Source organism: Xenia sp. Carnegie-2017, unplaced genomic scaffold (genome assembly GCF_021976095.1).
Source record: "Xenia sp. Carnegie-2017 unplaced genomic scaffold, XeniaSp_v1 HiC_scaffold_23, whole genome shotgun sequence".
NCBI lineage: Eukaryota > Metazoa > Cnidaria > Anthozoa > Malacalcyonacea > Xeniidae > Xenia > Xenia sp. Carnegie-2017.
Genome location: NW_025813486.1, coordinates 4,997,983 through 5,142,161, shown reverse-complemented (window position 1 = coordinate 5,142,161; position 144,179 = coordinate 4,997,983). Strand labels below are relative to the sequence as shown.

Genomic DNA, 144,179 nt, shown 5'->3' with positions numbered 1-144,179 from the left:
TCACCATTTTTTTAACAGTTTTTATATTCCTTTAATCTGTATTGGTCCTAATCCAAAATGTCCTGAAGATCAGGAAAAAAGTTGAGCAAGAATGAGGTAGGTGGAAATATTCCAAAGTTTTAACAGTTTAATCTACTAGGTGGCTGAAATTCACCATTTTTCCTGTTGCTTGTAAATATATATTTCAAATGGAATTTAATAGTTACAGTCGATTTTAACATATTGAGGATTAGTTTTGTGCACAAAGATGTAATTCATTACTATGAAATGTACTCTTTTCAATGTAGTTTTTCTTGCATGTTTTTTTTAAGAAAAATAAGAAAGATTTGTACCAAACTTACATTGATGATTTATTGTTTCATTGAACGTCTTATGCAAACTTAAATTGTGGTGAAGTAACTTTATCTGTTGTTGCAGTCTTGTGACCTAAAAGATAAATTTCTTCAAACTTAAATAGGTTTTCCCGGATGCTTTCACCAAGCGTGAAATGAAAAAGATTCAATTACATTGTCTCTCTGAACAGTGTAAATGGTTTGGTGCCTACGAAGAATTGGAAGTGAGTTGCGTGAAGAAATTTATCAAAAGATTGTTGTCTTACTTATTAAGTTTCTTTTTTGTCAGGGTCATTATCAAGTTTGTGAGCATGCGCTCATCAGCTGTATACACAAGCAATGTAACATTCAGTTACCTCGCTCTCTTCTTGGTGAACATTTGAAGAATGATTTTGAATATCGAAATGTAAAATGTGAATATTGTGGTAAAGATGTCCCGTATGCTTCACTTAAGGTATGCAGAATATTTGTCCATTGATCACATGAACACAGCAAGATGAGATAAATAGTCTAATGTGTATCTTATTATACATCTGTATACTGATTATTGTTGTTACTTGACAAAAAGAATCAACTCCTTTTTAACGCCTTTTAAGAAATTAGATTGAACTTTATATCCACCAAACAGTCGTTACCTTGTATTTTCTTGCCATGTAGGATCATAAAGAAAATGTATGTGAAAATGCACTCATCACTTGTAAATATTGCAATCAAATGATACCCAGGAAGGATATTGAGCACCATGAAAGTACAATTTGTGATGAAGTGCCCACTGATTGTGAATTTCAAGCTATTGGATGCAGTCGTGACAAAGTAAGAATATATGAACTATTTTACAATTTCATATCTGCAACGAAGAAACGTATCTGCAAAATTCTTTGACCAAAAACGAAATTTTATTGAAAGTTCCAAAGAATATAACATTAACATTTCATGGAATTGACATTGTTTTTAACAAATCATTTATGCTTGCTCAATATATTAAAAAAACGTTTTCTATTGAACCCTGACCCTCTTCCGTTTTTCGAGGTTGAAATTTCTGTTTGTTTTTTTTTTCTGTGATACTTTGTGCTGCAAAGCTATATTAGCACGAACCCCCGAGATGTTTAACTAAATTTATAGTCTACTACAAACAGTTCAAAATTGTCCACTTTTCCTCATACAACATTTATATAACCATCTGATCATAATGGCGTCCAAAAGCTTTACGTGTCAGAAAGTAGGTTAGTATCGGTTCATTAGGTTGTCCATTTGGAAGCAGTGTTTTTTCGTGTATTCTCCACCTATTTTGATGATTAAACGTTTTGAAGGAAATGGTACTTGACATCGTTATCGTGTTTAGATTGAAGTAACTGGCAGCTAAATATTTTGTTAAAAGAATATGTTTTCATTGCTATTTTTATTTTTCCTTCGCAGACATTAAAACGAAAGGAGATCCAACAACATATGAAGGACAATCTAATTGATCACGTGTTCGCCTTGTTACGATATGTTAAAGCATTTCTTACCTTGTTAAGTAACTATGTACTACGCCCAGAGTTTACCAATGCTGTTCAAGACTTGGGTGACCGAATCACAGCTGTTCGTTCTAATCTCTCAGAAAAATTTTTTATGCTAGTAGGAAAACTTACCGGCCTGGAAAGGAAGATCGAGAGTCTAGAAAGGAGAATTGAGAGTCTTGAGAATCGTGGTGAGCAAAATCGAATAGCTTCCCTTGAGAGTCAAGTTACTACAATTTCCGCAATTATACAATGGATGTGGGAGCGTTTGGATGAGAGGGGTGACTTACCGGAAGAACTCCATGATGCGCGCGCACTTTGATCTATTGGCCCAAGCTCTTCTACAATTAGTCCAGTAAACGAAGGATGTTTTGTATGGTGAAGTTAGACAAAAATAATAGACAAAATAGTTTCTCGCCTAAAATAAGGCTTACAAAGAATTTTTTTCGCGTGAAATCTCTTTATTTTTGTCAGTTTAGTGTACACATTCACTTAAACTTCTTAAATTTTATCAAAACTTTTCTTATAATTTGACCTTAGGAAAATCCAAGATCGCTGCCATCGGACAAATCAAAGATGGTCCTCGTTCAATATTTGTAAGCTAAGAAACTGTAAGGAAGTACAATTTTTGTTTTGAAACTGCCTTCACAGTTCTATCTGATTATTTGAAAAGGCTCGAAGGAGTGGTAACCTTACTCATTCTTACGGGACAAAGACCAGAATTGGACTTCTGCTATTCTGTTTCATTGCGAGAAAGATCCACACAGCACCATGCTTGCACTTGATGTTAGGTGCGTTGACAATGGAACCTAGCAGAATTTGAAGTTGGCGGAAGTTTCTTCGGAAGTAAAAACCCTGTGTAAAATGCGACTTATTCTGGAACTTCTGTACACATGCGGATGCTAAACTTGATAATGGTGTACAACCATACGTATCAAGTAGGGATTTCTCGTCAGATCGATTGCCGCCTTTAAAAAAGAAGCACTCATGAACACTGTACAAGAATTTTTAAGGGTTGCAAACTTCTTCAGCACAGCCACCTCAACAATGCCATGTGGTGGGGACGTAGTGTCAAAGCAACTGATGGCAAGTTGGGTAGTTATGCATGCAGTTTTTCTCGTCATTTTCACTTTATGTCGCTAAATGTGAGACAACTTTAAGACATCTGTATCTTTGGATAATTGGAGGTATGGCAGGCCATTCAGTTAGTGAGTACAAATTTTTTCAAAAACCTAAGACGAAAGTCAAAACTAAGTCAACAAAGCTATTAAGTCAAAACCCTAGCGTCTGCAGTTGATATAAAAACTGCTACTGGAAGCTTCAATATGTACTTGCGGCTAATTAGTGTCAGAGAGAACTCCCTCTTCCTGAACTATTGGAGCATGAGTTGTGTCCTTTTCCTATATCCTTATATATAAACAGCTTGCGTATGCTGTTGGAGATGCAGATTATAAAATTTGCCTTGAAGCGTCTCACTTTGCATTGAATAATTAACCAACAGCTGTCGTAGCCAAAGATACTTATGTCTTTCTGTTGTTGGTTTAACATTGGGATCTCTCTAGTAGTGACCTCTAAATGAAAAGGGAAAGGACGAGACTGACTGTATGTACATCTCCCCTAAAGAAGAAACTTGATCTAATCCATTCAAAAAGTTTTCTTTTCTTACATGCCATCATTTGCTGTGATACTACTTCTCCACCACTTCACATTGTCAATGCGACTGTGCTGAAGAAGTTTTCAACCCTTAAAGATTCTTGCACAGTATTCATGAGTGCTTCTTCTTCATAAGCAGAAATCGCTAAAGCCTAAGACAAATCCTACTTCATATGTATGGTTGTAGCTACAACATTATCAAATCTAGTATCTGCTCGTGTACAGAAGCTCCAGATTAAAGTCACAACTTCTATAAGGTTTATGCCCCTGGAGAAGCTTCTGTCAACCTCCGATGCCGCTAGGTTCTATTGCTACTGCACCTACCATCAAGTGCAAGCTTGGCAGAGGTTGGATCTTCCTCTCAATGCATGGGGATGGCAGAAGTCTAATTCTGGTCTTTTTTTTATAAGAATGAGCAAGGAGACCGCTACATCAAGCATTTTCAATATAATCAGATAGAAGTGTGATGGCAGTTTCATAGCAAAAGGTGTTGTACTTGCTGCAAGAATGAGTTGAACTATACAACTGCCTGTGGGCAGCTCAAAAGAATCATGTGTCTAAATAACTTGCAAGAGGAACAAAGGAAAGAAAATGGCGATGATGACACAGTTTTCTTAGTTTACAACATTTACACATAGTGAACGCGGACCATCAATGACTTGTCCAACGGCGGCCATCTCAGTCGTCAATATTCCTACGGTCATCATTTTATAGGGTTCCCATGGATAGAATCAGGTTGGGTTTTATAAATACTTTGACTATCGCAAATAGACATATTCTGGGTGAGAAAACTTCGATATCATTTTTGGGTAACCTCTGTCATTTGCTTTCTGGACTAAATAGCGCGGTAACTAAGACCTGTATATAATCACTTTGGCAAATTTCAATTCAATCACATCAGTACGACTTTTCACTATATTCATTCGGTAGTTTTGAAGAGTGTTCATATTTCTTAAGGATTTGCTTAGCGAAAAGCCTTTATGTCATCAGGTCTTTGAGATAGATAGTAACAGATGACGTATTGCGTATGGTTCCGAAATGAATATTCGTGAAATATTATTTTCGTAAAGTACTCTGACAAATGAACATATTATCACTGAATTTGAGGTGGACAAATTTGTAAATATCATAATTGATTTTGTTGTGTCAAAAATTGTAAATACGTAAGAATATTAAATATACTTGCATAACTAAACCATACTTCAGTGTATTTCGTAATTTTCATTGACAAAATAGCAAATCCTCATTCAGTGGCTATTTGTTGTTAATGTGCGATGATCGATGATGGTTGAATATCTTTGTAAATTAGTAATAAAATGCTTTGTAATGATATTTTATATTGTATTTTGTATGTTTCATTTTGTAAGATAAAATAATAAAAAAGCCTTTTAAAAACACGAGCACCGGTTGTTTTTATTACTCTTCAGAAAGCGGTGGATCCAGGAAGGATTTTTTCGATGGGTGCTTGTCTTAGTGATCACTTAAACTTCAGTTGTTCAATTATTTATCAATTTATTCATTTTTGTATATGCATACTATAGTTATAAATTCAAAATAACTATCATTTACTGTAAATAAACTATAATGATATACAGTCCATGTAAAGGCTTTTTCCATGAAAAGTAGAATAGAATTTAACTTATTTTTGCAATTTGTACCCCTGTTGACCATTACCTAAAGGGGTGAGTACCTCTGTGAATGCCTTTCCTATAGATCCATCACTGTTATAAAGAAGGAAATTGTTTTCAATTTCCTAATTATTGTAGATTGTACTGTTGTTAGTTAATAATTCATAATAGTTTATAACTCAGGGCTTATAACCCAAAAACAATCCTTGCAAGCTCTTTATGGAGTTGCCAACAATTGGAATTGGAACTGTGTTTCCTTAAAAATCGATAACGTGGGAAGCCATGCTATCTTGGTCATATACACCGTGATTAATGTTTTGTAGCTATATTCGTTGTTATTCAGGGTCAGGATTTATGAGTAAGGCTACTCCTGTATTATCAACCGTGAACGTTCCATAAGCACGACTTGTGCTTGGGAAATCTACAAAATTTGACATGAATTCATGAAACTTCCAGAAGAATCAATGTCATTTAAAGTGTGTAAATATAGTAAGAGCGAATAATTTCTATTTATCGCTATCGCCATTCTTATTTGAAAGATAGTTATGTTATCTAAATTAAAAGCAAACACGACACCATAAAGCACAATAAATGTTGATTCCATTGTTAGCTACAGAAAATTATTCACTTTTCTTACCTTCACCCATTTTATTTGTTTCCCCATGGTATTCATCAGTTACTCTCAAAACCGCCTCCCACCGTAGATTACCTCTAAGTTAATGTGCGATCAGTGGCTTTCTCGTATCGGAAGATGTGTGGTGTATACGGTTTTGATTATGTCTTATTAAAACGATTGTACTTCATGATGTTACCCCAACATGGACGCTTGACTTTAAATTTTACCACGACATTTATTGCACTCGCAGGAATATTTACCCTCTTTCCATCACCACTTACTTCTTCTGTGACTTTTCGTCCGTTTTAATAATAGGTTACGATCATCTTTCAGATCCAGATTCCTTTGGAGTAATATTTAATGGTTTTTCTGAGCAATTGTTCTTTGCTTTCATCACCGATAACTGCTTGTTTTTCACTTTGATGTAGTTTACTCAATAATATGTTCGCATCTCTATTCTTTACATGCTTTGCCAGTTTTTCGAAAATGTGCATGGAAGGTTTATTAATGGCGGCTTGCGACCCACTAATGGCAAGATGTTTACCGATGAAGCGCAATAATTTATCTAGTTTTTATAGAGCCAAAAAGAATAACAATAGTTCGGATGCGTCGCCTTCAATCGTTGGTGATGTTGCCGATGAATCACCATTGACTAAAGCTTTAGTGGCCGCACTTCGCCACCTCCTACTATTCTTAATACTGCTCTTATCAAACCAAGGAATAGGGCATGGAAGGCGAAATCCTTTAGAGTAATCCTAAGCAACAAACAGTTTATTGGTGGTTTGTGCTGCTTTATTACCGACATTCGTCAGAGCTGATTGAATGGCACTCAATTGTAGATCACGCCTTCTAGCTGCACTGTTTAATTTCCCCCAAATTTCGGTGATTACTAATTGCTCATCCCAGCTTGTTCAGACAACGTTGATTGATAATTGAGGCCAGCTTCTTGTTGACGATTGGTGAAGTTTTTTCCGTTTCGTCAAGTGTTTGCGAAATCTCCTCCTGTAGCTGTTTTACTGCAAGCTGTTCTGTTTCAGAACTGCGCTTGGTTGCAGGTTCTTTGTTTTTTTGCCAACAAGACTTCGCAATCTGAGTCATGCCTTGATTCTGAGACCATTGGCGGATCTGGGGTTAGTCAAAATAACTTATTGCGGCACATTTTGGCATATATTTACATTTCTAAGGCCCTTTGAAGCATATCCATTGGTGAAATTCAAAACCAATAGTGTTTTTCTGAAAGTAATTGGACTTTAAAATGAAGGAGCTATAATTTATTTTGACGTACGCTGGATCCGCTACTGCAAGACTTAAGCACCTTCTTTACTCTTACGAGTAGATTCTACCGTACCGGATTGTGATGTTTGCTGCATTAACCTGAATGATTCACTAATTGCTGTCATTGCTTCACTCATCCTACAAGGGTGGTTGCTATAGCTACATTCAAATGTCATCAATTGATGTGACTTGCAACTCTTCGCTTTCTTCAATGATATTATTTGTTCATGGTGTTCAGTGCTGCTTCATCTCCGACATCATCTTTTGTCGTATACTCTATACTTGTAGAAACCATAATTCAAAAATTTTTAAGATGGAAAGGCAGGGCTGTGAAAGCAGCGGGTGTACAAAACTATACCGTTTCCGTTACGTGTGAACACCTAACCTAAGAGTTTCATTACAGTTAGACGAAAACTTTTCCCAGCTAAAAATGACAATCATGACAGCGATAAATATGGTCATCAAAAATTTGTAAACTTCGGATAAATATAACTCAAATAAATTGAAAGCCGCCATACAGTTCGAAACGGTATGAAACTCTAATGGTAGAGTTTTGTACTGATATCATGTGAACATAGTCTAAATATTGATGAGGGATGCTTAGTCTAAACGCCCCTAATGAATATATTGATGAAGTATATTTAGAACTAAATATCTCTCATCCTTATGATTCAACAGTAAACGTCCCAGAGATAACAAATGATCCCGAGGCAACCATGTTATTATTATAGATAGCATTTGTCGGAAATATAATCGCAAATATTTGTGATGGCTGTTTTGAATTGTTTCCTTGTGTGCGGAGTGAACTCTCACTGAAAAAACTAAACTTGAGATGTATGAGTAAGCTCAAAATGATATTATTTATATTGAAAAAAAACATCTGATCCAAGTTCGACTTCAGGAATAATAGCAGTTTACTCGGTAACCGGGTGTAACTCAAAATATTTTATAGGAGCAGAATTATTGGAAATTACCATGAAATTAGTGTATTGAAAAATTCTATACATTTTGTATAAAATCCTAACCAGTGGATTTGATTTAAAATAGTTTGAAATAAAAAATTCTCCAATACTTCGTGAGTAAAGACATGTAACTTTGATAGTTATATCCATAAAATTAACAATATAAACTCTATTCTTCGAGTATTCGTATCATTAACTGGCCGTTGTTTAAGAAAAAATTCACCTCGATCGTCGCATTTACTGTTGAAACGTCAATAATTTTAGGAATTTCCAACCTCCAAATAAACAAGCATGAGTTTTAAAAGAATTAGAGTCTTCTTTGGTATGAAAATCTTTAAAAATTGAAAATTTATAGCTGCATAGCCTGCATTACTATTAGATAGCCATATTTGTTTAAGAAAAAGAAGAGGGGCCGGATAGAAGCATGGATAGCGTTGCCCATTCGATAGCAAAGGGTTAAAAAACTTCTTGGAAAGGAAAAATATAAGGATTGAACTGAGCAATTACTGTAATGTCAAAATATTGTTTCTAAGATTACAAGTTTAAAAAGTTTACCATCCAATGAATAACGTTAATCAAGCATTGTTCAACCAGCCCCAGAATTCCATGCGCGGGGGTTCTCTGATTGCTAACTATTTACTAACGCATAGTGACGTATACATTCCAAGATGGCAGCTCAAACGGGCAAAAGAACTATAATTAGTATTAAAAAGTGAGGTTTTTCTTAGTCTTCGTCGTCATACCCCTCCATGCAAGTTCTAGCCACTTTTTTGGAAATGGTATGACATTGCCAAGTTTCTGAAGTTTATATGTACTGCCTGTCATCTCCCTCTTCTTAATCAAATACAGACCTCGTGTAGACATTTGTTTTGTCTATCTTCTATCAACATCATTTGTGGACATTTGTTTTGTCTATCTTGTATCAACATCATTTGTGGACATTTGTTTTGTCTATCTTGTATCAACATCAAAGTTATTTTGAGTTACGTTTTTTTCAACGTAACTCAAAATAACTTTTTGTCCAAATATTTAAGTTAAAAAGTTGATCACGTGTCTACATCAAAGACTAAATTTCACTTGGTAATTTATAGAGTCATAAAGCTTTTTATCCTTTCTTAATATTGCAGTACATATCTTTGTGCGGTACATTAACCCAAGTTGTGCCTGAGGCTTCACACTAATATTAGTTCATGCAAATGAAACTATGTCCCTGAGAGATCTTTGTTTTTGTGCCTTAAACCATTGCGAACAATAACAACTACACTTTGTGAATTTAAATTTATTACTGAGATTAAGTCAATGCCGTACCCCACAAATGAAAATGTTGGTTCTTTTAATAAAGACATGTCACTGTTTGTGTTGACATACATGCTAAAAAATTTGGCACAACTTTTTCATGCTTAATCTGTAGAAGTTTTAATTCAAAATGTCCTGAAGATCAAGAAAATTGAGCAGGAATGAGGTAGGTGGAAATATTCTAAGGTTTTGTCAGAAGCCTCAACTATATATACAGTGCGCTATGTGCCAAAATTGTTGTATGTCAAAAGTAAATTCTAAAATTATTTGTCTCATTTGGTGATAGACAGAAAATCTTCTCGTAAGGTGAACGCCAGTGGTGAATCGATTAAAAAAAAAGAGGCAACCAGTTTCCTGAGACGACCACGAACAACCATGTTCTTTATTGCTTGTAAATTTGAGATTATCCTTTTTTACTGAATCAACGTATGGGGAATTAATACGTCCACGCAGTATAGGTTAGATATTTGGATTAAATCCCTGCTGTTTCATTTATCCCTTGTACTAACATGTACACTGAAGTGGAAGTTACGCTTTGTCAGCTGCATTTGCATTAGTTACTTCGATCCGTAAATTCCGTAAAACTATTTAGGTGTCCCCAGATGTTTTCACAAAACGTGAGTTGAAAAATATTCGTTTACATTGTCCCTCTGAAAAGTTCAAATGGGTTGGTGCTTATAAAAATTGGAAGTGAGTTGAGATGAGAAATTTATCAAAAAAGCTTAACCTTATAAAAGCTTAACCTTACTAAAGTTTTTTTTCGTCAGGATCATTCTTAAGTTTGTGAGCATGCGCTCATCAGCTGCGTACATAAACAGTGTAACATTCAGTTACCTCGCTCTTTTCTTGATGAACATTTGAGGAATGATTGTGAATATCGAAAAATGAAATGTGAATGTTGTGGTAAAGATGTCCCGTATGCTTCTCTTAAGGTACGCATAACTGCATTTTTTGTGGACGGAAATAAAATAGTTCGCTGAAATATTGACTGAAATATCCTCGATGCTTCAGGATTAAAGTTTCTATAACAAAAATTCTTGAAGAATTCGAATGTTTTATCATTTTCCCGAATTCCCATAAGGATATGTTTTTTCAACTCGCAAAGCAAGTGACGAAAAAAATCAAAATATTTTTCTTTATTTACTAATGTCAACCAGTGGCGGTAAAAATAAATATGCATTTTTCCACTTATGAAAAATTATATAAAATAAAATAAAACCAACTCTCTTAGTTCATCTTTTATTAGATATGACTAATTTTCAATCACTAAATTTTGATTGCTTTGGATTTCCTTTAATATACAGGATCACATGAAAGAAGTATGTGAATATTATCCTGTGGCTTGTAAATATTGTAATCAAATGATACCAATGAAAAATATTGAACAACATGAAAGTACAATTTGTGATGAAGTGCCAACTAAATGTGAATTTCAAGCTTTTGGATACAACTATGATAAAGTAAGACTATTTTAAATGTTTTACAATTTTATGTCAGCAATGAAATTCGAAACAACGCAATGAAAAAATGTTACTTAAAGTCAATAAAAAATTCCGTCTTAAATCCTTGAAATAGTACAGTTGTACACTACTTTTTTTGTTACATGAAGTACACCTAAGTTAGGTATTTGATTTAAGTGCGGACCATTTACGGCAGTGGAAATTTAAAATGAAACTTTTTGCGTTCCCCGTGTTAGTACTGCACTAACAATAATATTTGAACTGATTGTAACTGGGCGTCTACCAACCAAAGAAATAAGACACCAGCAGTTCACCTTATTCCAAACTTTCTCAACACGGCAAAAGTAGAAAGTGCACCACGACAATAAATCAAAATGCGAGCACGTATAGGCATGTTTATGTATAGGTGTATTCATGTATTCATGATCGATTTATGTTTGTTGAATATTTTTGGATATCACTATCGATGGGATAGCGACATCTAGGCAGATTCATGCTTTTAGCATTTTAAAGCACGGAAATGTGGAACTGAGTATTACAGGGGGGATGTGGGAAACCAATGGTATTGAAATACCGGCAACCCAATGCAAGTACATATGACACCACGTGCTAGTGATTGATCAAAGAACGCGAATCTCGATTTCTCGAAATAATGCTTTATATACACGACATTTGATCGCATTTGATAAAGGTAAGCCCATGCTTTTGAAATTTAATCATAGAAACAACAGACACGACAACTTCCTACATTTTGTGTAAATTCTGCATGCCTATGACACACATTCTGAATTCGCCCTTAACTATGCTCATTTCAAACGTTTCTGAGCGAGTACGTGCTTAACTATTTTAAAATCTCAGCTATGGTAGAATTATATGGGGTGTGATTTCACGAAAGTCTGGAATGAATGATAAATAAAGAATGCAGAATGCGGCAGAATGCAATTACATGAGAAATTTCATCCCGCTTAAACAAGTAACTCGGCAAGCAACAACTGGGATCCCGGCAAGGCGGGACAACTTGCTTGCCATGTAATCACACACTAAAATAATGCATAATACGTTTACAAATACAATCATATTGATAAAACGATGAAAATGCGACGCATTTTTAGGGGATTCAAAAATTATCAACTTTTGACAGGCAACAGTAACGCTCGTGTGACAGTAACGCTCCCTCACGCAGACCGCAGTCCAAAAGAACATCAACAAATTTTTTGTGTTTTTTAACTCCTCCAGCGATGATTATAATGTAATAGCACTGAGGCGTAAAATAAAATATCCCCCCGCGACTACAGTTCGTTTGTAAACATTACTGTCGAAACTACGGTAAATTGATGGAGTTGTGAGTTGATCGAATACTGACATAATAAGGAAATTCGTTTAAACACAAGGTGTTTAAAAAACACTAGTTCTTTTAATAACTAATTTGCGTAATTTAAATGAAAATTAATCGATCTTTTCCCAGTTATGCAAATTCTTAACTATAATTATTCATTTATCTCTAAAGTGTGAAAAGATTTACCCTCATCCAAGATGCCAGGAATCAAAATACGTGATGAAGATCGAGAAAAAACTCACTCAAGGTATTTCTGTGGTTACTGTAATCTTCTCATGGTCTATCCAATCCAAACCTTCTCTTGTGGACACTTGTTTTGTCAAGCTTGTTTTGACATCCTGCTCGGGTAAGACATTTTATTGCTTAAGTTTACAACCTTTTTAATATATTAATCCTAACACGGTTTATTTTATATGCACATGAAAAACATGTGACTTGGACGAGATTTGAACTCGCACTTTCGGGATAGTAGTCCGCCGCTCTACCCGTTGAGCTACCAAGCCCATAGGGATTGGAGACGAGTCAAATCTTTTTTCCGACTGCTTATTTGCACTTACCACAGAAACATTATTGTTGCTTATCCTAATGCTGAGTGACATATCTCCATCAATGCTTTATCACGTATCCCAATGTGGTCTCCTATATTCCGATATCGTAGGATAAATTTCAAAGTCGTCTCATATATTCAATGTTTTGCCAACATCAGTCAACTCATATCATACGCCTCATGTTAATTATGTACGCCTCGATTGACTTTTCAACAAAACGCAAACAGGAAGTACTCCTTGTTTAAAGTGTCATATAGGTGTCAAACTGGAATGTAACTTCGTCTCTAGCCGTTCAACATGTTCATCAATTATATACCCAGTGCATTTAATAGTTCGTGCGCCCCTGTGAGAGTTGGAAAAACAAAATTGTACTGTTTACTACATGAAAACGACCTGCTCTTACTTTCTCAATCGAAAATATAAAAGCAAAAAATTTCAGCGCTTACGTAATTTACCAGTTGATACTTGATAATGATGGTCGCGTTACAACAATACAACTTTAATGTTAGGTACGGTTTGCAACCGTAAATGAAATCGGAAATGAGCAATTACACAATTACAAAATTGATGGACACTTAGAAAAAAATGGTGGAGAGCCTATAAAACAATACATAGATCTTTCTAAGTTTTTACTAAAGGGGCTCTGTTCACATACTCAGTGTTAATGCTGGAGAGTCAAATATCAAACTAACAGGGAAATTCTGCTTTTGTATATGTTTACCATTTAATGATGTATATAATTGTTTGTGAAAGGAATCAATCGCCAACCAAACACATGAAACTCTAGTATTACAGATAAAAATATAAATTAACTCTATACATGTTTGTAAATGTCTCTGGGTGAGGAATATTTTTTATCCTGCTCATTAGATGAAACTAAAACGCGACTACTATCTTACGACTAAAACATTCCATAACACCTAGACGAATCCCGACCGAGACGATAGTATCAAGTGTCAAGGCTGTCCTAGCGTATCAAAGAGACTTGTCAGAGACATTCAAAGACGAGATCAGAAGCAGGATAGCCTCCACTTTACAATCATCCTCTATACGTGACAACAACTTGACAAAGCACGAACAACAAGCACTCAAACGACTAAAACATGACAACAACATCGTATCTGCAAAATTCTTTAACCAAAAACTAAATTTTATTGAAAGTTCCAAAGAATATAACATTAACATTTCATGAAATTGATATGGTTTTTAACAAATCATTTATACTTGCTCAGGTATTAAAAAAGCGGTTTCTCTTGAACCCTTGCCCTCTTCCGTTTTTCGAGGTTGAATTTTCTGTTTGTTTTTTTTTTTGGTTGTCCAGTTGAAAGATGTAATTTTTCGTTAATTCTCCAACTATTTTGATGATTAAACGTTTTGAGGGAAAAGGAGTAATAAGGGTACATGACATCGTTATCATGTTTAGATTGAAATATCTGGCAGCGAATTATTTTTTTTATAAGAATATCTTTTCACTGTTGTTTTTGCTTTTCTTGTACAGACTTTAGAACGAAGGGAGATCCGACAACATATGAACGACAATGTAATTGATCATATGAGCCTCTTATTACGATATGTACAACGTCCAGAGTTTACCACTGCTGTTCAAAACTTGGGTGACCGAATCACAGCTGTTCGTTCTAATCCCTCAGAAAAATTTGTGATGCTAGCAGGAAAACTTACCGGCATGGAAAGGAGGATTGAGACTCAGGAAAGGAGGATTGAGAGTCAGGAAAAGAGTATTGAGAGTCAGGAAAGGAGTATTGAGAGTCAGGAAAGGAGGATAGAGAGTCAGGAAAGGAGGATCGAGAATCTTGAGAATCGTGGTGAGGAAAATCGAATAGCTTCCCTTGAGCGTCAGGTTACTACAATTTCCACAATTTTACAGAGGATGTGGGAGAGTTTGGATGAGAGGGGCGACTTGCCGGAAGAACCGCATGACGCTCGCGAAGTTTGAACTAATCATCCAAAGTCATCTACATAACTTTTTACTGTTTTGTTGTTGTGTCCTGCTTGAAGTGCCCTTCTAGACTAAGATTATTCCAGATCAGTGGACGATCTGGAATAATCTCGACGGATAAGCGGAGTGGTCGGACCGATAAGGGTGTCTAATTGCTCTCGTGTAATTGCTTCGTTTAAGGTTTTATCTTACTGTGTGATTGGTTTGACCGATTTCCACTGATAGCCAACTGAGGTAACATTGTCATGCTTACTGTCTGAATTAGTGCTGCCAGATCGTGAACACTGTTCACAGAATTTGTGAACTTTTTGCTCTTTTCATGAACATTTCATGAATGTTAAAAGTTTGTAAACTTTTTGTGAACTTTTCTAAATATTACGTATTTTTGTATTTTCATCACTTTCATAAAGAATGTATAAAGTAAATGGTTTGAACCAGGGAGTATCGTTACATATTTGTAAATGTAGATCGTCCAGGCTGGTATAGTCATGAGAAGGACTGTTTTTGTTGATGTTGACTGACGTTTTTACAACCTTAGCGGTAGTCATCTTCAAAGTCAAAAAAAAACCCTGTAAAGAATGTATAGATAAATCATAGTTCAATGAAAAATCTTCATAGCTCGACAGTTCTTTCAAAACAACGACGATTTTAAGATAATCCAATGTTTTCCGAAAACTTCCGAGGGTTTTCAAATATTTCCGAGGTTTTCCGAAAAGGTCCAAGTTAATCCGTTCACTTCCGATCTTATAAATTAGATGTAATATGAACTTTTTGCCATTTTGTGAACTTTTGACGCAAGCGAGCATGAATTTTTAAAATTTCATCTGGCAACATTGATTTTAATTGTATGTTTGATCGTTTCATAGTAATTTGCTAAAGCATGATAGAAACTATAATCAGCGCCACCGCAGAAATTTGGGAAAATCTTTTACAAATTCACATATTCACATGAATGCTGCTGTCCAGATTGCGATTTTTTCAAGAGGGTGAAAAATTTATGAATGAATTGTAAATGTTCGGGCAAAGACGCGAGAGACATTTCAGTCATTGATGTTCAAAAGCAAGCCATCATTTTGTTAGAGATTTCTCAGCAGAAACTTACATCCAAAATAGTAAGTAAAGGACAACTGAAGTGTATGCATGAATGTAAAATGTCAAAGTCAATTTATGCGAGTGTGTGATGCGATTTATGTCAATATGGCGTATGGTAAGCAGATTGATGCTTCTAAAATTGTTGTTGCCGAAGGACTTTTATGTATGATTTCTATAGTGCTTGGTGAATCTCGGCCGTTATATCGCCAAGTATTTCAATGGAAAAAATCTGTAGCTATAAGGTGCCATGTTATTATATACCTTATTATAAACAAATGTTTTGGGCTTTTCAGTTTATGATCATAGATCATTCAATCATTGGACAATTATACTACACATTGTTTAAGATTTGAGAAAACTAACATTGATTACATGAGAAGCTGTTTACTATAACCTGTGATTTTGAGTCTTCTGATCCATGAAGCTTTTTATTTTGACAATTTGACTGGAATAGTATTAAACCTGAGTATTTCACATACATGAAATGTTGTCCCATGTCATATATTGTCCCCTTTTCTAACTGAACACCACATGTAGAGATGTAAAGGTGTGTTGATCTACGGCTCATACCAGATTGTTTGCCATAAATTCCTAAGGGCTATTGATGTATGAAAAGCATTTTCTATAAAGTAAAGATGTGTTCCTACGTATGCAGATAAGCCTTGAAATTTGGCAAAACAGCCAAGTATTTTTCATGATCACTAGGTAATTTTTCTGATGATCATTATAATTTTTAAACTAAATTATTTTAGATGTACATTTTAACTAGTTTTGATTCTATGAAAAGATATTTATCATAGCCAGTAAGCTTGACACATGAACCAAATTTAACATTCATGTAATTACATGATTAAAGACATGCTGGTTACATTATGGTTTTTTTAGCAAGTACAATGCTACTGGTAATTGCTATAAAGCACAACTTGCATGGACTTACAGAAAATAATAGTCTACTGAAAGGCTTCATAAACTTTAATGCATTAAGCTGTCCTTAATTGCAAAATTTCCTCTCTGATACTTATTGTTTAATCTTTGGCAGAAAAAAATTTTGAATTTTTTCTCAAAAGGTGAATTTTCTGCCACTGTAAGTGGAAATGGGTTAAGGGTTCAATAAACTTGCATGGTTTGAAGTCTGAGCTTTTTTACATCTATGAACTGTCCCTTGTAGTACCTCAATTCTAACTTAAATCATTACGTAGAGGTGTGAATGGGGGTTACTAGGGGGGTCTATGCCTGTCAATTTGGTAGAAATTTTTAAAGACTATCTCTGTTTTGAATTAGCATTATTGGAAAGTAAATTTTATGCTCCTAAGCATGCTAATGAGCCTTAACATTTCGCAAAACATTCAAGTATGGTTCACTTTACAGTTATTTTTTTAGAAAAAAACAATGTCCACAAAAAGCATTTTGTATTGCTCTAAAATGCTGAAAATGGCATTCCCAAGGCTTTGAAATTCAAAATTTCTCACTCTTCCTAGCTTTGGCTACTCGTTGTACTAATTTTCCTGTAAAGTATTAATACACAAAGGAATTGAGAAAAAAGCAATTATGATTTGTGTTCTGTGGAGCACACTTCAAAAATAGTTCCCACTAGGCTACCTATGCTATAAGTAACAGAATTTAACATAAAAGCCCATCATGACACAATGACATCCAAAACGTCTTATCAAATCAAAGCACCCCATGTCCCCCATAAAATCATTCTTGATCCATCCCTGTCTTGAAGTGAATGCACTAAATTTATCCCCAGTTTCACATTTCACATTTTGTGTATTTTTTAAGGTGCAAAGAAAGATTGATTCCTTCTGTGTTCTAACTCAATCACTAAACTTGTAAGATACAGGGCCAGGACTCAAGTGGTAAGTTACCTTTTCTATTCTATGCATACTATTAAGTCAAGTTAATCTTGTAATAGAATAGATAAAACATCACCCAGATTGTAAGAAATTGAATGCATGATTAGGTACCATACCACTATCATACTTAAGTCTACATACGTAAAATATGCTGGCATTGCTAGATTTGTGAGCAACAAAATTTTATTCATGACCTTGGTATCAGGGTGTCTGTACAGAGAACATGTTCATTTGAAATGTGGGTTTTCATCTATTATAGGAAAAACACCTGCACTTTTAGCTTCTTACTTTAAAGTTAATGATGTTTGAATGCCATGTATTTACAGGCATCATGGTGAAAACCATTACATAATTTATTTGTTTAGTGTGTTCATCCTTAAAATGGACATTAATGCCACAGAATATTTACATACAGGTCATTTCTAGTGATTTTTGTGATTTGCATTTGTCAAGGGCAATTTTCTTTGCTGAGTGTCAGTGAATCATGTACAGTGTTAACATAAAAGTCACTCAAAGTTAAATTGAGATAATTGAATGTAACTATAGCAGAAGATTGTCAGTATTAACCAGTCAACCAACAATCAAACAAACCATGACTTTCCATTTAAACTGTGACCAAAGGAAGGGGATGGGTGGCTATGGAGGTTGCAGCCCCCGAAATGATTAAGATGGAGGTGCCAAGACCCCCCCCTCCCATTATTCAATTATTCATTGTTACAAAGAGCTTTTCAATGTTGTTTTCTGAAATAAGTTCCTGTTCGATAATGGAAAAGAATTGACATATAAATGGCCTCTCATACTGTCTGTCTCTCTCATACATAATGACGTAATGAAGCTGAAACTTTGCTTAATGGTCTGAATGCCAAGCGCCTGCTACGACGTTTTTTGTTGTTTGCTACACCGCTCTATACAAAACATCTTCCGCTGTCACTGTCTGTGATTGCAAAAGCTCTTATTGTTGGTACAACAGCGTTAAGAAAGTGGAAAAAGCAAAAAAAAATCAAGGCATCTAAACATATTTTAAAATCCTGATCACGTAAGGTGCATTTGCCCAAAAGTCTTTCTTATTTTTCAATAAACTGCAGGTGGTTTTCCCTTTTCTTCGGTATTTAAAGAAACGTGGTGTTTGTGTTTATTTTTCGGTATGCTAGTTACGTGTTTTAAACTTTTTTTCTTTGAAAACAGATTTTGAATTTGTTAACGATGCCTGGAATCAAGATCCGTGATGAAGATCGAGAAAAAATCCCTGCGAAGTATATATGTACTTACTGTCATCACGTTTTTATCAATCCAATGCAGACCTCGTGTGGACATTTGTTTTGTAAATCTTGTATGGACATTCTTGGGTAACGTCATTTTTTATGTAGCAAATCATTTATAGAAAGTTATAGTAGTTGTCATACATGATCTTTCAATAGACGCCCTGATTATGCATCCCAATATCGTATCACATATCCCAAAGTATTCCTGCGTATCATCTTGTTCAATTAAGTCGGTGCTTAGCTGGTAGGGCGTCAAAATTGTTTATTAGATCATATGGTACGACTTCGGTTAAAAACTGTTGCGTAGGAGACTAGGGAGAGCTCATCATACTCATATTTTTATAATCCTAAATAACAGCTGCTTTCCTAGGAACGTAATTTATCAGAACATGCATGTACAAATATTGACCCCCCCCCCTCTATTTAACTGTCGAACTGGCTACGCCATCCACTCTACGAAATTGATCATTCTTGTTAGTAGTTTTTCTCTTTTTTCAATCTGTAGAAATCCTGATTTTAAATGTCCTGAAGATAAAGAAAATTTGACCAAGGAAAATGTAGGTGAATATATTGCAAAGATTTGACAGAAAATTCAATTACAGTTTTGTTGCTATCGATCATTAGCGTAGCCATCCTGCTAGTTTAGTCCTGCTTTGTAAATTGTAGTACATAATATTTTCCATATTACAGGGTTGTCAGTTAATGAGCAAAGAAAAATTAGCATAGGACGACTAAATAAGCATGTTGGCTTAACAACTGTAATTATAATTACTCTTTGAGTTCTAAAAAATAATACATCGATGTACGTATTTTGTACTTGAAATGGTATCGCCTAGGATCATGAGATAAAATACTCCACCATGCCTAGCAACAGCGTATATACAGGTACATTAACGGTTCAGTGACCATGTAAATTACAACAGTATCAGCTGCACAGGTAGTGTGCATGCTTTCGCTCAAAATGTTGAGTGTGCTGTTTTAAAAACCAGAAGTTTCATTGCACTATAAACAAAATTGAGGTGCGGTTTGGTGACCATGGAACAAAGCAAATGTTGAGTGATGTTGAGTGGAAATTTTGAGCAAGTTTAAACTTCACTCAACAACGCTCAACCCCGCTTAATAGCTACTACTCAACTCTCCTAAACACGGTGTTGAACATGTTGAGCTCGTTGTTGAGTCTACATGCTGAGAGCCTTTGCATCTAGCGTTAGTGCGTCGGTGAATTCTACTTCAAAAAAGTTTGCCAACAGTTCTTGTAAGAAATTTACGTTACTGTTTCATTTAACGTCTAGTGCAAACTTGCATTTGAGTGAAGTGACTCTGTCTTTGCTACATTTAATCTTGTTTCATAAAGATCAATTTCCATGGATCCATCTAGGTTTTCCCGGATGCTTTTACGAAGCGTGAGTTAAAAAGGATTTAATTACACTGTCCATCTGAAGAGTGTAAATGGTTTGGTACACACGAAGAATTGGAGGTGAGTTGGGCACTGAAATTTATCAAAAAAGTGTGGCATTTTCACTTATAAAGGGATACACCGAATCTAAGGGATTAGGTACAACATCTTTCAAAATTTCGTGCTCGTCTACACCTTTCTTATTGCTTAACAGAGCACGCAATATTGACTACGTTTCTTCTAGCTTATCAATTAATGTTTCCAGTTTGGTGAGAACTGATCTTTGGAAGCCTACAAGATAAATAAGAAAATAATAGAATAACTTATGTATAACCTACGTAATATCTTAAAAATATAAAACCTTACAACATGCTAACAAGAAAATTCAAAAAAAAATCGCATCAAATTGCTAATTGAATACACATACATAATAACAACGCTTTTCAAAAACTATATACTGTAGAAAAGGTACCATTGTTTGGTTGAGAACGTCTTCCTGCAGGTGTTATGCTCATAAAACTTGTCGAAGGCGTTTCGTGCGATGAAAGGTCATACGCATCTGCAAAGCAATCACGTGATGTAATTAGTTTTGAAGAAAAAACATTTCAAACGACACGAAATGAACGTAAATGAAAACGTAACAACAAGACATGCAATAATGAATTGTAAGAAAAGCTTGCCTAAGACACCACTGTTTCGTTGAGAATGTCTTTCTCTTATTGTGCCAGTTGTAGGAATTTCTTGTGAAGAGACGTTGCTTATATCTACAGAGAAGACACGTACTGGGTTTAACATATCTTTATGAACGCACGAACGTCATTTAAATTAAGGTACTACAAGTTTCAAAAATCAGAAAAAAAAGGTGACGAAAATAAAAATCTCGAGAAAGTTTCATTTGGTAGTTTGATAGCAAATGCTGAGAATTAGATTTGAACGAATGTATTTTGATTAAATCTTGGTGAATACAACTGCAATTTTAACTATAACTAACATTTTTTCAACTAATTACAACATTTTTCGGGACCAACGCCTACAGCACCTGTAGAACATATATAAGCCCTATAATGCAACGATGGACGTAGAGAAACAGTAAATGTACAATACGAATGTTAAAGGTATTTAAAAAGAATCAATCAAAATTATTTCAACATTTTAGTCGACATATTATAAGAAAGTTGCTGATTAGTCAGTTCTGATGACAGAAAACTTACCACTACGCTGAGATGGTGTCCTTCTAGTAGATGTGGAAGTTATTGCATGATCCTTTGTGTTTAGGATTTCTGGTGCTAGTTCACCGTCATATAAATCTAGATCAACATTATATTAGTATGATAAGAAAATTTTATACATGCATGTTTCTGTCAAAAATTGTCCACTTGTACAAGGATTATAATAGCGCTTATACCTTTTTCTGCAAGGGAGATCAGCTCGCTGTACACCGGCAAATCTAAAAGCAAAATCACTCATTAGATTTAAATGCAATGTAACAATGTGTGAAAACTGCACTCCTTTGAATAAAGCAATGGCCTATTGCATTGCAACTACAGTACTTACTTCTAGAATTTGTTGATAAGATTTCATTGACGGTTGAAAAGCCTGTATACAAAAGAAACTGTCTGAATTCTGTAACTTTCCATCTATCAACCTCCATTAAACTCCTAGGTTTTCGCACAAATGTAGAGGGATAAATGGTTTAAGCTCCACTAATTTATTACTAACATCCTCTACATGGGCAACAGACATTTTAGCAGTGCGATTTCCCCTCATCCAAACCATAATCAATTTACCCATAACATGCAGACACAGTTGATGCATGTAGTAAATTGGAAATTGTTTTACCATATCAACAGGCAAGTGACAGAAAGGGCTAAAAAAGCGATGATGTTCTTCTTGTATCTGCTTTCTTAAAGAAATATTAGTGTGCAATTCTATATTATTATTTTGAGAGTAAGTCACTTGACCAAGCCACTTCCCTTTTTGTGTACACTTGTCACAACCAAAATAACCAGTACAAAGTTTTGTACCTTTAACAAGTGCTCTTGCAGGAGCATCACAAACAATGCCCCTTATTGTAACAGTCAGAACCTTTTCACCATCTTGGACTCCCCTCTCTAGAATACCCTTCAAATCTTCATTAAACTCATCCAAAAACTCCAAGTCTTTTGGCTTGGAGTCACCACATGTTAGGACAATAGGAAACACTAAAACAGGTTTGATATTCAAAAAGGCACAAAACACTGGCCATAGATTTTTGCAGAATTTTTAAACAAAAGAAGCCCATCAACATTTAAAGAGATTTTAAGATGATTAATGTTCTAATGCATCTTAAAACTCTATTAGCAGCAATCCAGTAATTTTTGTATTGCACCTGGTCACGTTTTATTACTATATGAACTAAAGTAAATAATAAAATGTAACTGTCACTTTATTTATTTTTGATTGATTTAAACATATCCTAATGTTACAACCCATTCCCCCTAAGTGCTGGTGATCACAACATTTAGCAAAATGTTTTAATAAAAAAAATGATGAATCTCATTCACAGGTCATGGTAACTTATATGTCTCCTCAACCATTTGTAACTTATTCTCTTCTTTACATGCATGTATCATACCTAATTTATACATAACCCTAAAATTTTAAGTATAACATTATAGTTTACTTGCTAACAGCAGCAAATGGAAAATGCTCTTAGCAACTAAATAAAAATAATTTAACTGACATTGCAAGCTTACTAAAGAAATAGGCGAAGTTAATAAACCAATCTAAGAGATAAAAAAGTGGGTTGTAAACTACATATTGTCTTGAATGCAATAATTGGACAAACGATACTTACTAGTATTATAAAGCAACCATGCATTGTTATGAATAAACATTCAATTACCTCTTTGTAAAATTATATCACTGTTTAAAAACTGCTGTGATTTGCAATAGAAAGTACAACTATTTTAAGGTTTAAGGCTACGTGATTCTTAATCAAAAACATTTTGTAAATCACATAACCCCATGTTAAAAAATATTAATCATCACCGCTAATCAGTCAGTCAGTCAGTTAATATAATTCCAGATATGCTAAAACGTGATATTTACGTAACATTTCAAATATAAAACAGAATTTTGACAATGAAATTCATACGATAATACATCGGGAATTTAATGATCACAAAAAATTGTAATCATTAAATTTGATAAGTAATTTTTGAACTATAAACATCAGTTGCGTGACTGATTTGACATACCCTAGATCCGCCCCTGCATGTTATGACAATAACAACCATACGTACTGATGAATACCAATATCCAAATGCTGTAGCAAGGTGTAGTGATAATATTATTTTTATAAAATAAAAGTAGAAATTAAAACAAAGTATAAACTAAGCTTAGTAAATTTGTTTGTTCCAACACCAATATACCCGGACTCATAAAGTCACGGCAAAAGTAACATACGACAATCTCTAGATTATAAAGAATGATAAAATAAAGGTACTCACCACAATTTTTACGCATTGAAACATATTCTAGATCATAACTGCCTCTAAACTTGGAATGCGAGCTGTACATTATCTTGTCTTGACAACTATGAGGCAAATTCGATTCTAGCACGAACGATTTTCAAATGAGCACGAACGCCGATATTTTACAGGTATCGAAATAATTTTGATGTCACATTGATTTAAATAACTTGTGTTATCCATGACAGATATTTGAGATAAGTAAAACGTCGCCAAATGTTTTAAATATTCGAAAATCCTTGTTTGTAAACGTTATCCGACATACTTTTTTATAGTAGTTTGTATCTCTAGTGGGTAACCGGAAGTGCATTTTGCATATATAATTAGGCTTCACATTTAAAAAGAAAAGCTCAAAATAATTCGCGATTTCGCTGCCAAGCAAGAAATCCGATGTAGTGTTCGACCAAATTTGATGCTTTTTGGGTTAATATTATGCCAATCAACTAGTTATAAACTAATTAGTTAATTCAATTACAGCAATGGACATTTTTATATTCTTGGTGTAAAGTCGTTTTGAATTGTACTTTTGCCATCTTACGGATCAATTCTGATTACCAGAAACAGCTTGAAATATACCTAAATGATACAACAAACATCGGACATGATCTTAACAAATCTTTGTAGTTTCTACAATAAGAATTCTATATCAGCTTTCCTTTATTTAATTTATCATAATATAGTATAATGTAATCTTATCAAGGCGTGAGATTTACTTTTCCCAACATTTAAGCCAACAAACGCCTAGTTTGTTTTATTCAACTTAAACAAGCAAATGAAACAAAAGTTCCACAATCTGATATTGTAAATTTTCATGTATAAGACGAACTCTTAATTATGGAGCTAAGGTTTTTTTTAACAAATTCCCAAAATACCAAGGAAACGGTAATAAATTCAGACATGTTGATAACAACAACAAAAATCATAAAGCCGTATCTTTGCTTTACATAACAATAAACTTTTAATGTTTTATGTTAAGTTGCACAAAATAATTTGCCACGTATCAATTCAACGTACGAAGCCATTTGACGCTTAACTTATCAGAACGTTAACAAATCGGAAAGATCGAATGTTCAAAGCCTCAATCGTCGACAAGTAAAAGGTTTGTAAGACAAAAGACAAAGACTTATTATGTGTGTTAACGATGTATAAATGAGATCTTACATAAAAGTTGTTTATCAAATATAATTACTATACTTTTAATAATTATTAGTCTCAACCTAGTACTTGATACCCATATTACATCATAGATCCCCGTAGCAATGTGATCCTGTAGTTGTACACCAAATAAGCAAAGTTACAAATAAAAACATATTGCTTACTAAAAAATCACTGTCATCTGAAGGAAGGCGTGTTTATAATAGTGTGCTTGCTTGCTAAGGAATTTAAATTGCTTGCTAGCATGCAATTATATTTATATTTGTGTCCGGACGGTATATTTATAAAATATGTTTTATTTCATTATACTTGTGATAGTATGAAATGACATTTATGAATCAGGAAGAAAATTTGGTTTGAAATTGCAAATGAACTCATGCATGCCATTATTGAATATTTTAAATATTTAGTCGTTTTTTTAAATATTTAGTCGTTTCTTTAAATATTTAGTTGTTTTTTTAAATATTTAGTCGTTTTTTTTAATTATTTAGTCGTTTTTTAAATATTTTGTCGTTTTTTCAAACATTTAGTCGCTTTGTAACGTTGCAATTATCTTTCGTCGAGCTGTTAACGCTAAGGTGATACATGCAAATTCATAGCATTAAATAGATAAAGCTGAAAATCTTTGGTTTTTGATTTGAAAAAACCGAGCTTTTGGACCACATGGTGGTGTACAGCAGAAATTCTAATATAATTCTGCTATGTTTGAGGCTCTTCTCGTTAAAATTAGACCGATTAACTAATTATAACCTAATTATTCAATTCAATTACAGCAATGAACATTTTTGTATTCTGAGTCTGGAATCGTTTTGACTTGTGATTTTGATAAACCTAACTTTTGAAACCTTACGAATCAATTCAGATTACCAGGAACAGCTTGTTGTTAAATATACTTAAAAGATACAACCAAACATTGAACTTGATGGTAACAAATCTTTAGAATTTCTACAAGACTACAACAAGAATTTTCTATCACCTTCCCTTCATTTGATTTATCAGAATATAATGAAATGTCACCTTATCCAACTGTGAGATTTACTTTTCCCAACATTAGAGCAAACGAACGTATATTTTAGATAAGACTTAGTCTATTTCACGAAATGAGGATCTTGTAAATTATAAATTGAGAGACAAAATACAGAGGTCATTTGTTTACGAATGACAAACAACAATAACAGTTGGGTCCAGGCCCTTATTAATCAACGATTATCCCATTATGCTCTATCCCCTAAGTCTTTTCTAGTATAGGAAAGCGTAATATAAAGTTGTTCTTTGATATTTGTTCATCCTCTCAATTTTCTAACAGCCTTTTCTTGTTGAAATCGAGTAATCTGCGTAGAGCTAGATGTGCTTTCTTGCTAGTCTTTGTGGTCGGTGGTGTAGATTCTCTGGCATCCTCAGGTATCTTGGTTGCGTTTGGTAAAGTTCCATCGACGGTATCTATGTTCGGTAGTGGTGCTGGTTCCGGGGTATCAGTCTGTGTCGTCGGTCCTAGACGTGGTAATGACGATGTTGGTTTTCTGTTGGCTGGTGTCAATTTTTTGGGAATAAGGTTCTCCGTTGAGACTTTTGGTATCAGCAGCAGGTCCGTATGAATAGTACATTTGGGTGACTGCTCTTGTAGAAGTGTGAATTGCCGAAGAAATTTTCTGTTTCTTAGTGTAATTTTGTTGGACCCGTCGACTTTTACGCGGTATTAATCGTGTTGAAGGACTTCGATGACTGTTCCAGTCTTGTCCCATTTCGTAGGTTACGGTCCTGTTTGGTTCTATATTCTTACGTAATGTCCAATGGACAGAGGTGTTAATCTTCTTGTGTGTTCTGACCAAGTTCCGCTGCTCGCGTGTGCCGGTTTCGTAAAGCCTCCTCTCGAGCATCGAGTGTTTCGCTCCAGGTTGCGTGTTGCCTATAACGACCGGGGGGAATTGGTATGAAACCCTTAATAGGTCTACCGAAGACGCTTTGGGCCGGTGATAATTTCGTATCGATATCCGGCGTGTTACGATCTTGTAGAACAGCAATTTGTAAGGCGTTTGTGTTGAGACTACCAGTTGGGCCGGTATTGTTCGTGATGAGGCGTTTCACAGTTTTAACGGCAACCTCAGCGCGGCAATTTGAGTGCGGAAATGCAACGGAGACGAGGCAGTGGAGTACCCCCTATTGTTTGAGGAACTGCCTTGTTTTGACAGCGGTGAATTCTGGTCCGCCATCAGTAGCGCATTCGTCTGGGATCCCAAAGGTGGTGAAGACCCGACGTAGGCAATTGATTAGTCCGTCGCAACCGTCTTTGGCTCGTTCGATAATAGGCCAGTTAGAGTAACGATCTACGATTACAAGATTTTTGGATCCTTTGTAGTGGAAATAATCCGCACAGATGCACTGAAAGAGGTAGGCTGGTGAGATGATTGGTGTGGGTGGTGCGCTGGGTTGGGATGGTGCTATCCGGTTGTAATGGTTGCAATGCGTACGAATTGCTGCGATATCTGATGTGATTCCCCGCCAGAAGACTGAGTCCTCTGCGCGGGCTGTCATAGATGATATGCCCATGTATGCCGAGTGTAGCACTTCCAGGATGTTTTTGCGTAACAGTTGTGGGATAACCACACGATCTCTGTACATGATGACGCCGTCCACTGTGTAGAGGCTGTGGCGAAACTGCTAGTATTCTTGTAATGGTAATGGGAGATCATTACGTGAAGCTGGAAAGCCAGATTTGATGACATTCATGAGATCGTGCATATTGGTATCGCTGGCAGTTTCCATGCGTACCCTGTCCCAGGCTGTGGCGACGTTTGTAAGTGCTAGAGAAGCGAGTGAAGCGATGGTTTCGTCAAAGCCGGTGTGTGTAGAGGTGTCCTTTAACTCTGCTATGTCGTCCTGGAGGTAAAGCATTTTTGGGTTCTCTGGATCTGTGGGTCGGAGGGAGATCGCATCGGCGGCTTTGTGACGAATACCAGGGATATAGATAATTTGGAACCTGTATCTTAGTGTCTTCTACTTGAGATTGCGTTGGCGGGGTTTGGGATATTCTCCAATGTCCCATCACCGAATAGTTTAAGCAGAGGTTTGTGGTCTACAGCGATTTTGAGGTTGGTGCAACCGAGTACGAAGAATCTGGATTTGTCGAGGGCGTCTGCGACTGCCAGTGCCTCCCCTTCTATTGGTGCATATCGAGATTCAGCGGCATGTGTAAAGCGGCTGCCGACCAGGCTTATCTTCCACTCGGTGTCGCAGCATAGTGGTCCAGTTAATTATCATTCACAGTGTTTTTAGAGTAGCCAAAATCCGATGCCATGTTTTGACCAATCAGTGGCAAGACAGGTGGGGCGTGTTTTGTCAAAGATGCAAACGCCCTCATGGATTTCATTTATGATTACGGATTTGGATTCCTCAAAGAGTGTGTAGAGCTCCTCGTCCCAAAAAAAACATCGTGCTTGGTTTTAGCAGTTTTCTAAACGGTAGCATACGTTCAGTGGTTTCAAAGGCATATGAGACTTGATTGATCAGGCCAAATCAAGAGCGGATGTCAGTGATACTGCTCGGCTTTATAAAATGGCGAATAGCATCGATGAGTTTCCTGCTTGGGCGAACAGAGTTTGATGTGATTTCAAACCCTGCGAACTCGACTCTATCTGATCGGAAGACAAATTTGTCTGGGTTGAGGATGATGCCGTTTCGACTACAGATATCTAGCCATTCGACAGCCTGATGAAAACTTTGGGTGAGGTTATCCGCCCAAAGTAGGGTATCATCTATGCATTTTTTTTTTGTTTGGAATGTGTGATACAATCTCATCGAACCAGCGCGAATAACCTTCCCCCGAAGCAATGTACCCTTGTGGCGCTGACTTATAACGATAGCAACCCCAGGTAGTGATAAAGGTGGTGAGGTGTCTGTCGTCTGGGTAATGGGGAGCGCTGTGATAACCGTTCCAGCAGTCGAACACTGATTTCTTTTTGCCACTAGGAACAGAGCAAGCCTGATGGAAAGGGCTCTCGGTGTGGTGGGTCTCCCTAGTGGCATTTGCATTTAGTGCTTGTAGGTCAACGGTTAGTTGTAGTTTACAGTTCTTTTTCGCACAGATGACCATCCTGTGTTTTCTTCTCGTACAGTGAGTTCGCAGATTGCAGCCATGACGTCGCTGATGGGTTTGTTTGTGAGGGTGCCGCCAGCGTTTCTGGTGACGTCCTTACGAAGTGTTTCGTCATAGCATTCGAGTAATTGGATGATTTTGTCTTTGCCGGTTATTTTTGTGGCTTTAACATAATCCTGCCAGCGTGTTTGGAAATACGTCCATTCCTCACTGGAACCGGCCGCGGATATGGTTGTATATCAATTACTTTTTCAACAAGAGCATTTCCATCAACATATTCATCAACTGCAATTGTTATTGTCTATGACTTCACTCTTACCAATAGACCATCTCCATTTTTGCCTTTTTCAATGCCAACGTGCACCTTCACCTCTTTTGACAACTTTGCTTTTTTTCCTCCAGGTTTTAGCTTAAATTTTGATGATCTGTCTTCCTCTATCTTCTTATGAACTCTTTAAATGAAAGGGATTTTACTCCAGTGGTCTTGCTTAGCGGTTTTGAACCTATTTCTGTGTTTAGATACAGTTTGAATTATATTGTTACAGAAAATATATAACAGCCAAAACAAATGGGAAAACATATAAGAAAAATAGGGATAGATAAGAAGATTTTAAATAAATAAAAAGTAGAATGAACAATTTCCGTTTTACAATTGAACGAACGTTCGTGCACTTGTATTTTATAAACTATAGGATTATGTACTTACCGAAATCTGATAATGCACAAAACCCACAGTTGTGGCAAAATTTGGCTTTATCCAAAAGTTTTGTTCCACAACTTTGGCAGAACATTTTGCCTTAAAAATTCCACTTTCAGACTCGTGTTTTATAATATTTATTGGTAAGATTTGCCAAATAGATTTCCTCGAAACTTCAAGTAACTGCATTATATTCAACTCATGAGCGCGCAAAAGTTTGAACGTTGCACGAAAAACAAGCAATATTGTACGGCGAAACAACAAATGTTCAATGAAAAACGCAATATTTTGCGTGGAAATATTAAATGCTCAATGGAAAACATAGTATTTTGCGTGGAAATATTAAATGTTCAATGAAAACATTATTTTGCATGGAAGTATTGTGTCTATTGTGGGCCACCGTACTAAAATCATAATAATTTCAAATTACGTGTTTATTATATCATTGAAGAAACAAAACAAATCGACATAGAAAAATAGTCAGAAAGACATTTGATGACCAATAGTAAGTTGAGAACGGTATCATCAAACTCTACGAGATGTACATCATCAAATTATGCGAAGCAAAGTTTTCAACCAGTTCCTATGTGAACAACTTCAATATCGATGAACATGTTGAAGATATGAATACCTTTGTTCTTACTTTGTTGCAAATTTGTAATTTAAGTATTCATCTTCTAAAAATTCCTCGCACGGCTGAAATTGTCCTCGTCACCTTCAACTTTCAAATTTCAATACAACTTGCGATCTTATTTTTCAGTCGTTACAAAGCCAAAAAACAGAGCTTCTGGGTTAAAACTCTCTACCGGTTTTCCTCTACTTGTTATAAAAATTTTGCCTTAATCAGAAGTTTGCAAAAGGATTAAAAACGCGAAAACTGTGATTTTGTAGTACAAAAGTATAGTAAAGTGGGACCAATACCCCCCATGAAATCAGTAGCAAATGATCGATCTTCCGGCTCCAATTTTTGCATGAGATGCGTTGACCAGTCTAATATACATATCAGTGAGGTAATCGCATTTTGTAATCGCCAGTAATCTGCCATCACTTAAGATATATTAATAAAGTAAATGGTTTGAACCCGGGAGTATCGTTACATGTTTGTAAATGTAGATCGTCCAGGTTGGTATAGTCCTGAGAAGGACTGTTTTTGTTGCTGTTGAATGACGTTTAGACAACCTTAGCGGTAGTCATCTTCAAAGTCAATTGAAAAGTAAACGTCAGGTCACTTTTATTTTAATAGTGAGTTATTAGTAAAATAGCATTCTCGTGGAACACTATTCCATATCAAATTTGTGAAAATATCTTGCTGGGAAGTCACGCATGCGTAGTGAAAAAATACGCCAAAATTTTAGCCGAGTGGGCCTTCTGTTATAAGTCTATTTTGTGGTCAGGTTAGCCGTATTTGTTATCTGGTTCTTACGTCATTGTATTGTGTGTACGGGAAATGTTTGGGTGTCAATTGTGTATTGTCATTGTGAATTAGTGTGAAGTGTAATGTTTTTAGTTAATCGTTTGTTTGTATTGGGAATACGTCGTTTGTAAGGTGCCGGTAATAGACCTTTTCAAGGTTATCGTAGCCATATTGCAGGGGGTGCAAAAACATTGGGCCGAGCGCGCGGTCACGCATGGAGTCCATCTAAATTACTAATAAATGCGCAAAAATTACCCTTATACATATTGGCCATTTCTTCCAAAAATATTTCTCGAACTCGTCCATTTTAATAGTAGCATTATTATTTTCGATTTTTTATACATGTGAGTCAAATTTTGTGGTAATCAAAAAGCGGAAAGTTAAAGAAAACATTTGTTTTCTTTGAACAACTTGACCGTCGTTTGAGCCATGTTCTTGAGTTCGCAACACACGCACATGTCTACAGCAAAGTCAGCAAGAATCATGAGGAACTATTCTAAGGCGAACTCTTATTCTTAGTTTGATTTCTACTAGGCCATATAATGAGAACTGAGAGTTCCTTGGACATCCGTTTAATCCAAGTTATAAACGTGCTACTAACAGTAGCAGATTATATTTGAAACCTGAAAGCCAGATCATCAACAAGTAATGCCAAACTCAACTTCATCAAACACATAAGGAGCTCCTGCTGTGGTGATAGTTTGCGAGCTGGACCAGATAACCTCTACCAGCAAACAGTTGAAATGGTGTTTTTGGAGTCGCGGTTGTTTCATTTTGTGTCTGTGTGGGTCCACGCCAGTATTGCATATTACTAGCTTTTGGCAGCAAGTATTCAAATACACACTTAAAACTGTTAGTCGATGGCAGGCCGGTGTTAAACCTTACATCATACTCTCTCGTCAACTGTTCAAATTCCAAAGGGACAGGGAGTAAAGATGCCTCAGATTTTGCTGGATTTCCATCAAAACTTGAATGAGAATCCTCGGTTTTATAGGCTTGATGAGGACGCTTTGATGTCGTCCATGTTTCTCTTCTTTTACGTTTAAGCGGAGTCCTCGATTGCTCGTACTCTGATAGCGTAATAAAAACTGAAGGATAATCCATTTCGCGGTTATTTGGGGCTCTTCTTCCCAAGGGAAAATGATTTGAGCAAACGAAAGTGCCTTGTGCACCAGGCTTTGGGTTAAAGTCATCGGCTCTGCTGTTTGCAATTTGTTTTCGCCAAATTTCAGCAAGTGCTTGATCTTTGGGCCACTTATGAAAAACTAACTTTTCTAGGTGAGACCTCTTAACTTGATAATCAGGATAGCGTTTATCATTATCGCAATATCCAACTGCACAACGCGCATTTTTTACCATTTCGGCTATGACTGCTCATGGCTACTCGGCTAGTTTAGGGTTTAGTTCGTTTGACTTGGCTTATGAGTTCCGCACATTTGCGAACTCAAGAACATCGCTCAAACGACGGTCAAGTTGTTCAAAAAAAAAACAAATGTTTTCTTTAACTTTCCGCTTTTTGATTACCACAAAATTGAACTCACGTGTATAAAAAATCGCAAATAATAATGCTACTATTAAAATGGACGAGTTTGAGAAATATTTTTGGAAGAAATGGCCAATATGTAAAAGGTAATTTTTGCGCATTTATTAGTAATTTATATGGCTCATTGCGTGACCGCGCGCTCTGCCCAATGTTTTTGCACCCCCTGCAATATGGCTACGATAACCTTGAAAAGGTCTAATGCTGTGATCTGTTCAAGGGGGTTTGCTCGAAGTTGGTATACCAACTTTCTAATGTAAGCCGTTGTCTATAGTCAGTGCTGTAAGTAATGCATTTTGCCGAGTCCCAGTCAATGTTGTGCTTTGTGATTCGGTGATGTTCGACAATGTGATTAGTTTTGTCTTGTTTCTTAGTAGCTGGTTTGTGTTCAGTAAGTCTTATGTTTAAGTTCCAGCCAGTTTCCCCGATATAGTAGGATTGGCAGTCGGAGCAGCTTATTTTGTTTATGTCCCTGATTTGTTCGTTTCGTTGGGTTCGTTGGGTTTGTAAGTGTTGCGTTTCATGAAGTCAGAGTTATAATTGCTTTTGTCAAAAACACGTTTTTCATAGTGTTTTATACAACTATCTCAAATTTTTTCGCTTTTTTATTCCTTTTACAAACTTCTTATTAAAACAAAATTTTTATGACATGTAGAGGAAAACCGGTAGAGAGTTTTAACCCTGAAGCCTCGTTTTTTTGGCTTTGTAACGACTGAAAAATAAGATGGCAAATTGTATTAAAGCTTGGAAGTTGAAGGTGACGAGGACAATTTCAGCCGTGCGAAGCATTTTTAGAAGATGAATACTTAAATTACAAATTTACATCAAAGTAAGAACAAAGGCATTCATATCTTCAACATATTCATCGATATTGAAGTTGTTCACATAGGAACTGGTTGAAAACTTTGCTTCGCATAATTTGATGATGTACATCTCGTAGAGTTTGATGATACCGTTTTCAACTTACTATTGTTCATCAAAATGTCTTTCCGATCATTTTTCTATGTCGATTTGTTTTGTTTCTTCAATGATATACTAAAGACGCAATTTGAAATTATTATGATATTAGCGATGTGAATAACAAAGTGTTATTACATAAGTAAATTTGTAGCAATCTTCCATAAACGTCATTGCAGATGAAATTTTGGTAGCAGTAGTAGGATTCTGTATTATTTCTACATTTTTTTATGACGCAGCAGCATCATATAATCTCCAGTTTGTTTCAAAACAATGCAGGTCGACCTTGTACAAACTCAATTTTCTGCCATTATAAAGTCAAGAAGACAAACTTTTTAGGATTAAATATCTTTGCCGGTTGTTCTATCCCTTTCACAAAAATTTTGCTCGAATCAAAAGTTTGTAGAACGAATAAGAACGCAAAAACTGATGATTTTGTAATACAAAAGTATTGTTAAGTGGGATGAACCAACTTCCGGCTTCAATTATCCAGTAAAATATACATATCAGTTGCTCTAACACCTCTGTAGGTTTATTATGCAATCAATTTATGTAAATACTAAATACATTTCTTGAATCGTGTGCAATGTTTGTCACGCGCGCGATCTCGCGTGGCTTTCACGTATGTTTTGTCTCAATCTTATATTTTAACAAGGTAGGCAACTCTCAATACAAAACTACCGACCGTTACCACAAGCACTTTTACAAAACCGTAAATGTCTCATAAGTAAATAAAAAACACGAAAAACAAATACATGTCATTAACATCGAATAATGTAATTACATTTTTGCAGTTTTTCAACATTCAAATGTATTTCTTTGTATCAGAACAACACGAATGTTTTTAGGGTTTGAGCATGGCAATATTTTTCAAAACATATACTTTTTGCTCACTTATCTAAGCATTCCGCAAATTTTTGAATATCCAAAGGCGTCGCAGATTTATTAAAATTTAAAAAATATGCCTTTTGCTCACTGTTTAGTCGAATGTCCTAACCCTATTTGCATTTGCCGAGCGCCTTTGCTTAGAGTACATGTCACGTGACTCTTCTTCCTTTCTCAAATCATGGAAGCAGTTGTCCTTATGATTTCTGAAGAGTTTCAACGAAAAATTGTTTGTCATTGTGTTTGAAAACCGTTTTTGATAAGACTGCTTTTTTGCAACTTTTTATTGAGGTGTATGCCTGTATGAGATAGTGTTCATGGAACCGATAATTCAAGTCACATATGACTTGTATCACTGTAATGTAGCCAGTCAGCCTGTTCTGATCGTTCTATGTAAACTTCAGAAGATCATTATCCATTTCTTTAGAAGTCTATTGTTTTTACAGTAAGTGAAGACAGAAAAATTGGATTGCAGGACTAAATTTGGTTTCACCACTTAAATTGAATGTAATTATATTCATATGTACAATATCATAATATATTTTTGCTATATCTACAACGATTTTTTGTGGATTGCAAAACTTAATGTTTGTTCAAAGTGTGCTAAATACAACTATACAAGTACAAAATTTGCTAAACTAATGAGATTTAACCATGATTTTTGCGATCGATTGCAAAGCTAGCGCTTGTATATATTGATATCTTCAGTTGTTTTGTAGGAAGGTCCGATCATGCGCACAAAGTAAAAATATTTTGTTTTTGTAGAATTTGTTCATGCTAGCTGCATGCAATCCGAACATACGTATGGAGATCAATGGGATGGATGGAAGACGGTCTGTCGGTCGTCTGCTTTTTGCAGTAAAACATGTAGTTTTATAGTCTGCTCACAGGTAGGTAATGAGCAAAAACTGCGAGAAATGCACCCCAAAGTACAGGAAATGGCATTTTAGAGCTTCTTAATAAAAAATTTTCCTTGGAAGCATTTGCCCACGGACTCCCCAAACACTACTCGCACCTTAGGTTCTCGGCTCAGGCTTTGGGCCCTGTTTTTAAAGTCTATATATTTAGGGCTCATTTTCAGTAGTAGCTGACTGCCCCCCCTACAGTGTTCCTAGCACGCAACTGATCCCCCCCCCTATATTAAAAAAAACTATTCAAAATACCTGTTAACCCAACAGAACTTTGTCGAAGCAATTAAAATTTGCTCGCAAAGTGTCTTCATTTGACGGCCACCATACATTTTCCGTTTCAAAAATATGTGTTAAATTGTACTTTTCTTACATGACATACATCACGGAGAAGACACTGACTGACTTCTTAAGCTTAAGCTTCGTTTAACGGCTCACATATTTCATCTTCTATGGGAAATGTTGCACTTTGCGCCCCAGATTACGTTACGTTGATGTGACTTATATAAATTAATGGCCACGCGGTGAGTTCCTTTCCCATAAACCAATATTAAACGCTCATCCCCATGAATTACTTCCGTTGGCTTTCTCAACTCTTCATAGTCCGATAAATTGTCATGTTCAAACATCATATGCTAAGTGGCACCAGATTCAATTATCCAATCAAATCTAATCTTTTTTATTTGGGATAAACGCCACCTAATCATTATTTTCTTGATTATATTTTTGGCACAATGTGCTGACTTTTTTTCTTCGTAGTGAAAATAAACGAATAAATTGTTATTTCTTCGTAGACAATAGAGTGATTTAGCAAACACAACGTTTCGTCTAAGACGTCGTCAAATATTTGCGAGGGATCTGGGTCTAGGACGCCACCACGTCGTAAAGTATTTATCATTTAGCAAATCATTTCAAGGAATTCGTAAAATGATAGTATGAAACAAGTTTCATCCATTTCGGCAAAAAATCATCGTGACAGTTTTGATTTATTCCAAGTTCTTCCTTCAAAACCTAATCATTTTTTCGTTGAACGTACTGAATTACGAGATAAAATTATAAAAGATCTTGAAAAATTAAGGAATGATAACAATGATAAACTGACATATTTTTACATCACTGGTAATCCTGGCAGTGGTAAATCACAACTTGCAAGACAGGTTTGTGAAAAAATATCGTGTAATTGGACAAATAGAACTTCGTTTGTAATGACTATCGATGGAAAAAATGAGGAATCTCTTTTAAAAACTTACTGTGAACTTGGATACCGTTTAAACTGTGACAAATATATGATTAAAAAATTTGAAAATGAAAACTGTTCCATCACAGACAAAGTGAAGAATTTGCGATCGTTAGTATCCACACGATTAAAAGTATGGCAAAATTGGTTGATCATTGTAGACAACGTGGTACAGCTTGGAAAAATTTCTTCATTACTTCCCCAAGTTGGCGATCCCATGTGGAGAAATGGACAAATCATAGTAACCATCCAGAACACAGATGCCGTACCTCAAGACGATGAGTTTAACAAACATATTTCTATCAGAAGTGGAATGAATAATAGGGAATGTTTTCAACTGTTAAAGCAATACACTATTGAACATGCTGATGATCAATTGTTGAATGAAGTATCGCACGCATTAGATCGCCAACCGCTGGCTTTGGTTGCTGCTGGTTGTTATTTCAGTCGTGTAAAAAAAGTCAACTGTTCATTTACTTGGAGTCAATATTTAAAGAAAATATGTTCAGAAGAAGAAGAAAGCATGGACGCCATTTTTGTTAAATATAACTCGGTATATCCAAGAAGTATGTTACAAGCTTCACTTTTAGCTGTCAGACAAAATGCTGAAGAATCCTCAATATTGGCAAATGTTATTAACTTTTTTTCTATGATATCGTTTGATCTTATACCACGAGACATTATTGTTTTTTATGTTCAAGAATTTGATCCCAAACACTCAAAGGAAGATATATGTCTTTGTTTAAATGACTGCTCATTGTTCTTGCATTCAGAAAATAATGACATTAGTCTACATCGTATTGTTCACAAAGCAGTTATTGTGTATCAATCTGAACATTTAAATGAAGAACATGAAATGGAAACTAACGTTGATCAAATATCCAAAGCACTTTACATGTTTAAAGAGAGAGACGACGAAATCAAATTAATGCCACATCTTGAAAAAATTGTTCAATTATTAAAGACCAACAAGACGAAAATCTACATGAACACTTTACAAGTTTTTCAATATTTTGTTGACAGATTAAGACATTTTGGGAAATACGGTCTTGCTCTTGGATTATTGGATAAATTTAAATCAGAACTATCTAGTTATGACAAAGCTTGGTATTTTAGTACCCTCGGTCTTTTATACCATGACACTGGGAAGTATAGCAAAGCAAAAAATCATCATGAAAAAGCTCTGGAAATTCAAAAACAATCGTTAGGTCCAAATCATGTTGATGTCGCTACGTCTTTAAATAATCTGGGTAATGTGCTTGAAAATACTGGAAACTACGACAAAGCTATAGAGTTTTACGAAAGAGCTCTGGAAATTAGAAAACAATCGTTAGGTCCAAATCATGTTGATGTCGCTACGTCTTTAAACAATCTTGCTATTGTGCTTGAAAATACTGGAAACTACGACAAAGCTATAGAGTTTTCGAAAAGCTCTGGAAATTCGAAAACAATCGTTAGGTCCAAATCATGTTGATGTCGCTACGTCTTTAAACAATCTTGGTAATGTGCTTGAAAAAACTGGAAACTACGACAAAGCTATAGAGGTTCATGAAAAAGCTCTAGAAATTCGAAAACAATCGTTAGGTCCAAATCATGTTGATGTCGCTCAGTCTTTAAACAATCTTGGTGTGGTGTTTGATGAAACTGGAAACTACGACAAAGCCGTAGAGTTTTACGAAAAAGCTCTGGAAATTCGAAAACAATCGTTAGGTCCAATACATGTTGATGTCGCTGCGTCTTTAAACAATCTTGGTGTGGTGTTTGATAATACTGGAAACTACGACAAAGCCGTAGAGTTTTACGAAAAAGCTCTGGAAATTCAAAAACAATCGTTAGGTCCAAATCATGTTGATGTTGCTGATTCTTTCATCAATCTTGGTAATGTGTATTATAAGACTGGAAACTACGACAAAGCTATAAAGTTTTACGAAAAACCTCTAGAAATTCGAAAACAATCGTTAGGTCCAAATCATGTTCATGTCGCTTCGTCTTTATACAATCTTGGTAATGTGCTTGGAAAAACTGGAAACTACGACAAGGCTAAAGAAGTTCACGGAAAAGCTCTGGAAATTCAAAAACAATCTTTAGGTAAGAATTTATACAAATTTCATAGTATAATACAAAAAAATTTGGCCATAATGAATTTAAAGTCCTAGATTTAAATTGTTCATTGACATACAAATAGTTTCATGTGAGGACTGGGTTGTTCATTTTTTTTGTTGACAAACAAAAGAGCCAAAGCAATAATTAAAACGCAGTTGGGATTCATATTTACATTAATCAACAAAAAGAATAATTCAAAAATCTACCTATAAACTAAAAACAGATACATAAAACCCACTCTAAAGAACAGTGAGATGGAAACAAAACATTTTAATCAAACAAACATTGCTCAAGATGTATAACAGCTATAAACTCATTGTTAGTTGTAAGACTCACCAAACCCAGCTCAGTGAAAATTATGTATTCAAGAAAATCAGACTGAAAGATTGACAAACATTGGAAATAATTCGGGATGATTTCAGGACAGACATATTTCAGCAAGCCTATGCCATTTTCAGTGTATTACTTTTTACAGCAAGAAAATATTATGGTATTATTTGACCTGAAACGAAGCTTTCTTTTCTTTTCCCATCCTTTCGGTTTTGCAAGGACTGGTTTTCACTCGTCTAGTTTTTGCTAGCAGAAAATATGTAGTTTGAAATTATGTCGCCTAGATAATTAAACCCGCTTTTCGAGTGTTCTTTTTTAACTTACATTGATACCATGTTTTTTTGTTTTGTTTTATTTTCGTTTTACAAAACATTTGCTGTTTGTTTCATGAAATTTTGTAAAGACAATAGACACTCCATATAGTAAACATTGCTTAATCTAGATAAATAATGTTTTCTATATACAGTGTCTATTGTCTTGTATTTTATCAAAATTCTCTTTGGCAGTCGTAATTCATGAAGTTTGTTTATCTATATTTATTGGTAATCTTACCCTAATGAAAGCTGGTTCATTACGTGAAAATATATTCTGCCCCCGCAATATTTCCTTTTGTAAGGTCATTTTATTACTTGAAAATGTCAGTCATGTAAAACAGTGCGTAATATATGTATATGAAATTTTGGAACTAATGGGCAAAACGAAATGAAATTTATAGTTTTAAAAAGCTTCTATCCAAAACTTTCCAATTTATTTGTGTTATTTCTTTTCGAGTGCTAGCTTTAAACTCATTTTTTTACTTGTTGTCAAAATAGAAATACACAGCTTGTGTGGATAATGTTTTTTAAAATATTGTTCATAGAAATCACAAGTGGTGATGATGCTAATGCAAAGATGTTGAAATTCTCCTGGTGTTGAAAATACAAAACAAGGTATGCCTTTTAATTATATTTTATTTTATATATATTGCATAACCTAAGCATATTTCTTTTGTATTGTATCACAATTCAAGTCATTTGATTGGTATTTGTTTTTTTAAATATTTATATTATTTAATAATATGCATGATGTACGTATACAGTGTTCCACTTTCGGACTTCAAACGTTCGTTTATTACGTATGTTCAATACTGTATCAATGACTTAAATTTTCCTTTGCGAACGACAAATAATTTTAATGTACTTTTTACCGGAGGACAGTGCTCAGCACAATTTGACAAGTCTTTGTTTATCTCAATAAATCCTGCGTAGCAAGAAAGTGGCGCAACTCTTTTCATAAAGTGCTCAAATTGACTACATTTCATAAGTTGTATTGAAGAAAAAGAATTATAATAAATGGGCCAAACCTTTTAAAATAAATCTTGCATAATGTACACCATACAGGTGGGACCCTGCATTTTAGAAGTGTTCAGGTTAGACCAGTTGTTTTAAAAGTGCTCGTGTTTGATTACAATAATTCCTATTTTCTTTATTAGAGTACATGAGATTAGTCGGAGTATAACTTTTTTCCAGATAGAAATTATGTTTTTTGCTCCTGGCTTACAGCATGTTAAAACAATTAAAAAAACATCGCCGAACCCAAGTTCTAATAAAAAATTTCTTTAAATACAGTATTCAGTCAACCTTTTACTTTAACAAATGTTATGAGATATATGAATTTTTTTCATCACATGTCTAAGCAACACTGAATGGTAACATTAGCGTCTGGTTTAATCTATTTTAACCATGGCAGTAAAATCTTGTCACTTCAAAATTTGTACTTGAAGCACATTATCAGTCAGTTAAAATTAAGATGAGACATGAGGTGATAATGATATCATGCAATCTATTTTTTTAAAGAACGTTTATTGTATTCTGCTTGTCTAATCATAAAAACTTCTCAACAAACTATCCTTTGGATATACTGTCATACTTCACGTTTGCACCACCATGCATACATTACCTAGCTAATGACATTAAAAATTATACAAAGAACGGCCACCATCAAACCGACTTTCTCAATAAACTTTAATAAATAAGAATTCCTGTTCATTGTAAGTAAAATACCTCAAAATTATATGGAAAATGGGCCGATTTGACGATGTGAATTCCACAATAAAAGAAGGCTATTTACAATTTTATTATGACAAATATAGCATTAAATTGCATATTTATTAAACGATCTTCTAAATTCTAAATTTACAGACAATTACAAATTTTTTTTAAATTTCTCCTTGTTATGTATACCAGAGAATACCTCATCAGTGTGAACATCATTCAAAAGTCCACAGAGATCATTTTGTAGCTTAGAATTAAATTTTGAATCCTTTTTACTTAGAATTGCATTTTAAAAGTTGCATAGAGCATAAAAGTTGCTGCATCAGTTTTTTTTCTACTAGAAAATTTCCCAAAATAGATAAGCAAATAACGTTACTAATCACAAAACATGAAAACAACGACTTTATTCATTGATTTCAATAAATTACTCCCACTGATCTCAAAATAAATAAATATAATTTTTTGCACTATATTAGAAGAGCACGTGAGTCCATAAATCTCATTTATGATTCAAACTGTGTCTTAATTGATGATTGTCCACTGGCTTAATGACCTCCATTAAAAAGCGCACGTGAATCAGACCAAGCCACTTACGACTTAAGACACCCGATTGAGCAAGAATAACGCTGCTGCTGAAATATCGCTTACAGAACTCAATGGCTGTATCATTTTTTCTCAGATATTGTAGCACGGACCACTGTATAGAGGACCGAAACTATTTCTTAGAGCGATGGGAGAGGGGTGTTTAATAACGCTGCTGCTAAAAATATCGCTTACAGAACTCAACGGCTGTATCATGTTTCCTCAGATATTGTAGCACGGACCACTACATAGAGGACCGAAACTATAACTTATAGTTGGGTGGGAGAGGGGGGTATTCATATCTTCAATTGTGGGGTTTACTAAGCGTCTGCTACGTAAGCTACTGGGTTTATTAAGCTTTTGCTGAAATAAAGCTTACAAAACTCAATGGCTGTATTATGTTTTCTCAGATAATGTAGCACAGACCGCTGTATAGAGGACCGAGAGTAGAAAGTTTTATTGGGTGGGAGAGGGGTGTCTTCATATCTTCAATTGTGGTCGACTGATTTCTTGTGAAATCCAACGTAGTCTACATTAAACATAATACAAAAATAGTTAAACAAAAAGACCAATAAATTGACAGGCACCATATGGAAAAATATAAAATTGATCTGAAAACTTGTTGTGAAAGCTTGGAAATATTTTGCTCAATTGCTCTTTTTAACTTTATTTATAAGAGATCTCCAAAGGACAGTTCTGTTATACGAGAAAATTTTTCATATTAGTAAAACATGATTATGGTAGCCAAAAACAATTGAAATGTTCTGCATCATACATAAAATAGAAAAGTGATGTTACAACATTTGAAGCCGGAAGTTCGATCATTTGCTTGCATCGTTCGTGTGCTTATCTTTTCAATTAATTTATACTTTAGCACTACAACATCATGATTTCTTTCACATGTTTCTAAAACAGATAGGAATTTAAGAAAAGGACTGAAATATATAAGAATTTAAATCGCTTACTTTTTTTGTGGTGTTAAAAATTTATTGAATTGCATGATTCCTTTTCTACCTGAGTAAAAATTTCATCAAGCCCGAAATTTTCTCGAAAGCAAAAACCCGGACACAATAGAAACATGACAGACAAATTTTTTTTTGTAAATAAATCATCATAAGCTTAATAAATAATTGAAAACTGCAAAAACCATCTTCAATTTGGCAAAGGTAAAACAATACCAGCATTGTTGCACGAGAATAAGAAAAACAGGAGGTAGGGCTTGAGTTTGCAGACATAAAGATAACGAGGTTCACTTTACCAAGGTGAATTAGAGAAACAGTACGTGTCAGATAATTTAGAGTTAAAGCATAAGATGTCTGTAAAATGAAAATTTTGCAGCCTGTTTTATACTTTTATTGAACAGAAATTTTAATATGACAACGGAATTTCTCTACTAACTTATGCGTATCTCTATTCGTTCTCAAGATATTGAAGCTTTTATTTTGTTCAATTCATCTAACTTGTGACGTCACGTTGCATAATGAGAACTAGAATTAATTTACTTCAACTTTGCAGAGTTTTTTTTTCTTTGTGATGTGTTAATGATATAACATACTGCCAAATTTTATCAACGTAAAGTTGTCAGGAAAATGAAGTGTATTTAAAACATGGCAACAACGTTTGAGAGAATAATTGTTCAGTTTTCGCTGCTGATCGAACTTCAATGTTCATATTTGGCATCAAGCCTTAGATAGTCTATCTAAAGGATGAGTATCGAGAATGGAAAGAAAAATTAAATGAAGCTTTTTTGTTATCTTCTGCTATAAACAAATTTTTAGACTCTAAAAATATGCTCTCAAAATTTAAATTTAATATTTTCGAAAAACTTAAGGTTATTTACTACAAAAATATATGAAATTACTGCAGAAAGAAGTTTTTCTGATTAATTGTATGGTATAAGCTAACCTCAAATGTTGCCTGATTTGATTGTACAATGAAGAACTTATGATTTTTCTAATGGTTGTTGATAAGTTTTTCAAAAATGTGCGGTAGCAAATAATATCCTTTACTGATTGGGAAAGTTTAAGCTATTTTGACGTATTTATTTCGTTTCTTTCACCCTTAAATATAATATTTTAACTAAATTTTTTAGAATTGGTGTTGCAAGAGTGGAAATACATTGATGAATCAGCGAAACATAGAGAATTGTTTTTAAAATTGATTGAATATGGACGCAATTCCAGTGTTGAGGTTAAAGAGGTGGGCAATGTACGAGTAATTTTCTCAAAAGAGTTTTGCATTGGTGAAGGAAGTGGTGCAACCCGTGTTTATCTTGGACTGGGTAAGGATGGTTACGGTAAAGCAGTGAAACGAATACATCAAGATAGATACAAAGAGCTTGCGCTGCAGGAAAAGGAAATTTTAAATCAATTCAACGCAAAAAAATCGAAATATGTTGTGAATTATTCCTTCTTAGAAGAAGATACTGGAACGGAGTATGTCTACTTAATATTAGACTTATGTGAAGAGTCGTTGGAGAGTTATGTGAAATCTACTTTGGAAGATCTTCAAAAAGTTCTTCCCAAAATTCTCAGACAAATTTTGCGAGGATTAGCTGATCTCCATAGTGGCGAAAATCCTATTGTTCATCGGGACTTAAAGCCCAGCAATGTTCTCCGAGACACAAAAGGCAACTTTCTGATAGCTGACTTTGGCATTAGTCGAATATTGAAGAAAGGTTCTACAACACATAATAGCAGTCCTAACAAAGGAACGGAGTATTGGATTGCTCCTGAATCATATATAGAAGATGAAGATTCATTTGATAAAGCGCGTTACAAAAGAAGTTCTGATGTATATGTAAGTGTAGAAATGTAAACATTTGTAAGTTGTAAAGAAACTCGATGTTGTCAAATTGCATTTTGATGTAACGCTTTTTGTTATTTTAGAATGCAGGGATGGTAGCTTATTATGTTGCAACAAAAGGGAAACATCCTTTTGGAATTCAACGGTATAGACTGGACAACATGCTAAATGGAAACCCTGTTGGTTTGAAAGAAATCAAAGATGAAACACTAAAGGACCTTCTGTCGTGGATGTTAAATCTAAAACCTGAGAACAGACCATCGGCTAGCGAAGCATTAAAACATCCATTTCTTATATCGGATCACGAGAAATTTGATTTATTATGTAATGTTGGAAATCCTCAGAATTAAGACAAATGATCCCCTGTGTAGTGCCGTTCAACAATTGAATAGCGAATCCTCAGATTGGAGAAGCCAAATGGATATTGATGTTTATATTTATTTGGTTATTTGGTGAATGAAGGACCTATAATTCTTCATGGACAGATTGCTTAAGACTTATTCGAAATATTGACCTGCATTGGAAGGAACTAACAAAACGAAAACGAAAACCATTTTATAAGATTGGCGATTACAAGGCGTTTTTCTCCGAACATTTCCTAATCTCCCTGTTTGGGTACATGCTGCTGTCAGGTCAAATGAAGAATTGAAAAACAAACCAGAACTCAAGAACTTTTTAATTTTAATAAAAGTGAACCACATCAATAAGCAATTTAGATACAACAGAACCTGTTGTGGGTAAAAAGTAGCTATTAAGAAATCATTGATACTGTAGAGATCTTATTTGATAATTATTAAGAAAAACAGATTCCACGACGTATTTATATGATATTTCACCCCGTTGCTGATGAATCTATAGCCTGTGAAATTCATTGATGCAATGTATATATTTAATTTTTACTGTAAATTGTTTTGGAAAAGACTGAAGGCGAATACGACATTAAAAGTTAACTTTTATGCTTGGCTGCACTGATAAATTTTGCTCTACATTCATCCAACATAATAAACTCTTATACGATAAAAAATTGTATTTCTGAAATTATTATAATTACTAAAAGTCTGGCCTTGGTGTTTTGGGCTCTTGGGAGTTCCTTATTATATAAAACTGACCATCAGAAGTTGTGCATAAATCCATAAATAGAATCTTTTGTGTTTTACTATCTCACATTAATTACGTAGCTGATCAATTTAAAATAGTTGAAGTAAATAACATTTTCATAAAATTGAGTGATTGACAGCATTTCGTCTAATAATTTGTATATGGACTCAATATTATTTTAATTAGTTGTATAGAAAAATAATCATAGTTGTCATCACTTTCTGATATTTTGCTTATTTCATGCGCTGTAACTCTGACACTTATTTCGTGCCTAAATCCATACAACTAAAATGCAACTGCCATGTATTTAAGATTTTTTAAATGAATGTTGAATATACACCTAAATACACGTAAGGTTAACTACGGCGCTATCTATTGCCTATATTCTAAAAGCCTCTGACTTTCACATTTACTGAGTAAAGTTTCAAAATAATCTTATAACTGCTGTAAGACCTTGTATTTATTCCACAGATAGAAAATAGTGCAAAGTTATGTTGATTTTATCATCTCAGATCCCATATCATCTGGTAGGTATTCGCACATTAATGTCACATGAAAGCACTCAGTAATAGTTGTGTGACAGATTTAGTTGAAAGTTTTGTAAATCATTTATATAAATTTTGAGCTTTTGGGCTTTATTTTATTGAATTAACTTCGCAAAGAGCAAACTATAACAACAAAAGAACGTGAATAACTTCTAAATGACAAAGAACAATGCTACAGCTTTTTCCAGTTACTGCAGCCTTTTAAACACAACGTTGCAAACATTAAAAACAACACGATTTATATAATGTATAATAAGTGCGAAGGTTTTTCTTGAATTGACTAAGGCTGACATTTTTGCCTCTTAAGTTGTTTGGATTTATTCCAGAGTTTACTGCATCGATGTATTTAAGATTTTAGAAACGTTCTTATTTTACAATGAGTTGTAACATATGACAGCTAGATTTTCTGAATTGTACAACCATGTTTGACTTTGGCAACGAGGATTGCCTTGTAATAGTAACTAATCTTCATCAATCTTCACAAGACTATAAATTATTTTGTATTCGTTTACTGAGCAATTAGTATGCTTTTTTAAAGGGCCTATGACACGAAAATTTTATGTTTGCAATGACAGTGTACTTTTAAAAAGTTTATGCAATCACTTTTAATTCTTGAGATATTGAGGTTTATGCTATGTCCGATTTATCTAACTTGTGACGTCACATTGCATAATGAGAGCTAGAGTATTAGGTATATTTAACGATACTTTACTTCCCAAGGACATAGTTTTATTTCTTGTGACGTGTTTGATGATATAAAATGCTGCCTATTAGTATCAACCTAAAGTTGTCAGGAAAATGAAGATTATTTGAAACATTTTTAGAACTCATTATGCAATATGACGTCACAAGTTGGATGAAATAGAAATAACAAAAATTTCAATATCTCGCGAAAGAAAGGAGATATGCATAAACTGTTTTAGAAAGTACAATGCCATTTCAAACGTTCTCGTGATTGCATACATAAAAATTTTCATGTCAAGAGTAGTTGTACATTTCCAAGTATAACATCGAGCTGAATTGTAAGGGATATTCTATACCACTTAGTAAAAATGTATGCTTTATAACTTATGAAGCAGTAGATAAGTCTGATAAACCACCTGCTGAAATCCACCAGCTAGAGGATCACAGTTCACTTGAGGGAAACGAGTGTAAATTATTATCCCATTTACCCCCAAAATTTGATGGAAGTGTCAATAACCGTTATGAACATTTTAGAAAGCCAAAATTTAATTTAATCAAATTGAAGCATTTGTATTTACACTTTCTACACATAAACTACGGAAAAAGAAGAAAATCATCTTCTTTACTTTTAAGACTTCTTCAGAGTGAATGAATTTCAAAAAAATTCGTTTTAAGACTAGACAACATACATTTGCCAATAAAATTATAACCAAGAATAGTATTTTATAGCCATAAATGCCTTTCCTATTACAATGTACAATTTGAGATGTTTACGTAAGGACTTACTTAAAAATATCAACTATAATATGGGCATATCTGACACAAGAACAGTGTATTGGGAATCGAACCCAAAAACTAAGCTGTACCGCTCAAAAAAGATGTGTGACATTTTGGGTAAATTAAAGCAGCTTAGAATAAATTAAACAGATCATAGATTTATTCAATAATTAAGAAATTTTATCTTCCGAAGATTGTCAGACGGTCAAAAATGGTTTGTGTTCACGTTAACTTTATCGGGAGCACGTACTCTAAACAACTTCTTTACAAAATGAATTCTATCTTTAGTTTTGATGGTTGTATATAACATGAAGTACCACTATAGTCCCTTACCAAAGTTACTGTTTTTTTAGACTTTACCGAAATAAAAAATCCCTAATGGAAAAACCTGAACGGTATAAACCAAGACCAAACACAAAGTCACATTAACTTGGAGAATACTGAACAGGAAAAAACCACTAGGGACTTTAGCCGAAATTCCGCGCCCCGGGGGAACCTTTACAAACAATAAACTTTACATACCTTTGAAGCGATTCAAAGAGCCAAAAAAGTAAAAGAGAAAGAATGAAATGCACTTTCAAGGCTGAAAATATTGACTTCCAGGTATGTAGTCATTTTTGTAAAATTCTCTATTTTTAACGAACACGGAATTCGCCACAGTTTACCGACACACAAATCTATCATTGAACTAGACAATTTTCTACTTTGAACGAGAAAATTGTTTTTGATGGGAATTTTGTAAAACGTGTGCTTTTTAACATCTAATCCATATCCAAGTCGTACCTAGCGCCACTTAAGCTTCCTTATTTTGCACCGTTTTCATTCAGTGCTTTGCGCGCCCGGTGCTACCAACGTTTAAAATATTAGAACCAGCATTTGCTGCATGATATGGATAAGATGAAAGTACTTCAAGTATTTTATAGAGCCGAAAGGGGTTCACTTGTGCAAACAATCATTTTGGAAAAATGTAGTCAATATCAAAAAACAATATCAACATTAATTACTTGAAGAAGCACCCGTTTAGTTTGGTTACCGAGGAACTGGTGATGATTTAACCAAACAGCCGTTTGACGATTATCCTTCGTACTTGACTTTGATAGCAACTTGATTGGCGAACATGGAAACCTTAGTTACTACGAAGTAAAATATGTGACAACGTCTGCGACTTGTCTTCACACTAATAATTAAAGAATACAAACAAGACACTTTTATTAAAACTATGTTTCCTTTTAGGTTCTTTATGAAGGCATTTCGCATACCATTACCTGGTGTACTAATCATTTACTTTTTGCTCGTTTCCGCTGTGAAAAAAGTATTGAAATTCCCAAGAAAGAAGTCTGCTTTAAAAGAAGACAACATACCACTTTTTACATTTACAATAATTACTGCCACGCCGCCACTAAACTGTAAATGTCTTAAACAAACAGAATACTTTTTAAGTTTCAATTTGTCGTATGAAAATGACCGACAGAAGAATTGGAAGTTTCTTCCAAACATTTTTATTCAGTAATTTCTCTCTAAACTGGTGTTTGTCATTTAAATTAATAAAGGTACTAACTCTACTTTGGTTATCAGAGCATGGCAACTACTCGCGTCAACTACAGCGCATGCCTGAGCTATCTAAACTTTCTACCTGCTCATGACACCAGAATTCCGCCCTGAAAAGAAGTGCCTCTTGAAGGAGGTAACCCATCATGCCCTTAACGTAACTTAACTTAGTGCATGTAGCACATACGGGTGACCTCCAACCGGGGTGGGTTGAACTACTCATGCATTATAGGGGATCCAAGAGTGCCTTAATAGTCCCTGTAGAAAGCCGTTCATGAAATTGGCTAACTACCAGGACTGCATGCTTTTACCGTACTAGGAGAAAGATATATTTTTACTTTACACCAGAACCACCATCTTTTCTTTGTCTTCAATAGGTCTTGTTCGCTAGATCCAGTCTTCTAGGGTCTTCTTACAGATGCTATTTGCATCCTCTACGCTAAAGTACCATTTGTACCCACTAATCCAAGTAGAAGTTGTTATGTTTATTAATTTATGTTAATTTAATAGGATTTACGTTATTAGTTATGTTAATGGTTATAAAGCTTAAATTTATAAAAGGAGTTAACTTGTACTATCTAGGCAGTGGTAAAATACACCTAAATGAAATATCAAACACTACAGTTGGCGACAAAGATTCGATTCTAATGGGCGAAGAAGCCCAAAGTACACAGACAAATGTTGGTTTTAATGTGCCCTTTATGGGACATATGGAAGAATATTCAACGAGTACAGATTGGAAGCAGTACGTTGAGCGGCTTGAAATATTCTTCGAAGTAAATAATGTAGCAAGAGAAAAGCAAGCCTCGAGCATACTTACCTTAATGGGTAGTAAGATGTATGCGTTGTTAAGATCAATTACAGCACCAAGAAGATCAAAAGAACTTACATATAACCAAATTGTAGAAACTTTAACGCAACATCTTGAGCCAAAACCAATAGTTATTGCTGAACGATATAAGTTCCACAAGGCTGAGCAAGGACAAGCGGAATCGATTAGGGAATATCTTGCCAAATTGCAGAGATTAGCAGAAACATGTGAATTTGGAAGTTATCGAGACGAAGCAATTCGAGATCGATTTGTTTGTGGATTGCGAGATCGATCGATTCGACGTAAGCTACTAGGCGAAGTTGATTTGACTTTAAAGTCTGCGGTAGAAAAAGCTTGTGCGGCTGAATTAACGGAGAGAGAAACATCAGCGTTACACGGAGAATTAATGAACCGAGTGCAAACAGCATCCCTCGAGTGTTTTCGCTGTGGTAAGAAAAATCATTCTCCCGATAAATGTTATTTTCGGAAGTCCAAATGTCACGGTTGTCAAAATTATGGACATATATTAAAGAAGTGTCCCAGGAGAGATGGCAACAACATGAAGAATACAAAAAGTGAAAAGTCGAGAAGGGAAGATGCTAAGAAAAGAAAAAAAAAAATCCAGCGAAATTCACAACGTTAAAACACATAGCAACGTTGACAGTGACAGCGAAAGCCAAGAAGAAGATATGAAAACATGGCCGGTGTTCACATTAACTGATTCGAGAAAGAAATGTAAAGAGATGGAAGTATTAGTCCTAATGGATGGAAAGTCAGTAAAGATGGAAGTGGACACGGAGCTGCAGTATCAATTATGCCAGAAAATGTGTGGAGAAAGGTGTTGTCTGAAAAATGCATACGCAAGTCCAACTTTAGACTGCAAAGTTATTCTGGGCATGAAGTTCCAGTGAGGGGAGAAGTAGACGTTTGCGTTGAACATGGAAAACAAAAAGCTAAGTTACCAATTGTAATAACACAAAATAAAGGTCCTGTGTTGTTGGGATGAAATTGGCCCGCAGTTTTAAAGCTTAACTGGAGTCAAATAAAACAAGTAGTGGCAAAACCTGTCAAAAATGTGGAGCAATTAATAATTCAATATGCGTCCTTAGTTGACAATTCGTTGGGGACAGTAAAAGGAGTTAAGGCACATTTATACATGAAACCAAACTCAAATCCAAAGTTTTTTAAACCTAGATCAATCCCGTTTGCGCTGAAAGACAAGGTAAAGGAAGAAATCTACCGTTTAGAGAAACTTGGGGTACTGGAAAAGGTAGAGTTTTCATATTGGGCGACCCCCTAACGTGCCAGTGTTGAAACCTGATGGTAGTGTACGGATCTGTGGCGATTATAAAGTGAGAATTAACCAAAGTCTAGACGTTCAAGAATATCCAATGCCGACAGCTGAAGAACTATTTACAAAGCTACGAGGAGGCGAGAAATTTTCAAAGATAGATCTGTCGGCAGCATATCAGCAAGTTGTTTTGGACGAAGAATCACAACATTATGTTACAATAACACACATTTGGATTTGTATAGGTATACAAGACTGCCATTTGGAGTTTCAGCTAGCCCAGCTATTTTTCAAAGAACGATGGATATGGTTTTGAATGGTTTACAGGGAGTAGGAGGTATACTTGATGATTTGATAATTACGGGTAAAAATGATGAAGAACATTTTCGGAATCTGGAGAGAGCACTGAAACGTCTTCAAAATATGGGAATCAAATTGAAGAAATCAAAGTGCATTTTTATGCAACCTTCAGTGGAATATTTCGCATTTGTCGTGGATCGACAAGGAATCCATCCATCGCCTCGTAAATTCAAGCTATAAGGGAGGTACCAACTCCGGAAAATCCAACAGAATTGAAGTCATTTCTGGGGCTAGTGAACTATTATCGTAAGTTTATTCCAAATATGGCAAAGTTGGTTAATCCTCTGAATTGTTTACTGTCACAAGAAGTTACTTGGAAATGGTCGGAAGAATGTCAGAAATCCTTTGAGACTTTAAAAGTCCTATTGGAAACGGCACCAGTATTAACACATTACGACCCCAAGAAACCCGTGAGATTAGCGACAGATGCCTCATCGTGTGGAATAGGTGCTGTTCTATCAAATGTATCGGACGAAGGAGAAGAACAACCAATAGCTTATGCCTCGAGAACACTTTCTTCTAGTGAGCAAAACTATTCTATGATCGAGAAAGAGGCCCTTGCAATTATTTTTGGATTGAAGAAGTTTCATCAGTATGTGTATGGAAGACGTTTTTCTTTAATCACAGATCATAAACCGCTTACTATGATACTGGGACCTAAACGAGGTGTTCCTGTCTTGGCAGTCTCCCGCTTGCAGAGATGGGCGATTCAACTGGGTGCATATCAGTATGATATTGAATACCGAACTTCAAAGAACAATGCGAATGTTGATGCGTTGTCCCGGTTACCTAGGAAAAGTGTTGAAGAACCGGACGAATGGGAGGAAGAGGCAGCGGCAGTAAACAGCGTTCAACTGAAGCGGTCACCTGTTTCAGTAAGTATGATTAGAGAGGCTATGTAAAAAGATTCAGTATTGTCTCGTGTAGTATACTATCTGTTACATGGTTGGCCAGAAGGAAAGTTACCAGAGGAACTACAATATTTCTTTACAAAGCAAGACGAGTTTACTGTAGAAGGATGCCTATTGAGAGGAACCCGAGTGGTAATTCCAACCAAATATCAAGGAGTGGTGTTGTCGGAGTTGCATATAAATCATCCAAGAATGGTGCGGATGAAATCTTTAGCACGTTTTCATGTGTGGTGGTCAACATTAGACCAAGACATTGAACAGACTGTGAGAGATTGCACCAGTTGTCAATTTAATCGCTGTAAGTCTCCACTTAAAGTAAATAATCAATCCTTATCAATCCAGAAAAAAAGAAATTTCTTTTGCTTGGCACGCGACAACTTATAAACAGATTACCGGCGCAGCCATCCCTGTCCTTCCTGGGTAGAATCCTGACTCCTGTGAGCTCAACTAAAGACTTAGGTTTGACGCTGGATTCTCATCTATCGTATGATGATCACATCTCTAAGGTAGCGTCTTCATGTCTGTCCAAGTTAATGCAAATAAACCGTGTAAGACAAAGTTTTGACCAAACAACACTTCTGAAAATCATGTCTGCCTTAGTTTTCAGCAAAATGTTTTATTGCTCGTCCGTGTGGTCGAATACTACCAACAAAAATATAACAAAACTTCAACTGCTGCAGAACTTTGCCTGTAAAATCGTAACGGGCACCAGGAAATATGACCATGTTTCGCCACTCTTGCGCCAATTAAACTGGAAGCCTGTTCAACAGTGTCTAGACTATCGGGACTTAGTCTTGACATACAAGTGCGTAAATAACCTTGCCCCCGAATATCTCTGCAAAAAGTTCCATAAGAGTCCTCACGATTGGGCCACCCGTAATAGAGACCTATTTCAAATTCCGAGGTTCAAAACATCAACGGGCCAACGCACATTTTCATAAAGGGCAGTCAAATTGTGGAACAATTTAGACAAAGATGTGAAAAATTCCAAGTCTCTTGATTCTTTTAAGAAAGCTTTAAAAGATCTTTTGTAGTTCCATCTTGTAATGTTACTTTTATCTTCAAAATCCTTTTAATAATAGTCTTTTTTACATACATTTATAAGTCAAATATGTATATGTAATCAATTTTGTAAATAGTTACTGAAAAGCCCTATAGGGAGTACCTATTGTTAGTCATTAAAGTTCATTAAAGTTCATTAATAATCCATGGATTTGGCCTGTACGTCCATGGCAAAGAATTCATGTCGACTTTGCAGGTCCAGTCGAGGGTGGCATGTATTTAATAGTGGTAGATGCTAAGTCTAAATGGATGGAGGTTATATCTATGTCATCAACAATGGTCCACAATTTGTTGCGCAGAAAATGAAAGATTTCCTAAAAGGCAATGGAATTCAAATGCACTTGTCTTCACCGTACCACCCTACTTCAAATGGGGAAGCGGAAAGAGCAGTGAGAACATTTAAAAACTCCATGAAGATTCGTAAGAATGAAGAAGGATCTACTGGAGAGAAATTAGCAAGATTTTTGTTAGGATATCGTACCACACCACATACAGCAACTGGATGTACACCTGCAGAAATTCTTATGGGTCGACGACTTAGAACAAGATTAGATATATTGCATCCCAGTCTGGCAAATAAAATGGATAAGAAATCACATCAATTACCGAAATTGACAAAGCGTAAGTTAGAAATTGGAGATCCAGTGATGGTAAAAGATTATAGAGCAAGAAGAGATCGTTGGATACAGGGAGTAATTCAAATGAAGTTAAGCCCAGTTACATATCGAGTGTTGGTGGACGATGTATTGTGGAAACGACATATTGATCAATTGCGAAGTCTGGCAGGATCAACAGTTCCAGATGGTAAGACAAAACAAGATGCTGAGAAATATCCTCCAACTTGGAGACACAAAAAAGTCTGGTGCTCGATGAAAATACAGTGTCTAAACATATCAACCAAGAGATATTCAAAGAACCAACTGTAAGTACCACAACGACCTTGAAAACCACGCCTCTACCGCAGGTACAGACCTTACCTGACAAGATAACCAAAGAGCCCGGTAATTGTAATGACAGTGAACAGGTATCAAACAATCGCCGGTATCCTCTGCGTAATCGCACGAAACCAAAACGTTTAATTGATGAAATATAGTTTATTTTGATAGATTGTAATCAATCCCGAACTTTTAGGAAAATAACACTACAAGTTAGCTAAAGAACTATTAGAATTGTGCCGGAGGGAATGTTATGTTTATTAATTTATGTTAATTTAATAGGATTTACGTTATTAGTTATGTTAATTGTTATAAAGCTTAAATATATAAAAAGGTTAACTTGTACTATCTAGGCAGTGGTAAAATACACCTAAATGAAATATCAAACACGACAGAAGTTGCCATTCTTTGGCTAAGCTTCACTTGCATTTCCGATCTAAGCTACATAATCCTAAATATTCTTCTGCAAGGAAACGTCCGCGGCAAACATACGTAGCTACTTAATGCAGTATATTCAGAAAGAGGTTTCCGAAGATAAATCGAGTAAAACCGACACAAATGCATGTCAATAACAGGCTAATAACCGCTGATACAACTTCACGTTTACTAATTAAGACACAGATTTTAATAATGAGCTCCAGACACAAATAATTTTAGGAGTTAAACTGAAAAAAACTTTTAAAACCTCGTCATGAAGACTATTTTTGAAATGATGGGAGAAAACTACTATTAAAATTTGTATTTAATTTTATACGCATCACTTTCCTTACAGTTATGCGAGTCCATCATCGTGGTGAATAAAAACCACAAACATCGATGTTTTTCAACCTTATTTGAATACGATTTTGTCTTTAACAGAGAAATATTCATGTCTAAAATCGAGAATGGAACGAAAATTAGTTTCTAAATCTAAGGTCTCATACTTTACATGAATAAAGATCACAGTGTCGTTTACATTTACCACTTCAATAGAAGAAAGATACTGTGTTAAAACCAACAATTATCCCACACATTTACCTCAATGAAGGTGGTTTCAATAAACTCAAGGTGTATTTCACAGACAAAGGGTTTTGACTTTTTTTATCGTTTCTTTCTGCACGTACTGTTGTACAGAGTCATATGGCACGTTCTCAGACTGATTGGTCAGTTCCTAGATATGTTGTCGTCTGATTGGGTAGTTCCTAGGTGTGTTGTTAATTGTATTTCGCAATTCTTATTGCACTTCTAGCAACGGTATACAGGGCTTATTAAAAAAAGGAGCACCTTCATGATCACGATTCTAATCCTGCTGGTGCCTAAATACTGTTCCTGCTCAAGAAGTTACATTCAATTTCAAGGACAGAAAAGCTTTCATGTTAATACCTGAGTTATGCAATATATGAACGTATAGCTTGCAATTCTTTATGAGCCCATGGGCTTAGCAATAGCATAATGAGAGCATTGAAATAATCACAATAGGTCAATTTACGAAGGTCTTACTTTTTCTACGTCCTGTAAAATTAGCTTTATAATTAGCATTCATTGGTACTTTTCATTCTCGTATATTTCATATAGGAGGAAAACTCATAGAGTTAGTATAATTTAAACAATTGCTGGCAAGACTACAGTTTAACGGACACCCGAAGCGCTTGTATGGGGAGCGTGGGCTCGTTTTTGCTTAGGATTATGAGGGTAGGGTTTGGGTCAGCGTCCAAGGTGTCCGCTAAACTGCAGTAACCCCAATTGTTAAATAATTGTTTAATACGTTGTCTACAGGCTGTAACACAAAACTGCAATGTTATAATTTGTATAAAGGAAATTAAACAATAGAATTTAAATGGCTATGCCTTTAAGTCATACGCTAAGCGATTTGTAATTGAACAAATTATAATTCACTTTGTAAAGGTTAGAGAAGGATCACGTGTGTTCTATGGAATTAAGAGTCTCGAGCATTAGATAGAAATTCCCGAAAATTATATAGGAATTTTTATTTAATGCGAGGGTATCTCAATCCCATAGGACACAACTGATTATGCACTAAGCGTCTTAGAACATGGCCAAAGTCACGAAGGATTCTATTATAGTACTAAATTTGTCCCATGCATGTTTTCAAACAAGTGATTATTAGTTTGCAAAAATTGTTTTTTGGTGTAAAACCTTTTTTTACTAGCAAGATAAGCATAATTATAAGGACCATCAAAACAAAAGAGAATACAAAAGAAGGCAATGAAGCGACTGACACATATGACACATGCATCAGCATAAGCACAGCAACTTGACGTTAGCATAAATGAAAAAAACAAAGTGAAAAGAAAATCCTTTTTCTTTTATTTCCTTCAATCTCTAGAGAATATGCTTTGCTTTGTTTAATCGCTTGTGCTTATGTCGCTAGTGAAAACTAGGCTTAAGAAAGCTAATTAAATGCAAAAATTAGGTAGCATTTAATGTCTTTAAGTAGTTCTAAGTTTTCTAAAATTGCTAAGATTTTGTTTTCGTGCAATGAATGAGCATACAATTTACATTGTATGCTCATACACAGAGCTAAAAGGCCAAGTTTTTGATTATGTCAGTTTCAAAATCACTTTCTTCGGTTGATGTTTACATTAGAAAAATAAGAAGAAAGAAGCATGTGTTAGTACGGCGAATACACGACATACTTTAGAAGTTATTGAACACGTGGAAACACGTATGTTGTTTCAGTTTAAGCAATACACATGTGTTTTCTTTTAAATTTGTGAGCAATTATTTTCTAATTCGTTCGTAAGATTTATTTTAGCTTTAAATTTGTGCACAAGAATACATTTACATCATCGAAATGCATTTGAAGCGAGTTAAAATACATCTCATTGTTAATTGTTCTGGTATGTAATGTAGAGTTACGACAATCATTAATATTCTTTAACCTCTTTAGTATTTGCTGTTTAGAGAATACAAGTTAGAAAATGAACAATAAAAAACAATATCTCGTTAGTATTCTCTACATAGAGAATACTTATGAGAAATGGAGAATACCAATGAAGTATTGTATTCCATTGTTTTTACTCCAACGCCAACATGTAAGCCATTGCAATTCTAATGTATGAACTTGTGCGTGTACAAACTATGGTTTTGCAGTCTTTTAGAGGAATTTTATCTCATTTTCTTTTGTCTTTAATGCATTCGGCGCATATAAAGTTCAACGTTTGAAAATGGCAATGAAATAATCACTAATAAGTTGATTATGCCTTAACGTTCATTCTGTGAAAATAAGCATGACCGGAAAAACTTTTTTCCGTTTACAAAGACTAATTAATGATTGAAAATTAAATCTTTTTTTCTCTTTCTGCATATTTATTTGCTCAATTCACATGATTTGTTCACTTCGGTGACTGTATTTTTTAATCTTTTGTCAACGCTTGGTTTTGTTTGACACCTGCTGAGCTGAGCATTTCCATTTAAACGAAAGCTGTTTTTGTAGGATTTCATGTTTCTCACGCATGAGTTTGGGGACGTAAGATTAAAGATAGGGTGGGTGCATGCACGTGGGGATAAAACATTCGTATTCAGCAAGATCGAATCCCTAAACTATGTTTATAATACTGCACTAAATTTTCACTTGTAACATAGCATAAATATATTGTCTAATTTATCATATAGCTAGTTCCTGTAATTAGTATAGTGTAGAACACAAGTTTTTAGCCTGTGTTTTTACGACTTTTAAGTTTTAGCCTGCTACAGCTACCACAACCTTTGAAAAATACTCTCCCATTTACAAACACCTACAAAATACTACATGAAAATTCCAACACTCACTTTGTGTTTGACAATCTTAGATGATGAAAATACCCTTAGCACAAGTTAGCTATCTACACAATAAACGCAAACACAACTAGACGTGAACAAATTTTAAATAATTTACTCCCTTTACGGTTATAATGCATGTAGGGAGGTATAAAGATTACAACTGTAACCAATATGCAACAAAGGGTTACATCAAAGCAAATTTATGGGTAAAACTCTCATCATTTTATTATGATACATGCTAAAGACATGGGCTTAGAGAGATTGATAATCAAAAGGTGGGTATGATTTTCACATATTCATGTCATATAATTCGTTAAAAACAATGAATGTCAAAAGAATTCAAGACAACAAATTATGCATATATGAATATGAACCGCCCAATTTACATTTGACCTAACTGTTGCTTTTCTGGAAAATATCCTTAACATATGATTTCTAAGAACAATCAAAAATTACAATTTCTAAGAATAATCAAAAATTAGAATTTCGAAGAACAATGAAAAATTACTATTTAATGATTACATTATGCACAAAAGCATACTGGTATAAGATAAATGTCCATAGAAAACTATTTTCTTAAAAATCATTTTGTGAGAGCCATTGCTGTCTCCACCATTTGAATAATGATGATTTATACGTTGTATTTACAGTTACACTTAATCTAAGTTAAGGTCAATTATCATTTAGTTCAGCAATGACTTAATTGTTCTATGTTAACAGAACGTTTCCCAATCATTGCTTCCGCTGGCAATACCTGCAAAATTCAAATGTTAATGAGACTTGTTGAAGAATCAAGATGTAGGGTCGTTCAGTAGAGGACGGTTACAACAGTTACAGCAATTATATCTCCAGTTTAAAATACTTTGCAGCTAACCCTGTTTGAGCTATTTTGGTTCTTATTTTAAATTTTGTGTTATCTTTACGATTATCTAGGTGTAGGCACGTATCTTTTTCATTACGGCTTATGATTTATTCCAAGTACAATGGAGTACAATACGCAATAGAAATAATAAAGATCGAGTAGTTTGTTGTTATCGCCAGTACACAATCGGAGAATACACTCATATTATATTATATAGTTACCACATTATTTAGGGGCTGCAAGTACAATACATCAAAACGCAACAAATGTTATTTTCAGTGATATCTGCAGGGAATTTGTTAGCTGGAATTCAAATGATAAACGCCAATAGCACACATGTGTCAAGCTTACGTACGTTACGTATTGTAAATTATTAATCGATTATAGAATGTTCTTCACCTTTCTAAATTTCGCCCATTTCATTTGTTTCCTCGTGGTATTCATCAGTTACTCTCATAACTGCCTCCCACCAAAGATTACCATTAAGAGTAAATGTGCGACCAGTGGCTTTCTCGTATCGGAAGATATGAGGTGTATACGGTTTCGACCAGGTATTTGTAAAACGGTCGTACTTCATGACGTCGCCCCAAAATGGACGCATAACTTTAAATCTCACTTCGACATTTGTTGCGCTTGCAGAAATATTCACTCTCTCTCCATCACCACTTACTTCTTCCATGACTTTTCTTTCGTTTAAATAATAGGTTACAATCATCTTTGAGATCCACGAACCTTCGGAGTAGTATTGAATGGTTTTTCTGGTTCACTGCTCTTGGCTTATATCGTTGAGAATTGAGTGTTGTTGGGTCTTTGACGCAAAATTTTCATTATTTGAGCAGGTTGAATTTCTTTGAGGGCAATAAATTTCGTCAGTTGATATAAAACCCATTTCTTTTGTTTCTCCATACTCATTACTGACTCCCATGACTGCCTCCCAACAAAGATTACCACTAAGACTAAATGTGCGATTTTTTGCTTTTTGGTATCGGAAGATGTGAGGTGTATATGGTTTTAACCAGGTCTTGTTAAAACGGTCGTACGTCATGACATCTCCCCAAAATGGACGCATAACTTTAAATCTCACTTCGACATTTGTTGCGCTTGCAGAAATATTCACTCTCTCTCCATTACCACTTACTTCTTCTGTGACTTTTCTTTCGTTTAAATAATAAGTTACGATCATCTTTGAGATCTATGATCCTTTGGAGTAATATTGAATGGTTTTTTTGGTCAATTTTTCTTGGCTTGTTTCATCAGCAATTGAGCGTCGCTATGTTTTTGACGCAAAATTTTCATTATTTGTGCAGGTTGAATTACTTCATTGAAATCGATTTCTACTGTTGATGAAAAATTTCTCTCTATTTGAGAGCTATGTGTCAGGGGATTCGCAGATGCTCCATATTTTACCTTTGAATTGTTGTCACTTAGTAAAAAAATCATTTGCTCCAGCCTGTAACTCATCAATTGAAGCTTCTTCTAACACTTTATTGTATGATTGTTTTGTTCTTTCTCTTCGCTGATTGTTTTCCTTTTCCTTTAATTCCTTACGCGCAAATTCATTCTCATTTGTTACATCATCATTCTCACCGTTTTCATTGAGTTAGATAAAACTCGTGCATTAGTTCCTGTAACCCATCAACAGCCTCCCCACCAAATGCATTTTCTTCGTTTTCCAGTAGATCCAATAAATCCTTGTCTTGATTCTTATTCTCACTTACAAGTGTTGTCAGATCTAGCTTTTTAGCCGAACAATCTACGAGCTCGTAAGCAAAGTCGTATGATTTTTCAATTGCAACTCTCGACGCCAAAATAGCAGCTCTTTTACCAATAAGGCGCAATAGTTTAACTGTATTTTGTCCTGTCGTACGTAAAATCACCTTCAATCGTTTGTGCGGCCGCAAATGAGCCACCATCAACTAAGGGCTTAGTAACAGCACCTGCTGCTATTCCAGCCGTCGCTCCTATCCATCCTCCATATAGGACGTGAATTATGACCTTCTTTAGAGCAATGTTTTCTTTGTCAACTAAATTTCTTGAGAAAATAGATCTCAAAGACATTATTATTCCACCAATACTACCATTAGCTGCTCCCATTCCAATAAATTTACCAATCGAAACCGCACCTGACGATAATGCTGCGTTTCCAATGCCTACTATTCCTGCTGTGATGCCAATGATCGCACCTCCAAGACACTTGCAGCTCCACCTATCAACGCTTTTTTTATCCATTTCTCGGAATCCATTCCATCAATAACAGATCGTTCTTTTACGCATTCACCTGAAGATTGAAAGCCAGCGCCCAATAACCCTCCACCAGCTATTGATTCTAATGTTACAAAAACTTGTGCACCGAGACCAGCCGTTAAAACAGAACAGGTGATCCCGCCGACAACTAATAAAGAAGAGAATACAAGAAAATCAAGTCGCTTCCAAAAGATTTAAGTTGCTTTTCACTCCCGCATTCAGATAAAAAATTGCTTTCCACCGTTTTAAAGAAAACCATCCTTGTTGATAGTCAAATTGGTTGTGATATTGAGCTCGTTATTTATTATTTAACAAAATTTCCTTTGCGTGAATTATCTTTTCTGCTATTTCCTTATTGCCATTAGGCTTGTGGGGATGCCATATAAGCATCATTTTAAGAAATCCTGTTTTGACAGCTTTTTTTAAGTCATTTACATTCATTTTACGAACTTCTTTCATGTTTAATCCTAGTTGTTTATACAAGTTTCCAGAGGGTAATTCGTTTTCTCGATTTATGTGACGACCGATTATTTTTCTGCCATTTTCGTTTACAGTATTTCGTTGACAAGTTAATGATTCATTTATAGTTATCACTTCAATATCGTTGAAATTCTTGGGTCCAAGAAGCTTCTTTTCATTTCTATTTTCTATATGCGCAAAAATTTCAAACTTTAATGATTCCTTATGATGATAGCGATGATTCTCTGTTGGTTGGAGGGTTTTTGAAGAAGTCGGAAACTTGCAAAAAGGAGACCTACCTTTGTAATAGTTTACTGTGATTTTAACATTGGAATGGTTTTCAACGACTAAGCATCTATATTGATCATCCGCCATTGAGTTTTGTTTTTTAAACTCTTGATTATCCAATTTTCTTTATGAGACACTGTCGCCTTAATGTTTCAAAGTTCTGCTTAATATGTCATCACATTAGTTCCTAAGAAAAAAAATCTTTGTAAAACTGAAGTATTAACATTTTTCAATTGCAGACTTAGAGATTGCAGATTACGCATATAAATTAATGAAAAAGAATGGAAATCTGTATTGATAATGATAAACCATCAAAATCATCGAAATCTGTATTGATAATCTTTTTCACACGGACATGTCTGTACCACACATGTCCGAGGAGGCTTTTAATAAATTAATGATAGCGGCTACTAAAGGAGTTAAATTTAGTTTTAGTGATATCATGTACAAACAAATTGATGGGGTGGCTTTGGGTTCTCCTCTTGGACCAGTACTTGCTAATATTTTCGTAGGCTATGATGAGTGTAAGATTTTTGCCTCTTCGGAACCTCCAAATGTGCTTTGGTATAACGTTACGTTTACGTCACCTTTTCACTTTTTCGTAACAACAAAAATCGCCAATTTTTTTTAAATAAACTCTGTTCTTTTCACCTTTCTTTAAATTAAGCGTCTGAACATGAATCAAACTGTCAGTTATCGTTTTTGGATGTTCTTGTCCATAAACGCAATCAGAGGCGGATCTAGGGTATGTCAAATCAGTCACGCGACTGATGTTTATAGTTCAAAAATTATCAAATTTAATGATTACAATTTTTGTGATCATTAAATTCCCGTTTTGTAATCGTTTAAATTTCATCGTCAAAATTCTGCTTTATGTATGAAACTTATACAAATACTACCTCAGTAAACAAATTAGTAGATAAAAACATATCTAGAATTTTATTAACTGTCTGACTGATAAGCGGGGTGGTTCGACAGGTTCGACTGATAACGGTGTTCAAGAATGCTTATTTAAGCCATTCCAATGGTCAATAGCCGGATCAGTGGACGATCTGGAATAACCTCGACCAATAAGCGGGGTGGCCGGACCTATAAGGGAGTCTATTTGCTATCGTTTAATTGGTTCGTTTAAATTTTTGTCTTACTGTGATTGGTTTGACTGATTTCGACTGATAGCCAATTGAACTAACATAGTCAAGCGTGGTGTCTGGAATGCGAGATAGATCATCACATTGTGATTCACTTTAGCGTGGTTTGTAAAATCTGTTTCATAGTATTTATTTGGAAAATCGTTTACGAACTACAATGTTAAATATTGATATGTATGCTGCTGTTCAGACTGCAATTTCGCAAGAGAATGATAAATCTCTGAATGAATTGAAATTGCGTTTGAATGAGGAATATTGTGGGGCGACTAAAATGCCTAGAGCGGAATTCTTATCATTGCTTTTTGAAAGGCGAAACATCATTGAGCAGAGAGTTCTCAGCAGAAATTTACATCCCCAAAATCGTACGTAAGCAACACGAGGACAAAGGAAATGCATGCATGGCCTTAAGGTATCCAACCATTAATATCAATTTATGCGACTCAATTTATGCGATGTGGTTTTTGTCTATTGACTGTTGTATGGATTTTAATGAAGCAGATTTCATTTTGTGCAGTGTATACTGAAGATCTTCGGCTTGGGCTTTTAATTTTATTATAAATATTGGCATAAATTCAGCGAATAGTGAAAAAGCGGGGTGGCCGGACCTATAAGGGAGTCTATTTGCTATCGTTTAATTGGTTCGTTTAAATTTTTGTCTTACTGTGATTGGTTTGACTGATTTCGACTGATAGCCAATTGAACTAACATAGTAAAGCTTACTGTCTGAATTGAATGTTTGATCGTTTCATAGTAATTTTCTAAAGCATGATAGAAACTAAACTACAATCAGATGGAATTTATGGAAATCTTATACAAATTCATATAATGACATGAATGCGGCTGTCCAAACCGTGAATTTTTTCAAGAGGGTGAAAAATTTATGGATAAATTGTAAATGCTTGGCAAAGACGATCTCCTGGGCGACATTTCAGTCATTGATGTTCAAAAGAAAGCCAACATTGTTTTGAGTTTTATCAGCAGAAATTTACATCCAAAATCGTAAGTAAAGGACAACTGAAGTGTATGCATGAATATAATATATCAAAGTCAATTTAGGCGAGTGTGTGATAAGATTTATGTTAATATGGCGTATGGTACATACATCATAGGTACCCTTATGTGTTGAGGCTACCAGTGGGGCCGGTATTGTTCGTGATGAGGCGTTTCACAGTTTTAACAGCAACCTCAGTGCGGGAATTTGAGTGCGGGAATGCAACGGAGACTTTGCGGTGGTGTACTCCCCATTGTTTGAGGAACTGCTGTGTTTTGATGGCGGTGAATTCTGGTCCAACGTCAGTAGCGCATTCGTCTGGGATCCCAAAGGTGGTGAAGACGCGACGTAGGCAATTGATTAGTCCGTCGAAACCGTCTTTGGCTCGTTCGATAATAGGCCAGTTAGAGTAACGGTGTATGATTACGAGATAGTTGGATCTTTTGTAGTGGAAATAATCCGCATAGATGCACTGGAAGGGGTAGACTGGTGAGATGGTTGGTGTGGGTGGTGCGCTGGGTTGGGATGGTGCCATCCGGTTGCAGTGGTTGCATTGCGTACGCATTGCTGCAATATCTGAGGTGATCCCGGCCAGAAGACTGAGTCCTCTGCGCGGGATGTCATAGATGATATGCCCTGGTGTGTCGAGTGTAGCACTTCCAGGATATTTTTGCGTAACAGTGTTGGGATAAACACCGGATCTCTGTACATGATGACGCCGTCCACCGTGTAGAGGCTGTGGCGAAACTGGTAGTATTCTTGTAATGGTAATTGGAGGTCATTACGTGAAGCTGGAAAGCCAGATTCGATGACATTCATGAGATCGTGCATAGTGGTGTCGCTGGCAGTTGCCATGCGTACCCTGTCCCAGGTTGTGGCGACGTTTGTAAGTGCTAGAGAAGCGAGTGAAGCGATGGTTTTGTCAAAGCCAGTGTGTGTAGTGGTGTCCTTTAACTCTGCTATGTCGTCCTGGAGGTGAAGCATTTTTGGGTACTGGACCTGTGGGGAAGCGGGAGATCGCATCGGCGGCTTTGTGACGGATACCAGGTATATGGATCATTCGGAACCTGTATACTTGTATGTCAGTGTCTTCTCTTTGAGATTGCAAAGGCTGGGGGTTGGGATATTCTCCAATGTCCGATCACCGAATAGTTTGAGCAGAGTTTTGTGGTCTACAGCGATTGTGAGGTTGGTACAACCGAGTCCGAAGAACCTGGATTTGTTGAGGGCGACTGCCAGTGCCTCCCTTTCTATTGGTACGTATCGAGATTTAGCGGCATGTGTTAAGTTGCTGCCAACCAGGCTTAACATCCACCCGGTGTGGCAGCATAGTGGTCCAGTTAATTAGCATTCGCAGTGTTTTTAGAGTAGCCAAAAGCCGATGCCGTGTTTTGACCAATCAGTGGCAAGACAGGTGGGGCGTGTCTTGTCAAAGATGCAAACACCCTCATGGATTTCATTTATGATTACGGATTTGGATTGCTCAAAGAGTGTGTAGAGCTCCTCGTCCCAATAAAACTTCGTGCTGGGTTTTAGCAGTTTTTTAAACGGTAGTATACGTTCAGTGGCTCCAAATGCATATGAGACTTGATTGATCAGGCCAAACCAAGAGCGGATGTCAGTGACACTGCTCGCCTTGATGTGATTTCAAACCCTGCGAACTCGACTGTATCTGATCCGAAGACAAATTTGTCTGGGTTGAGGATAATGCTGTTTTGACCGCAGATCTCTAGCCATTCGACAGCCTGATGGAAACTTTGGTTGAGGTTATTTGCCCAAAGTAGGAAATCGTCTTTGCATTTGGTTTTGTTTGGAATGTGTGATACAATCTCATCGAACCGGCCTGAGTAGCCGTCCACCGAAGCAATGTACCCTTGTAGCGCTGACTTATATCGATAGCGACCCCAGGGAGTGATAAAGGTGGTGAGGTGTCTATCGTCTGGGTGAAGGGGAACGCTGTGATAACCGTTCCAGCAGTCGAACACTGATTTCTTTTTGCCACTAAGAACAGAGCAAGCCTGATAAAAAGGGCTCTCGGTGTGGTGGGTCTCCCTTGTTTGCATTTGCATTTAGTGCTTCTAGGTCAACGGTTCGTCGTGGTTTACCGTTCTTTTTCGCACAGATGACCATCCTGTGGCCCCAGGTAACAGGCTCGCCAATTGGGACAGGTTCAATCACGCCGAGGGCCGCGTCTTGACGTCTTGGTCAAGGCCAGCTTTCACCTCGTCCAGCCAATGTAGAGGAACTGAGATTGGTGTATGGTGTGCTTTAGGTCTTGCATTTGGGTCAATCATGAGTCGCATTGGTGAGCCTTCCATAAGTGGCAGTTGTTGTTGCTCACAAGTGTTAAACGTGCTGGACTTGTAGTGATGGAGCAGCCAGTCTTCTGTTTTTTTTACGGTTTTCTTCGGTTGCAGGGAAGGGCAGTACTTTGGGTTTAGGAGGCGGCAGTTCGCGACGTTGGCAGTCACATGTGCGCTTTGATGGGTGTTCTGCCACGACGTGAATAGACTGGTTTGTATGTATGTCTACTGTCATTTTGTCTCCCACGGTGGGGAAGCTGTTTGGGTTGATTCCCAGGGCGGCGCATATCTCACGACATAGGAAGAGTTTATTAGAGTCACGAGTGACATATGCAATTTGACGGCTCTCCAATACCTGTCCGTCTTTGGATTGACCAGAGAATCTCACGATGGCTATACCGATGATATCGATGCCATTGTTGTTCGCAGCATGCATGCGCATATTGACCGGAAGCAGGTCTTTCTGGCGTATTCCTAGTTTTTTCATTATATGCATGCTGGAAAAGCTGCTCTGGCGTCCAGTGTCCGCCATAACATTCAAAGTGGCTGTCCGAGGTGTTCTACAATGCAGGGTTTACCCGAGGGCTGTGTTGTGCTCTGGGTGACACTTCGCATTTATATGGAGGAATGGTTGGGGATGTGACAGTTTTTTCACCCAGCGGTCATTGAGGTCATTGTAAGTATGGTGGTCTAGCAGGATTTCGTTTTTGCAATGTTGATGGCTGTTTGTCATGAACAGGCTGCCAAGCACTGCGTCGTCTTGGTCTCAGTTTGCGTTGTGTTTCGCGTCCCGACGCTTAGCTTTGTCTTTGCTTCCGCACATGGAAGCGTTGTGGTTAGGACGTCCCCAGCTATCGCATGTTTTGCCGTAAGCCGGGCATTCTTGTCGTCGGACATTGGGTGGGGCGTTCCTACCATGGCCATGTTTTCCACAGTAGTAACATAGTTCGGTTTTATTGGTTTGCATGCCCTGGATGATGTTGTATTGTTTTTCGCGGCGATATTGGCTTCTGGTAGCATCGACGCCTTGGCTATTATGTAGGTGGGTGGCCGAACCTCTGCCAGCTTCTTTGGCTTCTATGAACAGAAATGCCTCCTCCAGTGTCATATTTTGATTTTTATCGCTGAGCAAGTCTAGTTGGATGTCGCTATCGGCAATCCCAAAGGTTAATGTATCGCGGAGGATATTGTCCGCGTAGTTGATTTCTGTTGCGCAGTTGGGACAGTTAGTCGTAAATTTGCATAAACTGGCTTGTCCACGAAGACGTGCGCCAAAGCTGCGAAAGGTTTCGTCAAGATCCTGGCGCATGTTGTGTAGTTTGATACGGGCCACCATCGTGTTTTCTTCTCGTACAGCGAGTTCGCAGATTGCAGCCATGACGTCCTTGATGGGTTTGTTTTGAGGGTGCCGCCAGCATTTCTGGTGAGGTCCTTGCGAAGCGTTTCGTCACAGCATTCGAGTAATTGGGTGATTTTGTCTTTGCCGGTTATTTTTGCAGCTTTCACCTAATCCTGCCAGCGTGTTTGGAAATACGTCCATTCCTCACTGGACCCGGCCGCGGACATGGTTGGTTGTCTGACCTTTTCGATCTTGGCCGTGGCGTTGATGCCCGTGGGTGTGTTTGTCGCTTGGTTGTTGTTGTGAACGCCGGTCGAGTGGATTTGTAATACCAGGGGCGGATCTAGAGTATGTCAAATCCGTCGCTCGACTGATGTTTGAAATTCAAAAATTACCTATTCATATTAGTTAAAATTCATTAATTATTCTTACTTTCTTATCGCATTTACTTCGTGATAAAAATCCAGCTTTATTTATTATTGAAAACTAATGACTAATCCAATGAATATCTCCTTGGTAACCAGATCAGTTGAATTTTAATTGACCTGGAATAACCGACTGATAAGCGGGGTGGCTTGACTGGTTTGACGGATAAAGGAGTCTATCAACGACAAAAACGCTTATTTTATTGGTCAATGGCCAGATCAGTGGACAGTCTGGAATGGTCTCGACTGATAATAAGGGTGGCCGGACGTATAAGGGAGTCCAATTGCTATCTTACAATTGGTTCATTTGAATTTTTGTTTTATTGTGATTGGTTTGACGGATTTTGACTGATAGCCAACTGAACTAACATAGTCAAGCGTGGTGTCTGGAATGCGAGATAGATCATCACATTGTGATTCACTTTAGCGTGGTTTGTAAAATCTGTTTCATAGTATTTATTTGGAAAATCGTTTACGAACTACAATGTTAAATATTGATATGTATGCTGCTGTTCAGACTGCAATTTCGCAAGAGAATGATAAATCTCTGAATGAATTGAAATTGCGTTTGAATGAGGAATATTGTGGGGCGACTAAAATGCCTAGAGCGGAATTCTTATCATTGCTTTTTGAAAGGCGAAACATCATTGAGCAGAGAGTTCTCAGCAGAAATTTACATCCCCAAAATCGTACGTAAGCAACACGAGGACAAAGGAAATGCATGCATGGCCTTAAGGTATCCAACCATTAATATCAATTTATGCGACTCAATTTATGCGATGTGGTTTTTGTCTATTGACTGTTGTATGGATTTTAATGAAGCAGATTTCATTTTGTGCAGTGTATACTGAAGATCTTCGGCTTGGGCTTTTAATTTTATTATAAATATTGGCATAAATTCAGCGAATAGTGAATTTATATTTGAACTTTGAATTATCTTCTACTTGTAACTACGTAGCTATGTTAGATATTTCCTGGCCAGTTAGTTAAATTTTTGTTGGATGACTTATAGGAACACGAATTTTTTATTCAATTTAGATCAGAAGTATCTGGCAACTGTCTCTACAGTTCAGTGTCATTGCTTTTGGCAGGTGATAACAGTTTATTGCATATTTTGAGGCAGTTAACATCACTTGAGCTGTTTTTGAATGCTACTTTTTACTGCCAACACCCTTTATTTTCCTCAGTTGTTGAACAGCATAAAGAATTCAACAACACCTCAAAGGATATTTTACCTTTGACAGTATCTCAAGACTGTCTAGATTCTGGTTTTGTAGGTGTTGATCTTGTCAAAAAGGAGGCCTTTTTGAATTGTCATGACCAAAAGTGGTCATCATTTCTATGCATTTTAGCTCTTTCTTCTGTGTTGGAGACAAAAATTTTTACCTATTACCCAGATTGTGGAGAGAGCCGGCCTAAATCAATATTCAACTCTCTCGTTTGTCCAAGAAGAATAGTTAAAGAATCAGCCGATGCAATTCATCTTTTGTTTTGTTATAAAGGGGTAGTTAAATCAGATCAATGTTTCCAACCTAATCATTTTGTTCCTCTAGTTTTTTTTCCTAGCAAAACTAAAAGGACAATTTCTGGTCCAACATGCCCAGTGCCTTCAAAAAAAGCAAAAGCAGAAAAAAAGTCAGGGAATATCAGTAAGTTTTTTTCAAAAATGGAAAAACCAGAAATCATTACAAGTGAGGTTTCTTGTACTAGGGTTTCTGAACAAACCATTGAAGATTTACAGGTAAAGCCTAACTTTAGTCACAATTTCGATGTAGCTACATACTACGAAAGAGCTAAAGGTTTGAAAATGTCTGATATTTGTTTGCTTATTAAAAATGTTTTTAAACCAGATGAAAATTACACTTTTCCTCCTTTACGTGAGAACAATAAAAGGTCTTTTAAATATGAATGGCTCAAAGATTTTGCTTGGCTGTGTTATTCACCAAAGGAAGATGGTGCTTATTGCTTATCATGTGCTCTTTTTGGACATCAATTCCCCAGTAAATGCTCGAGAATAAGCAAGCTATTTCGTTCACCTTTTCGTTATTGGAATGATGCTGTAGGTACACTTAGGCGACATGCTGGAAATTGTAAGCGGGAAAAAATGGGACTGCATGCATTTACTTCTCCAATTTTGAATAATATACGATCTCAAATGTCAGGTGTAGCTCAACCCATTGAAAATATCTTAGACACTAACATAAAACTTGAAATTGAGCAAAATAGGAAAATTTTTAAACAAATTGTTGATACAGTTCTTTTTTGTGGAAGGCTTGGCATTGGATTACGAGGTCATCGTGATGATGCTCAATTTCACCCAGAGGTCGGTTGCTATTCAGTCAATGGCAATGTTGGTAATTTTGTTGAATCTTTAAATTTTAGAGTTACAGCTGGTGATCAAACCTTGGAAAATCATTTGCTCAAATGTGGTAAGAATAAAAGTTATATTTCCAAGACCAGTCAAAACAAAATCATCAATTGATCAGGTCAGGTAATATCAGAAGATATTATAAACGAGATAAAAAAAATAGATATTATTCTATCATTGCAGATGAAGCTGCTGATTCTTCTCACAAAGAGCAATTGTCCCTTGTTCTACGGTTTGTTGACTCTTCAATGAATGTTAAAGAAGAGTTCATGTGTTTCCTGCATTGCAAATGGGGGTTGAGTGGTCAAAAACTTGCAAAGCTTATTTTAGAAACTCTAGAGAAATTTGCTTTACCCATTATGGATTGCAGGGGAAAGGTTATGATGGTGCAGGGGCAGTTTCTGGGTATATAAATGGCTTAGCAGCCCACATTTTAAGAATTAATCCTAAAGCTCTTTACACTCACTGTTACAGTCATCGACTAAATTTGTCTGTCTGTGACACTCTTTCTAACGTTGAAAATAATAACATGTTATCTGTTGTTTCTCAAGCTGCCAATTTTATCAACATATCACAGACACGCAACATACCCTTTGCTGAGCACGTTAAAAAGTCAGATGTTCAGACCAAGAAGGCAAAACTGGTAAGTCTTTGTAAAACCAGATGGGTTGAGCGAGTTGACAGTCTTGACACGTTTCAACAATTGTTTATTCCTTTAATCGACACTCTTCAGGACATGATAAACAATGTAAGTGGCGAGGTGAAGCCTTCTCCTGCTGCTGATTCTTCCCAGTTACTTTCATTAGTTACTCAATTTCATTTTATTGTTGCGCTAGTTATTACTAGAAATATTCTTGATGCTACTCTTCCAGTCACGCAATTGTTGCATGGAAAAACTATTGATGTCATAGATGGCTTTCATTTGATAACCACTTTGAAGAATGATGTAGCCAACATGAGGAAAAGCATTAATTTTTAACAAAGCACTTGGTATGAAGAGGCTTTAAAACTTGCTGAAGAGGTGAACGTTCAAGAAACAAAAAAGCGAATTGCTGGAAGACAAACTATGCGATCTAATCCTCCCAGTCAATCATTCAAAGAACATTATAAACTAACCATCACTATTCCGTTATTAGACCATCTTCAAACATCTTTGAGCACTAGGTTTAACTTGGATAGTGTTAATGTGTACCGCGGATTATCTATCGTTCCCTTCAAAATGATGACTCTGTCGGACAAAGGAATTGATTGGAAAGAACAGTTTAAAAGTGTTGCAAAATTCTATTATGATGACTTGCCCAACCCCCTTGGTTTAGATGCTGAATTAAGGCAATGGCGTTTATACTGGGAAACGCACAATGGGCCTTTGCCAGAAAACATCGTCAAAACACTGAAGCATGTAACATTTCCAGGATTTGAAAATATTAAAGTTATTCTTCGCATTTTAGGTACACTACCAATCACCTCATGTGAATGTGAGAGATCAATTTCAGCACTGAGGAATCTAAAAACCTACCAAAGGAGCACTATGGTAGAGGAACGTTTAAATGGCCTGGCTTTAATGCGAATTCACCCAGAAATTATTCCTGACATAGAAAGAGTGATCAATAAGTTTGCTGAAGGTAATACACGTTTGAAATTTGCTTAATGTGTTATGGCTACGTTACTGTAGAAATATTACTGACTTTGCAACTGGCTGCTTAATGCGCCGTTGCTGCAGAAATGCAAGACAGCACAACTGGCTGCTTAATGCGCCGTTGCTGCAGAAATGTAAGACAGCACAACTGGCTGCTTAATGCGCCGTTGCTGCAGAAATGTATGACAGCACAACTGGCTGCTTAATGCGCCGTTGCTGCAGAAATCTATGAAAGCACAACTGGCTGCTTAATGCGCCGTTGCTGCTAAAACAAAGACTGTCCATGTCCGGAATCACATTATTGCTTTGCACTATGTGTTTCCTAGACATGCTGAAGAGCCCTGACATTGGGCGAAACGGTCTTAGCGTGTTTGTCCTCAATATTTTGTACGAAAAAATGAAAAACTGCGATTTAATTCACTTTGAACATTTGTCGTAAAGCTATTCCAAAACGCTGGAAATCGCATTTCTGGGACCCTAGGCTTCAACATTTTCCAGGGGAGGATGCCCTCGGACCCCATACGGCGTTTGCCGGTTTAGGACTGACGTTTGAAAAATCCTAGATCCGCCCCTGCTGTAATACTACCGCTGCGAGATGGTCCTCAGCTTCCTCTGTCTCGTATTCACATACTGGATAGGCTCATTTGTACCTCGGCATTTTCTTGCCCACGTAAAGTTACGACCTGCCTCTGGTGGATGAGAAGTACTCGGAGTAATTCAACGCCGCCCAAAAAATGGCGCCAAATATCGGCGATCGATAAGATGGTGGTTTACAGTGTAATTTTTTCTTTATCTCGGGGTCAGGAGGGAGTGTTATTGATGCCTTTATCGGTTCTGCTCGTTACTTTGGTTGTAGGGCTGCCTTCGGATTGATAAATTTTGATTAGATTTTGGTAGATTTGCTCTTGCTCCTTGGCCAACTAGGTTCCGTAAAATTTAGTAAAATCTATACTTCTCAATTCTATTGATCAAGTTGATCCAAATTATATTCAATTTTATGAACATAAACAATAAAATCATAAAACTATATCTTTGCTCACATAATGTACTCTTAAATTGTTTAAATTCCGTGGCACAAAATAATTTTCCACGTATCAACTCAAAGAAGGATGTATAAAACTTGACTTGTTAGAACGTTAAATCTGTTTAAAAGTTCAACTGTTCAAGGCTACACGCCATTAACCAGTGAAAAGTTTGTAAAACAAAAAATAAAGAATTTTCATGCTTGATTACGACGTATAAATGTGCCCATGGAAGCTTATAATTCTGTAATTGTAGATTAATCAAAATCAAACCAAGTTACAATTCCAAACAACAACAATTTGCTTACCCAAAACAAATCATTGCAATATTAAACAAGGTATGTTTACGTTGATGTGTGGTTTTATAAGGACACTTTATAATAAAGTGTTATAAGTGTAATAAGTTACTCTTTGCATAGTTGTACAGTAAGAATTTAAAAAATCTTCACTAATTTTCTCAACTGTGAAAACCTCCCTCATTGGGCCACCACCATCAGTAGAAGGTTCACCAGCAAAACTAATTTTAAGTTTTCTTCCTTTAGCAAACCATTTTCGTTTCTCTGCATCAACACAATCTGCAAAATCTAATCGTCTACAAATGGTAACTCTGTTGGTCGACATTCTTTTAATATTGATCTTAATTAGATGAACTACTTCTTGCATAGTGGCAACAGCTGGCTGTCCAGTTTCCTCTTCAGCAATGAGTGTGTTTTCCAGATTATATTGATCGTCATCTGATAACTTGCCAATTGGGTCTATCCACCTTTCTGCACACATGTCTGCATGAGCCTCTATGTCTGCACGTGAATAGTATCCAAGACATGTAGGGCATTGGTGTTGCAATAGATATTTTTCTATTCCATGCTGAGGCAATTGTCCCTGTGATACACTAAAAACTTGAGACGTTGAGTTAAATGAACTTTGAGAAGACAAAAAAGAGGATTGGAGGATTTTATTATTTGTATCTTCCTTGAAATCTCCACAACTTGTTGTGGCCAATGACTTTGATGTTGAAGGTTGAGACTCATGATACTTCATCGAAATCTCTTCACGTTTCTTTTCAGAACTTTCATCAGAAATTGATTTTCAAAATCATTTTCTGTACACAACCAGAAATAGATTTTGGACTATGGCAGCCACAAATCTTTATATTTTAAAAGCACAAATGGCATGTAGGTCTGGGGTAAATACCTCACTATTGACCTGTCATTATACAAAAGAACATATTTGTTATACTTGTTAAATTGTTTATGATGTCTTGAATGTTTATCAATTGCTGTTTCAAGAAGGGCATTTCTATCTTCATCTACTGCAATTGCTATTGTCCTTGGCTTCACACTTACCATCTCCATTTTTGTCTTTTACAAAGCCCACCTGCACCTTCACTTCCTTTGACAACTTTGCTTTTTTTCCACCATGTTTTGGCGCCAGTGTTTCTGGTGAGGTCCTTACAAAACGTTTCGTCATAGCATTCGAGTAATTGGATGATTTTGTCTTTGCCGGTTATTTTTGTGGCTTTAACATAATCCTGTCAGCGTGTTTGGAAATACATTTATTCCTCACTGGAACCGGCCGTGGATATGGTTGTATATCAATTACTTTTTTAAGAAGAGCATTTCCATCAACATATTCATCAACTGCAATTGTTATTGTCCTTGACTTCACTCTTACCAATAGACGATCTCCATTTTGTCTTTTTCAATGCCAACGTGCACCTTCACCTCTTTTTACAACTTTGCTTTTTTTCCTCCAGGTTTTGGCGTAAATTTTGATGATCTGTCTTCCAGGGGCGGATCTAGGATTTTGGATACCATAGGCAAAACATTATGACGTCATTCAGTGCTAAACCTATGACGTCATACTTTGCAAAACATACTACACTATTTATGCTTTCGATAAATTGTTTAAATCAAACAGTCTAATCATTCAGCTATGCAGAATCTTGTAGATCTCAATCGTATAAATACATAAAAACATTGTATATTTATACTTACATATCACAAGGTCGTTGATTTTCACTATTCAGAATATTGAATGCACACAAGACTGTTTCGCCCCATATCAGGGCTCATCAGCATGCCTAGGAACACTTTAACGCAAATCAAAAAATCGTGATCCGGCATGGACAGCCCTGTGAGAGCCGAATTAAGCAGACTGGTTATGGCGCCAGAAGTTCGCCTACACACCTTTGAAAAAGGAATTTGGTTAGAAATGGGTGACTATATGGGATATTTCATGGATGTGATATTGCTCAATTTTTCACACCATCCCAGTCAATTCCAACCCTTTACCTCCCACCTAAAAATGAGCACTCTGGTTTTTGAAGGCGCCAGAAACTCGCCTTTCACACCTTTAGCAAATAGCAAAAGGAGTTTGGTTAGAAATGGGTGACTATGTGGGACATTTCATGGATGTAAGATTGCTCAGTTTCTTACACCATCCCAGTCAATTCCAACCCTGTACCCCCCACCTAAAATGTGCACTCTCATTTGCCAACAAATTAGCAGAATGTAAATGTAATGTAATAGTCAAAATAGAGTTTTGTATAAAGAGTCTTTGTGAAGACTAAAATTTGGTGTGAGGAAAAATTATTCTATTTATGCTTAACAGTTTTTGTGAAAGTAAATTTATGTCGACAACGGCCGAGTACCATACACCTACTCAGCAGTTTTAAGGTTGGAATGTATATAGGGAAAAAAACCTTTATCGGGCGAGCTATTAGTTTGATGCAAATTCTATTGACGTTACTATTGTGTACAACGCACAATAAATGGTTAACATATGGACATTTCAACAAAATAAAAAACTAGGATATGAATAAATTCATGCAAATTTTAGCCTTGTATTTCCAACAGCAAAAGTATTAATAACCTCACCAATATCTGGTACAATTTCCTGATGAATTTGCATCAAGGCCAAACCATTTAAGCGTTCCCCAACCATGGTACTTCGCTGATAGTTTTTTAAGTGTCCTAAGGGAAGAAATAGATCGTTCACATTCACAAGAGGTAATGGGGAGCGTTCCTAAAATACGTAGTAAAATTTTAATGTTTTCAAATCCGGCGAAATGAACAGATTTTAAAGTCTGGGCAATGTTATCAGGAAGGAGGCCGCAGTGGGTCTCCCAATAAGTGTACCACAACCTAAGTTCAGCATCTAAGGCCAAAGGATTTGGCAAATCATCATAATAAAAGTTAGCCACAGTTTTGAATGGCTCTTTCCAATCCACCCCATCTCTTGTCATGGACATCATTTTCGTCGGTACAATGCTAAGGCCTTTATAGACATTCACACTCTCAAGGTCGAATCGTGATTCTAAAGAAGATTGCAAATGATCTAGTAGAGGAAGAGTAATTGCACGTTTATAATACTCAGAAATGGTTGTGTGGGGAATATTTTCCCTGGTCGTTTGTTTGCGCACTGTTCTTGGTTTCCATTCTTCAATGCCAACTTTTGCTGCCAGTTCAAGCGCTTCGTCATACCAGGTGTCATGATAAAAATCAGAGGAATTCCTCATGTTCACCACCTCAGTTTTCAAAGTTGAAATTAAATGAATACCATCCATTATATCGATACTCTTACCCTGTAATAACTGTGTTACTGGAAGAGTTGAATCAAGAATATTTCTCGTGATAACTAAAGCAACGACGAAATCAAACCTGTCAATAAGTTGAAACAAAGATGAGGCATCAGACTGAAGCGACGGTTTGAACTCACCATCTAGATTTTCAGACATATCGTTAAGGGTGGTGTATACAGGTACAAAAAGCTCTTGGAATGTATCTAAACCTTCGATACGTTCTACGCATCTAGTTTTGCAAACGTCTGTTAATCTAGTCTTTTTCGAGTTTGTTTCTGAATTACGTATATGTTTTTCAAAGAGAATATTGCAAGTTTGGGAAATTTTAATAAAATTAGTAGCATTGTTAACATGTTTCAACATATCATTGACAATACGTATACTCAAAGAATCGCAAATGGATAAGTTTAACCTATGACTATAGCAGTGTGTATAAAGAGCCTTTGGGTCAAGCTTTAAAATTTGAGCTGCTAGACCATTAGTGCAACCAGCAACTGAACCAGCCCCATCATAACCTTGCCCCCTACAATCATCTATTGATAAAGTCAGTTCCTTTAGAGCCTCTAAAAGTAGCTTGGCAAGTTGAGCATCACTTAGTCCCCACTTACAAAAAAGAAATGAAATGAATTCTTCCCTGATATTCATATCGGTATCAACAAAGCGCAAAACAAGAGACATTTGTTCTTCATCTGAAGAATCAGATGCTTCATCAGCAATAACAGAAAAAACTTACTTTTTGATATCAGAAATAATCTGATTACTGATTACCTGGCCACAACATTTAATGATTTTATTTTGACTTGTTTTAGAAATATAACTTCTATTCTTACCACAATTCTTTAAATGATTTTCTAAAACTTTATCCCCTCTCCTAACTCCATAATTGAGTGTTTCAATGAAATTACCAACCCCTCCAGATGAATAACAACCAACAGTAGGGTGATACTTGGAATCATCACGATGCCCACGAAGAGGTAAACCTAGACGTCCACAAAAAATGACAGAATCAATAATTGGAGATAGTATTTCCTATTCTGTTCTATTTCTTTCTTGATACCAGCATCCATGATCATCTCGATAGGCTGCAGAGTACCTGATATTTGGGAACGCAAAGCATCAAAATTGGTGATGTGGATGCATGCAAACCGACTTCCCTCCCTTTACTTTTTCCAGCATGTTGAGTGAAAGAGCATTTAGCATTCTTCCAATCTTGAAGAGGTTCAGTAAACAACTTTTTTTACTTTACTGGCCTTGCCTGGGAATCTATTGCCAAACAACACACACGATAGACAATACGCACCATTTTGTGAAGGTGAATAGCAAAGCCATTCATGCTGGTCTAGCCAATCATGCCTAAATGATCTGCCATTAGATTTAGGAAAATGATACTTTTTATCTGGTTTATATACATTTTTTTATCAAATGACATATTTCAGAATTATCCATACCCTTAACTTTCTCCCTATACAAGGAAACATCAAAATTATGGGTTAAAACAGCAGGTTGCATATCACCAGAAGTTGGAATACCAGGCAATAGTTCCTGGGATGATGTGTGAAGCAAAAGACTATTGGCTTTATTTAATGTCTGAGCAAGAGCTGCAGTCTGACCAAACTCTCAATTGGGCATCCTTTTAAAAGTTGGTTGGGCAGCAGGCCTATTAGTTGAAGTAAAAAAATTTGAAATGTCAACTGTTTTTGGTGCAATATTTGGAAAAATTTGACAAATTTTCGTTTCTCTGTTGTTGAGCTGCTAGAATTAGACTGTGTACAGGAATTAGACAATTTTCGCTTCAACCTGTGGGCATGGAAAATGAGAGGCACAAAATGATTAGACTGAAAAGTCTCACCTGGTTGTACAGATCCTTCATGACAAAACAAAATATTAATAGCATCCAAACCTCTTTGGCTTAATAACCGGGGCTGAACAATACGATTAAATAACAATTTATATCTACTTTCACCAGAATCAGGATAAAAAGTATGAATTTTTCTACCTAAAACAGAAGATAGGCCCAAAATACAAAGAAAAGATGACCATTTCTGGTCATTACAATTTAAAATAGCCTCCTGTTTTACCAGTTCATCTGTTGTATATCCAGTGTCTAAACATTCTTTAGACACTGACAAAGGCAAAAGATTGTTTAAGCTTTGGGCAAAGTAATCACTGTGCTCACTTATAACAGACAAAAAGCATGGGTGTTGAGCATAAAAAGCAGCATGAATAAATAGCTCAAGCGATGTTAAAATTCGCAAAGTAGGGACCAATGCATTGTTACCTACCAGAACTAGGGAAGCTGAACTGTAGAGGCAATTGCCAGAAGCTTCAGATCTTAAAAAAATATTCAAGAAAAGAAATTAATATTTTGTTTGGTAGATTGATTGCATTGTATGAATGAATTGCTGACTGTAGACAAAGATATAGCCTAGCGAAATTGAGATTTAACCATTTTACACGTATATATAAATACTACAATACGATATATATAATTATAATATATTTACCTTATTGCAGTACAAGTCTTTCCGTCATGAGCGTGCTTTGGCACATATATTTCAGCTCCAAAATTTCGACACAGAGTATGGTCGGGGTCATAAATTCTATCTAACAGCTGCTCGTTAGTAAACATAGGTCGAACGTCGACCAATAAACGAGAATAAAGCTCATTAAGGCATTTTAAATCGTTTTTGGCCAACGCAGACTGAGCAGTCTCGTATAAATTACCACAACACAATGAAGACATTATAAAATATCACAAAACCGTAAACTGAGCACAGAGGCTGTTCAGAAACAATACGAGTGTATGTTAATTTTCAATTGCCTAATTTGCCTAGCTCAACTATGCTTATCAACAGCAATGATTGGTTGGAATTGCTCAAGTTAGGCAAAAAAATTGACCAATGAAAGCATACGGTTGCAAAAAATTGCCCAATCTAAATACCTATCCACGATGTCAAGTTAGGCAAATTCATCTTGTTTAGGCAAATTGCTAACAACCAATCAAATGGCTAGATCGCCTTCTTGACTTAGGCAAAATGGCTGCTTTGCCTAACAACACGGAGCTTTATAGATAATCATACGCATCTGGACTACGATTCATATCAAAATTACGTCATTTAATTGCACAACATTTCTAAACAAAAGTCAGATGATTTGACTGCGATAAAGTGCTATTCATAGTTTCATAATTCGATAAATTCGTATCGAATCTAAGTCGAAGTATATTTTGGTAATTTCACCATAGGCACTTGCCTATGGTGCCTACCCCTAGATCCGCCCCTGCTGTCTTCCTCTTTCTTCTTACGGAACTCTTCAAATGAAAGGGAATTTACTCCAATGGTCTTGCTTGGATGTTTTGAGCCTATTTCTGTGTTTAGATATAGTTTTGAGCCTATAGCTGTCTTTCAGACTCGTGTTTTATAATTATTCATTGATAAGATTTACCAGATAGATTTCCTCGAAACTTCAAGTAACTGCATTATATTCAACTCATGCGCGCGCACAAGTTTGAACTTTGCACGGAAAACAAGCAATATTGTACGGCGAAGCAACAAATGTTCCATGGAAAACGTAGTATTTTGCGTGGAAATATTAAATGTTCAATGGAAAACACAGTATGTTGCTTGGAAATATTAAATGTTACATGGAAAACATAGTATTTTGCTTGGAAATATTAAATGTTCCATGGAAAACATAGTATTTTGCATGGAAGTATTGTCTGCCTTGTGGGCCACCATACTAATATCATAATAATTTCAAATTACGTCTTTATTATATCAGTGAAGAAACAAAACAAATCAACATAGAAAAATAATTAGAAAGACATTTTGATGAACAATAGTAAGTTGAAAACGGTATCATCAAACTCTACGAGATGTACATCATCAAAATATTCGAATTAAAGTACCTCTGTTGTCATTAAGCGAAGCAAAGTTTTCAACCAGTTCCTATGTGAATAACTTCAATATCAATGAATATGTTGAAGATATGAATACCTTTGTTCTTACTTTGTTGTAAATTTGTAATTTAAGTATTCATCTTCTAAAAATGCCTCGCACGGCTGAAATTGTCCTCGTCACCTTCAACTTTCAAATTTCAATACAACTTGCCATCTTATTTTCAGTCGTTACAAAGCAAAAAAACAGAGCTTCAGAGTTAGAACTCTCTACCGGGTTTCCTCTACATGTCTTAAAAATTTTCCTTAATCAGATGTTTGTAAAGGAATAAAAACGCGAAAACTCTGATTTTTTAATACAAAAGTATAGTAAAGTGGGACCGATACCCCCCATGAAGCCAGTAGCAAATGATCGATCTTCCGGCTTCAATTTTCGAAAGAGATGCGTTACCCAGTTAATATATATATCAGTGAGGTAATCGCATTTGGTAATCGCCAGTAATCAGCCGTCACTATGGATATCTTGTTGTATTGTGACACTTCTCAGTGAATCTTTGTGAAATATTTTTTTTGTTTTCTTGTATTGAAATCAGGTATGTAACATCGATGTTAACCTAAAATCTTCCTTTGAATTTTTGTACTTTTTTGTGTCAAATCATCAGCGAAAATTGCGTATGTTTATAATATGCGTGGCGACAACAAATTAAATTGGAGGGAATGCTTTGCAAGCCTTTGCTATTTATGTTGGAAATGTTCTTGTTCTTTAACATCAATGATTTTTACAATGTAAACTGTCTTATGTAGAGTTTACTAGCCTGTATTGCCTTAGAGACAAACTTGGAACATCCGAACAATATTTAGTATATAGCGGATATAGTTGATACGTCAACAAAGTCAAAGACTCAAAGTAAGCCAAAATTTTATGCTTGGATAGATTTGAATTGCTAAAAAAAATTGAATTGCTAAAAAAATCATTGATTTCGCTCTAAAGACATTAGGAAAAAATCATATACCAAGGCAATAATACTAAGTTCTACAAAATGCGATGTAAATTTAATAGCATGTCAACAAAGGCTGCGTTGGCTTGTTTCCTCATTGATTGGACATGTATGAATTTGATTCTTTTTGGAGAAAAATATAAAAATTTGCTCTCTACTTATTTTTCAATAAATAGCGAGCAGTGAAGCAATAGATAAGGAGTAGTGAAAAAACATGGCTGCTGACATTGCCGTCTTGCGTTTTAGCAGCCGTGACACCTGTTTAGGTTTATTATGCAATCAATTTATGTAATAGTACAGCTGTTAATGACAAAGTTCTTCACTTGAATGATACAAGGGTAAAACTTTCTTATACTCTTACCATGTCTCAAAAAATAAAATTTTGATATAAGGCCAGCCGATATTTTACATTTACAACGCGTTCTGAGTCATCGCAATTTCTCTGTATATTCTTATATACAACAGCTAAAGACGATAAAGAACTATATCACAACTTTTGCTTTTGAGCAATACATTCTGAAATATTCTACATTAAAGGTGTTTTAAAAGTGCTGTCTCAATACTTTTGTTTAGTGTTATTGCTCTTTCTCAAATACATTGGAAAAGCCTCTAACCAAGAACAGTAATATTAAAATGATTTTAATGCCATCATGTTTTTGACAATCACCACCACAATTACACAAACGAGTACAAACTAAGTGTGCTTTGACGCATTTACAACGACTAGAACATAAACTTTTGCATCCGCAACGAATAAGTTCATAACGTTGGCTCAAGCGTTGAAGCTGCACGAAGGTTTGAAGATTTGTCTGGTTTATCACAGAAAATGCACTCGTTCTTGGAAACTGCAGGGAAGCTTTCTCTTCTGGTTTTAACTGGACTTCCTTTTTCGATTTCAGATATTTGGTCTTTCTCTGTCTTCTCCTCACTTAAACTTCTTTTCATGGCACGTTGCAACTTTGTATTGTTGAAAAGATCCCTACATGACTTATGCCATGATGCTTGGCGTTTTTTCAGCATTTCTTTTATTCCATTATCTCCATCGAGACCCTTCACGTCTAGATTCACCGGTAACATATCAATTTTAATAAATTCTTGCAGATTTTTCGCAAATAAGGAGTACCCAACTCCGGCATTCTTTCTTTTTGAGTTTTATCGACATTGTAGACATTCTGCAGTGTCTTTTTGACAAATTATGCATAGTTTCCAGTCCACGAGTTAAATAATATTCTAAGAGGGAAGCAGTTATTGACAGTAAATGTGCATGCTTTTTTGTGTTACGCAAATTGATGCGCGTCATTACAATCTTAAAGCAAAGTTTTACAACAAGAACAAGTAAGGACATAATAATAGATTACTTCATGGTTGGTCAGTGCGTATGATATTTATGCACGATATGAGAATCAATTAGGTGATTGTTTTGAAGCGTTTCAAAACAATGAAGTGACAAAAAGTGCTAAAAACCTGAAATGTTAAAGGTTAGAATGAATAAGTATTCAGAATGCTTACACAAGTAAGGTAATAAATCTTAAAGAAGCTTAATTGAATGTTCTTAATTGTTTCAATACGATTTATCATTGCACTATGGTGAAAGCCGGGAGGGCACATTGTTACATTTCATAAATATTATATATATATATTACGGATAATAATCCTGGATAAAAGAGCGCTCAATATTCTATATATTAGAAGAGCGTAAGATAAAATGAACTAAAATAAAATGAGCAATTATTTGCTGTCGCTACTCGGAGTTTCACGCCGTAGGGCGATCTTCAGGAAACTGACAGATTATATTTTATTTGCTGACTATATACATCGACTAAAAGGTGTTAAGTTACATGACGGCATGCACTATATATATATAAAAATTAAAAAAAAAAAATTTAAAGGACATGGGACATATATTTTTTCATGTCGCGATATCATTCATTGCAGTTTAGTATTCCGCAAAACATTATTTTTCCGGTTTGAAAACATATATTTAAAGCGCAATTTAGAATGAAAGTTTGCTTATTTCAAGGGCTGTTCCGCCATCTTGAAATGAGCAGCCAAATTAGATTTCATATGTGACGTCACAACAGGAGACTTTCGCTAATGAATATTGTTTATATTGCAAATTGACAAGCATTCTCATTTATTACGCAAAGTTTGGGACTTTTCACTGCTGTTACAGCACTCAAAATGGAAAATATTAACAAAGATGCTATGGTTCAGCCTTATATGTTTGAGCCAATGCCAGATGAATTTGTAGAGAGTGAGAATTCTGACTCAGAAAGTTCTTCGTCGAGCGAAGTAGATGATCAGATAGACGAGGAGTTTGAAGCTATGTATAGTTGGCGTAAAACTTCACTCAGTTGGTGTAAATGCGACCATTGTGAGTTGATGGCAAAAACGATTGAATGCTTCTGCTGTCATGAAAAAGCGGTTGAATATGACGAATATGATGGCAAACTTAAATCGGCACAGGATACAGGCTTGTCTTGCGTGACTGAACTTGCTTTCTTCAATCAAAACATATCGGCAAACGTCCTTGAAATAGATACTTGGCAGTATATTGAAGAAAACAGTCCGTTAGGTGATGACGAACTTGCCGTCATACACAAAATATACCGTCTTGTTGCGTATCGAAGATGTTCGAGATGGATTTTTTATATTCTTGGCAAGAAATGTCGAAGGCCATTTCCATCTTGCATGAACAAATGCATACGAGGGAAGTATTGGTCATCTGATGCAATTTACACTCATTTCAAATATGCCAAGTAAATTGAAATTGGATTTGAGATATTTGAGATTTCAAGGCTTTTAAATTTTCATCATCTATTGTTGCATTTCATGGTTTGGCAACCACAACTTTCCGTACATGGACGATTCTTATTCCTACAATAACATCGGCTTGTAGCACATTTTCCCTTGCAAAGACATACTATGTCATTTATTTTATCGTCGGGCAAAGCAGGCGTCGTGAATCTACTGTATTAACGCAGGAGCAACAGAAAAAAAGGGTTGCTATAATGTTTATGTTCTCCATCTTCAAATTTAAAAATTCCCGCGAAATGTCAATCCTTGTGTTGATTTCCCATGTAAACACGGATTGACATCACGTTTCGATCGGGATTGAAAGTCATTCCGGATTCATGTAAACACTCCCTATGACTTTTGCGAATATGTTTCATGAAGCTTTAGCTGTCATATTTGTTGATGTTTTTCATCGTCTACGATTTCCTACGAGTACGAACAAGAGCACGAACACGAGCACGAACATGGACATGAACAAGCTCCGATACAACCATACAATATGTATACTGAATATACAAATATATAATTTATTTTTCTTTTTTTTTATTTCATTATGTATATTGCATGTACATAATGTAAAAAAAGTGTGAAAAAATGTTTTTTTAAGAATAATTTACACTGACTACATCAAAACACATATAAAAGTATATTGTGTTACCAGATATGCCTCCCAGTTGTGACGTCATTGCATAAATCTGCATATCTCATTATATTCAAAACAAATCAAAATGGCCGCGGAACTTTGAAATTGTAGTCAGAAAAACCTTTGTTACATGAAGACAAAAACTTTAGTTGAACTAACAAAGGTATATTATAAGTCTATGCGATATTTCCCGTTAATTAAGCCTAACTTAAAATATACGTCCAATGTCCTTTAAAACAAATCCAGAGAATCCTTATAATTATCATAATATGCCTGGGTTACCAATTTTCAAATATATTAAATCGACATATGGGATGGATGCTCTCAGAATAACGAGAAAGTGGGAATTATTCGCACGCAAAGAAATATCGACGTTGGAGCAGCTACACTTCTTACACAACTGCAAACAACAGCGAATCCTACCGAACAGTATCAACTACCAACCACCAATAAAAACGAATTATGCCCAACAAATAGCACAATCAAACGGCCAACGTATGCTGAACATCCTCATATCTGACGCTCACAACCGCTTACGAATCTACAGACGAAAATTAAACCAACATCGAGAAACTGTCACGAACCACATCACACGAACAGATGCCAAATCCATTGACGAAACTATCAAAGAAACAACAAACGCGTATCGAACAAAACGACACAACGAACTCCAAAAAAAACTACAAAAATCGAGATCATTTAAGGAAATTAACACCGACACGCATTCATGGGTCAAGAACATATCAAGCAAACCACTCACCGTACAGCAGACTAAAATTCTAAGCAAAGGCTTAAATTACAACATCAGAGACGCCGACAAACTTGACTTCGTTGCCGATCTAGAATCCCCACTGAAATTCACCAACTTAAGTAATGAAATCAAAGAAGAAATTCGCCACAAAGTAACGACAAACCTCTGCCTCAAAAGACCAGTCACACTTAACAACGAAGAACAAAAAGCTATCAGAAACTTACGAAACGACGAAGACATAGTCATACTACCAGCCGACAAAGGACGCAAAACTGTAATCATGGACAAATCAGACTACATCAACAAAGCAACGATCCTCTTACAAGACACCAACACGTATGAACCTCTACAAACAGACCCCAACAAAACCACTACCAACCGCATCAACAAGAAATTAAAACAACTAAAAGACAAAAAGAAACTTAACGAAACCGTCTACAAAAGAATCCGACCCAACGACTCCTCCACCGCCAAATTCTATGGACTACCAAAGATTCACAAAGAAAACAACCCGCTACGACCAATTGTATCTCTTCCTGGATCTCCCACGTATGAACTATCAAAATATCCTTCTAATATTCTGCACCCACTAGTCAAATCATCACATCATACTATCAAAAATGCCACAACTTTCCTCGCCAATATTAAAAATGTAAAACTAAAACCAGACGAACTCATGATATCTTACGATGTAGTGTCACTTTTCACATCCATACAACTACGCATAGCCAAACAAGTCACGAACGAACTACTTACTAACAACAACTCATGGAAAATCACAACCGAACTAGACCAAGACGATATCATCGACCTGCTCGAGCTCTGCCTCTCCACTGAATTCTCCTTCCAAAATTCATATTACCGACAAATCTCAGGAACACCAATGGGTTCTCCTTTATCCACCTTCCTTGCAGAAGCTGTTATGTCACCAACAACGCACACATCAGACTATGGAGAAGATTTGTTGACGACATCTTTGCTATCGTCGAAAAAGACAAAACAGAACACATCCTACACACAATAAACAACACCACACAGAACATAACCTTCACCATGGACAAAGAACAGAACAAACAACTTACCTTCCTAGATATTCTACTTACCAGATCACATGACGGCACATTAACCACACAAGTATTCCGCAAAAATACACACACAGACCAAATACTCAACTTTAATAGCAATCACCCAACACAACACAAAATTAGTTGCATACGAACTCTCTTTAACAGGATTAAAACACACTGCAATACAGAAGAAGCCAAGAAGAATGAACGCAACTACTTATACTCTACATTCATAAACAACAATTACCCACGAAACTTTATCAACAAAGTATTAAACAAAATACACAACAAACCACAAACTGAAAAACCTAACGAAGATACAGACGAACCAGTAAAAATAGTGACATTACCATATATAAACGGAACATCAGAAATGACATCAAGACTACTCCGACCATTCAAAATAAACATCGCACATAAACCAACACACAAACTCAAATCATACTTCACTAAACATAAAGACCGAACAACGACATTCGACACAACCAACGCGGTCTACATGATACCATGTAAAGATTGCCCCAAACAGTACATAGGACAAACATCCAAGAAAATTGAAACAAGACTCACTGAACACAAGAATGCCATCAAACGACGCGACCCAAAATCACTACCAGCAGAACATACCTACGATACCAACCACACATTTGACTGGACAAAACACAACTTCTTGGACGCGCACAGACAAAACACGCACGAGAATTCAAAGAGGCATGGTACAGCAAAGACAACAACACAATTAACAGACATATTGACATCCCCATCATCTATTCACAACTAAAGACAAAACCAAAACAACAAACTAATAACACAACGACTAAAATAAAACACTCGAATTTCATTAACGTAATCGATGCACCCGAAACCATGACAACGCATCTTATACCATCCAATAATATCAACTCAACTACTAATCAACCAATCAGACGCTCCAAACGCCTACAAAATTTTTGTAAATAATATATTGTCACATTCTGACGAAGGCTCGAAGCACCGAGTTGAAAGCTTAATAAAAATTTAAAACAAATCCAGAGAATCCTTATCATTATCATAATATGCCTGGGTTACCAATTTTCAAATATATATATATATATATATATAGGTAGTTTATAATTTATGATTTTCCGTATAAAACAGTGCTCGATGCCCGAGAGCAGAGCGTAAATATTGGTAAGAAGAAGAAAATGCACAAAAACTACAATTTCATCCCGACAAGCCTGTTTCGTGATTGCTCACTCTTCAGGGGATTTAATGAATAAAATACTTAAATGCTTAAATATATATACAAGATGATGACGGAAGTTAGTGTATTAATCAAGGTGTATAGTTTCAAGTTAGATGACGGAAGTTAAAGTATTGATTACGGTGTATGGTTACAAATTACATAGGAGTGTTTTGGATCTATGGCGACAAGAGGAAATAAGTTCGTTGCGTTTATTGAGGGATGATTTGGATGGTTGGTACAGGATGAAGAATTTTTCTTTGAGGCAAAGATTGCATCTTTTACTGGTGCTGTTGTATGGTTTGCTGTGTGTAATGATGTTCCATGAGATGTCGTGGTCGATATTGCTGTCTTTAAGGGTCCAAATGTGTTTACTGAGCTCGGTCGAGTTTCGTAGTTTTGTGGCGGAAAGAGGCAGTGTGATTTCTATGTCTAGTCTTAAATTCGTTTTCTGTAAGTCCAATGTACGTCTCAGTTGTGTTATTGTCTTTGCGTTTTACAGTAGCTTGGTAAACAACGGATGACTGCAGGCAATTTCCGTTAAGTGGGCAGTTTTGTTTTGTCGGCAGTTGCATGTTTTGTAAGTGTCTTTTGTTCGCGGTGTTGTCGTTAGTTTTGTCTGATGTTCTCAGTATATGTTTGTTATGGTTGTTGATCATTTGTTCGATATTGTTCATGCAGCTGTAGCTGAGTTTGATGGTGTTACGGTTGAATATTTTCCTGAGTTTATGGTCTATGGGAAGTGTTTGTCGATTAATGAAAGGAATTTGTGGCCGATGTTCGTGTAGACGTTTTGCTGAATGGAGGGTTGTACCAAAGTATATTTTGTCGAAGTCTGTTTTTCCGTTTGGTAGTAGCGTTTGAGTCGAATTTTAGTGTATCGGTATCCGTTTTCGTCGAGTGCTTTTGGTATGGTGCAGTTATTTGGTCAAATGATGCTTTGTCGGATGATAGTGAAGATAGACGTTTGTTGATGGCGTCGGGTATGTTCTTCGTTATGGTTGGTGGATGGTTGCTTTCGCTGTGGACGTATTGCAGAGAAGAGTTAGGTTTTGTGTAAGGGCGATATGAAAAATTGTTAAGATTGAAGGTGATGTCGAGGAAGTTGATGATTTTTTTGTTTGCTTCAATAGTTATGCGTAGTCCATTGTTGTTGAATATCCGGCATATTTCCTTTTTAATGTTCTCTGTTTCTCGTGGTGTGGTGTTTGAAATGGCAAGTCCGTCGTCTCGATAAAGTCCTATGTCTGTTGTGATGTTTTGTAGTTGAGAAAGGAGGTAGCTTCCTACGAGTTCGCATGTCTCAGCTCCGTCGAAGCTACCCATTGTGACGTCGAATGTAGAGCACTCTACGATAATCCGCAATGGAGAAATTCAACTTCAACTACAGCATCAAGAACATTCCTCTACCATCACCGAATGTATACTTACAACGACTTATTGAAAAATCTGAGACCTTCCTTCGTAATATGCGCTGGAAAGCTTACTTCTTCCTCAACCCGAATGCTACCACCGATTATAAAGATACCTATGGCTTCAAGAGTACTAAAAACCCTCCACCGATCGACGACCTAAAAGATTTCGAGAAAGACATGACGAAAATGATACAATCGATAAAGTTTAAAGACGTGAACAGCACATTCCTTAACAAAATGAAAGACCACACCACTACCATGAAACACGAAACGAAGCTTCTAATCGCTGCCGACAAAACAACAAATTTCTACAAACTAGACAAGCCAGCATACTACGACCTCCTTGAACAAAACATCACAAAATCATACAAGAAATCGAACGCCGACACAATAAAAGCCATCCACACCGAAGACAAAACATCACATCACGACTTGGTATATCTGACAGAGTAGAAGCCACTGCCCATAAAAATGCATTCATAACACTCAAAGACCATAAACCAAACTTTACGAATAAACCAACCTGCCGACTTATCAACCCAACAAAATCTGAAGTTGGTAAAATTAGCAAGAAAATACTGGACAGAATTAACAGCAACATCATAAAAACAACCTCATACAACCAATGGAAAAACTCATCATCTGTGATCCAGTGGTTCAAATCTATCAAACACAAAAAAAACGTCACCTTTATATCCTTCGACATCGTAGACTTTTATCCATCCATTAATCAAGACCTACTAAACAAAGCACTGGATTTTGCCTCAACCTACGACAACATCACAAACAACGAAAAAAACATCATTATACACGCTAAGAATTCATTCCTTATACACAACAAACAACCCTGGCAAAAAAAACATAACTCTACATTCGACGTCACAATGGGTAGCTTCGACGGAGCTGAGACATGCGAACTCGTAGGAAGCTACCTCCTTTCTCAACTACAAAACATCACAACAGACATAGGACTTTATCGAGACGACGGACTTGCCATTTCAAACACCACACCACGAGAAACAGAGAACATTAAAAAGGAAATATGCCGGATATTCAACAACAATGGACTACGCATAACTATTGAAGCAAACAAAAAAATCATCAACTTCCTCGACATCACCTTCAATCTTAACAATTTTTCATATCGCCCTTACACAAAACCTAACTCTTCTCTGCAATACGTCCACAGCGAAAGCAACCATCCACCAACCATAACGAAGAACATACCCGACGCCATCAACAAACGTCTATCTTCACTATCATCCGACAAAGCATCATTTGACCAAATAACTGCACCATACCAAAAAGCACTCGACGAAAACGGATACCGATACACACTAAAATTCGACTCAAACGCTACTACCAAACGGAAAAACAGACTTCGACAAAATATACTTTGGTACAACCCTCCATTCAGCAAAAACGTCTACACGAACATCGGCCACAAATTCCTTTCATTAATCGACAAACACTTCCCCATAGACCATAAACTCAGGAAAATATTCAACCGTAACACCATCAAACTCAGCTACAGCTGCATGAACAATATCGAACAAATGATCAACAACCATAACAAACATATACTGAGAACATCAGACAAAACTAACGACAACACCGCGAACAAAAAGACACTTACAAAAACATGCAACTGCCGACAAAAACAAAACTGCCCACTTAACGGAAATTGCCTGCAGTCATCCGTTGTTTACCAAGCTACTGTAAAACGCAAAGACAATAACACAACTGAGACGTACATTGGACTTACAGAAAACGAATTTAAGACTAGACATAGAAATCACACTGCCTCTTTCCGCCACAAAAAACTACGAAACTCGACCGAGCTCAGTAAACACATTTGGACCCTTAAAGACAGCAATATCGACCACGACATCTCATGGAACATCATTACACACAGCAAACCATACAACAGCACCAGTAAAAGATGCAATCTTTGCCTCAAAGAAAAATTCTTCATCCTGTACCAACCATCCAAATCATCCCTCAATAAACGCAACGAACTTATTTCCTCTTGTCGCCATAGATCCAAAACACTCCTATGTAATTTGTAACCATACACCGTAATTAATACTTTAACTTCCGCCATCTAACTTGAAACTATACACCTTGATTAATACACTAGCTTCCGTCATCATCTTGTATATATATTTAAGCATTTAAGTATTTTATTCATTAAATCCCCTGAAGAGTGAGCAATCACGAAACAGGCTTGTCGGGATGAAATTGTAGTTTTTGTGTATTTTCTTCTTCTTACCAATATTTACGCTCTGCTCTCGGGCATCGAGCACTGTTTTATACGGAAAATCATAAATTATAAACTACCTATATATATATATATATATAAGTGCTGAGTCAGCATTTTAAAAGTATTGTATGCACAATATTTGGGAAAGTATTGCCCAAAAGAAAAAGTTGTGATATAGTTTTTCTATCATCTTTAGCGGTTGTTTAAGAATATACTGGGAAATTGCAGATTTCTTTGAACTTTACATTTTTTAAAACCGACGACGTCATTAAACACGACAGGCTGGCCCTATATCAAAATTTTGTGTTTCTAGGCATAGTAAGTTTCATACTTGTATCATCAAAGTGAAGAGTTAGGTAGTTTTTTATAATCAACAGCTAAATACTAATACATTCCTCGATTCGTGTGCAATGTTTGCCACGCACGTGATTATGCGTGGCTTTCATGTGTGTTTTGTCTTAATTTTATATTTTAAAAAGATAGGAAACTCTCAATACAAAAATACCGACCCATTAACACAAGCACTTTCACAAAACCGTAAATGTCTCATAAGTAAGTAAAAAACATGAAACACAAATACATGTCATTAATATCAAATAATGTAACTATATTTTTGCAGTTTTTCAAATGTATTTCTTTGCTTAAGAAAAACGCAAATGTTTTTAGGGTTTGAGCATGGCAATATTTATCAAAACCTATGCTTTTTGCTCACCTATCTAAACATTCCGCAAATTTTTGAATGCTCAAAGGCGTCGCAGATTTATTGAGATTTCAAACATATGGCTTTTGCTCACTGTTCAGTCGAATGTCCCCCTTCTGTCATAACCCTATTTGCATTTGCCGAGCGTTTTTGCTTAGAGTACACGTCACGTGACTCTTCTCACTTGCTCAAATCGTGGAAGCAGTGGTCCTTAAAATTTCTGAAGAGTTTCAACGAAAAGTTGTTTGTCATTGTATTTGAAAACCGTTTTTACTAAGACTGCTTTTTCACCAACGTTTTATCGACTAATATGTCTGTATGAGATAACGTTCATGGAACCGATAATTTAAGTCACATATGACTTGTATCACTGTAATGTAGCCAGTCAGCATACTCTGGTCGTTCTATGTAAATTTCAGAATATCATTATGCATTTCTTTAGAAGTCTATTGTTTTTAAAGTGAGTGAAGACAGAAAAATTGAATTGCAGGACTGAATTTGGTTTCGCCACTTACATTGAATGTAATTATATTCATATGTACAATACCATAATCTATTTTTGCTATATCTACCACGATTTTTTGTGGATTGCAAAATTTAATGTTTGTCCAAAGTGTGCTAAATACAACTATACAACTACAAAATTCGCTCAACTAATGAAATTTAACCAAGATGTTTGCGATCGCTTACAAAGCTAGCGCTTGTATATATTGATATCTTCTTTTGTTTTGTAGGAATGTCCGATCATGCGCACAAAATAAACAATTTTTTTTTATAGAAATTGTTCATGCTAGCTGCATGCAATTCGAACATATGTATGGAGATCAATGAGATGGATGGAAGACGGTCGGTCGGTGTTCTGCTTTTTTCAGTAACACATGTAGTTTTATAGCCTGCGCACAGGTAGGTAATGAACAATAACTGCAAGAAATGCACCCCAAAGTACAGGAAATGGCATTTTAGAGCTTCTCAATAAAAAATTTTTCCTGCGAGCATTTGCCCCCGGACTCCCCAAACATGACTTGCACCTTAGGTTCTCGGCTCAGGCTTTGGGCGCCGTTTTTAAAGTGTACATACATAGAGCCATTTTCTGTAGTAGCTGACTGCTTCCCCTCTTGGAGTGTTCCTAGCACGCAACTGATCCCCCCTATATTAAACAAAACTATTCAAAATACTTGTTAATCCAACAGAAACCGAGGAATGTATTAACAATAGACTACACAGCTTGAACCGTTCGTCGGAGCGAGATATAATTGATTTTTTATCTCTTGCGAGCACTTATCTGAATAATATCTTGACTTCTTGTTACGGATCTTTTTATAGCTTTTTTATGAAGTTTGTGAAGAGTAAGATTTTTAATAATTATTATTTCTGAAGACTATTCTTTCAGATGATTCCTAGCCGATTGCAATTTACTTCTACTTGATCTTCCGTTTTCCGGTGTACGAACGCACAAATGAGCAATGAAGACATCAAATTGACAAACAAGCTAACATATAGCAAGCTTATACAAACTTTAATGTTAACAAACAATAAGCCCTTAATAACCGAGTGCAAGCTCTTTACGGAGAAATATCGGACTGAAGTTTTTCATACAGATCGAGCACGTAGGGCGAGGTTTGTACAAAAAGACAGAGGTCCGATATTTCTCAGTAAAGATCGAGAAAGGGAGGTTATTAAAAGGATTATTATATGGCCTTATTTAACCTGAAACGAAGCTTGCTTTCTTTCTTGTCCTTGCTGTTTTGTTTACGGTTGGATTTCACTTTCCTAGTTTTCGTCCATAAAAAATAAATCGTTTCAAATTATACCGTCTTCATAGTTAATGTGGTTAAACTGCTTTCCAAGTGTTTTTTCTTCGAATCACATTCGTAAATGGTTTTTTGTTTTGTTTATTTTTGTGTTTTGCTGTTTCCATTACAAAGTTTGCTTACATTTGACTGTAAAATTACGCCTTTTGAACCGTGGTCCATCACAGAAAATAACGTACCGGCAAAATTTTTTTTGTGCCAATCAAAGCGCGCCATTTATCCGGAAGTGACTCTTGCCATATAATAAGTCACTATGGTACACAAGTTTTTGCTTTGCATTCTAAAAGTTTCGCTTAGAATGAATCGAGCGATTGAAACGAGAAATTGCTGACAAAACAACCTTTCGATGTTTTCCAAGAAAGCGACAATGAACGGTATTCTTCATTTTGTCCGACTATCGCCGACGATTACGACTGACACTCCGATTTACGGACAGAAGAGTAATTTAGCAAACGTCATCAAATTTTCGTAGGGGTTTTGCGTCTAGGACGCCAGTATTTCGTAAAATATTTTTAAGTTATCAGACCTTTTAGGACTTCATCAAAGAATTGTATGAAACAAGTTTTATCTATTTCTGTATTTTCCTGCTGGATCGTTTTTTTCTATCATTTCAAATTAATTTTTTGATTCTAAAAATATACTGCAATGTATTTATTTCGATAAAAAATCTAAATAAAAGAAAAAATATCCGTGGTGTTGTGACTAAAATTTTTTTGACTCTTAGGAAACCCCCCTCCCCCCGAACTTAGAGTCGACCCCGCGTTGTTTGTTTTTTGTTTGTTTTTTTCACACTTTAGGAAATAAGACATTGGCGGTTTTTACTTAAGTAAATGTATGTAGCCCTATAGCTATAAACTTTTAACTTGCAAATGTTAAGGATAATTACCTTATTTTTATTCAGTAATTGAATTTGTTTCATCTGTCATCGATAAGACATTGAATTGTATGTTTTCACGTCAAAATTGTCAACAGCCATGTTAGGGTGAGATCCGGACAGAAAAATATATTGTTAAGGCTGCATACCGAGTTAAGTTTTGAAACTGAGAGAGATATTTTCCCATCCTGACCGACCTAAACAGTAAATAACATATTAATTTTTTTGCTGAAAGGAACAATCATATTCGATTGTTTAGACAGATTGAACGATGGCGGTCATGCAAGTAAACAATTAAAACTTTGCTGTTCGTTTTGCTTTTGAAAACTCGAAACATAGTTTGGTTATTAAAAAATACTTTTTTTACTCAGTATTTAGCTATAGGATTCCGGACCGCGGTCATGCACCGTAAAATTGGACTTTAACTGCAGGAGGATTCCCAAGTGCCGTCAAATATTGTTAAAGTCCGCCAGCTGCTACAGCAAATCAGATTGCAATAAAAAGAGATTTTGCATATCGTGTAATTTCACGTGCTTGTCATTTTTTCGTACAGATGAAATCAAGAGAAGAAAGAAATCTGTCTTACATTCGTTCAATATTCATTGTGGTTCAAAAGAAACTTGTTCAGTTTTTCATCGAACAATGGAACTATCATTACAAATATAAATATGGAGAATGGGATGACACAAACATCAGTGGAAACAAATTTTACGATATAGAACGTACAAGAGGTCCAAGGCTTCCTCGAAGAATAGGAATGAATTATCGCGATGGAGACACCAGTAAGTGGGACAATGCAACATTATTCGATGCTATACTTTTTTCAAAATCTATTGGCAGACATCTTGATAAAAACACAAAGGATGCTGTTCTTGCACTTCGTGCTGAAAGAAAGGAATACGTACATTCGTTTAAAAGCGAATGCTCAGATGATGATTTTGATAAAATAGTCTGTAACATTGAATATTCATTTAAGCAAATGCTATTTTCTCTCGATGAAATCATTGAAATAAAGGCTGATCGAAGCAGTTTTAATTCCTTTCAAGTTCTTCCTTCTAAACCTAATCATTTTCTCGTTGAACGCACAGAATTACGAGATCAAATTATAAAAGATCTTGAAATATTAAGGAATTGTAACAATAATGAACTAACATATTTCTACATCTCTGGTAATCCTGGCAGTGGTAAATCTCAACTTGCAAGACAGGTTTGTGAAAAAATATTTTGTGATTGGAAAAATAAAACTTCGTTTGTAATGACTCTTGATGGAAAGAATGAGGAATCTCTTTTAAAAACTTACTGTGAACTTGGATACAAATTAAACTGTGACAAATTTATGACTACAAAAATTGAACATGAAAAGTATTCCATCACAGACAAAGTGAAGAATTTGCAATCATTACTATCCACTCGAATAACATTCTGGCAAAATTGGTTGATTAGTGTTGACAACGTGGTACAGCTCAAAAAAATTTCTTCGTTACTTCCCCAAGTTGGTGATCCCATGTGGAGAAACGGACAAATCATAATAACTATCGAGAACACAGATGCCGTACCTCAAGACGATGAGTTTAACAAACATATTTCTATCAGAAGTGGAATGAATGATGAAGAATGTTGTCAGTTGTTGAATCATTACACTAAAGATGAAAATGCTACTGATCAATTGTTGAATGAAGTATCGCAAGAATTAGATCGTCAACCGCTGGCTTTGGCTGCTGCTGGTTATTACGTGAGTCGTGTAAGCAGAGTAAATTGTTCATTTACTTGGAGTCAATATTTAGTGAAATTATCTTGTGGAGAACAAAAAGACATGGACGCAGATTTTGTTGAATTCAACACGGTATATTCCAAAAGTATGTTACAAGCTACACTTTCAGCTGTTAGACGAAATGCTAAAATGTCTTCAATCTTTGCCAAGGTTATTAGTTTTTTCTCCATGATATCGTTTGATCCTATACCACGTGATATCATTGCTTCCTTTGTTCAAAATATTGATCCCAGCTTTTCTTTCAATGATATTTGTTTGCACTTAGAGGACTGTTCTTTGTTCTTGAATTCAGAAAATAATGACACTAGTTTACATCGCATTGTTCACAAAGCAATTGTTGTTTATCAATCTGAACATTCAAATGATGAATATAAAATGGAAATCAACGTTGATCAAACATCTAAAGCACTTTACATGTTTAAAAAAAGAGACGACGAAATCAAATTGATGCCCCATCTTGAAATATTTCTTCAAACATTAAAGACTAACAAAATAAAAATCGACATGAATACTTTACAAGTTTTCATATATTTTGTTGAGCAATTAAGACATTTTGGAAAATACGACCTTGCTCTTGAGCTATTGGATAGATTTGAATCAGAAGATTCTGATTATGACAAAGCTTGGTATTTTAGTATTCTCGGTCTTTTATACCATGACACTGGGAAGTATAGCAAAGCTAAAAATCACCTTGAAAAGGCTCTGGAAATTCGAAAACAATCGTTACGTCCAAATCATGTTGATGTTGCTTGGTCTTTAAACAATCTTGGTATGGTGTTTAATAAAACTGGAAAGTACGACAAAGCTATGAAGTTTCACGTAAAAGCTCTTGATATTCGAAAAGAAGCGTTAGGTCCAAATCATGTTGATGTTGCTGCGTCTTTCAACAATCTTGGTTTGGTGTATTATGAAACCGGAAATTACGAGAAAGCTATAGAATTTTACAAACAAGGCCTGGAAATTCAAAAACAATGGTTAGGTTTAAATCATGTTGATGTTGCTGGGTCTTTAAACAATCTGGGTAATGTGCTTGAAAAAACTGGAAAGTACGACAAAGCTATAGAGGCTCAAGAAAAAGCTCTGGAAATTAGAAAACAATCGTTAGGTCCAAATCATGTTGATGTCGCTGCGTCTTTCAACAATCTTGGTTTGGTGTATTATGAAACTGGAAACTACGACAAAGCTATAGAGTTTCAAGAAAAAGCTCTGAAAATAAGAAAACAATCGTTAGGCCCAAATCATGTTAATGTCGCTGCGTCTTTCAACAATCTTGGTAATGTGTATTATAAAAGTGGAAAGTACGACAAAGCTATTGAGTTTCACGAAAAAGCTCTAGAAATTAGAAAACGATCGTTAGGTCCAAATCTTGTTGATGTCCCAACGTCTTTAGAGAATCTTGTTGTGGTGTTTTATGAAACTGGAAATTACGAAAAAGCTATAGAGTTCCAAGAAAAGGCTCTGCAAATAAAAAAACAATCGTTAGGTGCAAATCATGTTAATGTTGCAGAGTCTTTAAAAAGTCTTGCTGTTCTGTTTAATAAAACTGGAAACTACGACAAAGCTAAAGAGTTTCACGAAAAGGCTCTGGAAATAAAAAAACAATCGTTAGTTCCAAATCATGTTGATGTCGCTGCGTCTTTAAACAATCTGGAAAGGATGTCTTATGTTTCTCTGTCATCAACATATTTTGGTAAGTTTGTAGGTATTATATACAATATAATGTTGGTGGCTCATTAACGATAATTATATTTTGTTAAAGTGCAACTCCGACCGAATTTCACCCCATCTTTTTTTCACCAAATGAAAAATATAGATTCTTAGAAACATTTTGGTGTATGTTTGAGCATTTTTGGTTGGTATAAGTTGTTTAATTTTAACGCTAAAGCTCGACACCGGATGCGAATTTTCACAAATGGATCGTGACTTCATAAGATGTTCCCACCTCGCTAGTTTATTATATTACTATAAACAAATGCCAGAATGAAGCATTAATATTGTTAAGTTTTGTGTCGAAAAACGTGTTTTATTTCGCAAAATTTGGCAAAAGTATCAAAACGATAACTATCAATACAAATATTGGTTAATAAATCTTTGGAGGAGGTAATTTTGTCATAAAGTTCATCAACGAAGTTTGTTAACGCTGACAGCCATAATGAATATAATAGTAGTCAAATGTATTCTTCCGTTCTTGTACTAAATGTTGGACACTTCGATTATTAAAATAAGCTTGAAAATGTGTAACTCTTGACGATGAAGCTTTCTGCATTGATGTCTCGACTATAGGTGTTGTTGTAACTTGTAATTGTCACAGAGTTGCTGAGAATATCATAACTATTAACCATATTCTATATACAGACATTACTGAACTGGAGAATCAGCTTTTTAGAGAAAATATACTGGCACAAAGTCATGCATCTATCAAGTCAATAGGTACATTAATGGCTAAGGCAATAGTATTAATGTCAAATTTAATTCAGTTTTTTGTGTCAAACTCCAACTATTTAAGATTGTAGCTTGTTGATGGCTTTCATTATGTTTAAGTCGGCTGAGAATTTGTATAAATTTCATAGTATAATACGAAAACATTTGGCCATAATGAATTGAAAATCCTAGATTTAAGTGGTACATTTCCATACAAATTGTTTTATGTGAGGACTGGGTTGTTCATTTTGGTTGTAGACAAACAAAAGAGCCAAAGCAATAATTAAAACGCATTTGGGATTCATATTTACATTAATCAACCAAAAGAATAATTCAAAAATCTACCTATAAACTAAAAACATCTACATAAAACCCGCTCTAAAGAACAGTGAGATGGAAACAAAACATTTTAATCAAAAAAACATTGCTCAAGATATATAACAGCTATAAACTCATTGTTAGTTGTAAGATTCAAATACAACATTGCACAAATTTAGAGATAATAATATTCCTTACACCTGGTGTCTATTTCAAAGTGACTCAAGAATTAAAGGATACATGCAAGCTAGAAGACAACTTTATTTTATTGTAATGCGTATAGTGTGAAAATAAGACGTACCAAGTTTCAAAGTCGTCCGCAAAATATTTCAAAAGATATTTAGGGTTATAATCGGTAAAAACACGTTATTCGATGACCATTGCTAAAACGCCGTGAGATTGTTTAAGTCTGGGAACTGGGAAAGAGTGACGTATCAGTGACATAAACAAGCATCGTTCTTATATCGTTCTACGACTTGCACGCAGTGTTTGCACGGCTTTCGGTAGTTTGCTATTACTTTTTTTTTATTTAACAAAAATTAATGGATTCTTCTGAAGAAGATGCCGATTATGATATTGTCATCAATAACAATGAGGTACAACCTTACATGTTTGATCTTTTGGCCAACGCGCAAGGTGGTCATAGTAATGACAATTCTTCGTCATCGGAAAGCGAAGATAAATACATTCACAGAATTGGGAATGTTGAATGGTTAGTTGCATTTTATTGATGTTTCATTGTTTTTCCCAAAGTAAAAAAATTTTTTTATTTTTTAGGTGCGAGTGTGGCTTTTGTGTGGTGATGAGTACTGGACGGGAAAGTATATGTTGCCAAAAGGTAAACAACACTGATCATCTCATACATGGCGATCATATTTGCATCACACAAGAGGAAGAGTTTGCCACAGTCTGTACAAATGAAGCTGTCGTAAAAACAGTTATGGTCTTGTGCACACATGACATTGGACCTATGCCTGAGAGTGAAGAAAACGAGTGAGAGTCTGATCCATTGTAGCTATTGCTCATCGTCGACGTGCTTTCTGTATCAGACAATACAGCGCTATCCTCAAAATGCTCAATTTCACATGACGTCGTTTGTGTGCTGTGATTTTTTGTTGAAATTAACTCAACCTCTGTACCTTAGCATAGAATTATCGTATTGCTGGATTTTTCACAAAAATCAAAACGACCGAAACGGAAAGTCAATACCTCTACTTAACATATTTGGCACTTTTGTTTGAGTGATTCTTGACCTTACGTGTTTTTGCGGACGGATTGTTATGTCTGCTTGTCATTTCACATTGCGCTTCTAAGGTACAAGGAATTTTCTATGAGTTGAAATAACAAAGAAAAGATCAAACGACATTAGTCTGAATTAGTTACCACTGTATATGTTTGTGTTTCGCTGTCTACATATATTTTGACATCTTTTGTCTTAGACAAACTTCCTTTGAGGTAAAACGCACAAACATTTCGAGCCGATGTCGACACATCGTGGTCGTCGTCTACAAGAAAGTCGTCATGTTCTGCAAGAACGTCGTCAATAATCTAAAATTATAAAATTGTCCTCAATTTGGTAATGCTAATAGCTTAGTTTTTGATAAAAGCAAACAAATATTGCTAACTATAACTGTAATATTCACCTCTTGCCTTCGCCTCTTCTCAAATGCAGTTCTAATATTTGTTGGCTGCTTCCTTTTAGATGCTACACTTGTGGGTTCCACAGAGTATTTAAAAATCGTGGGTACAGCATCTTTCTTAAGGCGAAGCCGCCCAGCTGTCCATCCTACTGACTGCATCGCTTCAAAATTTTACACGAAGCACAAACTCTCGAAATGTTGCGAGCCCAATTTTGAGCTCATTGTTGGCTTCCAATTTTTGCGTCGGGTATTTTCAATCCAAATATCTCGCATGCGCTTGTTTTCGGGAAACGAAAAAAAGGAAACCTTTTGCTGCGTTTGGTTGTTCTTCGAAGAACCGTTTTTATAATTAAATGCGGCACAATAAACCAAATTTTCAATGCTAAATTGTCGTGTTGTTAAGAAGTTACAAATATATTTTGAACGTAGCGCGCAATTGACCGCGTTTAGCTAATGTCAACTATTACGTCACAACGACCTTTTTCCAATCGGTAGCCGTCGTTAGCTCGTCGGGCATTTTTCAATACGTTATCAGTAAAGCATCAACTTTAAACCTCCATATCTTCAAAAATATTTGTCCTTTGAGTCTCAAACTTTGGTGAACTATTAGTTGGAGCTATACCTTTATGTAAAGTACAAAAATAACAATCCGAATTTTATGTTGCATTTGTCCTTTAAAGCAAACTTTTAAATATCATCTTATAATATATACGTGTATATATTATAAGATGATATTTAAGTGTATTACTTTCAGTGTATTACTTTTACAGCAAGAAAACATTAAGTCATTTATACATGTCTTAGATATTGAATTACAGGAGTGAAAGTAGATATTTTATTCAAATATAAAATTAGACCCATAATGTATTTGTTTGCTGAGATTTAGTTTTATCAAGTTGCTTAATATAAAGCATAAATAAATGATTTGAGCAATAAAGATAGCAAAAAAACTTGGCAAAACATGTGTCTAAATTTATCAAATTGGGATCTGTATGAAATGTTTAATTGCTCTTTTGCTACTAATAAATTATTGAAACTACATTGACAAAGCGTAACTGACAATGATGTCAAACATTATTATAGCAATTCCAGTCATTATGTTTCCTGCAGGATGTTTCCCTAACTTTATAATGGTGTTGCAGATTATTTTTTCAATTCTTAGAACCCCTGCAGTTCTTGTTTACTAATTCAAAAATATTATAGCAATCACTTCTTCCCTCGTTTATTCCTCACGCTCATCTATTTTCCAGGAATATAGTTCAATTTCATTTCATAACTGACAAAAACTTGCGACAACGAGTTGATTGTTTAATGAAAGTATAGCGCCGATGTAGGAGTAAACAATCCACATATCGCGATAAAATTTTTATGTTTGACTGATCTTTTTTAGTTGCCTTGACTCCGTAGGGAAAGGAAGCCTTCTCGACAAATTGAGTGATTCGGCAAGGATTCCATATACATTAAAGGAAAGAATTGTCAACGAGAAATAAATTCGAACTTCGAAGTAGCTATTAATTAAGCAATCATTCATTTGTTCTCTTTAGGAACAAAATTCGTCGATTTTCTACGCTTTTGGGTGCTTGTATATTCTTTAGGAAATATTTAATTATATATATATATACTGTGTATGACAATAATGTATGATTTAAATAATTCCAGACTTTTCTTTTAAATCCATCAGTAATTAACCGACAACGCTAAAAAATGTGTTGATGTCTGCGTCTGCTTACAATTTTCGTTCTTTGCCATGTTGTACAAAATTGCATAAAGTTGTAATAGTTTCCTTTTCCTAAAAACAGACAGTCAACGACAACGGACTTTAACAAATTTTTCTTATAATTAATAACTTACCCGACAGAGATTGGCGACAACAGTTCGTTAACACTTATCAATGTCTGAATTCATTACAACGCCGTTAATAGTGACCTTAAGATTTAACGACGCGCTCATCTACAAAGCGAGCGGAAATGAATTTTAAACCAATGCGCATGTGCGTGCGTCGTTGAGTTTTGTCTTGCTTCTACAACGCGGCGTCTTTGCTTAATCCCACGTCGTCCTACATCGAGTGTGGAATTTTTCACAAAAAAGTTTTAAAGTAAGTATTTCAGCTTTTAATTCACCTGTTACAATTGTCTGTGGAGTCTGGTATGTGATTGATGTGTCGATATTTATCTGTGAGTAAAATATGTTTACATTTTTGCTTTTAGTAAGGCAAGAAAATAGCAGAACAGTTTTCATCAGCATCAAGTGATTGCTCATCAAGCACACCACTAAATTCATCGTGATTTAAATTAATTGTTTATCTAAATTAACATCCAGTGGCTTTGAAGTTTGTCTTACTTTGTAATAACGGTTTGTGTTCCCTTTTATGTTTGCATAAAAATACTATACAACGGCTACTGATATATAAATTTTGGCCACTATATATTTCTAAATTTTTCTTTGAACGCGAAATATCATACAAAAGTGCAAATTCTTCTTCGTTTATCAAAGCGGCGTCATACGCAACAGCTATAGCATTTCTTGTTTTTTGAAAGTATCGGTAGTGAATCCACAAGTTCGCGTCGTTAAGGAAATCCAATCTTAATGACTTAACTTACAATGACACGCGGACGCATTCGCACCAGGCCATGCGCGCCAAACTCGCGTCGTTGTAACGCGCGTCGTGAAATCTTAAGGTCCCTAATAACCAAGTGTGAAGTCTTTACGGAGAGATATCGGACGGAAGTTATTTGTACTGACCGAGCCTCTTAGGGTGATGTTTGTGCTAAAAACAAAGGTCCAAGATTTCTCAATAAAGACCGAGCAGGCGAGGTTAATAAAAAGTCAATTAACTATATGGTATTATTTGACCTGAAACGAAGCTTTCTTTTTTTTCCTATCTTTTCTGCTTTGCAAGGACTGGCTTTAACTCCTCTAGTTTTTGCCATCTGAAAATAAATAGATTGAAATTGTGTTGCTTAGATAATAAAACCCACTTTTCAAATGTTCTTTTTTGACTTTCATTTATATCATGTTTTTTTGCTTTGTTTTTATTTTCGTTTTACAAAATATTTGCTGTTTGCTTCATGAAGTTTTGGTAAAACACAAGACAAGAGACACTCCGTATATAGTAAACAATATTCAATCTAGATAAACAATGTTTACTATATACAGAGTGTCTATTGTCTTGTGTTTTACCAAAATACTCTTTGGCAGTCGTAATTCATAAAGTCTGTTTATCTACATTTATTTGTAAAATTACGCCTGATTAAAGCTGGTTCATTACGTGAAAATATATACTGCCCCCTCAATATTTCCAATTGAAAGGTCATTTTATTACTTGAAAATGTCAGTCATGTAAAAGAGTGCGTAATATGTGTTTATGAGATTTTGGAGCTAATGGGCAAAACGAAATGAAATATATAGTTCTAAAAAGCTACTATTCATAACTTTGCAATTTATTTGTGTTATTTCTTTTCGAGCGCTAGCTGTAAATTCATTTTTTATGTTTTGTCAAAATACACAGCTTGTGTGGATAACGCTTTTTAAAATATTGTTCGTAGAAATCACAAGTGTTGATGATGCTAATGCTAAAGATGTCGGAAATTCTCCCTGTGTTGAAAATACAAAACAAGGTATGCCTTCAATTCTAATTTATTTTATATATATTGCGTAACCTAAGCATACTTGTTTTGAATTGTATCACAATTCAAGTCATTTGATTGGTATTTTTTTGTTTCTACGAAGATTTATAATATTTAATAATATGCATGATATACAGTGTTGCACTTTCGGACTCCAAACGTTCGTTTATTACGTATGTTCAATACTGTATCAATGGGTTAAATTTTCGTTTTGCGAACGACAAATAATTTAAATGTACTTTGTACCAGACGGCAGTGCTCAGCACAACTTGACAAGCCTTTGTTTAATTCAATAAATACTGCGTAGCAGCAAAGTTGCGCAAATCTTTTTATAAAGTGCTCTAATTGACTACACTTCATAAGTTCCATTCAAAAAAAATGATTACGTGTTTGGTTACATTAATTACTATTTTATTTGTTAGAGTACAGGAGATTGGTCGGAGTATAACTTTTTTCCAGATAGAAATTTATGTTTTTTGCTTCTGGTTTACAGCATCGAAAGTGTTGATACATTTAAGAAAACATCACCAAGTCCAAGTTCTAATAAAAGTTTTCTTCATATACAGTCTTCAATCAAACTTTTACATTAACAAATGTTATAAGATATATGAATTTTTTCATCACATGTCTAAGCAACACTGAATAGTAACATTTGCAGCTGGTTTCTTGTGAAGACTGGGTTATTCATGTTTGTTGTAGACAAACAAAAGAGCCAAAGCAATGATTGAAAAGCAGTTGGGATTCATATTTACATTAATCAACCAAAAGAATAATTCAAAAGTCTACCTATAAACTAAGACATGTACATAAACCCGCTCTAAAGTACAGTAAGATGGAAACAAAATATTTTAATCAAACAAACATTGCTCAAGATATATAACATTTATAAACTCATTGTTAGTTGTAAGATTCAAATACGACATTGCACCATTTAGAGATAATAATATTCCATATACCTGATCTCTATTTCAAGTGACTCACAGAATTAAAGCATACATTTAAATATCATCTTATAATATAAAGGTATCAAAAATTAAACATACTTTGAGTCTTTGACATCTTAGACAAATTTTTATTTCACCAAACCAAGCTTTGTGAAACTTATGTATTCAAAAAATCATAGACTAAAAAATTGACAAACATTGGAAACAAATCAGGATGATTTTAAAACAGACATATTTCCGCATGCTTACGCCATTTTCAGTGTATTACTCTTTACAGCTAGAAAATATTATATCATTTATACATGTCACAGATATTAATTTACAGGAGTGAAAGTAGAATTTTTATTACAAGTTAAAATTAGAACTATAATGTATTTGTTTGCTGAGATCTAGTTTTATCAATTTGCTTAATATAAAGCATAAACAAATGATTTGAGCAATAAAGATAACAAAAGTTTGACAAAACATGTGTCCACATATCAAATCGTGGTATGTATGAAATGTTCAACTGCTATTTTGCTACTAATAAATTATTGAGACTACATTGACATAGCGTGATTGACATTGATACCAAACATTATTATAGCAATTCCAGTCATAATGTTTCCTGCAGGATGTTTCCTTACTTTATAAAGGTGTTGCAGATGATTTTTTCAATTCTTAGATCCATTGCATTTCTTGTTTACTAGTTCAAAAATATTATAGGGATCACTTCTTCCCTTGTTTATTCCTCAAGCTCATCTATTTTCCATAAATACAGTTCAGTTTCATTTCATAACTGACAAAAACTTGCGACGATGAGTTAATTGTTTAATAAAAGTATAGCGCCGAGGTAGGAGTAAACAAGCCACATATCGCGATAAAATTTCTATATTTGACCGATCTCTCTTAATTGCCTCGACTCCGTAGGGAAAGGCAGCCTTCTCAACAAATTGAGTGATTCGGCAAGGATTGCATATACATTAAAGGAAAGAATTGTCAACGAGAAATGAATTCGAACTTCGAAGTAGCTATTAATTAAGCAACCATTCATTTGCTCTGTTTAGGAACAAAATTTGTTAATTTTCTACGCTTTTGGGCGCTTGCATATTCTTTAGGAGACTTTTGAATATATATATATATATACTGTGTATGACGATAATGTATGATTAAAATAATTCCAGACTTTTCTTTTAACTCCATCAGTAATTAAACAACAACGCTAAAATATGTGTTAATGTCTGTGTCTGCTTACAATTTTCTTTCTTTGACAGGTTGCATAAATTGCATAAAGTTGTAATAGTTTCCTTGTCCTCAAAATAGACAGTCAACAGCAACTGACTTTAACAACTTTTTCTTATAATTCCTAAGATACTCGACAGAGATTGGCGACAACAGTTCGTTAAAACTTATTATTGTCTGAATTCATTACAATGCCCTTACTAACCGAGTGTGAGGTCTTTACGGAGAAGTTTCGGACTGAATTTATTTGTACTGACCGAGACCCTTTGGGCAAAGTTTGTGCTAAAAACAGAGGTCCGAGATTTTTCAATAAAGACCGAGCAGGCGAGGTTAATAAAAAGTCCATTAGCTATATGGTATTATTTGACCTGAAACGAAGCTTTCTTTTCTTTTTCCATTCTTGCTGTTTTGCAAGGCCTGGCTTTCACTCCTGTAGTTTTTGCCAGCAGAAAATATATAGTTTGAAATTGTGTCGTCTAGATAATAAAACCCACTTTTCGAGTGTTCTTTTTTGACGTACATTCATACCATGGTTTTTTGTTTTGTTTTTATTTTCGTTTTACAAAACATTTGCTGTTTGCTCCATGAGGTTTTGGTAAAACACAAGACAATAGACACTCCGTATATAGTAAACAATATTTAATCTAGATAAATAATGTTTACTATATACAGAGTGTCTATTGTCTTGTGTTTTACCAAAATACTCTATGGCAGTCGTATTTCATGAAATTTGTTTATCTACATTTATTTGTAAAGTTACGCCTGATGAAAGCTGGTTCATTACGTAAAAATATATACTTCCCCATCAATATTTCCAATTGTAAGGTCATTTTATTACTTGAAAATGTCAGTCGTGTAAAACAATGCGTAATATATGTTTATGAGATTTTGGAGCTAATGGACAAAACGAAATGAAATATATAGTTTTAAAAAGCTACTATCTGATACTTTTCAATTTATTGGTGTTATTTCTTTCGAGCGCTAGCTGTAAATTCGTTTTTTACTTGTTGTCAAACTAGAAATACACAGCTTGTGTGGATAACGCTTTTTAAAATATTGTTTGTAGAAACTACAAGTGGTGATAATGCTAATGCTAAAGATGTCGGAAATTCCCCTGGTGTTGAAAATACAAAACAAGGCATGCTTTTTTAATTCTATTCTATTTTATGTATATTGCATAACCTAAGCATATTTGTTTTGAATTGTATCACAATTCAAGTCATTTGATTGGTATTATGTGTTTTTATCAAGATTTATATTATTTAATAATGTGCATGATATACGTATACAGTATTGCACTTTCGGACTCCAAACGTTTGTTTATTACGTATGTTCAATACTGTATTAATGACTTAAATTTTTCTCTTTTTTGCGAACGACAAATAATTTAAATGTACTGTGTACCAGACGGCAGTGCTCAGCACAACTTGACAAGTCTTTGTTTATCTCAATAAATACTGCGTAGCAGGAAAGTGGCGCCACTCTTTTTATAATATGCTCAAAATGAGTACATTTTATAAGTTCCATTGAAGAGAAAGGATTATAATAAATAGCCTAAAACTAGATTAGACCCTGCATTTTAGAAGTTTTCAGGTTAGACTATCTGTTTTAATAGTGCTCGTGTTTGATTACATTAATTACTATTTTCTTTGTTAGAGTACAGGAGATTAGTCGGAGTATAACTTTTTTCCAGATAATTATGTTTTTTTCTCCTGGCTTACAGCATCGAAAGTTTTGAAACAATTAAAAAAAACATAACCAAGTCCAACTTCTAATATTAATTTACTTCAAATACAGTCTTCGATCAACCTTTACATTAACAAATGTTATGCGATACATGAGGTTTTTTTTTCATCACATAAATTAGGAACAATGAGTGGTAATGTTTACAGCTGGCTTAATCTGTTTTAAGCATGCCAGTAAAATCTTGTCACTTCACAATTTGTACTTGAAGCACATTATCAGTCAATTAAAATTAAGATGCGACATGGGGTGATATGCAATCTGTTTTTTTAATATAACGTTTATTTGTTATCTGCTTGTTTAATCATAAAAACTTCTCAACAAACTATCTTTTGGATAAACTGTCATACTTCATGTTTGCACCACCATGCATACATTACCTAGCTAATGACATTGAAAATTATGCAAAGAACGGCCACCATCCAATGGACATGCTCGATATACTTCAGTAAATAAGAATTCCTGTTCATTGTTATTAAAATACCTCAGGCCTGCGCTATACGGACGAATTTAATTCACACGAATTGAAATATCGCAATTTTATTCGACAATACTGCGACGTATAACTTGGAAACTTACATCTCATAAATTAAAGTCGACAAAGTGAATTAGATTCGTCAGAGATTGACGCATTATGCGACACAACTGCGTGTTAGAAATAGACGATGAACTACAGTCGCATTGAATTAAATTCATTAATTATATAAAAATATTTCAACCAATCATAGACAGCGTTCTATTGCATGGCGGCAATTCAGCAAAAATAGTCATGAAACAATATGGCGGATGCAGATTGTTTTGTTTGTGATGAGCCAACAAAATATCGTTGTATAACTTGTAACCTTCCCATTTGTAATGTATGCTGCGTGGCAGAATTAGATGAAGATACATTTGGATGGTTGGCTCAAGTGAGCGTGGATTATTGTAATAAGTGTGCGATCGACAAGCGGGTAAATAAGCCAAAGCATGTTGATCAAGTGAGCTGTACCATAAGTAGATTAAAAAAGAAACAAATCAATTCAGGCCAGGAAAATGCTCGTACAAATCTCGATGAGATAGAAAGCAGCTCAGATAGTTCTGACAGTTCTTGCAAAACCAAGCAAAAGGTTAAAACGCAAAGACATGGAAGAAAGGCAGCTTGGAAAGATTGTCATGTTGATGATCTTGTTGATGTAATCGTCAATGACGAAAACTTCAAGAAAAATTTAATTTTTACTAACATTAAAAAGAAAAAAAACACTGAGGTTTACCAACGTGTTTTGGAAGTTCTGCAAAAAAGATATTCAGAAAAAGATCCAGCTTTCATCTTGCCATTCGATGTCAAACAAATCAGAATAAAATTCAAGTGGTGTGTTGCCATTTGTAAGAAGATGTGCCTTACAATACGAACCGCCACCGGCATTAAACGGATCCAGGATGAAAAGGGTTACAGTAAGTGGTTTACTTTGTTTTACCCCCTGATAAAGTCTCGTGACTCTTGCCAGCCTGAGCAAGCGATTGAACCCGATGCTGTTATAGACATAGAAAATGATTTTGGAGATGATGTTGACAGTGGACCATCAAGTGGGTCAAGCTTTTCTGTGGCAAAAAAAAAAACACATATAAGAAAAAAAGAAACTCTGAGTTATTGACTGATGCAATATTAGAGTCAGCTAAAGTTTTAAAAACTGCTGTGGAAAATGATCCCACTAAGGACATAATGAATATCATTAAAGAGGAAATGCAGCAATCAGAGAGCAAGAGAAAAAATTTATGGAACAAATGACAATTATTGTTCAACAAAATTTACATCCAGGATCATCTCAAACTTATTGTCAAACCCCAATATCTGCTTATGACTGTACAGTTGGACACTTTACAAATACCAATCGGGGCTTGGAATTGAATTCATTTGATCATCAATCAAATGCAAGTGCTAAACAACAAACATCTAGCAATGGGGACATGACATGGAACATGCTTAATAGCCCTCGTACGTATCACCATTTATAACACTGTTTTTGTATTTTAATTTCTTTACAAATACTTTATTTGAACACAAATTGAGAAACATTCTTTTATTTTTTTTTAAATATGACTGTTTTGTTAGTGTTTTTGTAAGAAGATATTCTTTTATGTTTAAGAGAAACGTGAGAATGAACAGAACATTACATTTTACTATGGCTGCATGAAGTGTATCTTACAAGTTCTTCAAGTCTAATAATTCACTAAAACATAGAATACTTCTGTTATGACCCTCACCTAAACATTCAGTTATCTCTAATAAAGTTCATAGTGCATAGAATTTCAATGAAAACCAAGTAAACATTCCAATTTAATGCCTTGAGCATTGGCATAACCTGGCTAGCCAGTTTGGTCATGCTAAAAAAATATCATCTGGCTCCCTCCATGTAAATGACTTCTACACAAATAAATATTACTAATGATCTATAATTTATATAGCACAACCTGGTTTTGCCACTGAGCAATGGTAATAAATTGCTATGTTTACGTGCTGCTTGTACCAGAGGTTTTTTCTTCCCATAAATATTCAGAAATTGATGAACGAATCTGTTCAGCTTTGTTGCATGTGTCCCTAGTCTTTTCACAAGCCCTCATTTTAAGAAAATCTCTTACTACAGCTCTATCTCTTTGCTGATGAGTAGCAGGATCCACTGAAATGTCAAGGTGAGAAGAGAGAACTTCCCCTCTTTCAATACAAATATTGTGAAAAACTACACATGCTAATGTAAATACTTTCACAGAATCTTTGCTACATTCACATTTCCTATAAAAAATCCGCCATCGACTTTTTAACTGTCCAAAGGCACACTCAGAGACCATTCGAGCTCTACTGAGTCGATAATTGAAATTGCGTTGCTTTTCCATCAAGACACCTCTTGAATAAGGCTTCATTAGGTAGGTTGAAAATGGAAATGCAGTCTCCAACAATTAAAGGAAATACATTGCAATTGCCAACTTTCTTAGCAATGTTTGGAACAATTTCTTGGTTTTCCATCTTCTTCCAAAATGATGTTGACTGTAAAATAACAGAATCGTGAGCGTTACCTGGAAACCCTGCACTTGCCCACACAAATCTGCTCTTAGCATCAACTAGTGCAATTAAAACAATCGAATAGAAGTTTTTGAAGTTGTGATATTCTTTTTGTGATTGTTGACCTCCTGGTGGGCAACTTATTGAAATATGGCACCCATCTACAGCACTCCAGCAGCAAGGGAATTGCCACAATTTCTCCATATCTAAAATTTTTTCCTTGAAATCATTTTCTGTTTTGGGAAAATGATTTGAGACTTGTTCCCAAAGCTCACAAACAATAGCATCACACACTTCTATAACTATTTTTCGTACTGTACTAACACCAAGTCCTGACATTTCCGCTATGGTGTAAGGGTAGTCACCTCTACCTAAACGATATAGGCAGATAGCTAAACGACATTCCGGTGAAACTGGCTCTTCTACAACAACTTTTTTCTGAAGTTTATGCCGAATCTTTTCGACAATAAAGTTAAAAGTACCTTTCGAAACTCTAAAAGTACCTTTGAATTGTTTATCCGAGTAATTTTCCCAAATGTTACTCCACCATCCAATGTTTCTCGGTAGGCGACGACAACTTCGAATCCTTGGCTTCAGAGTGGTTATTGTTTTAACACTTGCCGTCACATTCAGTAGTGACAGAGCAGCTATAATTCTCATATACCTTCGGTGAAGCAATAATAGTAGAACGTACCACTTAAAAAATCTTCTTTGTCGCTGTCTCAACCTACGTTTGTAAATTGTAAGCAAAGGGGAAATTTGTTTAACTGATGGAGGAGCCATCTTGTTTTTCCAAATCATGAGCTGTAGATAGGAGTCTGGGGACGAGCACGGAGTTAAGTGAATTAAATTCGACAAAAAAATTCGACATATAACTTTGCCTTGAGTTTTTGTCGCATTATTGTCGAAGTTAATAAAATTAAATTTGTGTGAATTAAATTCGTCCGTAAAGCGCAGGCCTCAAAATCATAAGGAAATGTGCCAATTTGACGATGTGAATTCTCAAAGTTTCACCATAATATAAAGGCTATTTACAATTTTCATTTAGACAAATGTAGCATTAAATTGCACATTTATGAAAAGATCTTAAAAATTATAAATTTACACAAAGTTACAAGTTTTTTTAACCTCTTTGCTAAGTATACTTGAGATTATACTAGTTAATCAGACCAGGCCACTTACGACTTAAGACACCCGATTGAGCAAGAATAACGCTGCTGCTGATATATAGCTGACACAACTCAATGGCTGTATCATGTTTTCTTAGATTTTGTAGCTAGCACTGACCACTAAATAGAGACCCGGAACTATAACGTTAAGTGGGGTGGTGGAGGGATGTTTAATAACGCTGTTGATGAAATATTGCTTACAGAACTTAATGGCTGTAACATGTTTCCTCAGATATTGCAGCACGGACCACTGTAAAGAGGACCGAAACTAGAACATTTGATGGGTGGCAGAGGGGGGTGTTTATATCTTCTATTGTGGTCTACTGATTTCTTGATAAAGCCACCGTAGTCTACATTAAACATAATACAAATATAGATAAACAAATAAATAGTCAGGCAGATGGATAGATAAAGTCAAAATGACTCTGAAGATGACTACCGCTAAGGTTGTCCAAACGTCAGTCAACGACAACAAAAACAGTCCTTCTCAGGACTATACCAACCTGGACGATCTACATTTAAAAACATTTAAAATACCTCAAAATCATATTGAAAATGAGCCAGCTTAACGATATGAATTCTCAAAGTTCCACAATAAAAACAAGGCGATTTGCCATTTTCATTTTGGCAAATGTTCCATTAAATTGCACATTTATTAAACGATCTTCTAAATTCTAAATTTACAGAAAAATACAAAGTTTTTTGAGCTCTATCCTTGCTAAGTATACTGAGAATTAAATTTTGAATACTTTTACTTAGAATTGCATTTTGAAAGTTGCATAGAGCATAAAAGTTGCGGCATCAGTTTTTTCTACTAGAAAATTTCCCAAAATAGATAAGCAAATAACTTTACTAAACGTAAAACATAAAAACAACGACTTTATTCATTGATTTCAATAAATTACTCCCACTGACCTCAAATAAATAAATATAATTATTTGAACTATATTAGAAGAGCAAGTGACTCCAAAAATCGCATTTATCATTTAAACTGCGTCTTAATTCGTGATTGATTAACAGAGTTAATGCCCTCCATTAAAAAGTGCACGTGAATCAGCTCCAGGCACTTTCGACTTAAGCCATCCGATTGAGCAAGAATAACGCTGCTGCTGAAATATCGCTTACAGAACTCTCAGATATATTTCAATGGCTGTATCATATCGCTTACAGACATGTTTTCTCAGATATGGTAGCACGGACCACTTTATAGAGGACTGAAACGATAACTTTTAGGGGGGTGGGGGGAGGGGTGCTTAATAACGCTGCTAATAAAATATCGTTTACAGAACTCAATGGCTGTATCATATTTTCTAATATGTTGTAGCACTGACTACTGTATAGAGGACTAAGATAAGAACGTTTAGTGTGGTGGGGAAGGGGGTGTTTTATAACACTGCTCCTTAAGAAAAATTTATGAAATTACTGTAGAGAGAAGTTTTTGTGATTGTTTGGTATAAGCTAACCTTGAATGTTACCAGTTAAAAAATTTATGATATGTCTAATAATTGTTAATACGTGTAGTGAAGTGTACGGTATCAGTATCCTTTCCTAATTGAGGAAGTTTAAGCTATTTTCATATATTTATTTTGTTTCTTTAACCCTTGAATGTAATATTTTTATCTAGAAGAGTGGAAATACATTGATGAATCAACGAAACATAGAGAATTGCTTTTAAAATTGATTGAATATGGACGCAATTCCAGTGTTGAGGTTAAAGTGGTGGGCAATGTACGTGTAATATTCTCAGAAGAATTTTGCATTGGCGAAGGAAGTGATGCAACCCGTGTTTTTCTTGGACTGAGTAAGGATGGTTACGGTAAAGCAGTGAAACGAATACATCGACATAAATTTATCCAGCTTGCACATCACGAAAAGAAAATTTTAAATGAATTCAATGCAAAGAAGTCGAAATATGTTGTGAATTATTTCTACTTAGAAGAAGATACTGGAACAGAATATGTTTATTTGATGTTAGACTTATGTGAAGAATCTTTGGATTGTTTTGTCAAGTATTCTACTTTGCATGATCTTAAAAAAGCTCTTCCTGATATTCTTAGACAAATTTTAAAAGGATTAGCTGATCTTCATAGCGGCCCAAATCCTATTCTACATCGGGATTTGAAGCCTTCCAATGTTCTACGAGACTCAAAAAGCAAATTTCTGATAGCTGACTTTGGCATAAGTCGAATAATGAAGAATGAATCTACAACATATGAAAGCAATACTTCCATGGGAACTGTGCATTGGATAGCTCCTGAATCCTATTGCGAAGATTCAGTAAATAAAGCGCGTTACAAAAGAAGGTCTGATGTATATGTAAGTGTAGGAATGTGAACATTTGTAAGTTGTAAAGAAACTCAATGTTCTAAAATTGCATTTTAATGTAACGCTTTTTATTAATTTAGAATGCAGGGATGGTAGCTTATTTTGTAACAACAAAAGGAAAACATCCTTTTGGACGTGAACGGTATAGACTGGACAACATGCTGAATGGAAACCCTGTTGGTTTAGATGAAATCGAGGATAGAACACTAAAGGACCTTCTGTCGTGGATGTTAAATCTAAAACCTGAAGACAGACCATATTCTAACGAAGCATTAAAACACCCATTTCTCATGTCAGATAATGAGAAGTTTGAAATGTTAAGTAAAGTTGGGAATCTTCAGCAGATTAAGACAAATGATCCCCAGTCAAGTGTCGTTGAAAAATTGAATAGTGAATCCGTATATTGGAAAAGTCAAATGGATTGGGATGTCTATGATTATTTTCGCACGTACGAGAAAAATGGAAAAATCAATAAGGTCCGTTATACATCTTCATGGCCAGAATGCTTAAGATTCATTCGAAATATTGATCAGCATTGGAACGATCGACAACGACCTCTACCACAACCAGAACCATTTTATAAGATTGGCGATTACAGGGCGTATTTTCTCCGAACATTTCCTAATCTCCCTGTTCGGGTACATGCTGCTGTCAGGTCAAACGAAGAATTGAAAAACAAACCAGAACTCAAGAACTTTTTTTATTTTAATGAAAGCGAACTACATCAATAAACAATTTAGATACAACAGAACCTGTTGTGGTAAAAAAGTAGCTATTAAGAAATCATTGATACTATAGAAATCTTATTTTATAGATATAAAGAAAAACAGTTTCCACGACGTATTTAGATGATATTTCACCACATTTCTGATGAATCTATAGCCTGTGGCATTCATTGATACAATGTAATATACCTAATTATTTAATTTTTACTGTAAATTGTTTTGGAAAAAGACTGCAAGCGAATATGACATTAAAAGTTAACTTTTACGTTTGGCTGCACTGATACATTTCACACTACATTTATCCAACATAAACTCGTATGGGTTTTTGGTTCCGCTACGTAGATGACACAATCACAGCACTACATGCAGACGAGATTGATGACTTTCACACTCTCATCAACAAACAGAACAGCCACATACTATCACGACAAACCATTTTTGATAGGATAAAAAATTGTATTTCTGAAATTATTATAATTACTAAAAGTTGGCCTAGATGTTTTTGGCTCTTGGGAGCTCCTTATCGTATAAAACTGACCACCAGAAGTTGTGCATAAATTCATAAGTAGAAACTTTTGTGTTTTACTATCTCACATTAATTACGTAGCTGATTAACATATAAAATTTTTATATTTTATGTGAATTACATAACATTTTAATGAGTTGGAAAGATTGACGGCATTTCGTCTAATAATTTGTATATGGACTCAATAACATTTTAATTAATTTTATAGAAAAATATTCGTACTTGTCATCATTTTGTGATATTTTGCTTATTTCATGAGCTGTAACCATGACAATTATTTCGTGCCTAAATCCAACAACTAAAATGCAAGTGCTATGTATTTAAGATTTCTTAAATGAATGTTGAATATACACCTAAATACACGTAAGGTTAATTACGGCGCTCTCTATCGCCTGTATTTTAAAACTCTCTCACACTCACATTCACTGAGTAAAGTTTCAAAATAATCTTATAACTGCTGGAAGACCTTGTATTTACTCCACAGATGAAAAAACGTGCAAAGTTATGTTGATTTTATCATCTCAGATCCCATATAATCTGGTAGGTATCCGAACATTAATGTCAAATAAAAGCATTCGGTAATAGTTGTGTGATAGTTTTTGTTGAAAGTTTTGTAAATCATTTATATAAATTTTGAGGTTTTGGGCTTTTTTATTTTATTGAATTAACTTCGCAAACAGCATACTATAACAACAAAAGAACATAAGTAACTTCTAAATGACAAAGAACAATGTTACAGCTTTCTCCAGTGACTGCAGCCTTTTAAACACAACGTTGCAAAGAGCATACTATAACAACAAAAGAACGTAAATAACTTCTAAATGTCAAAGGAAAATGTTACAGCTTTCTCCAGTGACTGCAGCCTTTTAAACACAACGTTGCAAACATTAAAAACAACACGATTTATATAATGTACAATAAGTGCGAAGGTTTTTCTTGAATTGACTAAGGCTAACATTTTTGCCTCTCAAGTTGTTTGGATTTATTCTAGAGTGTACAGCATCTATTTATTTAAGATTTTAGAAACGTTATTATTTTACAATGAGTTGTAACATACGACAGCTATATTTTCTGGATTGTACAACCGTGTTTGACTTTGGCAGCGAGGATTGGCTTGTAATAGTAACTAATCTTCATCAATCTTTACAAGACTATAAATTATTTTGTATTCGTTTATAAACCAAATAGTATGTTTTGACACGAAAATTTTTATTTTTGCAATGACAGTGTACTTTCTAAAACAGTTTATGCAATCACTTTTAATTCTTGAGATATTGAGGCTTATGCTGTGTCCGACTTATCTAACTTGTGACGTCACATTGAATAATGAGAGCTAGGAGTATTAGGTATATTTAACGATACTTTACTTCCCAAGGACATAGTTTCATTTATTGAGACGTGTTTGATGGTATAAAATGCTGCCTATTAGTATCAACCTAAAGTTGTCAGAAAAATGAAGATTATTTGAAACATTTTTAGAACTCATTATGCAGTATGACGTCACAAGTTGGATGAAATAGAAATAACAGAAATTCAATATCTCGCGAAGATAAAGAGATATGCATTAACTGTTTTAGAAAGTACACTGTCATTTCAAAAGTTCTGGTCGTTGCAAACATCAAAATTTCATTTCATAGGCACTTTAAACGTCATAAGTAGTTGTACATTTCCAAGTATAACATCGCGCTGAATTGTAAGGGATATTCTATACCACTTAGTAAATATGTATGCTTTATAACTTATGAAGCGGTAGATAAAGCTGATAAACCACCTGCTGAAATTCACTATCTACCAGCTAGAGGACCGCCTTTCACTTGAGGGAAATGAATGTAAATTATAATCCCATTTAACCCAAAATTGGATGGAAGTGTCAATATCATTACAAACATTTTAGAAAGCCAAAATTTAATTTAATCAAATTGGTGCATTCGTATTTACCATTATATGTCATGAAAAATGGCTATTTTTTTCTACACATAAACTATGGAAAAAGAAAAAAATCATCTTTACATTTAAGACTTCTTCAGAGTGAATGAATTTCAAAAAATTCGTTTTAAGACTAGACCACATACATTTGCCAATAAAATTATAACTGAGAACATTATTTTATAGCCATAAATGCCTTTCGTACTACAATGTACAATTTGAGATGTTTATGTCAGAAATTACTTAAAACTTTCAACTATAATATGGGCATTTTTGACACAAGAACAGTGTATTGGGAATCGAACCCAAAAATTAAGTCGTACCGCTCAAAATAGATGTGTAACATTTTGGGTAAATTAAAGCAGCTTAGAATAAATAAAACAGATCATAGATTTATTAAAATAATTCAGAAATTTTATCTTCCGAAGATTGTCAGACGGTTAAAAATGGTTTGTGTTGACGTTAACTTTATCGGTAGCACGTACTCTAAACAACTTCTTTTATAAAATGAATTCTATCTTTAGTTTTGATGATTGTATATAACATGAAGTACCACTGTAGTCCCTTACCAAAGTCACTGTTTTTTTAGACTTTACTGAAATAAAAATCCCTAATGGAAAAACCTGAACGGTATAAACCAAGACCGAACACAAAGTCACAATAACTTGGAGAATACTGAACAGGAAAAAAACACTAGGGACTTTAGCTGAAATTCCGCGCCCCGGGGAACCCTTACAAACAATTAACTTTACATACCTTTGAAGCTTTGAAGATAAAAAAGTAAAAGGGAAAAATTAAAATGCATTTTCATGGTTGAAAATATAGTCTTGAAGGTATATAGTCAATTTTGTAAAATTCTCCATTTTTAACGTGAACGGAATTCGCCACAGTTTACCGACACACAAATCTATCATTGAACTAGACAATATTCTATTTTGAATGAGAAAATTGTTTTTGATGTGAGATTCGTAAAACGTGTGCTTTTTAACATCTAATCCATATCCAAGTCGTATCTAGCGCCACTTAAGCGTCCCTATTTTCCCCCGTTTTCATGTTTTCATTCAATGCTTTGCGCGCCCGGTGCCAGGGGCGGATCTAGGATTTTTCAAACATCAGTCATAAAACGTCGGAGACGCTCCGCACCTGGGGGAGTCTGAGGCATTCTCCCCTGAGAAATTTTGAATTTCAGAGTCTTGAAAATCCCATTTTCAGCGTTTTAGAGCAATACAAAATGTATTTTGTGGGCATCGTTTTTGCGTAAAAACAACACATTTTGCTTACGTTTTTTTTCAAAAAAAAAAAATAAAGTGAACAATACTTGAATGTTTTGCCAAATATTTAGGCTCATTATCATGCCAAATATATGGCCATTAGCATTTCTAGGAACGTAAATTTATTTTACAATAATGCTATTCAAAAACAGATATATTCTATAAAATTTCTACCAAGTTGTCAGGCATAGACCCCCCTAGAGACCCCCCCATTCAAACCTCTATGTAATGAGTTAAGTTAGAAATTTGGTATTACAAGTGACAGTTCATAGATATAGAAAAGCTCAGACTTCAAACCATGCAAGTTTATTGTAACTCTTTACCCATCTCCACATCAGTGCCAGCAAATTCACCCTTTGAGAAAATCTCAAAATTTTTTTCTGCCAAAGATTAAGCAAAAATAATCAGAGTGAAAATTTGCAGTTAAGGTTAGCTTAATGCCATAAATGTTTATTAGGCATTTCACTAGACTATTATCTTCTGCAAGGTGTGCTATATAGCAATCACTAGTAGCATTGTATTATCAAATACAAACAGAATGTAACCAACATGTCTTTAATTATATAATTACATGAATGTTAAAAATGGTTTATGTGTCATGCTTAGTGGTTATGATAAATATCTTTTCATATGATCAAAGCTCGTTTAAATGTAAATCTAAAATAATTTAGTTTAGAAATTATAATGATCATCAGAAAAATTACCTAGTGATCATGAAAAATACTTTGCTGTTTTGCCAAATTTCAAGGTTTATCTGCATACATAGGAAGATATTTTTACTTTATAGAAAATGCTTTTTATACATCAATAGCCCTTTGGAATTTATGGCAACAATCTGGCATGAGCCGTAGATTAACACACCTTTACATCTCTACATGAGGTGTTCAGTTAGAAAAGGGGACAATATGTGACATGGGACAACATTTCATGTATGTGAAATGCTCAGGTTTATTACCATTCCAGTCAAATTGTCAAAATAAAAAGCTTCATGGATCATAAGACTCTAAATCACAGGTTATAGTAAACAGCTTCTCATGTAATCAATGTTAGTTTTCTCAAATCTTAAACAATATGTAGTATTAAGCCCGCCGCACACTGGTGAACTTGCCGCGCGTACTTGTTATTCGTGACAAGTGCGATCGACAAAAGTTCCTAGTGTGCGCGGCAGTTTTGAACAACATTTGTCATTCGTGACAGATGAGTCTAATATCATCTGGCGATATTTGACTCATCTGTCACGAATGACAAATGTTGTTCACCGCACACTAGGAACTTTGTCGTCACTGTCTGAATAAATTGCTGTCAATAATCCAATGATTGAATGATCAATGATCATAAACTGAAAAGCCCCAAACATTTGTTTATGATAAAGTAAATAATAGTATGGCACCTTATGGCTACAGATTTTTTGTCCATTGAAATATATTTGCAGAAATGTAGGATTTCGATGCCATATAACGGCCACGACTCCCCAAGCATTAAAGAAATCATAGCTAAAAGTCCTTCGGCAACAACAATTTTAGAAGCATCAATCTGCTTACCATACGCCATATTGACATAAATCGCATCACACACTCGCATAAATTGACTTTGATATATTGCATTCATGCATACACTTCACTTGTCCTTTACTTACGATTTTCGATGTAAATTTCTGCTGATAAAACTCAAAACAATGCTGGCTTTCTTTTGAACATCAATGACTGAAATGTCGCTCGCGAGATCGTCTTTGCCATGCATTTACAATTCATCCATAAATTTTTTACCCTCTTGAAAAAATTCTCAGTTTGGAAAGCAGCATTCATTCAACCATAAATTCCATCTGATTGTAGTTTAGTTTCTATCATGCTTCAGAAAATTACTATGAACGATCAAACATTCAATTCAGACATTGAGCTTGACTATGTTAGTTCAGTTAGCTATCAGTCGAAATCGGTCAAACCAATCACAGTAAGACAAAAATTCAAATGAACCAATTGTAAGATAGCATTTGGACTCCCTTATAGGTCCGGCCACCCCTATTATCGGTCGAGATTATTCCAGACTGTCCACTGATCTGGCCATTGACCAATAAAATAGCGTTTCTGGCGTTCATAGACTCCTTTATAAGTCGAACCAGTCAAGCCACCCCGCTTATCAGTCGGTTATTCCAGGTCAATTAAAATTCAACTGATCTGGTTACCAAGGAGATATTCATTGCATTAGTCATTAGTTTTCAATAATAAATAAAGCTGGATTTTTATCACGAAGTAAATGTGATAATAAAGTAAGAATAATTAATGAATTTTTAATTAATATGAATAGGTAATTTTTGAATTTCAAACATCAGTCGCGCGACGGATTTGACATACTCTAGATCCGCCCCTGCCCGGTGCCACTAAAATCTTAGAGCCCGCGCTTGCTGCATGGTATGGATTAGATGAAAGTACTTCAAGTATTTTATAGAGCCGAATGAGGTTCACTTACACTAGTGCAAACAATCATTTAAGGAAAATGTAGTCAATATCATAAAACAATATCAACATTAATTACTTGAAGAAGCACACGTTGAGTTTGGTTACCGAGGAACTGGGGATGGTTTAACCAAACAAACTTTTGACGATTATCCTTCGTACTTGACTTTGATAGCAACTTGATTGGCGAACATGGAAACCTTAGTTACTATTAAGTAAAATATGTGACAACGTCTGCGACTTGTCTTCACACTAACCATTAAAGTATACAAACAAGACACTTTTAATAAAACTATGTTTCCTTTTAGGTTCTTTAAAAAGGCATTTCGCATATCATTACCTGCTGTACTAATCATTTACTTTTTGCTCCTTTGCGCTGTGGCAAAAAGTATTGAAATTCCCAGGAAAGAAGTCATCTTTAAAAGAAGACAACATACCACTTTTTACATTTACAATAATTACTGCCACGCCGCCCTTAAACTGTAAATGTCTTAAACAAACAGAATACTTTTTAAGTTTCAATTTGTCGTATGAAAATGACCGACAGAAGAATTGGAAGTTTCTTCCAAACATTTTTATTTAGTAATTTCTCTCTAAACTGGTGTTTGTCCTTTAAATTAATAAAGGTACTAACTACACTTTGGTTATCTGAGCATAGCAACTACTCGCGGCAACTACAGCGCATGCCTGAGCTATCCAAACTTTCTACGTGCGCATGACACCGGAATTCCGCCCTGAAAAGAAGTGCCTCTTGAAGGAGGTAACTCACCATGCCCTTAACGTAACTTAACCTAGTGCATGTAGCACCTACGGGTGACCTCCAACCGGGGTGGGTTGAACAACTCATGCATTATAGGGGATCCAAGAGTGTCTTAATAGTCCCTGTAGAAAGCCATTCATGAAATTGGCTAACTACCAGGACTGCATGCTTTTACCGTACTAGGGGAAAGATATATCTTTTCTTTACACCAGAACCACCATCTTTTCTTTGTCTTCAATAGGTCTTGCTTGCTAGATCCAGTCTTCTAGGGTCTTCTTACAGATGCTATTTGCATCCTCTACGCTAAGGTACCATTTGAGCCCACTAATCCCAAGTAGAAGTTGCTATTCTCATACCAAACGTCACTTTCATTTCCGATATAAGTTACATGATCCTAACTATCCTTCTGCAAGGCAACGTCCGTGGCAAGCATACGTAGCTACTTAAAGCAGTATATTCACAAAGAGGTTTCCGAAGATAAATCGAGTATAACCGACACAAATGCATTTCAATAACAGGCTAATAACTGCTGATACAACTTCACGTTTACTAATTAATACACAAATTTTAATAATGAGCTCCAGAACACAAATAATTTTTGAAGTTAAACTAAAAAAAACTTTTAAAACCTCTTAATGAAGACTATTTTTGAAAGGAAGGGAGAAAACTACTATGAAAATTTGTATTTAATTTTGTACGCATCACTTTCTTTACAGTTATGCAAGTCCATCATCGTGGTGAATATAAACCACAAACATCGTTGTTTGACAACCTTATTTGATGAAAATTTTGTCTTTAACAGAGAAATATTCATGTCTAAAATCGAGAATGGAACGAAAATTAGTTTCTAAATCTAAGGTCTCATACTTTACATGAATAAAGATCACAGTGTCGTTTACATTTACCACTTCAATAGAAGAAAGATACTCTGTTAAAACCAACATTTATCACACACATTTACCTCAATGAAATTGGTTTCAATAAACTCAAGGTGTATTTCACAGACAAAGGGCTTTGACTTTTTTTTATCGTTTCTTTCTGCACGTACTGTTGTACAGAGTCATATGGCACGTTCTCAGGTTGAGTTAGTTTTAAAACATGTCACAAGTTGCTTAAACTAATATCTTCTGATTGGTCAGTTCCTAGGTATGTTGTCTTCTGATTGGTCAGTACCTAAGTATGTTGTCTTCTGATTGGGTAGTTTCTAGGTGTGTTGTTAATTGCATTTCGCAATTCTTATTGCACTTCTAGCAACGGTATACCAGGCTTATCAAAAAAGGGAACACCTTCATGACCACGATTCTAATCCTGCTGGTGCCTAAATTCTGTTCCTGGTCAAGAAGTTACATTCAATTTCATGTTAATACCTGAGTTATGCAATACATGAACGTATAGCTTGCAATTCTTTATGAGCCCATGGGCTTAGCAATAGCATAATGAGAGCATTGAAAGAATCACAATAGGTCAATTTATGAAGGTCTTACTTTTTCTACGTCCTGTAAAATTAGCTTTATAATTAGCATTCATTGGTACTTTTCATTCTCGTATATTTCATATAGGAGGAAAACTCGTAGAGTTAGTATAATTTAAACAATTGCTGGCAAGACTACAGTTTAACGGACACCCGAAGCGCTTGTATGGGGAGTGGGCTCGTTTTGCTTAGGATTATGAGGGTAGGGTTTGGGTCAGCGTCCAAGGTGTCCGCTAAACTGCAGTAACCCCAATTGTTAAATAATTGTTTAATACGTTGTCTACAGGATGTATCACAAAACTGCAATGTTATAATTTGTATAAAGGAAATTAAACAATAGAATTTAAATGGCTATGCCTTTAAGTCATACGCTAAGCGATTTGTAATTGAACAAATTATAATTCACTTTGAAAGGTTAGAGAAGGATCACGTGTGTTCTATGGAATTAAGAGTCTCGAGCATTAGATAGAAATTCCCGAAAATTATATAGGAATTTTTATTTAATGCGAGGGTATCTCAATCCCATAGGACACAACTGATTATGCACTAAGCGTCTTAGAACATGGCCAAAGTCACGAAGGATTCTATTATAGTACTAAATTTGTCCCATGCATGTTTTCAAACAAGTCATTATTAGTTTGCAAAAATTGTTTTTTGGTGTAAAACCTTTTTTTACTAGCAAGATAAGCATAATTATCAGGACCATCAAAAACAAAACAGAATACAAAAGAAGGCAATAAAGCGACTGACACATATGACACATGCATCAGCATAAGCACAGCAACTTGACGTTAGCATAAATGAAAAAAACAAAGTGAAAAGAAAATCCTTTTTCTTTTATTTCCTTCAATCTCTAGAGAATATGCTTTGCTTTGTTTAATCGCTTGTGCTTATGTCGCTAGTGAAAACTAGGCTTAAGAAAGCTAATTAAATGCAAAAATTAGGTAGCATTTAATGTCTTTAAGTAGTTCTAAGTTTTCTAAAATTGCTAAGATTTTTGTTTTCGTGCAATGAATGAGCATACAAGTTACATTGTATGCTCATACACAGAGCTACAAAAGGCCAAGTTTTCCGGTTATGTCAGTTTCAAAAGCACTTCAACAACTTTCTTAGAAAAATAAGAAGAAAGAAGCATGTGTTGGTACGGCGAATACACGACATACTTTAGAAGTTATTGAACACGTGGAAACACGTATGTTGTTTCAGTTTAAGCAATACACATGTGTTTTCTTTTAACTTTGTGAGCAATTATTTTCTAATTCGTTCGTAAGATTTATTTTAACTTTAAAATTGTGCACAAGAATACATTTACATCATCGAAATGCATTTGAAGCGAGTTAAAATACATCTCATTGTTAATTGTTCTGGTATGTAATGTAGAGTTACGACAATCATTAATATTCTTTACACTCTTTAGTATTTGCTGTTTAGAGAATACAAGTTAGAAAAAGAGCAATAAAAAACAATATCTCGTTAGTATTCTCTACATAGAGAATACTTATGAGAAATGGAGAATACCAATGAAGTATTGTATTCCATTGTTTTTACTCCAACGCCAACATGTAAGCCATTGCAATTCTAATGTATGAACTTGTGCGTGTACAAACTATGGTTTTTGCCGTCTTTTAGAGGAATTTTATCTCATTTTCTTTTGTCTTTAATGCATTCGGCGCATATAAAGTTCAACGTTTGAAAATGGCAATGAAATAATCACTAATAAGTTGATTATGCCTTAACGTTCATTCTGTGAAAATAGCATGACCGGAAAAACTTTTTTCCGTTTACAAAGACTAATTAATGATTGAAAATTAAATCTATTTTTCTCTTTCTGCATATTTATTTGCTCAATTCACATGGTTTGTTCACTTCGGTGACTGTATTTTTTAATCTTTTGTCAACGCTTGGTTTTGTTTGACACCTGCTGAGCTGAGCATTTCCATTTAAACGAAAGCTGTTTTTGTAGGATTTCATGTTTCTCACGCATGAGTTTGGGGACCTAAGATTAAAGATAGGGTGGGTGCATGCACGTGGGGATAAAACATTCGTATTTGGCAAAATCGAATGCCTAAACTATGTTTATAATACTGCACTAAATTTTCACTTGTAACATAGCACAAATATATTGTCTAATTTATCATATAGCTAGTTCCTGTAATTAGTAAAGTGTAGAACACAAGTTTTTAGCCTGTGTTTTTACGACTTTTAAGTTTTAGCCTGCTACAGCTACCACAACCTTTGAAAAATACTTTCCCATTTACAAACACCTACAAAATACTAACGGAAAATTCCAACACTCACTTTGTGTTTGACAATCTTAGATGATGAAAATACCTCTAGCTCAAGTTAGCTATCTACACAATAAACGCAAACACAACTAGACCTGAACAAATTGTAAATAATTTACTCCTTTTACGGTTTTAATGCATGCAGGGGGTATAAAGGTTACAATTGGAAACAATATGCAACAAAAGGTTACATTAAAGCAAATTTATGGGTAAAACTCTCATCATTTTATTATGATACATGCTAAAGACATGGGCTTAGAGAGATTGATAATCAAAAGGTGGGTATGATTTTCACATATTCATGTCATATAATTCGTTAAAAACAATGAATGTCAAAAGAATTCAAGACAACAAATTATGCATATATGAATATGAACCGCCCAATTTACATTTGACCTAACTGTTGCTTTTCTGGAAAATATCCTTAACATATGATTTCTAAGAACAATCAAAAATTACAATTTCTAAGAATAATCAAAAATTAGAATTTCGAAGAACAATGAAAAATTACTATTTAATGATTACATTATGCACAAAAGCATACTGGTATAAGATAAATGTCCAAAGAAAACTATTTTCTTAAAAATCATTTTGTGAGAGCCATTGCTGTCTCCACCATTTGAATAATGATGATTTATACGTTGTATTTACAAGTACACGTAATCTCAGGTAAGGTCAATTATCATTTAGTTCAGCAATCACTTAATTGTTCTATGTTAACAGAACGTTTCCCAATCATTGCTTCCGCTGGCAATACCTGCAAAAGTCAAACGTTAATGAGACTTGTTGAAGAATCAAGATGTAGTGTCGTTCAGTAGAGGACGGTTAAACAGTTACAGCAATTATATCTCCAGTTTAAAATACTTTGCAGCTAACCCTGTTTGAGCTATTTTGGTTCTTATTTTAAATTTTGTGTTATCTTTACGATTATCTAGGTGTTGGCACGTATCTTTTTCATTACGGCTTATGATTGATTCCAAGTACAATGGAGTACAATACGAAATAGAAATAATAAAGATCGAGTAGTTTATTGTTATCGCAAGTACACAATCGGAGAATACACTCATATTATATTATATAGTTACCACATTATTTAGGGGCTGCAAGTACAATACTTCAAAACACAACAAATGTTATTTTCAGTGATATCTGCAGGAATTTGTTAGCTGGAATTCAAATGATAAACGCCAATAGCACACATGTGTCAAGCTTACGTACGTTACGTATTGTAAATTATTAATCGATTATAGAATGTTCTTCACCTTTCTAAATTTCGCCCATTTCATTTGTTTCCTCGTGGTATTCATCAGTTACTCTCATAACTGCCTCCCACCAAAGATTACCATTAAGAGTAAATGTGCGACCAGTGGCTTTCTCGTATCGGAAGATATGAGGTGTATACGGTTTCGACCAGGTATTTGTAAAACGGTCGTACTTCATGACGTCGCCCCAAAATGGACGCATAACTTTAAATCTCACTTCGACATTTGTTGCGCTTGCAGAAATATTCACTCTCTTCCCATCACCACTTACTTCTTCTGTGACTTTTCTTTCGTTTAAATAATAGGTTACAATCATCTTTGAGATCCACGGACCTTTGGAGTAATATTGAATGGTTTTTCTGGTCAACTGCTCTTGGCTTTTATCGTCGAGAATTGAGTGTTGTTGGGTCTTTGACGCAAAATTTTCATTATTTGAGCAGGTTGAATTTCTTTGAGGGCAATAAATTTCGTCAGTTGATAAAAAACCCATTTCTTTTGTTTCTCCATACTCATTACTGACTCCCATGACTGCCTCCCAACAAAGATTACCACTAAGAGTAAATGTGCGATTTTTTGCTTTTTGGTATCGGAAGATGTGAGGTGTATATGGTTTTAACCAGGTCTTGTTAAAACGGTCGTACGTCATGACATCACCCCAAAATGGACGCATAACTTTAAATCTCACTTCGACATTTGTTGCGCTTGCAGAAATATTCACTCTCTCTCCATTACCACTTACTTCTTCTGTGACTTTTCTTTCGTTTAAATAATAAGTTACGATCATCTTTGAGATCCATGATCCTTCGGAGTAATATTGAATAGATTTTTTGGTCAATTGTTCTTGGCTTGTTTTATCAGCAATTGAGCGTCGCTGTGTTTTTGACGCAAAACGTTCATTATTTGTGCAGGTTGAATTACTTTGATTGAAATCGATTTCTACTGTTGATGAAAATTTCTCTCTGTTTGAGACCTATGTGTCAGGGGGTTTGTAGATGCTCCATACTTCACGGGCAATTCGTTTCCTCGATTTATGTGACGACCGATTATTTTTCTGCCATTTTCGTATACAGTATTTCGTTGACAAGTTAATGATTCATTTATAGTTATCCCTTCGATATCGTTGCAATTCTCGGGTCCAAGAAGCTTTTCTTTATTTTTATTGTCTATATGCGCAAAATTTCAAACTTGTATGATTCCTTATGACGATAGCAATGATTCTCTGTTGGTTGGAGTGTTTTTGAAGAAGTCGGAAACTTGCAAAAGGAGACCAACTTTGTAATAGTTTACAGTGATTTTAACATTGGAATGGTTTTCAACGACTAAGCATTTATATTGATCATCCGCCATTGAGTTTTGTTTTTGAACTCTTGATTTATCCAATTTTCTTTATGAGACACTGTCGTCTTAATGTTCAAAGTTCTGCTTAATATGTCATCACATTAGTTCCTAAGAAAAAAAAATCATTGTAAAACTGAAGTATTAACATTTTTTAATTGCAGACTTGGAGATTGCAGATTACGCAAATAAATTAATGAAAAAGAATGGAAATCTGCATTGATAATGATAAACCATCAAAATCATCGAAATCTGTATTGATAATCTTTTTCACACGGATATGGCTGTACCACACATGTCCGAGGAGGCTTTTAATGAATTAATGATAGCGGCTACTAAAGGAGTTAAATTTAGTTTTAGTGATATCATGTACAAACAAATTGATGGAGTGGCATTGGGTTCTCCTCTTCGACCAGTATTTGCTAATATTTTCGTAAGGTTTTATGAATGTAAGATGTTTGCCTCTTCTGGGCCTCCAGATGTGCTGTGGTACAAACGTTATACGTTAACGACACCTTTCCCCTTTTTCATAACAACAAAAATCGCCAATTATTTTTACATAAACTTTGTTCTTTTCACCCTTCTTTAAATTAAACGTCTGAACATGAATCAAATTGTCGTTAGCGTTTATGGATGTTCTTGTGCATATACGCAACGGTCAATTCCTTACAAGCATTCATCGCAAGGCAACTTTTACGGGTTTGTACACACGCTTTAACTCTTTTTCTTCACATAGAGAAAAGATTTCTTTAGTAAAGTGTTTAATAAAGCGAAAGCTTAGACTGTCATCAAAGGAGTTCATTGAGGGTGATCTCAACTATTGAAAAAGATATTTCTCTCAAATGGATATCCGGGAAAAATGCTTGATAAACTTTTTTCATCCACAAAAAATGAGCAGAACAGGCCTTTTGGACCAGCTAAGTGCCCTGTGTTTATCAAACTTTTATGGATGTGATGATATTGAAAGAGAAAATAAGAATATTACGGAGAATTTGTTTTTTGCAAGCCATGCTATCTTTCTACCACCTACCACAAAGAATCTCTACCGGCAACACTTTTAAGCAATGTAATTTACGAATATAAATATGAGTGTGATGCTCGCTATGTAGGTAGAACGTCTCTAAGGTTGGGTGATAGGATCGAACAGCATGTAACAACTTCAATCAGGAAGCTATAACGGTCGTCAGGTTCGCGACCTGAATAAATTGGTGAGACTTAGAGGAAAGGTTCGCTCGTTGGTAGCAGCAATCCGGAATTTTACGATAACTGAGCGCGCACTCCGCACTCTTATGTCTAAGTACGTCAGCAAAAGTGCTTTTTTATTTTATTTTGTTTTGTTTTTTTTGAAAAAGAAATCTTCAAATAACTTTTGGTTGTTATACTTATCTGTAAATGTGCTGATTCGCCAATGATCTCATTGATTTTTTCTGTATATACGTAAGGCCCTGTGTACACGATACAGGATTAGTTAGATACCGGATTACTTTTCGTACCGGACAGGCCTTGCGTTCATACGGCTCCGCTGAAATCCGATACGCTTTATATCGTTTTTTCCGGAGCGATTTGACTCCGCTGTGGAAGTGGTATAAAAACCAATCCGATACGTTCCGTTGTCGTGTGAACGTTCAAATGCAATACGTTCCACTTTGGCAACTAAGAAGTCCGTGCGATTTTCAAAAATGAAAGCAAACATAGCGATACAAACTATGTTTTAAATGAATAATCCGCCAGCAAATGTAATCTTCAACATGGCATGTTTAAGCTTTTAACAATGTATTATCGTAGTGTGAAAAGCTTCTTTCTAGTATTATTGTAATGGCAACATATATTCGGTCGTATTTGGACTTTACACTCTTCCAGTCTTTGCGCCCATTCGTAAAAAACCTTAATACGCCTAAGAAAAAACTCTACTTGGTTATCTGTCAAAAAAATTCTCATTTTCTCACGAAATATTTGAATTGGCAACCATCGTCGTTGCCGCTTGCACGTACAAGTACTGGGGCGATATAAAAACTTATGTATCGTCTTACGAATTCGGCATCGTGTGAACAGAGTGCATTTTTCGTATCGGATTGCTCAACGAATCCGGTACAAGACGAATCCGGTATCGTGTGAACAGGGCCTAAGTCAAAATAACTAATAGGAGAACTGCATTTGAATTAAGTCTACAAATATTAAGTGCATGAACAAGTTTAAAATTGAGTTGTAATTTCAACATAATTTTCATATTTCATAGTCCCATATTCTCATCGTGTTAATATTTTAGCAATATTTTAAAATATTCTCATAAATCCTTCAAGATTATTTGGAATTTATAAAAACACAAGCTCTATAGTTACATCATTCATTGTCAAAATTGTGAAACTCTGTGCAATGTAAGTACTAACAGTCTCTTTGGAGGTTTCTAGCAACAATGAAAAAACATTTCAATACTTGGATGAAATGTTTATTTATAAAATAGAACTGCAGCTTACAGGGCCTTCTTTAAGGTTTTTTTTTCTATCAAGACCATCATATTTAAATATCTTTATATGGTTTTCCTACAGCCCAATGAAATATGAAGCAATCAAAAAATCCAGTTTATTAAAATTTCATTTTAAAATGAGTGATATAAGGTTAAATAGTAAAAATGTTACTGAATAACATAAATATAGCATAATGCTTTTTTTTGTGTTTCTTAATAACATTGCGACTATTTAACTTTATATTTATCGTCATATTGGCAAGCGGAATGCTTATGAAAATCTACGTTAACATCGGTATAAGATTCATTTTTTTCAGTATGAAGCGGGATGCTTTCACTGAAGGGCAATCATGTATTGCCAAACATTAACATCGGTATATGTTACTGTATATTTAATATTGAATTCGAAAAAAAAATGAACAAGAATATTCAGTTGATTAATCTCTGATAAACCTTTCACCTTTACTTATCACAAGCTCGGGACTTAAAGCGCAAGGCTCAGGGGCGGATCTAGGGTATGTCAAATCAGTCACGCGACTGATGTTTATAGTTCCAAATTTATTTATCAAATTTAATGATAGCAATTTTTTGTGATTATTAAATTTCCGTCATTCCCGGATTTCATCGTCAAAATTCTGTTTTATACATGAAAACTTATATAAGTACGTTGGTACTAAGTAAACAGATCAATGGATTTTAACATATATGGAATTATATTAACGGGCTGACTGATAAGCGGGGAGGCTCGACTGTTTCGACGGATAACGGCGTTCAAGAACGCTTATTTAAGCCATTCTATTGGTCAATAGCCAGATCAGTGGACAATCTGGAATAATCTCGACCGATAAGCGGGGTGGCTGGACGGATAAGGTAATCCAATTGCTATCGTGTAATTGGTTAGTTTAAATTTTCGTCTTACTGTGATTGGTTTCGACTGATAGCCAACTGAACTAACATAGTCAATCTCACTGTCTGAATTAAATGTTTGATCGTTTCATAGTAATTTTTATAAGCATGATTGAAACTACAATCATGCTTATAATTAGGCAAAACAGAAAAGTATTTTCATGATTACTAGGTAATTTTTCTAATGATCATTATAATTTCTAAACTAAATTATTTCAGATTTACATTTAAACTAGTTTTGATCATATGAAAAGATATTAATCATGACCAGTAAGCATGACAAGGTGAACCAATTTTAACATTCGTGTAATTACCATGATTAAAGGCATGTTGGTTACATTCTGTTTGTATTCGCTTAAATACAATGCTAGTGTTAATTATATATATGAACCTTGCATATACTTACAGAAGATAATAGTCTAGTGAAGGCCTAATAAACATTAATGGCATTAAGCTGTCCTTGTGCATAAATTTTACTCAAATAATCTTTGTTTAATCTTTGGCAGAAAAAATTTTGAGTTTTTTCTCAAAAGGTAAAATTGCTGGCACTGTATGTGGAGATGGGTAAAGGTTTACAATAAACTTGCATGGTTTGAAGTCTGAGCTTTTCTATATCTATGAACTGTCACTTGTAGTAACTCATTTCGAACTCAACTCATCACATAGATTTGTGAATGGGGGTCTCTAGGGGGTCTATGCCTGACATGTCTAAATGTCTAATAAAACAGATGACAATTTAGCTAGTTTGGTCATAGACACGTTTTTATTCTCAAAAATGAATTCTCTTTTTAGGAATCAATGTAATATGTCTACAATCAACGAACACGTCATCCAAACTCACCGTTTTTTATTGAAGACGAATGTTTCGTGTTTTTAGTCACGCTATGCTTCTTGTACAGGAAAGATGCTCGTTGTTGATGTTGACAGTTCTTAGACTTAAGACAAACATTCCACGAAGGTAAACTTCATAACCAACTATCACGTCTGTATGTGATAATTTTAACTGCGCAACAGCTTTATAATTAGATTGTTACAAAATAAAACAAATTCCGAAGAGGGACATCTCGTTTTCTTGATATTCAAGATATTACAAGAGTTTGAAACAAAAGATGGCGCATTAGATTGTTATGTACAGTGCTGCCACTCCAATATTTCAAATTTCACTACGTGATTGAATTTCACTACTCACTCAGTGATTTCACAAAACGCGGCAGGATTACATTACAGGATTACTATTTTGATATAACTACACGCCAGGGGCGGATCTAGAGTATGTCAAATCCGTCGCGCGACTGATGTTTGAAATTCAAAAATTACCTATTCATATTAATTAAAAACTCATTAATTATTCTTACTTTACAAGAAGTTGCTATCGCAAGGGGGGATTGCTGCCCCGACCCCTTATCTGGAAAAATTGCATGGTTCAGAACGTAGTGACATCCATTGGAGCCACCTCCGTTTACAGCATTCTAGGTGGTTTCATACATACGTTATGATTGGGTGATTAGAATGATAGACAAAGAACTTTTACATGCGTGTCTCTAACTTTTAGCTTTGCGTTGGCAAGGTTTATTTCGCCATGGGTAGAGTTTTCTTTCTATCTGAAGGCCTGTTTACACGTTCCGATTTGTCAGATCCTATTGTTTTGGGTCCGTCTTTTGATTGCTTGTTCAGACGGTCAGATAGTTGTGTTGATATTAGATACGTTTAGATATTTATAATCTTGAGAGCAGCCATTTGTGTTGTCCATTTATCGATATATTTGCGTACTTTTCTTCTTGTTTCCAAGTCTTTTTCAAACATATATAATTTGGCTAGTCATTATGTTCTAGGCTATTTCTATCCTCTTTTTTAGATTGACGGATCCGACTGTCGGAGACTAACTTTATATGTGCTCACAAGATCCGTTTTTAGGATCTGACAAAAGCGGATCCGACAAATCGGATCGAGTGAACGGGCCTTTCAAACGTGCCATGCCTTATTTGGTATACATGCAAACAAAGGCACGCGTTCTGAAAGTCGACGGTTGATTTCCGGCGAAAAATAACTCCCGTGCTTTACATCTTATTTCATTTCACGTTTCAAATAATTTTATAGATAAATTCATTACCATTTCGAACGAAAACAATTTTTTGATTCTTTTAAAGGTCTTGATGGTTTTGATTCTTTTGAGTCTTTAAAATGCTTTTTGATTAAAAGTATGTTACTTTGTTTACTCAAACGATCGATCGAACACATGTTTTCAAACGTAGAGCGGAATATATTATAAAACTGTAGTTTTGTTTCCATTATTTCCTTTATAACATTTTGATAGAACCTATTTTCCGATTATTCTGTGCGACTGCGATGAAATGATGAAAAGTTATCGCAAAGGGCAAACGTTTCATCGTATTCATAATTCATATTTCATGGTTGAACTCGCACCATGCGTTTAAATTATTTTTGACGTTTTGTTAAATCCACACCGATATTTCAAGTAATAATAAAAGCTCGAACAAAAATAAATACATGCTTACACAACAGTTTGCTTACCGTGCGATCATAGAGTGCAAGATAAAATATGTGAACCGAGCTGGCTAAATACGGCACGGTGAATCCATTTTATGTGTTTTTCGCCAAACGAGATATGTATAATTGATGTCTGTAATCACTCGATTTTGGTATCTACTGTATAAAGTTGTTTAGGCCGCATATCTATTCGGATTCCAGACATTTAAAATCAAATAGAAACTGACAGGAGTTCCGAAAGGTTCTACCTTATTGTGATTGTTCTTCCCCCCTCATTCCGTAAAAATCCCCCCCGGAAATGTTAACAGACAGACACAAATCGAGATTTTACCTCTATATAGGTCGAGTAGAGGAATGGGCCGAGACATGTCAAGATTAGTGTGCTGCCACGCTGATGCGTGGCAGCAATTATCCCATTTACTTCGTGATAAAAATCCAGCTTTATTTATTATTGAAAACTAATGACTAATGCAACGAATATCTCCATGGTAACCAGATCAGTTGAATTTTAATTGACCTGGAATAACCGACTGATAAGCGGGGTGGCTTGACTGGTTCGACTTATAAAGGAGTCTATGAACGCCAGAAACGCTATTTTATTGGTCAATGGCCAGATCAGTGGACAGTCTGGAATAATCTCGACCGATAATAGGAGTGGCCGGACCTATAAGGGAGTCCAATTGATATCTTACAATTGGTTCATTTGAATTTTTGTCTTACTGTGATTGGTTTGACCGATTTCGACTGATAGCCAACCGAACTAATATAGTCAAGCTAACTGTCTGAATTGAATGTTTGATCGTTCATAGTAATTTTCTGAAGCATGATAGAAACTAAACTACAATCAGATGGAATTTATGGAAATCTTTTACAAATTCATGTGTTGACATGAATGCTGCTTTCCAAACTGGGAATTTTTTCAAGAGGGTGAAAAATTTATGGATGAATTGTAAATGCTTGGCAAAGACGATCTCGCGAGCGACATTTCAGTCATTGATGTTCAAAAGCAAGCCAACATTGTTTTGAGTTTTATCAGCAGAAATTTACATCCAAAATCGTAAGTAAAGGACAAGTGAAGTGTATGCATGAATGCAATATATCAAAGTCAATTTATGCGAGTGTGTGATGCGATTTATGTTAATATGGCGTATGGTAAGCAGATTGATGCTTCTAAAATTGTTGTTGCCGAAGGACTTTTAGCTATGATTTCTTTAATGCTTGGGGAATCGTGGCCGTTATATGGCAGCGAAATCCTACATTTCTGCAAATATATTTCAATGGACAAAAAATCTGTAGCCATAAGGTGCCATACTATTATTTACTTTATCATAAACAAATGTTTGGGGCTTTTCAGTTTATGATCATTGATCATTCAATCATTGGACAGTTATACTACATATTGTTTAAGATTTGAGAAAACTAACATTGATTACATGAGAAGCTGTTTACTATAACCTGTGATTTTGAGTCTTATGATCCATGAAGCTTTTATTTTGACAATTTGACTGGAATGGTATTAAACCTGAGTATTTCACATACATGAAATGTTGTCCCATGTCACATATTGTCCCCTTTTCTAACTGAACACCTCATGTAGAGATGTAAAGGTGTGTTAATCTACGCTCATACCAGATTGTTTGCCATAAATTCCAAAGGGCTATTGATGTATGAATAGCATTTTCTATAAAGTAAAATGTCTTCCAATGTATGCAGATAAACCTTGAAATTTGGCAAAACAGCAAAGTATTTTCATGATCACTAGGTAATTTTTCTGATGATCAGTATAATTTCTAAACTAAATTATTTCAGATTTACATTTAAACGAGCTTTGATCATATGAAAAGATATTTATCATAACCAGTAAGCATGACACATGAACCAATTTTAACATTCATGTAATTATATAATTAAAGAAATGTTGGTTACATTCTGTTTGTATTTGCAAATACAATGCTACTAGTGATTGCTATATAGCACACCTTGCATATTATTACAGAAGATAATAGTCTAGTGAAATGCCTAAGAAACATTCATGGCATTAAGCTGTCCTTAACTGCAATTTTTCACTTTGATAATTTTCTTAATCTTTGACAGAAAAAAATTTTGAGTTTTTTCTCAAAAAGTGAATTTGCTGGCTCTGATGTGGAGATGGGTAAAGGGTTACAGTAAACTTGCATGGTTTGAAGTCTGAGCTTTTCTATATTTATGAACTGTCACTTGTAGTACCAAATTTCTAACTTAACTTATTACATAAGAGGTTTGAATGGGGGTCTCTTGGGGGTCTATGTCTGACAACTTGGTAGAAATTTTTAAAGACTATATCTGTTTTTGAATAGCATTATTGTAAAATAAATTTTACGTTCCTAGACATGCTAATGAGCCATATATTTGGCATGATAATGAGCCTAAATATTTGACAAAACATTCAAGTATTGTTCACTTCATTTTTTTTTGAAAAAAACGTAAGCAAAATTTGTTGTTTTTACCGAAAAACGATGCCCACAAAATACATCTTGTATTACTCTAAAACGCTGAAAATGGCATTTTAGAGGTTCTGAAATTCAAAATTTCTCAGGGGAGAATGCATCAGACCACCCCAGGCGCGGAGTGCCTCCGACGTTTTATGGCTGATGTTTGAAAAATCCTAGATCCGCCCCTGCTACACGCTAAGAATGTCTTTTAGGAAATAATAAAATGCTAGTAATTTTCAACCGCAAAGCAAAGTAATAATTCATTTACTTAGAGAGAATGACATAAATATATTAAATATAGAACGACAATATCCAAAATATAGTAAAAAACAAATTCCGAAGAAAGTGTCGGCTGAACATTATTGTCGGCTGGAATTGGTTAAATTGTCGGCTGCACATGGTTTTTGATACTATCCAAGACCTGGTTGTCTGCGATTTGTATTAACTTTCTCTCAGGCTTCATGGTTTAGATAATATGCTTTTTTGCCATACTTTAAAATGTACAATCTACACTGAAATTTGTTACTTTTGAAGGTAGCACAAAATTTATATTATAACTTCCCATAACTTAACAATCTCAGTGAACAACGTACAGTTTCAGCCTTTATTTCTACATAAAGCAATTTAACAAAGCTTTTCGTGTAGCAGGATACTAGTTATTTTGCGCGAGAATGGTTTTTAGAAACTATAGTCAAGCTGTCGTAGAAAACTATAAGACATAATAACACACACACTTTGGCTTAGCTAATTCGCGTCTTTTCAGTTTAAATGTGAAAAGTAATTTTCCGCCATCCGTTTTCAGCTTTAATTCATCACTTCTACGGCGCGTGCACGTGTATCTATGACGTCATTAAAAATGTAAGCAAAGTCAAAGTTCGGACATTGAAAGCTTCGTTCATTATGATGCAATAGTAAAAAGACATTGTAGCTCAGGAAAGGATTAGGTTATATTAAAAACGATTATTAGCATGTATGCCAAAATGTTAAGTAAAATACGCAAAACAACCCCATAAAATTATCGTAATGCTGGAGCCGCGCGTCGCGCTAAAAAATTAACTTAAGCGCTATAGAGATGTCCATTTACGGAAAATGTACTTAGGTTTGATGCTTACCTTTTTCTTGCAACGCATTGACTTACTAAAGATTATCGAGACATGTGTACACCATTTCCTGTGTAGATCTTGTGCGTATACAAATTATGGTTTTTGCAGTCTTTTAGAGAAATTTCATCTCATTTTTTATCATTTAATATTTTATATCTTATTTAATAGGAAAATTTTTCTTTTGTCTTTAATGCATTCGGCGCATATAAAGTTCAACATTTGAAAATGTCAATGAAAAAATCACTAATAAGTTGATTATGTATGAACGTTCATTCTGTAAAAATAAGCATGAACGGCAAAACTTTTTTCCGTTTACTAAGACTAATTAAGGATTGGAATTTTAATCTTTTTTTTCTCTTTCTGTATATTTATGTCTCATTTCACATGGTTCGTTCACTTTCGTGACTGTATTTTTTAATCTTTTGTCAACGCTTGGTTTTATTTGACACCTTCTGAGCTGAGCGTTTCAATTTAAACGAAAGCTGTTTTTTGTAGGATTTCATGTTTCTCACGCATGAGTTTGGGGACGTAAGATTAAAGATTGGGGGGGTGCATGCAGGTGGGGATAAAACATTCGTATTCGGCAAGATAGAATGCCTAAAGTATGTTTATATTATTACACTAAATTTTCACTTGTAACATAGCATAAATATATTGTCTAATTTATCATATAGCTAGTTCCTGTAATTAGTATAGTATAGAACACAAGTTTTTAGCCTTTGTTTTTATCATTTTTAGCCTGCTACAGCTACCACAACCCCCGAAAAATACTCTCCCATTTACAAACACCTACAAAATACTAAATGAAAATTCCAACACTCACTTTGTGTTTGACAATCTTAGACGATGAAAATACCCTTAGCACAAGTTAGCTATCTACACAATAAACGCAAACACAACTAGACCTAAACAAATTGTAAATAATTTACTCCTTTTACGGTTATAATGCATGTAGCGAGGTATAAAGATTATAACTGTAACCAATATGCAACAAAGGGTTACATCAAAGCAAATTTATGGGTAAAACTCTTATCATTTTAGTATGATACATGATAAAGACATGGGCTTAGAGAGATTGATAATCACAACGTGGGTATGATTTTCACATATTCATGTCATATAATTCGTTAAAAACAATGAATTTCAAAAGAATTCAAGACAACAAATCATGCATATAAGAATATACAATTGACCTAACTGTTGCTTTTCTGTAAAATATCCTTAACATATGATTTCTAAGGACAACCAAAAATTACAATTTCTAAAAATAATAAAAAATTTGAATTTCGAAGAGATTTAAAAAATTACTATTTAATGATTATATTATACACAAAAGCATACTTGTATAAGATAAATCTCCATAGAAAACTATTTTCTAAAAATCATTATGTGAGAGCCATTGCTGTCTCCATCATTTGAATAATGATGATTTATACGTTGTATTTACAGTTACACTTAATCTCGGGTAAGGTCAATTATCATTTAGTTCAGCAATGACTTATTTGTTCTATGTTAACAGAACGTTTCCCAATCATTGCTTCCGCTGGCGATATCTGCAAAATTCAAAAAACGTTAATGAGACTTGTTGAAGAATCAAGGTCATTTCAACTATATAAATGTAGTTTCGTTCAGTAGAGGACGATTACACCAGTTACAGCAGTCATATCTCCATTTTAAAATACTTTGCAGCTAACCCTATTTAAGCTATTTTGGTTCTTATTTTAAATTCTGTGTTATTTTTACGATTATCTAGGTGTAGGCACGTATCTTTTTCATTACGGCTTATAATTGATTCCAAGTACAATGGAGTACAGTACGCAATAGAAATGATAAAGATCGAGTAGTTTGCTGTTATCGACAGTATTTGACACAATCGGAGAATACAATCATATTACAATAAATAGTTACCACATTATTTAGGGGCTGCAAGTACTATACTTCAAAACAAAACAAATGTTATTTTCAGTGATTAATTAATTATAAAAAATTCTTCACCTTTCTAAATTTTGCCCATTTCATTTGTTTCCTCGTGGTATTCATCAGTTACTCTCATAACTGCTACCCACCAAAGATTACCACTAAGAGTAAATGTGCGACCAGTGGCTTTCTCGTATCGGAAGATATGAGGTGTATACGGTTTTGACCAGGTATTTGTAAAACGGTCGTACTTCATGACGTCGCCCCATATTGGACGCATAACTTTAAATCTCACCTCGATATTTGTTGCACTTGAAGAAATATTCACCCCTTTCCCATCACCACTTACTTCTTCTGTGACTTTTCTTTCGTTTAAATAATAGGTTACAATCATCTTTGAGATCCATGAACCTTTGGAGTAATATTTAATGGTTTTTCTGGTCAACTGCTCTTGGCTTATATCGTCGAGAATTGAATGTTGTTGGGTCTTTGACGCAAAATATTCGTTATTTGAGCCGGTTGAAATTCTTTGAGGGCAATATATTTCGTCAGTTGATAAAAAACCCATTTCTTTTTTCTCCATACTCATTACTGACTCCCATGACTGCCTCCCAACAAAGATTACCACTAAGAGTAAATGTGTGATTTTTTGCTTTTTGGTATCGGAAGATGTGAGGTGTATATGGTTTTAACCAGGTCTTGTTAAAACGGTCGTACGTCATGACATCACCCCAAAATGGACGCATAACTTTAAATCTCACTTCGACATTTGTTGCGCTTGCAGAAATATTCACTCTCTCTCCATTACCACTTACTTCTTCTGAACTTTTCTTTCGTTTAAATAATAAGTTACGATCATCTTTGAGATCCATGATCCTTCGGAGTAATATCGAATAGTTTTTTTGGTCAATTGTTCTTGGCTTGTTTCATCAGCAATTGAGCGTCTCTGTGTTTTTGACGCAAAACGTTCATTATTTGTGCAGGTTGAATTACTTTGATTGAAATCGATTTCTACTGTTGATGAAAAGTTTCTCTCTGTTTGAGAGTCATGTGTCAGGGGTTTTGTAGATGCTCCATACTTCACGGGCAATTCATTTTCTCGATTTATGTGACAACCGATTATTTTTCTGCCATTTTCGTATACAGTATTTCGTTGACAAGTTAATGATTCACTTATAGTTATCCCTTCGATATCGTTGCAATTCTCGGGTCCAAGAAGCTTTCCTTCATTTTTATTGTCTATATGCGCAAAAATTTCAAACTTGTATGATTCCTTATGACGATAGCAATGATTCTCTGTTGGTTGGAGTGTTTTTGAAGAAGTCGGAAACTTGCAAAAAGGAGACCAACTTTTGTAATAGTTTACAGTGATTTTAACATTGGAATGGTTTTCAACGACTAAGCATTTATATTGATCATCCGCCATTGAGTTTTGTTTTTTGAACTCTTAATTTATCCAAAATTTCTTTATGAGACACTGTCGTCTTAATGTTCAAAGTTCTGCTTAATATGTCATCACATTAGTTCCTAAGAGAAAAAATCATTGTAAACTGAAGTATTAACAATTTTTAATTGCAGACTTGGAGATTGCAGATTACGCATATAAATTAATGAAAAAGAATGGAAATCTGTATTGATAATGATAAACCATCAAAATCATCGAAATCTGTATTGATAATCTTTTTCACACGGACATGGCAGCACCATACATGTCCGAGGAGGCTTTTAATGAATTAATAATAGCAGCTACTAAAGGAGTTAAATTTAGTTTTAGTGATATCATGTACAAACAAATTGATGGGGTGGCTATGGGTTCTCCTCTTGGACCAGTATTTGCTAATATTTTCGTAAGCTATTATGAGTGTAAGATGTTTGCCTCTTCTGGGCCTCCAGATGTGCTGTGGTACAAACGTTACGTTGACGACACCTTTTCCCTTTTTCGTAACGACAAAAATCGCCAATTATTTTTACATAAACTCTGTTCTTTTCACCCTTCTTTAAATTAAACGTCTGAACATGAATCAAATTGTCGTTAGCGTTTATGGATGTTCTTGTGCATATACGCAACGGTCAATTCCTTACAAGCATTCATCGCAAGCAACTCTTTTACTTCACATAGAGAAAAGATTTCTTTAGTAAAGTGTTTAATAAAGCGAAAGCTTAGACTGTCATCAAAGGAGTTCATTGAGGGTGATCTCAACTATTGAAAAAGATATTTCTCTCAAATGGATATCCGGAAAAATGATTGATAAACCTTTTTCATCCACAAAAAATGAGCAGAACAGGCTTTTTGGACCAGACAAGTGCCCTGTGTTTATCAAACTTTTATGGATGTGATGATATTGAAAGAGAAAATATGAATATTACGGAGAATTTGTTTTTTGCGAGCCATGCTATCTTTTTATTTTCGAAAAGAACTATTCTACCACCTACCACAAAGAATCTCTACCGGCACCACTTTTAAGCAATGCAGTTTATAAATATAAATGTGAGTGTGATGCTCGCTATGTAAGTAGAACGTCTCTAAGGTTGGGTGATAGGATCGAACAGCATGTAACAACTTCAATCAGAAATGAAACGGTCCACTTAAGACAACAACCAAAACGTGATTGTAAGAAAAGTAATTTAGTTTCATGTGACTCCGCGATAGGTAAACATCTCTTGAATAACTCCGATTTCGCTGATTCTTATTCAGACGACAATTTTAGAATCATTAAGAAATGCCGTTCATTCTTTCAGTTACGTGTCATGAAGGCCGTTTTAATTAAGTTAACCAATCCCGTCCTCTGCCGACAAAAGGTTTAGGTCCTTAATTTATCCCTGTTTTGAGCGTCATTTCCCCTTATGGACGTTTGCAAACAAGGATTTTAAAATATTTAAGGCATTTCGCGACCTTTAACTTACCTCAAATATCTGTCATGGATAAGTAAAGTTATTTAAATCAATTTGACGTCAAAATTATTTCGATACCTGTAAAATATCGACGTTCGTGTTCATTTGAAAATCGTTAGTGCAAGAATGGAATTTGCCTCATAGTTATCAAGGCAAGATAATAGACCTTTTCAAGGTTATCGTAGCCATATTGCAGGGGGTGCAAAAACATTGGGCCGAGCGCGCGGTGACGCATGGTGTCTATATAAATTATTAATAAATGCGCAAAAATTACCCTTATACATATTGGTCATTTCATTTCAAACATATTCCTCAAACTCATCCATTTTAATAGTTGAATTATTATTTGCGATTTTTTACACATGTGAGTCCAATTTTGTGGTAATCAA

General features: G+C 35.2%; 11 protein-coding genes, 5 long non-coding RNA genes and 1 pseudogene across 30 annotated transcripts in view; 11 read left to right on the top strand and 6 right to left on the bottom strand.

Moving 5' to 3' along the window:
- LOC124448783 (TNF receptor-associated factor 5-like) overlaps positions 1-4,964 on the top strand; it is a 7,190-nt gene extending 2,226 nt beyond the window's left edge. Inside the window, exons 2-7 of one of the 2 annotated variants that reach the window (XR_006949248.1) lie at positions 1-96; positions 458-556; positions 622-786; positions 990-1,145; positions 1,749-2,845; positions 2,923-4,964. The exon at positions 1-96 is cut by the window's left edge and continues 1,140 nt beyond it. Coding sequence is in view for 1 of the 2 variants with exons in the window: in XM_046999754.1 (XP_046855710.1) it covers positions 488-556; positions 622-786; positions 990-1,145; positions 1,749-2,153 (795 nt within the window). In the remaining variant the exon portion in view is untranslated. Of the gene's footprint in view, positions 97-457; positions 557-621; positions 787-989; positions 1,146-1,748 lie in introns of both variants that reach the window. The other variant, XM_046999754.1, reaches the window with a different exon arrangement.
- A 5,181-nt stretch (positions 4,965-10,145) lies between these two features.
- Positions 10,146-14,559, top strand: LOC124448970 (TNF receptor-associated factor 3-like). The gene is made up of 4 exons (XM_046999914.1): positions 10,146-10,193; positions 10,566-10,721; positions 12,229-12,304; positions 14,192-14,559. The coding sequence occupies exons 1-4, from the start codon at positions 10,146-10,148 to the stop codon at positions 14,557-14,559; spliced, it is 648 nt and encodes a 215-aa protein (XP_046855870.1).
- A 999-nt stretch (positions 14,560-15,558) lies between these two features.
- On the top strand, positions 15,559-20,242 carry LOC124448792. Of its 3 annotated transcripts, none has more exons than XR_006949253.1 (5): positions 15,559-15,674; positions 17,437-17,513; positions 18,696-18,856; positions 19,278-19,329; positions 20,151-20,242. It is a non-coding gene; the product is annotated as an uncharacterized LOC124448792 (long non-coding RNA). The 3 variants fall into 3 exon arrangements; XR_006949255.1 differs by lacking the exon at positions 15,559-15,674 and adding an exon at positions 15,738-15,769; XR_006949254.1 differs by lacking the exon at positions 15,559-15,674 and adding an exon at positions 15,824-15,896.
- Positions 20,243-20,337: 95 nt separating this feature from the next.
- On the bottom strand, positions 20,338-23,956 carry LOC124448785. Of its 4 annotated transcripts, none has more exons than XM_046999757.1 (8): positions 23,660-23,956; positions 22,193-22,369; positions 21,723-21,764; positions 21,574-21,615; positions 21,380-21,475; positions 20,849-20,932; positions 20,641-20,727; positions 20,338-20,459 (listed from the first exon to the last, which is right to left on the bottom strand). In XM_046999757.1, the coding sequence occupies exons 1-8, from the start codon at positions 23,727-23,729 to the stop codon at positions 20,398-20,400; spliced, it is 660 nt and encodes a 219-aa protein (XP_046855713.1). In that variant the 5' UTR covers positions 23,730-23,956; the 3' UTR covers positions 20,338-20,397. The 4 variants fall into 4 exon arrangements, with proteins under 4 accessions (XP_046855713.1, XP_046855714.1, XP_046855715.1 ...); XM_046999758.1 differs by having other exon boundaries at positions 21,380-21,454; XM_046999759.1 differs by lacking the exon at positions 20,849-20,932.
- A 699-nt stretch (positions 23,957-24,655) lies between these two features.
- Positions 24,656-36,395, top strand: LOC124449571. The gene is made up of 3 exons (XR_006949448.1): positions 24,656-24,779; positions 35,187-35,311; positions 36,124-36,395. It is a non-coding gene; the product is annotated as an uncharacterized LOC124449571 (long non-coding RNA).
- Positions 36,396-43,595: 7,200 nt separating this feature from the next.
- On the top strand, positions 43,596-44,769 carry LOC124448969 (serine/threonine-protein kinase/endoribonuclease IRE2-like). The gene is made up of 4 exons (XM_046999913.1): positions 43,596-43,602; positions 43,707-43,895; positions 44,031-44,427; positions 44,571-44,769. Exons 1-4 carry the CDS (start codon positions 43,596-43,598, stop codon positions 44,767-44,769), a joined length of 792 nt encoding a protein of 263 aa, XP_046855869.1.
- Positions 44,770-48,056: 3,287 nt separating this feature from the next.
- Positions 48,057-49,085, top strand: LOC124447681. The gene is made up of 2 exons (XR_006948798.1): positions 48,057-48,126; positions 48,757-49,085. It is a non-coding gene; the product is annotated as an uncharacterized LOC124447681 (long non-coding RNA).
- A 633-nt stretch (positions 49,086-49,718) lies between these two features.
- On the top strand, positions 49,719-50,525 carry LOC124448968. Its single transcript, XM_046999912.1, has one exon. The coding sequence runs from the start codon at positions 49,719-49,721 to the stop codon at positions 50,523-50,525; it is 807 nt and encodes a 268-aa protein (XP_046855868.1).
- A 3,226-nt stretch (positions 50,526-53,751) lies between these two features.
- On the top strand, positions 53,752-54,432 carry LOC124448967 (uncharacterized protein K02A2.6-like). Its single transcript, XM_046999911.1, has one exon. It carries the CDS (start codon positions 53,752-53,754, stop codon positions 54,430-54,432), a length of 681 nt encoding a protein of 226 aa, XP_046855867.1.
- Positions 54,433-58,541: 4,109 nt separating this feature from the next.
- Positions 58,542-62,143, bottom strand: LOC124448966 (annotated as a pseudogene).
- Positions 62,144-70,504: 8,361 nt separating this feature from the next.
- On the top strand, positions 70,505-72,273 carry LOC124447679. 3 transcript variants are annotated; one of them, XR_006948793.1, is made up of 3 exons: positions 70,791-70,862; positions 71,182-71,273; positions 72,079-72,273. It is a non-coding gene; the product is annotated as an uncharacterized LOC124447679 (long non-coding RNA). The 3 variants fall into 3 exon arrangements; XR_006948794.1 differs by lacking the exons at positions 70,791-70,862; positions 71,182-71,273 and adding an exon at positions 70,505-70,585; XR_006948792.1 differs by lacking the exon at positions 70,791-70,862 and having other exon boundaries at positions 71,098-71,273.
- Positions 72,274-76,287: 4,014 nt separating this feature from the next.
- Positions 76,288-77,513, bottom strand: LOC124448965 (52 kDa repressor of the inhibitor of the protein kinase-like). Its single transcript, XM_046999910.1, has 2 exons — positions 76,426-77,513; positions 76,288-76,312 (listed from the first exon to the last, which is right to left on the bottom strand). The coding sequence occupies exons 1-2, from the start codon at positions 77,511-77,513 to the stop codon at positions 76,288-76,290; spliced, it is 1,113 nt and encodes a 370-aa protein (XP_046855866.1).
- An 88-nt stretch (positions 77,514-77,601) lies between these two features.
- Positions 77,602-79,742, bottom strand: LOC124447678. Of its 3 annotated transcripts, none has more exons than XM_046998648.1 (3): positions 79,373-79,742; positions 79,151-79,199; positions 77,602-77,848 (listed from the first exon to the last, which is right to left on the bottom strand). In XM_046998648.1, the coding sequence occupies exons 1-3, from the start codon at positions 79,609-79,611 to the stop codon at positions 77,720-77,722; spliced, it is 417 nt and encodes a 138-aa protein (XP_046854604.1). In that variant the 5' UTR covers positions 79,612-79,742; the 3' UTR covers positions 77,602-77,719. The 3 variants fall into 3 exon arrangements, with proteins under 3 accessions (XP_046854604.1, XP_046854603.1, XP_046854605.1); XM_046998647.1 differs by lacking the exon at positions 77,602-77,848 and adding an exon at positions 78,280-78,330 and having other exon boundaries at positions 78,718-79,199; XM_046998649.1 differs by lacking the exon at positions 77,602-77,848 and adding an exon at positions 78,282-78,330.
- A 1,509-nt stretch (positions 79,743-81,251) lies between these two features.
- On the top strand, positions 81,252-96,435 carry LOC124447680. Of its 3 annotated transcripts, none has more exons than XR_006948795.1 (3): positions 81,252-81,356; positions 93,397-93,521; positions 95,857-96,435. It is a non-coding gene; the product is annotated as an uncharacterized LOC124447680 (long non-coding RNA). The 3 variants fall into 3 exon arrangements; XR_006948797.1 differs by lacking the exon at positions 81,252-81,356 and adding an exon at positions 81,504-81,670; XR_006948796.1 differs by lacking the exon at positions 81,252-81,356 and adding an exon at positions 93,056-93,140.
- A 2,280-nt stretch (positions 96,436-98,715) lies between these two features.
- On the top strand, positions 98,716-116,505 carry LOC124447676 (serine/threonine-protein kinase/endoribonuclease ire-1-like). 2 transcript variants are annotated; one of them, XM_046998643.1, is made up of 4 exons: positions 98,716-98,764; positions 104,999-105,070; positions 114,815-115,506; positions 115,596-116,505. In XM_046998643.1, the coding sequence occupies exons 1-4, from the start codon at positions 98,731-98,733 to the stop codon at positions 116,244-116,246; spliced, it is 1,449 nt and encodes a 482-aa protein (XP_046854599.1). In that variant the 5' UTR covers positions 98,716-98,730; the 3' UTR covers positions 116,247-116,505. The 2 variants fall into 2 exon arrangements, with proteins under 2 accessions (XP_046854599.1, XP_046854601.1); XM_046998645.1 differs by lacking the exon at positions 104,999-105,070.
- LOC124447677 (protein ALP1-like) lies at positions 111,271-112,733 on the bottom strand. Its single transcript, XM_046998646.1, is given in 2 exon segments — positions 111,271-111,907; positions 111,909-112,733. Coding segments are annotated over 2 exon segments (1,206 nt in total). The 5' UTR covers positions 112,682-112,733; the 3' UTR covers positions 111,271-111,474.
- Positions 116,506-123,753: 7,248 nt separating the features above from the next.
- Positions 123,754-129,450, bottom strand: LOC124449442. Of its 2 annotated transcripts, none has more exons than XM_047000363.1 (2): positions 128,195-129,450; positions 123,754-123,992 (listed from the first exon to the last, which is right to left on the bottom strand). In XM_047000363.1, the coding sequence occupies exon 1, from the start codon at positions 128,976-128,978 to the stop codon at positions 128,199-128,201; it is 780 nt and encodes a 259-aa protein (XP_046856319.1). In that variant the 5' UTR covers positions 128,979-129,450; the 3' UTR covers positions 123,754-123,992; positions 128,195-128,198. The 2 variants fall into 2 exon arrangements, with proteins under 2 accessions (XP_046856319.1, XP_046856318.1); XM_047000362.1 differs by lacking the exon at positions 123,754-123,992 and adding an exon at positions 127,420-127,689.
- Between the last annotated feature and the right edge of the window lie 14,729 nt (positions 129,451-144,179).

Excerpts from the sequence above, each read along its gene's own strand:
- LOC124448970 (XM_046999914.1), top strand. The coding sequence starts at position 10,146 with ATGAAATGTGAATGTTGTGGTAAAGATGTCCCGTATGCTTCTCTTAAG. Across the intron at positions 10,194-10,565 it reads TCCCGTATGCTTCTCTTAAG|GATCACATGAAAGAAGTATG; the intron begins GTACGCATAACT and ends TTTAATATACAG. Across the intron at positions 12,305-14,191 it reads CGAGAAAAAACTCACTCAAG|AGTTTACCACTGCTGTTCAA; the intron begins GTATTTCTGTGG and ends TACAACGTCCAG.
- LOC124448785 (XM_046999757.1), bottom strand. The coding sequence starts at position 23,729 with ATGTACAGCTCGCATTCCAAGTTTAGAGGCAGTTATGATCTAGAATAT. Across the intron at positions 21,616-21,722 it reads CTTATCAACAAATTCTAGAA|ATTTGCCGGTGTACAGCGAG; the intron begins GTAAGTACTGTA and ends TTTTGCTTTTAG. Across the intron at positions 20,933-21,379 it reads GACACCATCTCAGCGTAGTG|ATATAAGCAACGTCTCTTCA; the intron begins GTAAGTTTTCTG and ends TCTTCTCTGTAG.
- LOC124448969 (XM_046999913.1), top strand. Across the intron at positions 43,896-44,030 it reads CCGTGTTTATCTTGGACTGG|AAGAAGATACTGGAACGGAG; the intron begins GTAAGGATGGTT and ends ATTCCTTCTTAG. Across the intron at positions 44,428-44,570 it reads GTATATGTAAGTGTAGAAAT|ACTGGACAACATGCTAAATG; the intron begins GTAAACATTTGT and ends TCAACGGTATAG.
- LOC124448968 (XM_046999912.1), top strand. The coding sequence starts at position 49,719 with ATGGGCGAAGAAGCCCAAAGTACACAGACAAATGTTGGTTTTAATGTG.
- LOC124448967 (XM_046999911.1), top strand. The coding sequence starts at position 53,752 with ATGGATGGAGGTTATATCTATGTCATCAACAATGGTCCACAATTTGTT.
- LOC124448965 (XM_046999910.1), bottom strand. The coding sequence starts at position 77,513 with ATGAATATCAGGGAAGAATTCATTTCATTTCTTTTTTGTAAGTGGGGA. Across the intron at positions 76,313-76,425 it reads GATGCTGAACTTAGGTTGTG|GAACGCTCCCCATTACCTCT; the intron begins GTACACTTATTG and ends TACGTATTTTAG.
- LOC124447678 (XM_046998647.1), bottom strand. The coding sequence starts at position 79,611 with ATGTCTTCATTGTGTTGTGGTAATTTATACGAGACTGCTCAGTCTGCG. Across the intron at positions 79,200-79,372 it reads AAGACTTGTACTGCAATAAG|ATCTGAAGCTTCTGGCAATT; the intron begins GTAAATATATTA and ends TATTTTTTTAAG. Across the intron at positions 78,331-78,717 it reads TGAAGGATCTGTACAACCAG|GGAGAAAGTTAAGGGTATGG; the intron begins GTGAGACTTTTC and ends TTCCTTGTATAG.
- LOC124447676 (XM_046998643.1), top strand. The coding sequence starts at position 98,731 with ATGTCTTATGTTTCTCTGTCATCAACATATTTTG. Across the intron at positions 105,071-114,814 it reads TGTTGAAAATACAAAACAAG|AAGAGTGGAAATACATTGAT; the intron begins GTATGCCTTCAA and ends ATTTTTATCTAG. Across the intron at positions 115,507-115,595 it reads AAAGAAGGTCTGATGTATAT|AATGCAGGGATGGTAGCTTA; the intron begins GTAAGTGTAGGA and ends TTATTAATTTAG.
- LOC124449442 (XM_047000363.1), bottom strand. The coding sequence starts at position 128,978 with ATGATCGTAACTTATTATTTAAACGAAAGAAAAGTCACAGAAGAAGTA.